This window comes from Scardinius erythrophthalmus (genome assembly GCF_964197995.2).
Source record: "Scardinius erythrophthalmus genome assembly, chromosome: 10".
NCBI classification, from domain to species: domain Eukaryota; kingdom Metazoa; phylum Chordata; class Actinopteri; order Cypriniformes; family Leuciscidae; genus Scardinius; species Scardinius erythrophthalmus.
This window is the reverse complement of record NC_138230.1, coordinates 16943419-17087597: the sequence shown is the minus strand read 5'-3', so window position 1 is coordinate 17087597 and position 144179 is coordinate 16943419. Positions and strand designations below refer to the sequence as shown.

The window sequence follows — 144179 nt, the reverse complement described above, 5'->3', positions numbered from 1 at the left end:
CCACGACCAATGACGGACTGTCCCGCATTAGCATATTTCTGCCCTCAGCCATTCGACACCCCCCATGGAAGAGAGGGGTGGGGTGAGAAGTTGCTCAATACCATTTAAAGAGACATGCACCGAAACAGGTCACTGAACAAAGGAGGTAAAAAGGGTGTTGTTTTACACAACCATTTAGGAATTTTAACCGAAGTATACTACAAACGTTACATGTACACCCTAAAGAATCATACCAACTTGTGGAAAATGGGCATCCCGTGACCCCTTTAAACTGGACAATGATTTTCTTCTAGAGCTGCTGTACAGCCAAAACAATCTTTGTTGCATTAATTTCCTGTTATCACTGTAAAGCTGCTTTGAAACAATATGTATTGTAAAAAGCTCAATACAAGTAAAGTAAAGGTGACTTGACTTGACTTTCAAAAACATAACTGACCCCAAGATTTTGAACAATAGTGTAGATTGTTAATCTATAAATATATATATAAAACATATCTATAAAAAAAGATATATATTTTTTTATATATATTTTAGATAAATATATCTATATTTTTATATATTTTATATACTTCACATATCTTGTGAAGGAGTGTAAAAAAAAGTTACATTTAAATATTCAGAAGTGCAGATGAGTTTAGAGAGACGTTGACACCTTATATTTCAGTCTGTTTCTCTCACTTCATACAGGTTTGGAATGGTATGAAGTTGAGTAAATAATAACAGTATTTTCTTTTTTTGTGTAAGCTATTCTTTTAAAACTGTGGACACAAGCAGTAAAACTTAAACTATTTTGATTATTTTTTCCCCCCTGAAGTATGTGTGGGTGGTCTAAGTGTGTGCAGTACTTGTTTGCCATTACTATTTGAGAGCCAATACATCAGGAGTCAAGCATAACAATGCATATGCCTTTCAAATCAAAAACTTTAGTATCCTCTTCACACATTTATAGCATTTTCACAGTCTCAGCACTCAAACTCATGACAGATCTCACTCTTTCTCCATCTGTGTCTCTCTCAAGTCTCTTTTTCTCTCTTTCCCTGCGGAGGAGGCCTGCCACATCTCTCTTCTCTCTTGTTCTTCACTGTTGTTCATGGATGTGGGGGCAGTACAGTATCAGATAACTTTATCCTGGGCCAGTGCCAGAAGTTTGCGCACGCAAACGCGCACACATACACACCAGCTGTGTGGGTGACTCGGCTCCCAGGCAACGGCAGGAGGTCAGGTAGTCCTTTGCATTGCATGCTGGGAGTGTAGGAGTGAGGGGGTGTGTGACAAGTTATTTCAGCTTTTGTTTAAAAACATGTGCAACAATTTTTGCGAAATGTCCAAAACGAGTCGCGCAGGAGTAGCAAGAAAAGACAAGATGAAAGAGTGATTCTTGTCCAAGTGCATTCAGTTTGAAACGGTTCTCTTGTCAGATGGCCTGAGTCCTTCATGAAGTCTTTGCAATAATCCATCATGAAGGACTATCACGGTGATATATGACTTCCATTTCTTTCGCACAAGGTTCATATGGCGTCGTCAGCTTTGCTTTTAATTATCGAAACCTCACCTGATCCCGCTGTTCACATCTCCCTAAATATTGATTTGTCTGTGGAGCACAGCTAAATCAGTCAGCGCATTCATAGCATTGATTGTGGGTTGTAAAAAATGGGGGAAAAAAAGGGAAAAAATTAGAATTGTTTCCATTACCATGACAACAATTTTTTACAAAAATTTCTTTGGCTCTCAGGTCAGGTTTGGATGGGGGTTCGGAAGTCTTGTGGGGAACAGGTTGATTTTGCTCAGCCTTGCCCAAAACAATGTCATATTTTTAAATACAAGGACACTGTACGTTTATTTGAGAATAATTACATTTTTAAAACGCCTTTCACCTTGCATATGTGGCCTTAGCGAAAACATCAGATTATTTTTTTATTATTTTTTATATGCTTGTACACTGTAAAAAAAAAAAAAGTTGCTGTCTTAAATTTTTAAGTACAATCAACTTGGATGTTTAAATCCTTTCAACTTAAATTACATTAAACTGACTTAAAAAATTTGGTGAAAATTGCTTTACTTATTTTGATGAGTTAAAACAATGCAAAAACATATGTTGTCATAATTTGGATCATAAACATTCTTTTACAGTGTAGCTTTTATGACCTTATATTAACTATTACATTGGTCTTACCACATGACAATTAAAATTTCTGAACGATGTTCTCAATAGTGACCTCCAGCCTTTATGTCCCCAATCAAAAAACTTACTCAAAAATGGGTATGAATGGACTCAATCCACTGCACTGCTTGGATTCAGGACTTTTTTGTGTTGCACATCTAAATATGTCACATAACGGTAGTAAAATGGGGTGCAAATATCTTTTCGTGTTGACCAGTAACATCTAAAACAATGGTCCTCAACCAGGGGGCCTCAGCAAACTTCTAAGGGGGCCCCATTGTATTACATTTAAAACATTATTACTAATATATTAAAATAAACTCTAAATTAAAATGAAGAAAAAGCACACTTTGCCCCCCTTTCAATAACTATTGTTTGTAATAAAGAACAATATGGAATCATGAAGTTTAAATGAAATGTGGTTAATTTAATGTATTAACACTCATAGTTTGTTAATAAAAAGTTTGAAAACAAGCAGCATTTTCATAATTAAAGCAGAAATATTGGAAATATATATTCTATATTCAGGTTCTTTGAATATGGTGTTGGACAGTATGTATATATATATATATATATATATATATATATATATATATATATATATATATATACATATATTGTTGTTAGTTTTTCTTGACTGAAATAGCAGCTAGAAGCTTAAAGAAAACACTTCAGCTCACAGTAATGGCAACAGTAGCACAGCTCACTACAGCTGCTTTTAAGTCCATAATGTGGTGACTCGAGGCCGTTGCTTCCTCAACACTGCTAGCGTCTGTCTGAGGGTTACCATGGCAACCGGGGCCCAAGAATGCCTCTAACTGCTCCTGACTGCCACCTGATGGCTGGGCCAAACACCTTCGTTTACTAGATTAATCATTGTGTGTTTAACAAAGGGAGCACAGTGTTGCAGCAGCGGCTGTAGTTCAAGAAAAAGACAGTTCTACAAAGTGGCCTTTGTTAGAGGAGCCGCAGTTGGTTCAAGCATCCAAAAAAATAACAGATGGATTCAACTCTTTGAGCCTTGGGCAACGAACACATCCCATTAAGTTCTGTCCCTCTATCACAAACACAAACACACACACTCACACACAAACACACAAAAAGCCTGCAGCTGTCCTACTCTTCCAAACTCCATGTGTTGTTCTGGATTCATATACTCTTTCTCTCTTTAGACCTTCTGGATATGTCTCAGTCTTCACTGAGGGACTGGAAGTAGCATGAAAGGAGAAGCTGTCGTGCAGTTCTTGATGGCTGTACACTAATTGCTGACCCTAACAGGTCCAATTAGAAGCTACACGCGCCCCGCGCGGGCCCAGGGGACTACACATCCCGGCATGCCGAGCACTGACATTCTCGGAGTGACATGAACAAGACAGCAACCAGACGTTCCCTCTTTCTTCTTTTTCTCACCATGCTTTTCTCCATCGTAAGTCTCAGGCTAATTTGTTAGGGCTGAGAGGCACATCCAAGTGACTTTTTATGGGCCACAGATACAGATGCATTTGCAGTTGGAGTTTTTGGCACTTTAATATACACAGAGATTATGAAATCAATAGTTTTCAAAAGCTCATGAACTTTTGCTCTTGAAGCTCATGAGACATATTCCTTTATCATAGTTTTACCTTTAAGGCCTGGCACACACTAGACGATTTTCAAATCTTAACTGATGTTAAAACAGTGGGAGACCACAGACATAAGGACAGTTTCAATTGATTTTTAACATTATAATCCCTGGAACTATAGAGTTTGTCTTTGTACCTTTAAAAATAATAATATAAATAATATATAACATATTAAATATAATAAGAATATTATGTAATATAATTACCATACAGAGAACAAGCGGTTTGAGGTATATGTGGCTGGATTATATGATACTATATTATATTGTCCATCTATTGTGGACCAATATAATGATTGAGGAGGCTCTGACTCTGATTGGGAGCAGTAAAATAATCACTTGTTCTCTGTAGGGTTATTTATTATATTATACAGTATTTATTATGTTATGTATTATGTTACACTATAATATAATAATTATATTATTATTATTAAGGTTCAAAGACAAACTATAGTTCCAGAAATTATATCACTAACTACATATCACTACTTTAGGCATATTTCACTATTATACTTCTAAACTGTTCTATTTTCACAATCAGAAGTGACATAAAACAGTGTATGTGCTTTTGAGAACTATTCATACTCTGTAATTTCATAAACTACAATGTATTTTATATATATTACAGTGTGATTATATTGCATTATATATAGACACATAATTGCAAGAATTATAATATAACATTTTTAAGTACATTAAAATATTATTTACAATATATTATTATATTTATTACTACTTGTAAGCACAACTTTGTTTTCCGGCCGACTTGTGCACGTTGACTCCAGCCCATCACATTATAGCTTGTCAGTTTGAGAAAGTGCTTGCTTTTTTGTGTGAAATATGCATCAGGCGGTCAGTGAATAGACTGGGGGTGGGCTGCGGGCATGACGCTGATACTGGTTTGATGGAGTCGTGCTGATGGACCTTTCCTGGTCCCGTCTATCTACGGTGCTGATCTAGCGGTCTCCAGCAGCCCCATATGGATCCTATTATGTCTCGGGCTCTGTCAGAGAGGAATTACAGGGCATCAGGCATGAGAACATGATGACCGTATCAAAACGTTGTCATGTCCTCTCTGCAGAGCTCTGATGTGGTACGCACACATGCTCTGACGTTGCCCCAGATTGCGGCATGGTCGCTGTCCACACGATTCGCAAGCAAATCAATAGCATTATGTCTCGTAGCCCTCACAATCTTTACATCACAAACAAGTCCCCAGGGTCTGAAAATAAACAGCTGCAGTTGGGATTAAAGCAGCCTAAAATTGTTTAAAGGAAATGCTTTCAGCATATGAAGTGTTGCGTGTATTTCTTTGTCGAAGATAGATACAGAATCCATTTGTGTTCTGTACTAAAATCTAAAACGTTACTCTTTTATATCTGATCTTTTAAATTTGTTCATCCATTTCGCTTTTCATTCTTCACTTGAGCTCTAAGGCTCCTGAAAAATTTATTCAAAGAACACTGTTTGTTGATTGATTCTCAATATTGAATATTAATCTCAAATCGTATAGATATTTTATTAGATGTGAGTATTTAATAGTTTAATCTTGAAATAACGTAAGTGATTGAGCCGTTGAAGCTCATGCAGTATTACATTATGTATAGATGATAAATCACGCCGGCTATGTATTTTCCTCGGGAGTTAGAAGGAAAGACAGTGATGTTAGCGCACAAAAGAGGAAGAGTTGAGAGATCAGCCCCATTTTCTGCCATTTGCAAACACCTTGTTTAGTTTCCCGTGTTTACCGAACGCCTGCACGTTGATTCTCCTGACATTGACGCATCGCCCTGGAAAAAAAGAAAAGAAGCGGAATAGATAAATAACACAACAGCGACACTGCTCCGTAATCCCTTTTGTTTCGCTGGATTTGTTCTTCTCATACGCTAAAGCAAACAATCCCCCGTAAAAAAACTTGGCTTGGAACTTTCCCCCCCTCGACAAGCCCCCTCCCTTTACGCCCGTGTGTGAGAGAAAAAGATATTTAGTGACTTTGATATGTAAAGCTACAAAATCTTACCTGAGGCTACACAATCATCTCTCTTCCACAATCCAGTCAAATCAGGAGAGAGAGCGAGAACAAAAGAGATAGGATAGGACACCGAAGAGCAATGCAAATCTCGCTTTCTGATGAGAACAACAAAGAAGGGGGGAAAAAAGGAGTGAAAGGATGGATGAGGAGATTAAAGGGAAGACAAAACCCCACATTTGGCCGGCGCTGGATTCGAAACGCTGCTCTCTCTCGCAGCAACCCAGTCCGTCATTCCCGAGATGTAGATTTCCATTAGGAACACGTTATTAAATGCAAAGGGTTAAAGGCGAGAGCTGTGAGGTGAAAGTGGACAATAGACTAAATGCTACATGCGCTCAGGGCAACACATCAGACTAATTTAACAGAGCATGCCTCCGTGATGTAGAGGTCAGATCTGGAGAGTTGCAAGTCCTGAAGCCCACAATGCTTTTTTAATGAAATTGGCAATGGAAAGAATGCCCAGCCATTTAAAACGCCTGACCCCGGACTTTAACACAGCACTTGTAAATTAGCCACACAGACAGCCTTAGCTGAAAGGTCACGGACGTGTTTTTCTGCTCTTCTTTCTTTGACATAATCTAAAACGGAGGGTCTGAAATTAGCTTTAACCTCTCGAATGACACGTTTATTTACATAACCGCTATGGACGGAGGGAGCGGCTCCACGCTAGATCAAAATCAACACATTGTTTTTGCCACGTCGCGAGCAGTCGCCCAGTGACCATCTCCGAGGGGCCCGGGGATATTTGTTGTCAGGACGAGAGCTCAGTAAAGGGCTTCAAATAATCTAATCTGGTGCATCTAAGTGTGTTCTGTCCTAACGCGCCTCTGACCCCATTCTGTTCTCGCGGATCCTGGCGGTGGGGGCCGAGGGGGGCTCATGTGCTGCGCGCTAATCCGCCGAGTCAATAGCGGCAGCGAGCGCTCGCGAATAAACCGGTGCCGCGGTGGTGGCACTATCGCGACTTGGCTTGACTCTAATGCCAGTGTCTCCTCAGGGGAAGGACTTTATTTCAGCGTCGTTAAGGGAGGGTTTCGGAAAAACATTAGCGTCAAAGCGCGTGAGCTTTTATGGAACAGTACAGAGAAAGAGTGCGAGGAGAAAACCTGTCACAGCAGTTCTAGTCTCTGCGATCGCATGAGGGCGACCTGCAGTTTTAACTCTGTCAAGGCAAGAGTCTAGAGGTTTCCTGCTTCGCTCTGCCTTTTGATAGAGCATTTGAAATGCAAGAATAAACGTGTCAGCTTGGCACACAATCTGTGTCCACTGGGCCTTTGTGAGATGACCTTTGGCTGGTGAATGTCGGACTGAGTTTTTAAGTGTTATACGCATTAATTTGAGTGATTATTCATATTAGTGTATGTGCACAAGTCTTTGACTGTTTTTTTCTTTTCTTTCTGCTTCCTTGAGGATGCCAAAGACCTTTATGCAGGGCATCATGTACCTTTTTTTTTTTTTTTTTTTTGGAGGGAGCACCAGTGACAGTCTTGGTTCACTGAATTGTAATAGAAAATCTTGTGGTACCCTATTAAAAAAAAGAAAATACGTTAATTAATTCATTAATTTATTTATTTATTGAAAATTGAAAAGTTAATGTTTTAAAATTAAGTTTACCGGTGAACAAATCTGACTGATTGAGAGTAAAAAAAAGGATTTCCACCATGAAGTCGTGAGAACATTATTTAATAATGTTTAATAATTTAATATTATATATATATATATATATATATATATATATATATATATATATATATATATATATATATATATATATATATATATATATATATATATATCGTTTATTAGACATAAGTCACATTCAAGATCCACTTGGCTCACTAATTCAAGGGGCACACACACACACACACACACACACACACACACACACACACACATATATATATATATATATATATAGTACTTATATCGTTTATTAGACATAAGTCACATTCAAGATCCACTTGGCTCACTTATTCAAGGGGGCACATGGCACAGTTAGGTGGGTAGACTGTGTGTGTGCGCCACCATGTGCGTTTTTTCATACATGCAAAAGGCTTGCGTTCTCAAGTGATTGATTAGATGAGTGAGTAATGTGTGTGTGAGTGTGTTTAACAGTTAACGCAGCAGGGAGTGGACAGAAGGGCCAAGTGTGACAGGTGGACAGGCATGATAAGGAGAGAGCAGTGCAGCCCAGCGCTCAGCAGAAGCAGAGCCCAGGAGAATATCCAGCCAAAAGCAGCTAATAGCTGATACTCATCAGAGATAGAGCCGCTGAAGATTTCCTGTCTCTGTGGAATAGTCTGTTCATTCAGCTCCAGCCCAAATTCTCCTCCCTAAACATGTACTGTATTTCATATAGTCGTGACAACAATGTTTTAATCAAGTTTTACACAAAAGGACAATTAAAGTTGGGACTGAAGGAACATGCCATGGTTAGTATAATTTACAGCTTACTTACAGCTTATTATTATTTTTTTTTTTTGTGAAATTGATATTAAATTGTTATATTGACATACAGTATGAACGTTATGGTCTTTGTGACTGCTCATAAGAAATAAAATCACAAATGAAGTGTCTTTAATTCCACTTCACAAATCAGATGGAGACTAAATTGAGATTTTCTGCTTCTCTTAGTTCACACCAAAGAAAAAGACCCCATTAATCTTGCATATCAGTTTCAGAACTGTTGTAACTGCAAGAACATGACATGGTCAGTAAAGTTTTTGTTTTCTCCGTGATCTGTGTGCATTTGTTTTTCACATACTATATAAACTTGATCATATTTGTGACTGCCCAAGTGCCCATATCTTTAATATCTAAACTCTTTATACTGTACAAGAATGAGGAAATTGTGCCTTTCTGCTTTTCGGAATTCAGATTCAGAACAAATCTCTGTAATGTCATTTGGTAAAAGAAAAGTCTCGGTGAAGACTTTTCACTAAAAGGTGAGTAATTTCAATATGAACTCAAACATTTCTCACTGAATTCAGAGCAAAAGATCTGTGCTATGCCATTTATAAAAATGTGTATAGCTCTATACATTTACTGCATGTCAACAATTGACTCATTTGTTTCTATTTTTATTTCTTAAAGGACGGGGGCAACCCACTAAACACACACAATTGTAATTTTTGGCCCATGAATTCAAGCGATGGCCCTATCTGTGAGACAAATACATTTAGGCCTACCTACAAGATTTTCAGGTATGGAAAGACGATTTTGATTGATATGTATTTACTTAGGCATCAAACGGATTGAATGAAGGTTCAGATCGGAGCTTGTTTGTGTCGAGCCGAATGATGTTTATGGTACAGTATCGTTCGAGCTTAGTGATTTATCACAAACGTGGCAAACAGTGAGTCAGTCAGCAGTGTGGGTGGCAATGTGTCACCAACACACAGCGCCATCTGCTAGGAGTTTGTTCAACAAAGATCGATTGTGCTTCGAGACGCTCCCTCTCTCTGTCGGTTTCTCTCCTGTGTTCGTTCTCTCACCTCCTCTCCTCTCCTTTCCTTTCCTCTACTCTGCACAGTGGAGGACGTGCGATGCCAAAATAAGAACGAGATGTTGGAAGGCACTGAAGAGGAAAAATGATCGGTTTGTCCTCTCTTTGGGAACGGTCCAAATCTGTAGCTTCATCTGAAAAGTTTGTTTTCGCAGTTGGTCATTGCTTATAAAGCCATTAAATCTGTACAAATGCACATATAACGTCAACTCATGGCAGCCCCTAGGGGTCAGTCAAGGCATGTCGACATGTGACTTTCAAAAACCGCTGTTTAACATACAAAAATACATCATGTTGCCCTGCAAAAGGGTCAGGTACAAATGGTTAGATCTCAGGAGACTAAGCTTCACTCTAAACGCTTCCTGCAGAAATCAAGATCTACGATACGCGTCAGCCATTATGTGAGACGTACGAGGTAAAATTGCTAATGTAAAATTGGTAATGTGATTAGAACGGTCCCTGGCAGGCGAGGCCAGGGCAGCGGTAAACAAGCCACCGCTCCTTATGTGTAAGTGAAGATGGTGGAGGCGACACAGACTCGACATGAATAACTTCAACCCGGCCTGTTTGCCCCAGAGCTAGAGGTCAGGACCCGTTTGGAAACAGCGTGTTATGGCGTTTGGACATACTTGTGCGGGTGCCGCACCAGTCTACTGTGTTTTATGCCCTTTAGCTCCTTACATGTCAGTTAAAGTCGCAGAGGACAGCAGCCGACATCTCCTTTTGCGCTAAGACAGGGGATCCGTTTGTTGACAGAGCCGTCCATACATACGCCAGATTGGGATCTGTGGCCTTGGTAAAGCCAAGGGTCCTACCCCCATCAGACTCGCTGCGGTGACCCTCGTTTTGGTGTTTACGCCCAGGCAGGTGTGCCCATGATTGCAGGGTGCGTGAACTGGCATCCATCAGGGCATCCGTTCCCTTAGCGTGAATGTAAAAGAGCCTACAGTCTGTGGGTGAGGCCCTTGTCTGTTCACCTGCCAAAGGAGGGCAGAGAGGGGGCTTTAAGCACAGAAGGCCTCCTTTGACCTGGTGTTCCTGATGGCCCCGGGGGTCAAGGTCCCTCGTTTAGCTCTCTAAAAGTACTATAGGTATGTTTTCATATTTGTTTTATATTATTTACACAGCCTATTGTCATTTTCAGCATTTGATTGCACTGATACTAGTCGGGAACGAGTCTTGTGCACCGGCAGCTCTCATTAATTGTCGGCTCTCTTTTCTGTCTTTGCTCGAAGTTAAGAGGTTTCAGTGAAGCAACGGTAAGAGTTAAAGAAGTATGTTGCTGCAAGTATAAGCAATGTTTCTTGAGCATCAAATCTCCACATGAAAGAACAGAATGATTACTGAAGGATCATGTGACACTGAAGACTGGAGTAATGATGCTGAAAATTCAGCTTTGCCATCACAGGAATAAATGACATTTTAAAATGTATTCAAATAGAAAATGGTTATTTTAAATTGTAATAATATTTCACAATATTAAACATTTTATCATGTTTTTGATCTGATAAATGCAGCTTCTGTCATCCAAAAATATTACCAATCCTAAATTATTTGACGGTAGTGTGCATACAGTATATGAATATATGCAAACAAGGGGCAACAACACCTAATTTTTTGCACTTCAAACACTGTCTGTTACCCCACCCTTGCTGCTGACAATGATGGGAATTTGATTTGTAAATTTACTAAAGAAAGTGTAATAGCCTGCATATTGTAGTCATTAGAACTGTTTTTCTGGTTATTTCCTCAGGGACGAAATGGAAAGATAGAGAGGGAACGACAATAATAAATGCAAATTATGAATCCGTTTACAGAACACCGGTAAGAGCAGCTTTCTTTCTATTTTTTCTAACACCCAAAACCTCACCACTTCCTGCCTGTCCTTGGGGAAACGGCCACACTTCTCCAGTCCGCCTATGAACAAACATCTGCCGTGAAACACGGAAGCGTTCCCCTGATGATTTGTTTCCAACAGATCCCCTCATCCCATGTGCTGTTTAATCACGTGTTAAAACTGGCGACAATAGAGCAAGTCCCGGCAATCTGAAAATTAGACAAAAAGTCAGAGAACAAATTTACAGTTTTTTTTTTTTATGAAGTTTGTTTTTTCTTCTTCTCCATCTTGATGCGTCTCGCTCTTTCCTGATGCGCTCTCAGCAGTGCCGCGGTTCCTCCTCTGTTAATTCAGTTCCTAAACACCTGCTTTTGCACCTTTGATAATTATGGCTGGAACGTTTGTTAATCCGCTCTAATAGTGCTCAAGCTGAGTCCGTTTGCAGCTAATAATTACGGCAGTCGGCATGGGGTTTGGCTCGTCTCTGGTGTAGCCCGTGTGATACAATACCGATCACAGCTCTAGCTAGCTAACATCTCGACTGGGATAACTCAACATCATGTCCCTGCCTCTTCCTACAGCTGTCTCTTAAAACTCGGCACTCTCTAAATGCAATATTCATCCCTCTTTTGGGACATTTATTTTGGAGATATTAGTGCAAACTTGACCTTAAAAAGAGATGAATTAATAGGATGGAAATATATCAGGAAAAATAAACGAATTCTTGAAGCCCTCAAGGAAGAGCAAACAAATCATTGGCACAGATCTCACCTTTGGGAGTTGTCATACTTTGCTTTTTTTTCTTCTTCTTCTTCGTCTTCCACTCTCTCTCTCTTCTTCCTCCCTGCGAAAAGTTAGCTAGCGCTTGCATATCATCATTAGTGTGGCTGCTGCTCCTTCAGAGATCAAATGCTGTTTTCTCAGCACTAGCAGAAAGTCTGTTGGTTTTAAACTCCAGAGGGTTTGCCCCGAGGCATTAAAAACATAGGCATGTCAATCTGTGCATGTCGAAAGCACTCTCACAGGCTGCTAGATAAAAAACGGCGATCATTTAAATGGTAAATAGTCTAAATGTTTGGCGTTTGAAGAGTGGAGGAATGCCAAAATAGATGCTGCTATGGTTCATAGGGAAGCAACGAGGGGCAAAGAGGCTTCTGCCTACCGTTTCATATGCTATGGCTAATCGTGCGTGTATTGGAGCGTCTGATCGTTAGCGTTGAATTGAAAGGGGAGTTCTAAGGCCGGGCTTCCAGTCTCAGATCTTTCTGTATTGACACATTATAGAGGTACAGACAAGAAAATGCACGCAGCAAAACACAGTAAAGAGAAGATTCAACATTGTTTCTTTTCCGGCTGCAAATGCTTTAATATCGAAAAAAATTATAATCCTGAGGTCCAATCAGTGAGTGTAGAACATGCTGTAGAGCAACAACGAAAAAGGATGTGTGAAATCAGGGTGATCTTCATGTTTGTTGTACACTGAAATGAAGAATTTACAAGAACTGACAGAATCTTATATTATATAAATATAAACCCTTAATGTATGACCAACTTGACCAATCACATTCTGGCACTCTCATTTATTGGTAAATGATGAATAAACGTCAGATAAAGTCAGATTTGTTTTTTTTAAATTCCAATTAAAATAACAATTTTAACGTTTAGCATTGTTTAAAGTGGAATCAACCAGAGTGATGTTTTTGTTGCATGATAAAAGTCAAAATAGGAATGTTTTCTTATGAGAGTGTTAGTAAAATGGTTTAAAATTTAAATCATGCTGAATATGTTGATGTGTGGCACTGTCTACCCAAACATATAAAACTGCACATTTGCTAGAACCAGACGTTTCATACCAGTGAGGTTTGATATTTTAGCAAAAAAAAAAGAAAAATGTTTTACATAAGCATCATATATATGTGATGTTTATTTAACTGATAAATGCATATCATTTATTCATAGGAAAAATATTAATAAATAATATATATTTATTTATTTTGTTTATTTATGATACTTTTTACAACTTCTATAAACAAGCAAAATGGAAAAAAAATATTGATTTATAATGTATTTTTACAACTCAACATTTCTGTAAACAAGTGCAAAATTAATTAAGTTGTGCAGTGTACACACACACACACACACACACACACACACACACACACACACACACACACACACGTTGTGTCTTCATGTTGTATGGGGACATTCCATAAACAAGATGATTATTATACTGTACAAACTGTATATTCTATCCCCTAAACCTACCCATCACAGAAAACTTTCTGCATTTTGACATTTTCAAAAAGCATAATTCTGTATGATTTACATAATTATGTAAAGATTGCAATATCCTTGTCGGGACATTTTTTGTTCCTCATGAGTTACCTTTACCATTACCAGATACCTGAACCACACACACACACACACACACACACACACACACACACACACACACACACACACACACACACACACACACACACACACACACACACACACACACACACACACACACACACACACACACACACACACACACACACACACACACACACACACACACACACACACACACACACATTCACTTAGCTATCAAAATGGGGATATTGCATAGACTTCTAATGTTTTTATAAGCAGCTTGTTATATTTATTTATATTTATTAATAACCCACACCCTAACAGAATGCTTTCTGCATAAACAAAAAAAAAAACTATTTGCTTTATTTTTAATATTTTGGGAGTTTTTATCAGGTTAAGCAAATTTCTGGGTACATATTTGTCCCCAAATATGGTTAAAGGTACGCTATGTAACTTTTGGCCCTCTAATGGTAAAAAATGCAATAATTTAGAGGAAGTACATTGTTTTGGTAATGATTCGACTCTGTGCTCATATTGATGCTCTATGACCCTTCACAATAGATAATGCATTACAATGATAATGCATTACAGTGTTAGAGAGATACAAATGGCATTTTATCTGTTCAATAAAATACCTTACTCATCGTTGAGTAATACAAAAGCCATCTACGCATCACTTTTACAACATTTTTATCTCCCTCGGTTCTCACCATCTCCGAAAAGCCAAGCCAATGTTTATTCTCGTTTTATTACGAGCTCTGTCACATCCTCTTTTTTGCCAGCAGACTCTCCTCTGTTTGCCGTTTTGTTTCTTGTTTTTTTTTTTATAAAAAATGAGTGGTTCTCCGGAGTTTGGAGATTTAGAGGCTCCATGTCAAACTTTCTCGCTCGTTGTGACAACTAATAACCTATGCCACTCCCATATCAGACACGCATCAAAGTAGCCGGTTATTATGGGATTATTATTGTGCCTTTAAAATTGAACGAACTTTTCAAGAAATGTTGAAAAGTTTCAAGCTGAAACTTAAAGGCACAATATGTAAGAATTTTGCATTAAAATATCCCAAAATCTCAAGGCCAGTGTTATATATTTTGTTAAGTTGATTACTTACAATATCCCAAATGTTTCTAACTATTTTTAAATCGTGAGAAAATTGCGATTTTAACCAAGGAAACGGGGCGTTAGAGCAGGGGAGATCTGGGAGTCGCCAGTCAATTGCGTCATATCCGCGTTACCCTCGGTTTCCGCTCGTACTGCGTGGAGTCCTGGACAAAATGCGGAAGTTGTTGTTGTAGCGTCTATCAAGCAACAAACGTACCGACTGCAGCTGGTTCTGTCGACAAAGCATGCCTAATTTTATATTTTCCAAATGTAGCATTCGGTAATAGTTATGTTTATGTAAGGAAAGTATTATTGCTTTAGATTTGTGTTTAAGGTTAGTTTATTGACATTGTTTATCTGGTGTTTATGGCAATGTAAATAAATATAGCATGTGTTATACATAAAGATTAATCAGTATGTGTGGGTACAACTACAATATACATGTGGGTACAATGTACAAATGATGTGGGTATGCTCGAATGTACTTTTACAATTGTTTAGAACACGTAAAACTGCGCCGCGTTATTACAACAATGAATTCGACATACAGTAACATGATAATAAATATAGTATTAAACCTTACTTTTGCGGTTAATTCATTTTAATGAAATAAAAGTGTGATGAGGTTCAAGAGTCAGAAAGGAAGAAGACAGGGATCGGCGTGACTGGGACTTTATTAAAATAAAACAAAACAAACAAAAGTCGCGCACAACGCACATTCACCGTGGCAACCGCGACGGCACAAAACAGTTCAAAAATGAGAGCTCGGATCCACCGGTTTTCTCTCTCTGCGTCCAATTTTCTCTCCAGTCTCTCTCTCGTTCCAGCGCGGCTTATAAGCGGTCTCTCCACGCCAATAAAACTGCAATAAGACACAGGTGTTCGTCACTTGCACTTGACCTTGCGTCCCGCTCGTCTCGTTTCTCTCTCTCCCGTTACAGAACCGCGCTGAACCACGCCCCCCTCGCCACAAAAAGCATGTCATTAAACGCAACATTTGTAAAAATAGAACTTTACCTCATCCATGAACATGATTTTTCGATTCCCGTCTGACTGATTTACATCCACGGTGGAATTTAAACCAAAATTCCCATCATTCCACGCTCCATATCGTCATCAAGCTACGCCGTTGTTGTTGTTTGGAATGTAGCGCCCTCTAGCGGCAAAAAAAATCGTGCATATTGTACCTTTAATAAAAGGTCTTTGAGACCGGGAAAAAAATAATCGCAGGCAAATTTTTTTACTTTGTTTTTAATACACTGCATGTTTTACTAATTGTTTTCTCTTTTTTCTTTCACTGATCTGTACTTACAAATGCGCTTCCAGAGTTTTCATTTACGCCTCTGAAGTTTTCGTTTACGCTCCCTGAGTTTTCGTTCACCATTCAGGCACATAACTCTTGTGGGGGCGGGGCTAACAGTGGTGTGTTCTCATTGGCTACTAAGTTTTTGATTGATAGATTCTTGACCTGGAAGTGAAGATGTCAGTGTTGTTTATATGTGAGCGTCTGTAAGCGGCTTCCTATTTAATTTTAGTGATATAAAGTTGGGAGATTTTTTTTTTTTTTTAATTGTATCTGTATTTATCTTGTACTGCTACTATGTCACCATAAGCTTTTAGGAGCAGTATTTGTCTGTGTGAGAGAGAATGAATGTCTAGAGGTATAGTAGGCTACATTCAAATACCGTATAATAATGAATAATGTCCAATTCTTTCTGAGAATATTTGTTTGTTCCTGATAATGTTAAATGTTATTTTTTTATGTTTTGGTTAGATTGTGATGTAACAATTTAAAGAGAACACTAGTGTCATATACATGTGTGGGACATTTTGAGATGGTCCTCAATGCAGAACATGAAATCCACGGGGAGGAGTCGGATCCAGATCCAACTCCTCCCACCTTACATACCTAAACCTACCAATCTCCACCCCCTGATCCCTAAACCCACCCCTAAACCTACCCATCTCCACCCCTAAACCTACCAATCTCCACCCCTTATACAAGATCCGACTCCTCCCCCCGGATCTTGTGTACTGCATTGAGGTGCTACTGGACATTTTCAGCCATCAAGAAAGTCTCTCTCACTCTAACCTGATAATCAAAGTTAGCAACCCTGGCCATCACGCTACCCATTGTTAGCACATGCACTTACACCATCACAATTAATGATCACTTAATTCTGAAGAATTCAAACAATATGAAAATTGCAACCAGATTGTGTCTTGCTGTCAGATGGTACAGACCTTCAAGGATATTTCATTATATTCTTTATTGTCACTATACATAAATATGAAATTGAAAGTCTTGGATGTTGTGACAGTAAGACCTCAGTATTCTCATAATACACATATAGTACTAAAAATGCACAAGTACATAATATACAAGATTTGTGTAAAATTCATATATATTTTAAAGTATGCAATGATCATTTGAACAGTTCTTGTTACAGTAAATGTAACAAAGCAGTGACTGGGTACATTGTAATGAAGTAATAATAATAATAATAATATTAATTCATTACATTTATATAGTAGATACAAGTCTTAACAGATACTCCAACCAAAAAATGAAAATTCTCTCATCCTTTACTCACCTTCATATGACTTTCTTTCTTTACATTAACACAAACAAAGATTTTTCTGAAAATATTCCATCTCTGTGAATCCATATACAGGTAGATTGTAGCCCATGTGCATATGACAGTTGGTCAGAAGCGATGGTTAAAACAGTTTAAATTATTAGTATTTTTATTATCTATTGTTTTACTTCAGAATACATTGATTCATCCACTGGGGTTGTACTAATAACCCATTACAGTCACTGTGTGGGGTTTTAAAAGTGTCAACTTTTAAATACCCATTCATTTGCATTATATAAACTCACCGGATGGATTCTCTTCATTCGTGTTTTGCTAAAGAAAGAAAGTCATATGCATCTGGGATGGCATGAGGGTGAGTAAAAGATGAGAGAATTCTTATTTTTGGGTGGACTATCCCCTTAACATTCATATGCTGTCTGTGTGTTAATCCAAGATCAGTGTAGACTTATAAGAATTAAGTGCAACCTCTTGTGTACTTGTGAACTGTTTGTTTTAATCTAGAGCTCCACAGAAATTAAAATAGTTGCATTATGTCTGGTGTCTGAAGATCAAGATCCCAGTCATTCAAAAGTGATGTGTCATGTGTCTGAAGAAAGTAAGATCCCTGTCTAATGGGGACAGTGGATCTCTGGTAATACACCACTCCATCCTCTGGGTCAGCATCATAATATTGTTTATGGAAAAGTTGCTCAACTCCCTGCAAAATGAGAAAGGAGAAGTATTATACTAGTCTAACAATCCAAAGTGCACATAATGTTCACTCATCGTGTCAAACTGAAGACTTAAACTATTCATTTAAAAAAATGTTTTTATCTATTAGCCTGTTTGAAAAGGATTTTCAGGCTACTAAATAAAACTAGATAAAAGTTATTAAAAATGTCACACATGATAAGAATTCTATTATTAATTACTGAACCTCCTTATGTTCTTAGGTTTTGTGCCTATGAAAAAGCAAACATTATGTAATCGAAGAAAGACACTGTAATTGTATGCAGATAAGGTTGTGTAATGATTGGGCTAAATAAAGTCAACACTGCTGTATAATGTTGTGGGCTTTCAATGAGCTCTAAAATACCTCTCCACCTTTTTAACAAAAACAAATTACTGACTTACCGCGAGTCTCCAGCTTCTCCATTATCCTAATAACGACGATTGGTGATAATGATATTATTCGTCTGTGCTATTTCTAGGAACTCATCTCAACCATGTAGTGTAGAAGTAGATAAATACAGATACAATTAAAAAACAAGACTCCTAACTTTATTTCACTAAAATTAAATAGGAAGCCACTTACAGATGCTCAGATATAAACACAACACTGACGTCTTCACTTCCAGGTCAAGAATCTGTCAATCAAAAACTCAGTAGCCAATGAGAACACATCGCTGTTAGCCCCGCCCACACGAGAGTTATGTGCCTGAATGGCGAACGAAAACTTCAGAGGCGTAAATGAAAACTCTGGAAGCGCATTTGTAAGTACAGATCAGCGAAAGAAAAAGAGAAAAATTAGTAAAACATGCAGTGTATTAAAAAATGTTGAATTTTTAAAGTGTTTTAAAATGTTTGCCAGTGATTTATTTTTTTCTGGTCTCAAAGACATTTTATTAAGTTTCAGTTTATATTTTTATTCATTTCTTGAAAACTTACGTTCAATTTTAAAGGCACAATAATAATCCCATAGAGGTGACGAGACATGCACGAATGAACGATATATGGTCGATGTATATATATATATATATATATATATATATATATATATATATATATATATGAGAAATTATGACTTCATTATTTTACATGTGGATCAATGCAGTAAAAAAGAATTGTGTGCTTTTATGGCTGTTTAAAAATACATGGGAAAAAGAGGCAAAGATGACAAAAAGACATGACGGATATATTAGCACAGGATAAGAGTCTGAGACGTAGAACCATGGCTGTGGTACGACTCCGGCCTGCTGTCCTCCGTGTGTCCTCTCCCAGCGCCCTTAGATTCACGCATCACTCATCGTGTCACAGTGAACTCCAGATGCTCTCACCCAGGAGAACCATCCCACCCCTCTCATCCCTCTTCATTCCCTCCAACAATTTAGTAATGAAATATTGATTTTTAGTTAGATTCATATTGATGCTATTAGCTTTGCATTGATAAATCACAGCTCTGTGCCCGTCGGTGGCAGAGCAAGTGTTTGCGGTGCAGTGCCGGGGAGATTACAATCAAGCCATTGATGTGTTAATTTGATGGATATCTTTGATTTCTGTGTCGTTTTTCCCCTCCCTTTTTTTCTACACTGTCCTCTATTTCCACGAACCGAGTTTCATAACAATGCTTTAGCACAAATCACACACAGCTGGATTTATGAGACTCACTGTCCATTGGAGCGCCTGCAGCCTTCTACACACTCTCTTGCTCCGTGTCTTAGTGTGTGTTTGTGGGAAGGTGATATCATACTCTTCGCCTCAAATCACCCACGCAGCATTTGAGTGTCAGCCTGCACACATCCCAATTAAAGCCCTGAGAGAAAAAGAGGTGAAGCTAAAACTCAAAGCCCTTTTAGTCTCCACCCACAGAATGTTTCTATAAACACAGCTGAGCAATAGATGATCATCAGCATGTCATGTAACATGATTAAATACACAATATTTTAATTAAAGCCAGTTTCTACAGATGTATTTCTTCTAAAACAAATACGTGAGGTGACTGTTGCTTAACATGTGCACAGTTCTTTGGTCAAAAAGCACCTGGTAAATGATAATCTGAATAATTAATAATATAATAAATTACATCTTTATAAATAAAACATTATTATAAAACTGATAGTCTTCTACACTGTTAAGAACAACTTTATTTAGCAAATGCAAGCTGACTAACATTTCAGTCACAGACACAAAAACAAAATGTGAATTACTTCTAAATCTTCAACAACTACAAAAAAAAAGCATGCTAGACTAACAATATTCCCCCAAATGTTGTCCCAAATAGTCAAACACATTTTTTCTGAACAAACACATTTCTTATATTGAACAATTTATTCCTTGTGTAGCTTTGCTTCAAAGTAATGTAGGCCTATAAGTGTCATACAACTACATGTATAAGTGTAAGATAGAGAAAAGAGTTTTTTTTTTCTGCCAATTTATCAATTGTTATTGAAAGAATTCAGTTGTGAATCATTCCTCTTTTTCATTTTTTTCAGCAAGTCTTTTATTTGCATAAAGTTGCTACCAAAACTACCTTGTTAGTCTAAAGCACAAAATTACTTGGTGGAATAAGTAGTTATTATTATTTATTATTTTTTACCATGGTTAAGTGTAATATTTTAATGACCTTTTATTGCTTATTGCTTTAATAACACATTATAAGAAGAAATACCAATACATCTATTCAGTATAAGGTCTTGTAGATCTACCTTTAAAACAACGCAACCAGTTCTCACCAAATAACACAGAAAACTTTTCTAGTAGCCAATACATAAAATAAAATAAAACACTTTTCCTTCCTCATTGCCACAATAACATTCAATTTGAACTGAGTTTAATTGGAAATTATGATGTCTACACACAACGCAAGTTCCCTCTCATAAGTGTATGTAATATGTATAGAGGGTAAATAAATGTAGGTTGTAAAATGTAATGCTTGCCTGTTTGTCTTCCCCTTTGACCCATACAGGCAAGAGGAAGTTCACAGTCTCCAAGGCACCAGATTATTCCATTGATCCAAACCCAAAATGGCTCCATGTCTGGCATTTCAGAGGCCGTTTCCAAGTCAATGTCATTCTATTGGCCCCAAACTAAAAGAGACAAATACATCCGGAATAAGGTATCTGCCTCATTATGAGGCACCACAGATCAGAACTAAAATAGTTTAGACTGATTCACTGACCAACAAAATAGCGCCAGAGCTTCAGTTCGATAAAACCCAGCCTGTAGCCTTGCAGAGTGTCGTGCCCTTTCTGAGTAAAGTTGTACCATAGTACGACAAAAAAAAAAAAAAATAAATATTTAAATATAAAGATTTATTCTTAGCCTACTTCTAGTAAAAAGTTAAATCGATTGACGTTTTTGGATTTTAGCATTAATTGGAGTTTTTAGTGCCTGCAATGTATTCATACTAGGGGTGTAACAATATGTCGTGTCACAATATATCGCAATACAATAATGCAACTCTATGTATGGTGGATAGTGACAATATGTATTGTGCATAATTCACCCACAATAAAAATAAAAATTACTGTGCGAGGAAAAAAAAACTAGTTTTCAGAGTTTTAGTGTCAGTACTACATTAAGCTACTATATATAATGTATAATAATGCAATGGGGAAATTTTTCTGTCCTAAAATGCCAAATGTCTTATGTTACCAGTAAAAAGTTGCCTACATTATTATAAATATATCTAGTCAGTTACCGAGTGCAAGCATATTCGTCTAAAATAATTCTGTATTTTCAGCTTTTTATTCTGGTGTCACCAGATTGCGTTGGGTTATTAGCACCAAGTCCAAGCCTATTTATTTACACCCACAATGTAATATCAAATTTAGCATTTAAATCAACAGTTGTTATCCTTTTATCATATGTCTTGGAGTAACGCAATAATATTGTATTGTGAGTTCAGTATCGCGAATCGTGACATGAGGGTATCGTCACACCCCTAATTCATACTGTACATTTGAAATGCTACCATAGAAAAGTGCTTTAGCACGGCCATAACTGAAGCCTTCTCTCGCAGGTAAAGATGGAGTGGTTGCCTTGCTGTTGTGCTGGTATCAGACATGGGCTCTTCATCAGATGACTAATGGAGTTGTGCAGCTAACCAGGAGGCCCAAGGCTGTTTGTTAGCTCCTAACAAGGTGAACCAGCTCCTCCGGAACAGCACACTAGCGCTGAAGGATTTATTATAGATCTGCGTGTCCGCAGGCCATGAACGTTAGCGCCAGTCTCATTGTAGTGGGTCCACCACACTAGCAGAGGGCTTAGATCATTATTGCCTCATTGTTTTGATACAATTTTGAAGAGCGGATGATGGATGGATAGATAATTGGTTGAGTAAAGGAGTTTCGGTAGAATAACACATGAGAGTAAAGGATGGACTGCAGAAATACATGGGAAAGATAGAGAAAAGTGAGTTTTGAACCTATTTTGAGAAGGAATTTAGAAAAGAGTTTGCAGTCTCTTTATTATTGTTTAGTAGTTGACGCTGAGTAGTTGGCAGAATTTGTGATGTAACATCATTATATATTATATTTTTTACATTTGTAAATGTATTCGAAATTATATATATATATATATATATATATATATATATATATATATATATATATATATATATATTATTATTATTATTATTTTTTTTTTTTTTTTTTTAAATGTTGATTTAAAACAAAAAGCTTTTGCTTATACTTTTGGAGTTGTAGATTTAAAAAAATAAATGCACAAGCTTATATTCATAAGACACGACAATCCGGTAAAAAAGCGCAAATTCTCCTGTACCGTTCTGTCCTTTTGTCCCTCAGTCAATACAATCAGCCGGTGTCATCCAGCGGTCAGTCTCCATGCAGGAGGGGCAGGTTTGTGAGAGGTAGCGGGGGCTTTAAGCGACGCTAATCACCGCGCTCGCTGTCAATCGCCTGCCAATATCAGCCGCCCCGTCCCCATCTGTCAGAAGCGGGCCTGATGGCTCCCTCGTTAGCGCCGATCACCTGCCCTCAGCCGGAGCGCCTGTGCTAACATCCATCACTCACCCGCGCCCATTTTTCCGCCGCCACTGTCTAATGGCCTTCGTTCAATTGTCTCCTTTAGCTCGGGCGCTACAAAGTTAGTAGAGCGCAGGGGTGATGGGTTGGGGGGGGGAATGTAGAGGGAGGGGTGCGACAGAAGCAGCTCAAACATTTCAGGCACGCTGCGGTGGTGTAATGAGCCATGGCAGCTGGATATACCTGTGCATGCTTTGATAAAGGTGAGCTGACACACCAGGGCCAGATAGGCACTTTGGTGTCGCAGACATATGTCTATCTATCACTGCAGAGTGCTGGAGGGGAGAGAGAGAAACAGGGAAGAGCAGCGTGAGCGGGAAAAAGCCAATAGGGAGGAAATGGTGTGAGAACAGCTGCTAGTATTTTGTAGTCATCAGTACGTACAAGCAGCGGTCTCCAAATTGGACATTCATGGCTAGAAGGCTCCTGATCTCAGTTTCCCCTCTAACAATCCTCTGAAAGCAGAGCGAGATGATAAACTGCGAAGAGCGTCTCCAAGCTATTCCTCTTGTGTGGCCCTCTGCGTCTCTCTCGATTCCCCCATATTCTTCGCTGTTTCTTTCCTTTTGTCCGAGAAAGGAAAGGAGGGAAGCAAACATTTAGTGGTGCAGTGTACCATGCTGGACTGATGCAATACATTCTCTTTGTGGGACCGTAGTGGTAAAGCCACTGGACTGTGGCTCTGCTCACCAGCCGTGAGATGATTAATTCAAACTTAACACCAGAGAAGACACTAATATTCATCACCTCTGCTGCATTCCTCTCCAACGCCAGCCAACAGCTCTCCTAATTCATCAGCACAGGCTACTACACCCCAGCGAAGCTGCACAACAACAGTGTATGCTGATAGAAAACAATGCAGGAGAACTCAAATCGGCGTACATTTAGATTTTTACCCGGGGGTTGACGTTATTGTGAAAATTTGGCCTGCGTTTAATTGTCGTTAAAAAAATGTCTGTATTGTAATAGACACACCTGAATTAATTTAGTCAAACTGGAAACATATACTTAGCAAAATAAAGTAAATTGTGATTTATTATACTCAAATTCTTCATACAGTGGACTACAGTAAAATAAAAAGTCAAATTTATAAAAATTTGGGACCAAAAATTTTCCAGACACTTTGACCTGATCATGTTTTGCTTAAGTGTTTTTTTCTTTAATTGCTAATGTGACCTTTTTACCCAACAGACTGAACAAAATTAAGCATTGCTTGATAATTGGTTGACCTTGGTATTATCTATGTGTACTTAAATTTAACAGCTGACAGATATTGAACCAAATTCATTTGTGAGACAGTCTAACAGAAGGATGGCCAAAACCAGTGAAATATCAACTGATTTGAAAATGTTATTACCATTTTCTATAGTACTATAGTACAACTATAGAGAATAAACTGTAATAATGTGAGAAATGTTAAAGGTGTCTGAATAAATTTTGGTTTGACTGTATATGCACAGTGTACCATAATATTCTAAATAAATGAAAACTTTTCATATAGTATTAAAGTTATGTAACTTTTTTGTTGTTTGCTACGGAGCGCCCAAAGGGACATGGTGGTGGGAAAAAAAATATAAGTGAAGGAAAAAAATATGAGATGTAGGGAAAATAATTTATCAATGCTTTTGCGTTCTCTCACAAATGTTTTGTGTTCCCCTGAGAAACTTTGCATTCCCTCGCAAAAACTTTTGATTTCCGCCAAGGAACTTTGCATTCGCTCACAAAGAGCTCAAAGGGTTTTCCGAGCGAACGCAAAGTTTGTCAGGGGAAGGCAAAGGTTTTGTGAGCGAACACAAAATTACTCAACATTTGCGAGAGAACGCAAAAGCATTTTTTACTCCCATCACATCTTTTTTTTATGTCCCTTTAGGGGCTCCGTAGTTTGCCGACCTAAATATTGCAGTAATATTTTTACATTTTTACGTTTAGCCATTTAACAGTAAGTAATCAAATAACTTTGTTAGAAAACATTTTTCTTAAATAGATAAATTTATATAATAATAATAATAAATTATGTTTCTTTTTTTTCATCCTAAGTTTACATCATAAGTAAGACGACTCGAAGGTTTAAATGGAACTGGCCTAAAATGTTGTGTGAAAGTTATAAATTAGAACAGAAATGTATTTCTGTTCTAATTTATAACTTTCACACAACATTTTAGGCCAGTTCCATTTAAACCTTCGAGTCGTCTTTGTGCTTTAAGGGAGAGTTGTCGATAATAGTTTTTCTTCAAATCTTCAGATCTCTTGCTCTATATGATGCATGTTGGTTTTACCATTTTGACATCCAAAGATATTTGTAAATATGTGAATGTAAAAAAAAAGTTATTTGCATTGAAATTTGCATCAAAATTCCCATATTTTGGATGGCAGTATATAATTTGAATACAAACGACACAGTTATCTAAAATAAGTAAATAATCGCGATTTATATTTTTATACCTAATGCGAATTCATATTGTAGTCCGGACCCTTTTCTTTTTTTCCATATATGACGGTATGCTAAAAATGAGTGGTCCTGTGCTTTTTGTTCTTTTGAAAATAAATCCCATTAGTCTATGCGACATCATACACTATTGTGTATCTCTTTTGTTTCATGCCATTCAGATGCCTGGCTCGAATGAGATATAGATCATCTGAATCGCGATAGTTGAATGGAAGGATTGTTAGCATGTAAATTCATCTCTTAAATTAGCACCTTTCATTGTGTAATCAAGTTCTGCTGTATGCTGGAAAATAAGACTTTAAGGTTCTGAATCCTGCGTTGCTATAGAAATCTTCTCTCTTTTTTTTTTTTGCAGTACAATCCCTCTCCTCATCAGACGGAGAAAATACCTCACTTTGTTCTGTTGTGCTTTGCATTGTTGTTAGCCTTCCATTCAAACAAAGGAGACATTTTATGGTGCTAACAGTCTATTCAGTGTTGCCTCCTCTCATAACTCCTCTCAGAAACAGCCTTTTATGCTAGAGAAACACCCTCATATGTTAAACAGACAAAAAAACAAATCCCTTCTTCCAAGAGGGAAAAAAGAAACGTGCATTTTGCCGAGAGCTATTTTTCTCGTTTTCTCACAGGGGAGCGAGAGTTTACACGTGCCTCAACATGGCGGCCTTGACCGCGTATGAAGTAGAACAAAAGTGCTGACTTCATCTCCACTTTCCTTTTCTCTCAGTAGCCAGACAATCTCATCAGCACTGCTTCTCTTCAGCATCTGTTTCGGTTATGATGGCCACCTGTCCTGTTGTCCCTCGAGACTAGCAGATAGGACAGACAATTCACACATGTAGAATGCCAAAATATGGTGTTGGCGTTCACACCAAAATCTTTTGCTTTTTTGTTCTGAAGACATGTATATTCACCTATGGTCTGCAGGCAGGGTGTTTTATTGTTCGCAATATGCCTCGTTCGCTTCGAGTTTAAGTGTTTAAGCATTATATGGTGTATAGAATGACTGAACGCAGCCTGAAGGGAGTGGGTTGCATCTTTAGAATAATTTCAGGGTTTGATATATTTCTTTTTTCAGATTTGAAATACTGTACTTCAGTTGCAGACCGTAAATATAATGGGATCCAAAAGCCTGAGACCATGGAAATCCAGCAGGTGGGACCAGCTTAAATTCAAAACAATTCTCATACATTCCCTACGTACATTTTAAATATGTCTTCTTGTTTTAGACCTTTTGACATTTTCCAGCACTGATAATTTAAAATAATCTTCAGATAATGATACAGCAGTACAATGCTTTTTAAATAAATAATAATAATAAAAAGGTTTTAATGCTTTTTCACAAGTGGTCTCAGACTCTTGGACCCCACAGTACATCCATGCATTTGTGTTTGAATGTGTCTCTTCAGAAGCGGTTAAACATACCTGTAAAATGTCTAAATCTAAGTGTTCATTTGATACAGAGAGGAAATCAATTCCTGTCTGTCAGATTTCTCTCTTCCAAAAGGTTTGTTTAGTAATTTGTTTTATCGTTGGCAATCTTGACAGCTCAAGAAGGTGAAAATGGCAAACTATGTGGGACCAGCTGAAATATTTCCAAACGATTCTCATGCATTCCCTAAGTACATTTGAAATATTTCTTCTCGTTTTAGACCTATTGACATTTTCCAGCACTGGTAATTAAAAAATCATCAGATAATGACCCAGCAGTACAATGCTCTTCTTATTTATTCAGAATAAATGAATAAACACATTTATTATTAAATAGAGAAAGATTCTCTCCATGACCTTTTTACAGTTTGAATGCAAAGTATCTTTAAAAAAAAAAGTGCGGATGGTATTGAGCATTGCACAGCGACTGACTTTCACCTCTGGAATGCTTGATCCTGATTGGTCGATCGCAGCATTCTACAGTCATGTGTTTTGTATAATGATAGTTTACCTGTATATTCTTTCTTCTCACATAATAAAAAACGGTAACACTTTATAATAAGGTTTCACTTGTTAAAGCTGCAGTCCGTAACTTTTTGCGCTCTAGTGGTTAATAAACAGAACTGCATGTGTCTTGCGGAAGAACATTGTAGCCAGAGCTACTTTTCTCTGTTTATGTCTATGACGAGTCACGCAGGTTCTGGGCTTCTCAGCAGTGGTACGACCTGTACCAGTCTAAAATAGTCTGAATATAAACTTATTATAGGTGTACCGTAGTGATTCAGGATCAGGCAAAAACACTGTTTGGACAATGGATTCTTGATGTACTCACTTGTTATGTAAATGTTGTACATTTTGAACACAAAAAAAGATACGGACTACATTAGTTATAAAAATTAACTATGCTTCTACAGCATTTATTAATCTTATCTACTGTCAATCTCAACATTTACTAATACATTTGAATGCACTGTGAAGTAACATGAACATGAACATTTTTATTATGCCTATATGACATTAACAAGTACTGTAAAAAATATATTGCTCATTGTTAGTTCATGTTAGCTAATACATAACGAGACCTTATTGTAAAGAGTTTAATTACTTATTGATTCATTTGTGATATTAGTCGTTATAGCAAAATAAACCCCTCCATGTTGGTTTTATGATGCGATAGGCTAAAGAGTGGCACTTCGGAGCCTGAAGTTTCACTTGATAGCCTTGCATTTCACAACACCATTTAAATCCAGTAAATGAAACAATTATCTATTATTTCTTACTTTAACTAGTTTTGTTAGTCTTTCATAGCAAAGGCTCGTACACCTGCTTTTCTCCATTGTTACAGATGGGTCGTGCGCTATCATTCGGCACAATAGCTGCCTTTTAACTCACAGAAATAGCTTGGGAGTGACACATTAACACAGGTGTTCTTCTCACAGCTAAGTGCTCCACGAGGTGAAAGGCCTTTAAGTACCTGTTGATAGGTGACAGGGAGGGACATGTTAATAAATACTGTTAGGCTGTGGAGAGGGGCCTGGTGTAATCGTGTGCAGTAAGTCAGATTGCTGTCTGGCTCTCCAGCAACAGTAAAGAGTTAATGACACGCTGTGCCAACCGCACGCCTCCTCTGCCTCGCCTCTCTATTGTAAAGGCCCTGCGCTACACAAAGCTGAGAAGAGGGATGAGCGGAGAGAGGCGGCGTGCCTGCCGATGAACAGGAAATGAAACAAAGAGAGAGAGGATGGCCTGATAGCAGTGATTATTACCCAAAATATCATATAAAGATGGCAGCGAGCATGAGGGGGAGGACTAGCGTGCCGCCCACTTAGCCTCGCATAATGAAAACGTGCAAGGTGCGAACGCGGGCCAGAATCGTGCTTGTGAACGTGTATGTGTGTGCGTGAAAGAGAGCGAGAGGGTGGGTGGGTGCGAGGAATAAATGCTAGGAATGTAAGTGTATTTTTCGTGAATCCGGCAGAATATCAAGGTTACTAGAATTCATTTGTCCTTTCGCCATTCTTCTGGTTTACCCTGGAGAGACGGACCGCGGTTCCACCTTTTAAAAAGGTAGTTAATCTGGAACTGAAACGTATACCGGCTCGACGTGCCCTTGTAATATGTTGCTCGAAATGAAGGAGCCGATCAATCTGCTTTTGATTCATGGACATATTTCTCAGATTAACTCTCCGTTGCCATTAGAGTCACCGCATCAGTAGTGAAACGAGGTTAAGACGTGCAGGGATAGGTAGCGTTTCCTGTTTATGGTGATATTACCATGCATTAACAGCTCTCGCTCTTCCAAACAAATGAAATCCACAGTAAACTGACTTTAAATCGATAGTTTTCATCTGTAGCCTGCAGAAGTTGGACCGAGCTGAAACAATGCTGCAGTCAATGAGCAGGCTGAAAAAAAAACGTAGGATTGCGAGTCGGACGTGCGCAAGCTGTGACCTTACTAAAACTGAAGTAAATGCAAGGTCTGTTATGGGGTCTGTTACATGTTACAAATAATTTTGTTTCTGATTGGACGACCTGTGACTGTGCCGCGCATTCTATATTAATTGGCACCCGTGAACAGCCAACTTGACGAAAGAATCATTATTATTCAAATAATTATTCATAAATTTTACTATTGGTGTTTTTTTCTGTGTATTATCAAACTTTTGGTCACTCAATATTGATAAATTTTTTCTACAGTACAGGACTTTTCCATGACCTTTCAAGTCATTTTTTGACTGAAATCTCATTATTGAATAAGGATTTTTAAAAATCATTCTTAATTCAGATTGAACCATTCAGATTGATTAGTTTGGTTGATTCATTGAAAAACCAATAGGATGATTTGTTTTTGATTTAGAAGTATATATTTTTGTTTTCATATTTAGAAAAAAGTATAAAGAATAAAGTTCTTTGGCGTAGGCCCCATCCGTAGCTCGCAATCCGAGTGTACGGAATCTGCATTTCCTGCCTGAAGATGAAGACAGGGGCGCAGCCGACCCCCTGGGAGGTATGGGAAGGGACCATCCTGGTGGTGGTGGGGAGGATGGAGGGGAATGTAGGCGTCAGCATCTGCGAACTCAGACATGTGTGAGTTCACTTCCGTTGCAAAGATCATTAGTTATTTACTTGGGGGCCGTTTACACGACACTGGTTTTACAGAAAACCCTTAATGATTATTGGAAAATCGTTTATTTTTAATTCAGGCTGATTTTAATAATGAATCTTATGTGAACCGTTTAGTCAATTCATTGAAGAAGAAAAAAAACTGCTCAGAAGAATGATTCACTCACAGGCTGGAATTCACAATTGCTTTAAGCAATGAAATAGAAGTGAAATATTTTTAATTTCCATGAAAGAAATTTCCATGACTTTTCCCTACAAGCACCATTTCATAAAATGTACCTGATATGTCCCAGGTTTTCCATGACAGCGAGTTTGGGAATGACTGACAAAAAAGTTCCCTGGCTTCAATTTTAACTGTGACATTTTTAAAATTGAAACCTGAAAACTTCCATTTTAGCGTGAGCGTGAACGTGAACTCCCTCTTTTACCTGCTGTCTGTTCCCGCAGTCTGACCTCCTTGTATAAGGTGTTCAATTATCTTTTAAAACGATGGGCAGATTCTATTTCCTGTCCATCAATCAGCCACTTAAAATGTACTATGCTTGAGATTATGACGAGCAAATTACACATACAAGAGCTCTCAGCTTCAAAATGGTTATGAGAGTCGTTAAGAGTGTAATTAACCTTGTGTTAAGTGGCATTTACTAATGATTAATGTGCAGTATTATAAAGGCAGATTGTTTCCTAAAATGAATACCTCGAACATAGCCAGTTTAAGCCTAATTGATCCAGACATCAATAACCTGATGCGGGATCAATTACAGCGCCTATTATCAGAGACGACGGCAGAGCGGGCCAGCTTTTAGTTGACACAAATGGCTTACTTACTTAGTGTTGTAAATTTATTGTGCCATATTTGCTGACAATACATCGTAGGAAGTCTAGGTTTTGTTGTGACTTGAACTTTGCATCTGGAGAGTTTGCAATGTACCAAATACAGGAATTTCAGTGTCTTCAAGAGCCGTCATGTCAAATCTTTATGAAAAGAGGCATTTGAGGACTTTGTCTCTCCCCTTGTTCTTTGTCCGCTCCGCTGACCCGCTGTTAAGCTCTGTATTTGTTTAGCTTCTGCTATGTGTTAGGCCTCTGCCCCTCTGTCCCTTTCTTTCTCTCATCCTCTCTGTCTCCCCCTTTTGCTCGCTCTAGTTTTACATGAGTCCGTGCCTGTGTGTTTGTGTGCGTGCGTGAGGCCCTGGCCTCTCAGTCTGCCTTTCACAGAGCGAGATGCCTGTCATTCTAATCAGCCGGCTGCCCATCTCTTCCACCACCAGCTGGCTGAGTCAACAAGAGAGAGGGCGAGTGTCTGAGTTGACTGGGCTGCCAAAGAACATATGCCCCTGTAACGGTATCTACTCCCCGAGCCCTGAGCGCTGGAACTCACGGTCCTCTCTAGCTGGCAGGGCCGTCTATGATCCGTGTCTGTTAAACCCATGTCTGACTGACACTGCCAGTGAGCTGGGTCCTGACACGCTGACGCTCAGCCGATCTGACACGGCGAAGCTCGCGCTGGATGATTCCTCCGTCCGGAGAAGCGCGGGTATAGGAGGAAGGAATGGCGCAGCGATATTTCAGACACACGTTTCAACAGGGATGAGATAGAGATGGATGGGTAAAATTACACTCTACAAACACGAAATGAAAAAATAACCACCTTTAGATGTGACGATAAACTGTTATAGCTATCCAACCATTTTTATTCATTACTAAATGTCTGAATAATCAGCTAATTTTATGCAGTGCAATTAATGGAAACTGTTATGGGATAATAAAAAAAAAAACAACAACTGAAAACTGCACAGCGATTGCTGACCTCTCTGAAAATGAATTTCTGGAGGCAGTGTTCTCTGAAACTACCTCCAGCCCTCAGAAATAAGCCGCTCCAGGCGCTCTGCTTGCCGTTGCGCGCCATCTGCTGGTTGCCTTAGTAACTGTCGATAAGACGCTGCTGGCTCATTTGATGGAATTTCACTCATTACAAAAATAATATTAAGTGAAACATTTCAGTACAGGTTTACTTGATTATCATAGATTAATTGTATAACGTTTCTATGTGTAGAAAAACTCTAGTGTTTTCGCCAGTTCCAGTACGAGCACTTAATGAGTAGCCTAGTAGACAGACTGTGATGGCGCGTTTTAACGGCCATCAACATCGTAAATCCTGCAAAGTTTTTTATGTTCTCATTTTTTTTTTTTATGTGCATTTATAACACCATACACCATAAACACCATGTATTTTACTACCTTTGCATCAAATTACAAGAAACTAGTTAACGCTGCTGTGAGGGTGTTTCTAGCCTAGGCTACAGTGGCAGTGAGAGTGATGGGAAAATGGACAACTTTCTCTCTTCTGACTGCCGTTATCAGTCTCTCTTTTTGAAGTTGTGAAAACAATAATGTGGAGTTTTTCTTTTGCTATTTGAGCAAATGGGAACACACAAAATGTAGTCTCTTAATTCACCGCTAAGTTTACCCAACTACACCTTCGCCTTTTAGGAACCCGGAAATGCGAAAAGGCTCTATAGAAAAGTTTTGCGGTAAGTCTAAGCTTATGTTTCTTTGACAGTTTTTCTATTTGTATGCTGCATTTCATATCCCATTACTTAGAACCTACCAGGATTGGGGCAACATATTTTAAGAAGTTAGACCGTCATGTTTGTTTCATAAACTTCAGCTTTGCAATTTAATGTACGTCATTTAGGGAGCATTTAATCCGCTGAAGACAACTGTGTAAAACTCAAGTGCAATGATGGTTGTTATATAGCCGTAGGTTCAGTTCACCTTCATAAAGTCACTCTTGGCTCATTAAAGGTTCTCCCATTAACAATAATCCTTCAGCATTTGGCTTAAGGTATTTGGGCAAAGGAGAAGCACGCAAATGCTCCGCTTTGTCGACTTTACGGCAACACTGGAATACATTAAACTCCTGCGCCCTTCTCCATAACTGTTTCCCGCTGTGAGTAATTAGCATTTCTGGGGTAAAAGATTCCAGCATGATTGTCAAGTGTATTACAAAAGACTCAAATTACTCAGTTTTTTTTTCTTCTTCTTCTTTTTTGCGACCATTTATCTAAGGACTGACACAGTCTGCTTCTGTTCCTTGTAAAAGAGAAGGGGGGTGGGAATAAGTCTAGGACACATTGCCATGTTATGAGAATGCATACGAGGAAAAGCATATGAGAACCCTAAAATGAATTACATTTTGCACCTTTGGATATATATAGCTTACTTTTGAGGTAATATATAGGCTAATGTAAAACGAAATTATACCGTATAATTATTTTATATAAATACATTTCAAAACTAAAAATAAATAGTAATGTTGAAGTAAATGCAAACCTTAATGGTGATCTGTGAAAATCAAGTGAAAATTAAAACATTGCTCTGTTTTTTTGAGTAGCCTGACCACCCTGACATAGCAACACTGGCCCAATGGTGTGAGTTTGGGGGTGGGACTATCTGTTTGTTGACCAATGACTGACGGGGGAGGGAGTGTTCTGGAAACATGTTTGAAAACAGTGTTTGCTGTTCCATTTGGTACCCCTTAGTTGTGGACAACTTGCTTTTAAGACAGTGAGTCACCATGAAGATACTTGGTTTTATTACCAGAGGCCATTCATCATTTGTCTACTAAACATCTAGATAAATACATCAGCACTTCTACTTATGCTATTGTTAACATCACTGTTTGTTTAGAAAGCTTTCCTCCTTCTTCTAGCCCATTATCAGCTCAATGCATGGGAAGAAGCCTAATCAGAAATTCCACTCCACTTGGTCTGTGAGAGTCGAGTCTTCCTATCACAGTTGCCAATACTGCGGGTTGTGCCTATAAAGAAGTCCCTAAAGAAAATTACACAAGAGTTTAAACCTTCAGGCTAATAGCATTGGCACAGACACTTTGCCAATATACATTTATCACCTTCAGCTCTGGCTGGGCCAAAGGTAGTGGGCCAGAGTCATGTCCTTCTTAGAAGTGTCTGGTTGGAAGATTGGACTGTCCGTCATCATTGGCTCTGCCCATTTCCCATGAGTGTACAGAAGGTTGAAGAGTTGTTTGTGTTGAAGGCGAAGTGATTGAACCATTGTCCTTACACTGTTCTGACTTTGAGAACATCAGTTCTAGGACATTGTTAGAGATCTTTGCGCCACCAGCTTAGAGACCACCGTTGACAGAAGAGGACAAGAGAGTTATAAATGGTACATGAGAATGTTTATAACCGCGCTAGTCCATTCATCTTAACTTGTACTGGTCTAGACTCTAGATGAACAAATGACACTTGAATCTGTTGGGCACACTAGAAGTGCTGTAGAATTAGCTCTTTTGACTAATCCCATGCTAGTCGCTTTAGTCGAACACTGGACGGTTTGTTAAGAGGGCCTGACTGATATCCCGGGCCCTGTATTACAGGATTTACTTTAAACGGCTTCTTTAAAATGTTCTGTGACTGTTTCTCTTTGCTGTTTTGTCCTTTTGTCAAAGAATAGACTATACTGGTGCTCTTGCTATACTTCTGAAGGATTTCTGCCAAAAGCATAGCATTAGTTTAAGCTGTAGGATCCAGCTACATACATCAACTGTTAAGTATCAGTAAAAAAAAAAAAGAAAATTAATGGGAAAGGGGGATGTATGAAATGTCCTTAATGTTAATGCTAATCACTTTTTGCCTATTAAGCACAAATTAGTGAGGGCGATGTTAAATGTCACTGGATGTCCTGGGAACCATTTGCACTTTTGAGAGTGCAGACCTACTGAATAGCTTCTGATTAGCATACTTTAGATATGGTTTAATTCTCTCCTCTGCTGATAAGTCACGAATCACACAGAGCCATAAAGCTTTGACAATGATGCTAAAAGACAAAGGCTGCTGGCTGTCGGAAAATATGCCGGACAGGTTAATATGTACGATTACATATTAATCGTTGTGGGTTGTTCTTCTTTAAGGTATATGTGCCTGACTAGTTTAAGTGTGCTAGGGAAAACAACGTGATTTATATCACGTTCAGCTTTAGAGAGCAGTTTAGAATGGGTTACTACTGCTGATAATTTGGGGGTGGAAGTACTGTGGCATTATGATATATTCCATGATTATCATTGTGGTGCATTAATATAAAAATTCTGGCTGATACAATAATTATTTTCATGTTATGGCTGATAACTGATAAATGGCTAATATTAAAATTCTATATTATTTTATCAAAATAAATAACTAAATATTAAAAACTTTTAAATAAATGTAGGCCATACAACGTTATATAAAAATGGATGTTAATTTTGAGATTTGCTTAAAGATTACATTAAAAAATGCTATTAATTAGTGTTTTTAAAGATCAACTTTAATTGAGCATTAGATGATGGCAAATGTAAGCTAAAGATAATAATATATAAAATATCACACTGAAAAAAAATCTCATATATTATTTAACAATAATCGATTTGGTCCTCACATATTTGTGCATCATTAATAACCATTTTGGTATTTATGTAACTTCAAGACAAGTTAAAGAATATGATAGTACTACCATGGTATATGTCCAAAAAAAACAGGTAACAAAATATTTTCTTTTTTCATTTTTACATCTAAAGGGTATAACTAAAAATGTGAAAAGTTAATCAGACTTTTCAATGTCTTTTAGTTAAAATGTCATTCTTTTTGTCATCTTAGCCAGCACATTTAATGTTTAGAGAATATCAGTCGATCCATAACCGAGAACCTCCACATTGAGAGACTTAATTTTCTTGGCCGCCAGCCTCTTGCATTTGACAATGGCGATGCGAGTCGAACAGAAGAGAGTGTCTGCGTCTCTGATGACTAGCGTTCGCTCTTTCAGCTGTTTGGCTGTAAATAATCGTTGATATGCATAAACAGCTCTCTCCATTCATTACTGTCAGCATAGTGAGGGGCCTGCAGGCAGAGGTCGTCCGCCAGGGGTCCACTCTCCGCTCTCAACCCCGCGGTACCCGTCACTCCAACCTGCTCCGCCGGTGCCCTAAACCCTCCATTAGCAAGGCTCCGGGTCGCGACCTCGCTGTGGCATTTGCAATTCCAGATCGTTTGATTAGCAGCGTATTTACATATTTTCCGCCACAGACACTGTTGGGGTGTCGGAAACACTTGAAGTGTTGTAATTTTCTCTGGCCTTTTTGTCGCGTGGCGATCGGGGCCCACGCACACACACACAAATATGCACATGCACTTCTTTTCTACTCACCTCCGATGACAGTGACAGCATCCTTCGCTTTCCTGCACCAACTCTACGTTTCTGCTCTGACCCCCAGAGAAGTGCCCAGTGAAGTGGATCACAATCCCCATCTGAATCCCCCAAAGATGGGTGGCCTCTTGCCTTTTAAATTTAGTCTGATTAAAGGTACTGAGTTTTTAATGCATGATTCATATTTTACCAATGACTGCTCTTCATTCTGGGACTGAGAAGGGACTGCGCCAGTCAAAGCAATTCATTTAATCCAGCTGCAGCTGGATTTCTTGATAGGAAAAAAAGATCACAAATGAGATCTGTTTAAAGGATTTAAAGCAGTTTGGGAAGAACATTTTGCTTGTTGCCTTTTTTTCCCTCCTATTTTATGAAAAAGTGAAAATGAAATTATGAACGAGAGTAGTAGATACTGTATTAGGTAACTGCTTGTTCCAGTTTACAGTTTACAAACTTTGTCATGTCTTGCTTTTACCCATTTCAGTCCCTTACAGTGCATTCACACGACACGTCTGCGTTAAAGCTTCTCATTTACTTTGAATGGGTGACGTCATGCGTTGCCGAGCTGAATTGTGGTTTCCGTCGCGTCGCAACGGCAGAAGTTGAAAAATGTTCAACTTTTCAAGAGCAAACGCAGGTGTCAGCCAATCAGATTGCCTATGCAAAAACCCTAGCGCTTACGCTAGCCAATTACGTTCATGCAACACTGGAAAAGTAATGTGATTGGCTGTTGTCACTATGACGGTCGCGTCAGCACCAAGCTTCAGACACGCCTTTCGTCAAGCGTTGGCACCTATGCCCCGTGTGAATGCAACGCAATGCTGGGACCAAGATGGGTCTTGCGCATGTTGCCCAGTTGGGACCCACCTAGTGGCAAGTGCAATCCTGCATGAAATCCATGTGGGCAATTGGCATGGGGCCTTTATGGAACCCACGGACAATCCTATATAATAGCCGCTTTCCGACCAAGTAGTTACAGGAACTTAGTTATAGGACTGGCCAAGTGGCCATAGGAACTGGTAGGAGGGGTAAGGGAGTTACGCAAGCACGGCGACTTTTATTTTGACGGAGCGAAGGGACCTTTATTTTGACAGCACTGAGAACGACAGAGCAAACAATGCTCGCATTCTCTGTGTTCATTAGTTAGCGATCTGTCTAACAGTACTGTTTAACATGTTATTAGATAGAATTGTTATAGAAAGTTAGCCTGACTACGTCAGACTTCGTACTTCCGCTCAATTTCATTTCGCTTCTGTACTCAGTCTGAGACAGCGTCATAGCTTTCCGTTTTCCTCCGGCCTGAAAACAGCCGGGCCAATCAACGAACAGAGGGCGGTCTGAGAGCCGTGACGTAGACGCTGATTGTACCGTGGATGCATAGATTTACTTCACATAATCTGCAAAAGTCGTTCACAGCCATGTTCACTACGGTATTTCGCTCGATGGTTTTTGTTTTCGCATCATACATGTGTTTACAGTGGAAGTTAGATGCGGCTGAGCATGCGCATAACATACGCCATAACCAAACGTTATGTGATTGGCTTACGGGTAACCAATGATTTTAAACTTCAGACAAGCGCCCCCCGCGAGAGAGAAAACACTTCTCTATTATGCCATTCCAGACTCTGTCTACGAAGCAAAGCGAAGTAGCAGAGTTTGGTATTACCAGGCTAATAGAAAGTACACAGTATATGAAAAAAAAAGTTATTAGCCTATGCCGTGTGGTTGATGTACTGCTAGCTGAGCAGAAATACATAATCATATTTGACTTGGTCCCCTCAAAGTTGCGTTGGATTTTCTCTTCAGCATAAAGGTTTAGAGGCCCATCTATCACTGCTTTCCATGTTTGTATCTAGTTTCTGGAGTAAATATATAGGCTATAATTGTGTTTACATGTAGCTGTTTTAAAAATGGCAGGTGCTGGTGTTTTGCGTGCGTTCGGTCATCAGCGTACACTAACATCACGGGTAGTTCCTATAGTGCTGGTTTAGACCCTACTCTGAAGTAAGAGCTAAATTAGTTCCTCCAAATGGAGTTCCTAGAACTAAAGTCGTTCCTAGTCGGCGTGTTCGCACCGCAGGAACATACGGGTACTTTAGCCAATAGCTCTAGGAACTGTGAAAAGGTTCCTCAGGTCGGAAAGCAGCTAATGCCCAGTTTTTCAGCCCATTTCATACCAAATGTACATACATATATGTATTGTCTGGGTAGGTTCAACTGTGAGCTTGAACAGCGACCCACAGAGGTTTGTTTCTGGTCAGAGGTCTATTGTGTGGTTAGTAGATCAGACAGACTCCTCCAGTTGTTTAGCAATGTAATCCCAAGTCATTTGTCACAGCACAGAACAGCAGCAGTAGCTATGCATGCACAAAAGGAGATCAATGCAATTAGCAGCCATTTCAATGCAAAGGACTTCAATACTAATGTAAGTGAACGCACATGACAGAGAGAGGTCAGAGAGAAAAAGAGGGAGAGAAAGAGATATGTCTGATTGAGTAAAATGCAATTTAGACCATATTATAATTTGGCGCTTTAGACATTTAACACTTACCCAAATAGTAAAGATGAATCTTTACAGTAGATCACAGTATTTGCACGCTGCAATGCAGTATCTTGAATGACGGTGTGCATAAATGGACTTTTTATCTGCTGTCTAGAGCAGTGTTTCCCCTGCCACAGAAATATATTCAGAACCACTCAATTGCAAGTGGGATTTTTTTACACAACTCCTCTATTAACAAAAATTAATATCGAATTATAGCTACCCGCAACAGGGATTCTTTCCAGGGACTTCAATATTTTGAATCTGGTTGCTAAAAAAGTGCATTGCACTGAGTAGGTACTACATTTTACAAGAACTAACCTTGTGACCATTAAAAAAAGTATGTTCTACATTGTATGAATACGTGTAGTATGAATTGAATTCGGAATTACTACATCTGCCATGATGTCACCATCATGTGACTTATGACGTCAGTTGCGTTGCTTCACTGCCATTCAGACCTCCTCTCCCGTGGCCTCATGGGATAGTAAAGTGTCCATTAGATGTGCACTTCGGAAAATCAGCAGATCTAGTTGGTCATCCGTGTGCTTTAGACCTATTATTTTATGCATACTATGAATGTGGACATTCTAGTATTTTTACAAACTGTCTTTCATCTACTATAGAAGAAGTAGGGAAGAAGTCATATTCAGACACAGGGCGAGTTGTTCATGGCAGAAGAGCAAAGTCTTTACCTAAAATTGAAAAGAAGAAGATCTGTAGATATAGAGTTTAAGCAACATAAAATATCACACTATAGAAAAAGACTAATAAGTTTCAATAATGTCCTTAAATCATTTTAATTTCGATCATCATTCATTTTTGCGCATATCATCTTCCCAATTGTAAACTACAATGACGTGGCAAATTAAATGCATTACATGCTTCCTCTTCTTTAATTGGTCAGCAAAATTGTCCCTCTCCTTCAGTTGTTTAGTTATAAAACAGCGATTTTTGAATGTTATTTCACAACTTGAACTGGAATGCCATTGGCTTTTACTACTGTCAGTTTTTAATGCCAGAAGAGCAGCCATACTCTTCAAAAAGTTAAGACTTTAGTAAATGAAATATGAGTCATAAAGTCAGAATCGTCTAACGAATGAAATGTCAAAGTCCCAAAGATAGTGGTCTAGCAGCCTAGATCAGTGGTTTCCAAACCTGTCCTGGAAGACCCCCAGGTCTCCCTTATCGGACACATCCAATTCAGGTCTTGAAGTCAAAGCCACTTTAAGGCAAGCCTCCAAGGTGAGCAAAAAATAGCGTAATGCTGTGGTACACAGGGAAGGGCACCAGAGGCCAGTTTATTTTTATTTTTTTTAATCTACTCTTCAACATGTTTGCTCTTAAACATTTGGATTGATCTCTTTTGAGTTACATAAAAAAAATGCTGTTTTATAAGAGAAGTCACAAACAATTGTGCAACAGGTATGATTCAGTTTATGGCACTTCTCATTAATTTCTATGGTATCCACAAACAGTAATTGACTGTCGCACAACTCTGAATGAAATTCAATGACGTCAAGGCTGTAATGTGATTGGTTATCAAGGCACACATGATCCAAGTTGGCCGTTACGCTTTCTCCAATGGTAGTGCCAATAATAAGACAATCACAGGCTACTTTCCTACTATATATATATATATATATATATATATATATATATATATATATATATATATATATATATATATATATATATATATATATATATATACAGTGAGGAAAATAAGTATTTGAACACCCTGCTATTTTGCAAGTTCTCCCACTTGGAAATCATGGAGGGGTCTGAAATTGTCATCGTAGGTGCATGTCCACTGTGAGAGAAAAAAATCCAGAAATCACAATATATGATTTTTTAACTATTTATTTGTATGATACAGCTGCAAATAAGTATTTGAACACCTGTCTATCAGCTAGAATTCTGACCCTCAAAGACCTGTTAGTCTGCCTTTAAAATGTCCACCTCCACTCCATTTATTATCCTAAATTAGATGCACCTGTTTGAGGTCGTTAGCTGCATAAAGACACCTGTCCACCCCATACAATCAGTAAGAATCCAACTACTAACATGGCCAAGACCAAAGAGCTGTCCAAAGACACTAGAGACAAAATTGTACACCTCCACAAGGCTGGAAAGGGCTACGGGGAAATTGCCAAGCAGCTTGGTGAAAAAAGGTCCACTGTTGGAGCAATCATTAGAAAATGGAAGAAGCTAAACATGACTGTCAATCTCCCTCGGACTGGGGCTCCATGCAAGATCTCACCTCGTGGGGTCTCAATGATCCTAAGAAAGGTGAGAAATCAGCCAAGAACTACACGGGAGGAGCTGGTCAATGACCTGAAAAGAGCTGGGACCACCGTTTCCAAGGTTACTGTTGGTAATACACTAAGACGTCATGGTTTGAAATCATGCATGGCACGGAAGGTTCCCCTGCTTAAACCAGCACATGTCAAGGCCCGTCTTAAGTTTGCCAATGACCATTTGGATGATCCAGAGGAGTCATGGGAGAAAGTCATGTGGTCAGATGAGACCAAAATAGAACTTTTTGGTCATAATTCCACTAAACGTGTTTGGAAGAAGAAGAATGATGAGTACCATCCCAAGAACACCATCCCTACTGTGAAGCATGGGGGTGGTAGCATCATGCTTTGGGGTGTTTTTCTGCACATGGGACAGGGCGACTGCACTGTATTAAGGAGAGGATGACCGGGGCCATGTATTGCGAGATTTTGGGGAACAACCTCCTTCCCTCAGTTAGAGCATTGAAGATGGGTCGAGGCTGGGTCTTCCAACATGACAATGACCCGAAGCACACACCCAGGATAACCAAGGAGTGGCTCTGTAAGAAGCATATCAAGGTTCTGGCGTGGCCTAGCCAGTCTCCAGACCTAAACCCAATAGAGAATCTTTGGAGGGAGCTCAAACTCCGTGTTTCTCAGCGACAGCCCAGAAACCTGACTGATCTAGAGAAGATCTGTGTGGAGGAGTGGGCCAAAATCCCTCCTGCAGTGTGTGCAAACCTGGTGAAAAACTACAGGAAACGTTTGACCTCTGTAATTGCAAACAAAAGGCTTCTGTACCAAATATTAACATTGATTTTCTCAGGTGTTCAAATACTTATTTGCAGCTGTATCATACAAATAAATAGTTAAAAAAATCATACATTGTGATTTCTGGATTTTTTTTTTTTTTGATTATGTCTCTCACAGTGGACATGCACCTACATGACAATTTCAGACCCCTCCATGATTTCTAAGTGGGAGAACTTGCAAAATAGCAGGGTGGTCAAATACTTATTTTTCTCACTGTATATATATATATATATATATATATATATATATATATATATATATAATACAGTATGTGTCAAAAAAAGTATGCCCAAATTCACAGTTCTCATAAAAGATTAGGCAAAAAGTACCCGGTTGACCTACACTACTTCTGGCGATTTCTGAAGTGTGTACAGGTATATGATGAACAGTTTACTATCCCATGAGGCCACGGGAGAGGATTTATGAATGAAGGTGAAGCGAAGTAAATGACACTGGTAGGTCACGAGATAATGACAACATGGCGAATATAGTACGTCCAGATTACATACTACACACATTCCTACTATATCGGACGTATTTTTTTAAGCGGTCGTGAAGTAATTGCTTATTCAAAATACCTACTCAAGAGAGTATGCGATTTCAGACGCAGCCACTGTTGCAGTCTCTACTAATAAGCTGATGAGTTGAATCAGGTGTGTTTGATGAGGGAGAAATACAAAATATGCAGTGCTGGGGATACTCCAGGACAGGTTTGGGAACCATTGGTCTATAATATTAACACCATTTAATATTTAACACCATTTAGACCAAAGGTAAGGGTAAAGTTTAATTTAAGTGGTTCAAAACTTCAACAGTTGACAATGTATGAGATGGAGATGATGTGATGATGACAGTTGACAGGTTTTGTGTACTTGAACAAAATATATGTGGAGGGGGAAAAAAGAAAACTTTTAAACACACAAAATACATTCCATACATTCAACTACTTCTATTCAAACCACAAAATTAATAGTGTTACATAAAGAAAAGAAAAAAACAATCCAATTGCAAATGAATTCATAACATGCTATTTAGTTTTCTTAGGTCTTCTGCTCTAGTACTTAGGGGTAATTTAGTAAAAAGCTAACAGGAAAAGCTATTTTTTTTCTATTTTTTTTTTGTGTGTCCTAGGACCAATTTTAAAAGATTCCATGATTTACTGTTAGTAAATTACAATTCAGCAGTCACATTTCATCCTATGTAACTTTCAAGACATCAATTGCAGGAACATAAAGTCCATATAGAACAACCAAGGGTTAAGTGCCTTGCTCAAGGGCAATGGTGATAGAAATGTTCTCAGTTACTCTCAGTTCCTGGGTCACCACCACTGCTTAGAACCTGCACCATATTACAGTTTGACTGCTGAGCATCAATACAAATGCATACTGGAGGATCTTCTAAAACAAAATTTATAATGTAGGATCAGTTTTCTTGGCTTAGTTTCCAACACAAGGACTTAGGCAATATAAATGCTCTAGATAAATGCTCATTTTTGACTGTTGTACATATCTAAATGCAATTAAAAGTACACAGCTGTGTGGGACTGTATTCGTAAATACCTAATTACCATATACAACATCCATAGAAATATATGGACAAGAATTTCTTTGCTTTTAAGTTTTCAAACTCTAGAAATATGGCAATCTAAAGCTTTATAAGTAGCATTATAAAACACACTAAAATCCCCCAATCTAGTCTTGCTCTAATACTAATCTCTCTATGATGCAATAATTTAAATGATTATACAGACAACTTGCAACTCATCATGTTAAGATTAAAATAGATCCTTCATCAAGAACGTCAGCATTTTAACATGGCTTTAAGACCTGATGCGCCATTGAATTAAGTTTTCTTTCTCTTTTCTTGAAATACAATTATTCATAATCCACTGAGGCAAACATATTTGATGGAAAAAAGGAGAAACACATGAAAAATTAAGCGCAGACAAATAATATTCCTGACTTTGTTGGACCAATCAGATGACACTAATGCAAAATATGGCATGTGTCTTTACCTTAAACTCTTCAGAAAGATGGTTTATAAATATGACACTCAACGCAAGTGGAAACCCATGTAACAATACAACTGCGCTTACATAAATACTTTAAATCCCAGGTATAGCACAATACAAAAGTGTTTAGGACATATTTTGATTATAGTGCCAAGTGTTTGTCCAACCAGTGACAAAACACACACATCTATATTATATATGCCTATAATCAGCAAAACTCAAATCTTAAGTACTGAATTTCATTGCATGTCTCCTTCGCGTGCAATTATGCACTGGTGTGAATGAATGCAGGCTTTGGAATTTCATCTAACTCAAGTCCTGAGAAATAGAATGTGGAAAACACAATCACACACGCACGCACAAACTACACTCGTTGCGGACTAAGGCTATTTAGTTTAACAACTAGTCATTCGGGGAACTCGGAGGCAGCATTTCAAGTTTAGGGGATCAGCTGAAGTCCTTGGGTTTGAGAACGCAGCTCACTGTCATACTCCATCAGCTTTGACCTCGTGTTGCCAAGGCTTTAGCCCTCAAGTGTTTTGCAAGTTCTGGATAAAGGAGGTGTAAACATGTTGCAAACATGTCATCGGCCTGTTCTGCGTAGTTTCGTTTTAATCTAGAGCTTTGTGTCAGGTGAAAATAAAAAAGGAAACACTTCCCATCAAACTAAACTAAAAACACGAACAAATCCAATGCCGTACGTTACACAAAGTCTTCCTTGAATGCCGTATTTGTGCATCAAACAGTTTTTGATGGACTTTTTATAGATTTCAATCTTCATTTGAGCTGGTCGTGAGGAGGTGGGGATGTTCAGTGAGATCCGGAGGGGTCCGTGGGTTCATTGGTAGGGGCTTGGCGGAGTCTCCTGTCTGGATACTGTGCGTTGTCGAAGGCTAGACGGTGCACGGTCTGGACATGAGTCTTCAGGTTACCTTTCTGCGAGGCGCTGTAAGGACAGTATCGGCACTGGAAAGGTCGCTCACCTGAAACGGACACACAAAAAACAAGATGAGGTCAGAGCCTGGACCCGAAGGTGAGAGCGAATCCGAGTTTTGGAACCAGAGAGGAGAGAAAGGTGACGTGGCGGTGATGTCGAAGGGCTGGCTTTGAGAGCGCTGCCTTCCCTTTTCAAGAGGAAAGAACAGAGGCAGGTTGGGAAGGTGGGGGGAGGGGCCGTGGCATGATTGATGGGCTGATGACATGCCATATGGAGACGGTTGACTGTTCCCCCTGAGGGGACGTCAGCCTTTTGTTTTCTGTTTCTGTCAGCTGTTCGTACAAACACACAAACTCACAGACACAGGAATCTCTGCCTGCCTGCCTTCCCCTGAGCAATAAGACGTCACACCGATGGTAGATGTCGAAAGTCTGGGCATATCAAGTTTTGCGAGGAGAGGCGAACTTGACAACCACACACAGACCTAGTTTCTCCTTCTGCCCATGTCTGTTTGGGGCTCAACACTGGAATAATTGTCAGAGTCCCAGTTTCAGCGTTTAATTAGACTGATGTACAACGTTGTCCTCGCGCAATCGCATAAAAATATCCCCCCACACCTGAGCAAAACAAATGAGTCTGCCATTCAATTTCTCCGTATTATTATTTTTGAAAAATGAATGAATTATCCACTAGGAAATAATTGTCATTCCGAGGGGCTGAAAAAGGGGTATTATCATAAATCATGCCTCATAAAAAAATGAAGACAGACACAATTAATCAGGACTATCTGAGGCTAGGTTGCGCTGGCTGCCTGATAAGGTCTGCGGCACAGTAAGAGCTCATCCAGGGGCACCGTGGTTCCCTAGAGGAGTAGAAAGTGAAACCCCGATACAAAACAGAACTCGCCAAATTACATTAAAGGTTATTGTCAGAGCATCACCAAGAGGGCGGCACAAATTTAATTTGACCTTTACTCTCGGCCTGCTTTTGCCATTTGTAATATGCAACACATGCAAAGGGGGTAATTCATTAAGGGTGGGCCTCCTCGTTGCAGAAAAGCACATCTCCGACTGTTAAGGTGGATGCTGGATGTAATCCATTTGATCCCGTAACGTCTGTTTATTTCCAGAATTTTCTGCATGGTAACAACGACGGCAGGTTGAAACTGCACATCACAGAATGTAGAAAGGTGAAGAAATGATTGACAGGACAGAAAAAACCCACAAGAAACACACAAATAATGCAAACAACCGAACGAAAAGTGGAACATACTTGTTTGGGGGCTTCTGTAGAGGATGGACTCCAGTTCCCATGAGTCCATTGGACTCAAACATCACTGTGGGAGCAAGGTGGCCGGGTTAAAAAGAGGAAATCAAATGTAAACGTTGCAAAAAAATTGGAACTTGTTCCCTTTTATTGTCACCCAGCAGGGTATAAACATCGTTCTTGTAAAAATTGAGCTTCTAAGTCAATACAAAATCAAAATTGATTTATGTTCTAATCACATGTTCCTGATTGGATGAAGAGTCTTGCTAAAATAGTCTTCCTTCTGAAATATATAAACCAGTTTTTACGGGCCAATCAATTGGGCTGAAAAAATAAAAAGTATTTTTATCTCACTGAATACCCTGTCAAATTTTAAGCAAGTATTGAGCATCTTCAAAGCAGGAATCCATTTTAAAAGCACTAAGGTGCAAACCAAGAATCCACCCTCTCATCAAGCATTAGCCATAAAGGCCTTGAATTAGTATCACCAGTTAGCGTGGCCGCGGCAGACAGTGAACTGAAACTACCAATTTAAAGTGACACACAGAGTTAGTGTGCATGCTAATGGAGGCCGGGGGCCCCTGCCCCGCTTCATTTGGAAGCTCACACTGAAGAGAGCAATCACTGATGACGTAGATTGTAAGTCTATGTGCATAGAGAGAGAGAGAGCGCTTCGTAAAATGTAGCATTTGGCCTCTGTCACTGGGGATCAGTCTGGATAGTATGCACAACCTTCACACAGTCTTCAAAACAATTTTTTTTAAAAAATCAGTCCTCTCGTGATTCGAGCAGCTAAGTGCACCCCTGTTTAAAAGAGCGCAGGGAACCCTATTCATTTGGACTATTAAGAATGGAACGTGATCTCTTTATACTATTAAAAAGCTGCTACAGTGCATGCTAATGATGTGCAATAGCGCTTTTCCCCTAGTAAACTGGAGGTAAATGTACAAAATACTAAATAGCAAAGGTGATTTCAGTTTGTAGAACGGAAATTGAAACAAAATTACAATGACAATGAATCCTAACAAGCCCCTAGTTGTTTATGTAAACATTCAATGGCGCACAACCTCATTATAAATTTATTATGGCGTATGAAAGTTTGTTGTTGAACAAGGATGATGGATATAATCTTATCTGTGATGAAATGAAAAAGACCCCAGATTGAGTAGGTGTGTGTGTGTGTGTGTGTGTGTGTGGTTTGATGAGAAGACAAGGGCAAACTGTCACATTTTCTCAGTGAGCATTTGACACATATCATACTGGACTGGTGACTGTTCAGCTTATTAGCATGCACAATTACAGCTCCATAAGTGACATCTGATTAATAATGTATACAATTTTCACAGGTCAGAGTCACACGCAAATATGTTTGCGGCGGAAAGAAAGAAAGACTCTCGTTCAAGGACAGAGAGAAATCGCTCGCACACACACTTTGCACATAAACGCATACATGCACATTTAAATATATATGACATTTTCATGGTAATATAATATGGAATCATTTAGCAGCTTCTATCTTATCCAACTTAACTTTGGTGTATTTATACATTTTCACATTTTATATATAATATTTCATACATAAGACAAAAAGTGATTAAAATAATAAAAACACTGATATTAATGTACATTTTTTTACTTATTGGATAAAGTATCTTATAATATTAAAAATATTTATAGTTTACAATGATAAAGAATATTTAATGTAACATTAAAAGCAGTGGTTAATAGCACTACACTACAATTTATCGCATAAAGTATTTTATAATTTTTAATATATTTATTATTACATTTATAATGATAAAACTGTGACACAGCATTATTAATAGGAAAAGGTATTTTGCGACTGGAGACGCTAATAAAAAAAATGTAGTTAAGTTAGCAGTTTCAGTTAGTTGCTTCCCAACGTTTGTTTTTTAGTGTGTGTATCTCACCTGTGTGTGATCTCATGTGTGTGCGGTAATGGCTGGGCTGGTTGAAGCTCTTCCTGCACACCGGACACACATACTCCCCCTGCTGAGACCCTGACCTCGCCAACCCTATAGTTCACAAACACAAACAGAGAAATGGAAATTAATAGGAAAAACATGTAGCCGAACTTACACAGAACAGATAGAGAGGTTAGGAGATGGAGAGATATAGAGAGAGAGAGAGCATCATTAGTATGTTTCATGTGTCATTATGGGAGGCTACCTTCAGGGCTTGGATGGGGAGCTGTCATGCCGCATCACGAGAGCATCTCTGACAGCCTGACATGAACACAGGCCCATGTGACCGCATAAATTACAGTGAATTAAAAGCCTTGCCCTGTGATGAGCCCCCATCTGCGCTACCATGTCACATGTCAGGTGTGCTGCTTTCCCCTTCCTCCCTCTCTCCTTGTCTCCTTCCCTCTCGCTCTCACTGCTCTTTTCCTGCCCGTCGCTCTAGCTATGTCAGCCCTCGTCCGTGCGAGGGGAATCGCTCGGACACGTGCGCGTCGGTGAAGGACTCGCTGAAGTAACAGGAACGGATGTGGAACCTGAAGCAACCGGCATTCGTTTCCCCTCAGGGCGCTTTAAGAGCGTGAGCTGAAATGCTGTCCCTTTGGCTCCTGTCCGTCACCTGGCACTGGTGGTCCTACCTGCTCCGACCCCTCGGGCCAAGCTTTGTCGTAGCGCTGAGCCGTGACTTAGAGTGTTGGTGGCAGTGGTAAGCAAGGCTACGTTTAGTAAACATGAGTCTGTGAGTTATTACCATACAGGAGCGACGCAACAGGAAAAGCAGCGGACGGCACAAACAAAAGGATAGTCTAATATTGGAAAGGTCACTTTATTGTATGTGACTCAAAGGGCTAAAGAGAGCGCTGATGATATCAGGCCAGACAGTTGACAGAAATTTTCTCTGTCTTTCCGCAGAACTACACTCACTGAAGCCGGCCAACTCGGCCAACTGGACCACCGCCTGGCAAAATGTCCTTAAATGAAGTGGAATGAAAAAAAAAAAGCATTTGAAAATATTTTTCAAAGCAGCTGGTGGCTTAATTTGACTCCTCTTGCTCTTTCGTACATTCACTCGTTGAGTTGGCTACTTTGCATATTTGTGGCGTTGAGGCGCTGTAACCCCTCAGAAAGCGCCCGGCGTGCTGTTATGAGCGTGATGTTTAAGGCTCGGAATGCCTCTCAGCGATAGCTGTCTGAAATGTTTTTACACACTTTCGTAGGTTACACGATGATGAAGAGATTACTCAATAGTTCCATTAACCTTTGCGAATGCGCATGCTGGCACAACGGCATGTGGGGTGATGCGTGCCATTTTAGCCTTCACCGTTCTCATTTGTCATTTCAGCTCAGGAGTAAATGTAGTTAATGTGCCTTTGCTGAATAATTCAGGTACTGTGACCTGACAACCATTTTTCAGCATGTCAATCTTTACCTGTTTTTCAATGTTACAATGATCCTGTGAAGTTAGTGTTATTGGAATTATTCTGACACTTAAAACATTTGTCTGAATAACTTAAAAAACAAAACACTTCAAACTAAAAATCAATTGTTTGTAATGCTACAGGTGAATTTAGGCATCACATCATTATGATGCACGATATGAAAAATGGATTTTAATTTGCAAAAGAATCCAATAAAAGTGTTATTAAAGATTAACATTAGGTGAGCATCAGATGATGGCAAAGGTAATTAAAATGCAAATTTGGGAAATGAGCATGCATAAATAAATATCCAATATTGACAGATACCAATAAATAATAATAATAAAAAACTTTAAAACCCATTCCAATATATTATATCTCTAGATCTAGGCCTTCTAAATAGCAAACATCTGATATGAAAAGCTTTGTCAATGGATAATATTACAAATAGTAAACAACTGCTTTATATTTAACAAATGTGTCTTATCAAGCTTCTGTACATCTTATTTTATATTATTCAAATGTATATATTATGGTGTATATTGACATTATAGGCCACCCTGCTCTCTAGGTATTAATATTGGTCACTAAAAAACTACTAATAATTGTCTTTTTTTTTTTTTTAAGGTGAATAGTTTTTAGCTTCAACAATTTCTGTAAATGATTGTGCATCCACAACTGTAGTTACATTTGAAGGTTTTCGGTTCTTGACTGAGATATGTAAATGTAGGATTTGGCTTAATGAATGCACATCTTGCCATGTTTGATGATTTAAGAGTCATAATCACACACGACACGATACAGGAGAATATGGAAGTCCAGTGTGCACTATCCCATTGCAAAGCTAATTGATAAGATTCCTTGATACACGTTTAGCAATCAAGTTTCAGAAGAATAGAAATAGGCTAAAGTACAGTAAAGTCCAGTACACACAAATCCCTATACACATGCTCAATGTATCACCATTGCACCACTGATGTGTCATTACATTAGATCATAAAATCAGACCAAATTGCATGTTTAAAAAACATTAGTAGTAGTAGTAGTTTTTTTTTTTGTAAACTCTTTTGAGGGTCCAAATACTGTTTGGGGCCACTGTACAATAAATATTAGCTTATTGGAATAAAAAAAAACAGTTAAAACTGCATCCTATGATAGTGGTATACTTCCAGACACCCATTAACAGCCTCTTACCTGCTTGCTCAGCAATGGCGTTGCTGAAGCCCCAGTGGTGGTAGAGGGCAGCTAAATCATGAGGACTGCAGTTCTTCAAGAAACTCATGATGTCCGTCACAGCTTCTGGACCATCAGCCTTTGACTGTCTCTTGGACTGGGAGTGAGAGGATGGGCCGCTCGAGCCAAGTCTGCTCCAGGGGTCATACCCAGCCACGGACGGTGTATCCTGAGCTTGAGAATCCGACCTGCCGGGGGTCTGAGGAGTATGGGCTTTGGAGCTCCTCTGATCCGAGAGGTTATGTTTGCTAGAGAGCATAAAATGAAGTCCTTCTTGAGGTAGCAGACTTCTCTCCATCACTCTGCTTCCTGTCTTTGGGGTTCCAGTCTTCTGAGGACTTGCCGTGAGCCGCGATGAGCTATTTTGATGGACGTCTGCTTTGTGTTTACTGCCTGCCAACTCACTCGTCCTGGACTTGCTGGTCTTATGTTTGGACGAGTGAGATGGTGCCCCTGGTGCTGTGGCCGCGTGCCAGCTCTTGCTTTGCGAAGAGCTGGACTCTATGCTACTTGTCTGAGGTTTTGATTTCTTTGTCCCTCCAGGGCTGCAATCAGGTGGACTCGTTCGGGAAGCTCTCATCTGTGGCAGAGACGGGCAGTCCTTACCCTCCAGAAACGGAGGTGGCCCGGTGCGTCTCTTGAAATCGAGAAGCGATTTTGGCCCCTTGAGGCCGTTCCTTGGGGCCCACTTAGGCACCAACGTAGTGCTGTCAACTTTGTGTGCAATTCGTTGGTGGATCCAGAGAACTTCTGGATACAGTGTTGCATAAGAGCAATAAGGACACTGGTGTCTGACCAAACTGTTCAAAAATGTAGAAGAAACCCCTTCTTTTTCGTTATCCACTTCAATGGAGAGATTAAGCAGATTAGCATCCACTTTATCAGTGGAGCTACTTTCTTTCAACCCCTTGCTCTTTTCATCCTCCGTCTTTGAAGCGGCGTCGCTTAGTGCTGCCCTCTCCAGGTGAGTTGAGGTGGTGTAGGGCCAGTAGGGCTGCTGCAGCAGGGCATTTCTCAGTCTTGGGAAGCCTGTGTGGCTCGTTTGGTGAGTTTGGCTTTGGCTGAGTGAGCTGGTTAAGGCATCACTCCTCTGGCCCCAGTCCCTGATCGCCAAATGATGTGTTTGGACGTGGGCAGCGATGGCCGAGGGCTCCGAGGTGCAAAAGTCACAGTGCTCACAGGTGTATGGCTTTTTATCTGTCAAGAAAACAACATACAGGGATTTGTAACTATATAACAATAGTAAAAAATGTCTCTGAAAGTATAAAAGCTAGCAATCACAATAACACTGATTTTAGATACTGACAGTGAAAACTATTTTAGAGAATCACCACAAGATGGCGCCACATAACCATGTAAATTCACAGTACAATGTACTAATCCTGTACAGTAGTTTTAGATAGTGTTTATATATATTACACACACACACACACACACAATGTTTAAATTTAAAAAAAAAAGAAATGAACTTTTCTTCATCAAGGAAGGATGCATTAAATTGATCAGAAGAGACAGTGAAGACATTTATAATGCTAGAAAATACTTTCAAAAATCAAATAAATTTTCAAAAAATAAGTTTCCACAAAAGTATTAAGCAGCACAACTTTTCAACATTGATAATAATAAGACATTTTTCTAAAATGTCTAATAAAACATAATATTTAATGTGTGACATTGAAAAACTCTAATGAGTATGGTAATGGCATTGCATAACATAAATAATAATCTACATAGTTACACAAGATCAAAAAACCTTAATGGTGGTAGCACAATCGCACACAGTTTGTTTAACATTAGTACAATGGAGCAACAGACTACTGGGCCTGGGAACTTTGCCTGGGACTACCTCTTCTCATCTGTCAGCAAGATGTTTGTTTACATTTAACATGTCTGCAATCTCTCAGTAGCTAGCTCTCTCTCTCTCTCTCTCTCTCTCTCTCTCTCTCTCTCTCTCTCTCTCTCTCTCTCTCTCTCTCTCTCTCTCTCTCTCTCTCTCTCTCTCTCTCTCTCTCTCTCTCTCTCTCTCTCTCAAGCCATCTGGATTCCATTTGGTGGCTTACACTAGCTGCTGTGCAGCCTTCAATCCACTCTCTCTGAGGTTACTTTTGAGCCAATTCGGAGAGGGGGTCCGCTGAGATAAACCTTACACACACGTAATGGCCATAACTGCTTCCCTAAATTCTTTCTGCCTTACAAAAGCTACAAGAGGAACTATCATATTCTAAGAATAATGAGGTATGATAATGAATCTTTTAGAGGAGATCAATTGTGTGGAAGAGCATTCTACAGTCTTCACACCTTCATTAAAATATCAGCAGTGATTGGACATCTGTTTTAACTCTTACACAATGAAACCTATGTTCTGGAACATTCCGTCTGTGTTAATTCCTAAGAGGGCATCTTTTGTTTAAGGCAATTTATTTTTGTCAACCTTGTGGCAACACGGGGCCAATCTCTCAGATCTATAATCTGTTCCTTTATAGACGATTAATACAACACCCAATGATTTCACTAAATTTGACAAGACTTATCAATCATCAGGACAGATTCAGTGCTCTATGGGGCTTATTGTCTTTGTTGAAATACCTGCCATATGCAGTATTTTTCAGTGATTTTAGTGTTGTGTTTTAACTGAAGGTCTGCATTAAGATGGGGAAAGTGGAAAAAAGACAAATCTTTAGAGCTTGTCTTCCTGAGACAGGAAGTCCAGAAATAGCATCATGCAAAGAGGGCTGGACACCACCAGCTACAAGCAAAAGATTGAGCAATTCAGAGCCTGGTTTTGCACCTTGATAACTAAACTATGCTATGGTTCAAAGATCTCACTTAGTTCGAAGACAGATTTAAAGGGTATGAACAAGTGATACACAAGTGAGTCTAAAATGTATTATTTATTTATTTTTAATTTCCCCAATCCTTTGATTATAGTCAATAACTAACTGTCTTGAGGTCCTTTACAACAAATGTAGTTTTATTTATTTATTACAGCTTTGATGCAGAAGAGTAAAACAAACTATGGGTACTACATATGGAAATCACAATAGTTTTATACTTGATGGGAATTTTTGTGCATAAGCTAAAAATATGTTAATTCTTAAATTGAAAGCTAAGAACATGCTCTCTATTTGAAATCAATTATGTATTGTAGATTTAAACTATGCACGAACAGTACAATACAACTGAACACGTTAAAATGTGCAGCAGTATTTGTCCACAAGGTGTCTCTGTCCTCCTTCAGAAGCAGTATATCATACAGGATCTGTTAAACCAGCCATTATCCTATTCCTTTAGATCTGCCTTTGGTACCTGTTCTAAAATTCCTTTCAGTTGTTTGTTGGTTGATTCGCTGGCTTAAGTGTGTTTGATTACAACATTGTAGGAAGGTGGATCCACAAGAGTAGGATCAATAACTATAAAAGCTCTTGACTGTAATTTCTAAGGTGACTACAGCAGATAAACCTGCTTCATAAATATTACTGTAATCCTTTACTTAATCGTCCCAGTGTAATTTCTAATCAGGTACCAGTTACCTGTTGTGAAGTTTACACACAGTTTGGAGCACTGTAAAATTCATTCCAACTGTAAATTAATTGAACACACCTGAAACAACTAATCAAGGTCTTTAGGTTAACTTAAAAAGGTGTTGAACAGGGATAGAAAAGGATATTTCTACAATAAAGTGGATTTATAGTAGCAATACTGAGGACCCATGGTGTACAATACACATACTGTAAATAGGTAACCCATGAACAGATTCAAATGATGGAATTTCATTCCTTATGGTGAATGTAAAATAAAAGCAAACACTATAAGCATCTGCACAGCATTGCATTGGGCATTATTACAAACAGGTAGGCAGAACGGAGGTTATGATATCAAGTGATGCTTGAAGTTATAACAAATGTTCAAACTAAAAACACATTTCTAAGATTACACTTAAATTTTGAACTGGCATTAAATCTCAAAATAAGGAAGATGCCCTTACCTGTGTCCCCAAATAACCCTGCCCGTCTTTGATCCCTGAAGTGTCCTGCTGATTCCCCTGCTTTAGATGGGCTGGAAGCTGCTTTACGGAACAGTCCATTTCCACCAATGGTTTCACCCAAGCCACCATGTCTGATGAGCATGTGGATCACCATCTGTTGCTGTGTGCGGAAGCCCTTCCCGCACTCCAAGCACTCTGAGGTTTTCTGGGAATTCTTACGGCTAGGACGAGAAGTAGGCCGGTACTCTGAGTCACTCAGATTCTCAGGGCTTCGCTCACCTGTCAGGACCTGGCTGTTTGTTTCTCCATTGCTGTGCTGATCTGTGTTGGAGCCTTGGGTTCCTGCCCCTTTCCGTTTCTTGGTTGAGATACTCACAGTGGCATCGAGTGATTTCTTTCGCTTGTCCTGTCTGGTCAAGACATACTCGCCCTTGTCCCTGTCATATGCTACATCTGCTTCGGCTAACCTCTCTTCCCAACCCAGGCTCTTCTCAGATACCTCCACCAGTTTGCCTCTGGTGACCAGTTGCCAAGCCTGGTAGCTACTTACTGGATCGAGCTCTGGGATTCTTTTCCCTAGAGTTCCTTCAATGGGGTTCTCTTCCTTTCCTGCTGGTTTTAAGTTTAGGCATTCCAAGAAGCTTGTCTTGGTGGCAGATGTGAAGTCCTTTTCACTGCAGAAGGTATTGTTAGGAGGCTGCTCAATATTTCTGTGGACCTGCTCGTGCAGTTGCAGGCTCTGGCGGTCATGGAAGAAGTTACCACACTTGGCACAGAGTTCATACACACACACTTCATTCACCAAGTTGGACTCATCCTGCGCCACCTCGTTGACAGTAGCTGGAAGGTAAGACTCACTCTTTGGTTTTACCTTGGTGTTGTGCGTCTTCATGTGGCTACGTAGGAACCAGGGCTCACGAAAACGCCGTCCACAGATCCGGCACCCATGATCCAGACTGTTTTGATGCTTCTTCATGTGAGCTTTCAGAAACCAGGCTTGGGTGAACACCTGGTCACATTGTTCACATGGGAACTCGCCTTTACCAAGTACACCGTCAGCTTCCTCGCTGGTAGAGACTTCTTTGGTGATAGATTCCTCCTCAATAGGATGTACCTTCTCAATGTGATCCTGCAGTTGGTCCTCCTGCAAGGTCTCATAAGGGCACAGTTCACATTGGAAGACCTTGTGAAGCTCCTGCATATGCTGTTCAAGCTCTGCCTGACTTGACAGTCTTTTCCTGCACTGAGAGCACTGCATTGACTGTTTGCCATTCTCACCGGAGGTTCTTTCCTTCTTCCCACCTTTCTTCCTCGTTTTGGTTGCCTCTTCACCACTCACAACCTTGTTGCAGGCTGAGGTACTCTCAGTCGGACTGGAGCAACCACCTTGATCTTCTGGCACCCCTCCTTCTTTTTCCCCTTCCTCATCTACATCTTCCTCCTCGCCGCCAGTGCTCTGGCTGAGGCCTTCCAGTTTGTGACTGCGAATGTGGGCCTTTAAGCTACCCTTCTGGGCTGAGCGGTGATCACAGTGAGGACACTTGTATGGTTTCTCCCCAGTGTGCTTTCTCATGTGCTGGGACAAGGAACTGAGGAAAGGAAAACTTCTTCCACAGAGTTCGCAAGTGTGACCCCGGCTCCTCTTGCCATCCGGGTTGTCCTGTCCACCCTTGGAGAAGGTCTCTTCCTCTGCGACTTCCGGCCGTTCCACCTCCATCTCAAGGCTTGAATATTCCACTATGCTGCTATCTGTTGTCCTATGTATTAGATCCTATTGAGTCTGTCTCGCCTGTAGTCATTCAGTCTGGGTAAAAGTTCTCTTTGTCAGACGTGTCATTGTTGGTAATTCTGTGTTGACAGTGTTGCTTTTGTCTGGAATATGTCTGGAGTTTTTTCTCCAATGAATCATCTTAACAGCTGAGGGTTTGCTTCATTCTGGTCACCTGAGAGAAAATGGAAACACAACAGAAGCAGATTTGAGAACATGACTTGCAAATGAGTAAATAAAGGTTATTCATTAATCCATTAGTCCATGGCAATGAACAAGCAGTTACTATGACATACAGTACACAATGCATATTTTTTTTGTAAAATTACTGTCTTAATGATTCTTAATATGAATCAAGTGCTCTTAAAACTGTAGAGATTCGAAACTTAGACCCAGTGTTTGAGACCCCCAGCTAACAGAGCCCTTTTATATAGTCATCTGACAGTCTTTTGTTCAGTTAAATTAGTTTAAGGCAGGATCCATACTGCATAGCTAAAAAAAACAGAGGACATAGTACATTGGGTTTTATGCTCTGCACCATTTAAAAGTGAGTGGGAGAGGGACAAAAGAGAGAGAAAGACTGCTGATGTCCTCATTTAGGCGTCAGAGGGAACGGCACATCTTTAAGTATTGCATAAACACACTAACTTATACAACAGGCTCTCTGATTATTCCAATAGGAAAATGAACACAGATACAGTAAATACACTGCAACATATTCCAACAAGCATACACACCCCAGTCCAGAATCAGGATTTCCTGCCATTCTGTTTTGTTTTCTATCAAATCTAAACATAGCAAACCTTTTTTTTTTTTTTTTTGCATTCTTCAAAAATGGTTATGCTGACTGACAAAATGTTTATTGTAATACCCAACCTGGCATTTCCATTAATCTAGTTTGTGCAGTTTTTGGTTAAAAATAAATGAATATATACTACACTACAGTGGAGGCGGGGTCTGGTTGTAACATGGGGGACTGTAACTAATATCTCAGTAATATAAAGTCCAATTACACAAATGTGTGGAAATGCTCTTACAATATACAGTATTTTGAATTTAAATGTTACCAATGTATATGATTTATTAATATTAATAATATCTACAGACAAAACAATGGTTTGTTATTTTTTTGTTTTAGAATTGTTTATTTTCAAAATGATTAATTGTTACTGTTTTCAATTAGTTCCTATAATTCATATAATAGGCTGTTCAATGGCAGGTTCTCATTGTGACCCCATATACTGTAAATGTGACAACATGCCCCAGTATCAAGGTCAATGTATATTCAATTAACTCTTTTTTCTCTTTTTTCCTGGGCAATAACTGTGGAAATGTTCAATAGTTCTTTCTTTTTTTAGTCAAGACTTTAAGGTTTGTGTGACAACTTGCCCCTGTCTCCCCATAATTGTGTCCGACTGAAGGGCAACAGTCTCAGTTAGTCTCCTCTCATAGTCAGTATGAACAGTGGTTGTCTGCTCACAGACCTAAATTCATTGTGTGTGTGTGTGTGTGTGTGTGTGTGTGTGTGTGTGTGTGTGTGTGTGTGTGTGTGTGTGTGTGTGTGTGTGTGTGTGTGTGTGTGTGCTCAGGCGTAAAGAGACTATTCAGTGTTGGGCAAGAGAGGGGCCAGTTGGGATGAACCCTGAGGGCTGGTCCTCTCTCTCAACAATCAATAATCCATTATATACCAACTACATTTCACCGCTGGCCCAGCATCCCCCTCACACAAACACACACATTCTAACGCACTAAAAACACACATCTCTACACAGTTCATCTTTTACGGTAAGTTAACTTGCTGGGCTATAAAATGCCAGGTAAGAAATTTAAAGAAGAGACGTTTAGGAAATTGGAAGTTTTCCTAGAGGTCCCATCATCCATTTAGCCTATCTTGACTTATATCCAATATTTGCCTACTTATCTAGTTTATTTTCTTTGATTATTTGATTTTGTATGTTAGGTAGCGAGTAAACAGTGTAGCCATTATGACAATGGAATGGATGAGGTGCTTAACCGCATAATAATGGAACTGAACATGCTGAGCTGGTAATGAATAGTGTTTTGCTGTTTGGCAAACCAATGAGCTGAGCATTAAATCACCGTAGCTATGATACCAAGAGGTTTGGGAGATGTGTAAGGACACACACTACACAAACACACACATACATATACACACGTCAGCAGTGGGGTTATTATTGAAACATGGCTGTTCTCAGAGGGCTTACCTCAGCTCTGCTGACCTACTTATCCCCAGACAGTTCATCTCATCTTGTAGCTCCATCAATGCAGGATCAGTGCATTTTTCAAATTGAGCGCTGTGTGTGTGTGTGTCCATGTGCATGTGTGCACTCAAATCCTAAACCAAATTGTGCATTTTGTCCAAATTCACAGAGACAGTTACCAAACCACTAACATGCATCAATAATGACAAGAGAAGATAAAAGAGCTCAATTGTCTTTTGTTGTTATTGTGATGTGACGGACAGCAGATTAAACATTTGTTTTTCTTTAAGACTACAGTAACCAATGAGATTTTTTTAATGCATAATCTGTCCTAAAACAAGCATACTTGTTATCCAGCATTTTTGCAAAACTCCTTGGGCTTCCTATCTTACTAACAATTTGGTAGTTCTCAAACCCCCTAAACTACAATCTCATTGTGCCACTCGCACCAGAACTGTCACAATAGCTCATGTCTATACCTCCTCTGAGCGGCGGGGAGTCCAACATGGCCATTGTTGGATGAAGGGGTCCATCTTACGCTAGAGGCCTGTCTGAAGCATGTCTGGTTGGGGAAGACAAAGGGAAGTCCCTCCCGGTCCCATTTCGAAGTAGATCCTGCCTGGTACCATCAACTGCTGATTACAGCTGCAATAAAAAAGGGGGCCCTGGTGCATGTTTGCATTTGCGAGAAGGATAGCAGGTGCTGAGGCTAACGTTGTCATGTTAAATTGCGGAAAATATTCTGGTGTCTACAACAAAAGTAATTCCCCCAGGTTTGAAACCAAGGAACGAGAGGAGCCAAGAAGAAACGGGCTTGGTTGGACATGCTACATGAAATGTCAAGTCCAGCAAAGTTAAAGTCTGTGTAATGAGGAATGCGAGTACAGATGTGGTCATATGATAAAAACTGAACCTAGAAAGAGCACAAACGTTTCTATTCAGCTGAAATGTAAAGCTTAGTGATACAGCTTGCACAGGGTGAAGGGCTCCTTTGTTCTGCAGTGTTTCTGAAATGAAGACACAATGAACACTGCTTAACTGTTGCCTGGCCACGTTACATACAGTAGGCATAAAACAAGATTTACAACTCAAGTTCTTCAAAAATACATTTCCCCTATAGTTGCTGACAGTGGTTATGATTGAGTGTTTATGATTCTATTGATTTCCACTGTTAGGATACAGCCACCATTCATTTCAGATTTTTGAGGAACCTTTTTTGACTTGTCTATGGCTGTTACCCCAGCCTCAACTCATCATCTGTGTACATCTGTAATACACTGTATAATGTAGGCATCTTCAACATAGTTGAATCCATTTACTCATCTTAAAGGAAGGCATTATTTAGTCACTCTCACGTATCGCTGTTTCAGTGCTGTTAACCCATATTTTCCGCCTAGAGTTCAAACAAGTACGTTTAAAGAATCTCAACACAATGACAATTTATTATGATCAGGGGATAGACAAGCTCCAGATAGGACAGATAACACCCTAAAACGGTCACGCACTATTTTGCAAATCTTCCATACAAAAGTTTTGTGTGAGAATAGACCTGAATTAAAGTCACTTTCCACAGATTTGTCTTTTTTGTCACTATTACTGTTGTGTAATGATTCCTAAAACATTTATGTTTCTAATCCACTGAAATATTAGCAGGGGTGAAAAGTAAAAGTAAAAAAGTACAGTTTTCTAGCTGAAGACATATTTTCAAATGTAGTTCCTGTGATGGCAAAGCTGAATTTTCAGCATCATTACTCCAGTCTTCAGTGTCACATGATCCTCCAGAAATCATTCTATCATGCTGATTCAGTGCTCAAGATTTTTATTATCATCAATGTTGAAAATAGTTGTTTTCAAGTTTTTTTTTATTTTATTATTATTATTAATAGAAGGTAGAAAAAAAAGGTAGATTTTTTTTTTAAATAATTTTATATACATCCTTGCTGAATAAAGGCATTCATTTCTACTGACCCAAAAGTTTTGAGCGGTAGGGTTAAAAAAAAAATCAGCTTTTTACTTAAAGGCAGGGTAGGTACTAGGTAGGATTTTTCAAAAAAAAAAAAAACATTCCAAATTTGTTTAAACTGTCTTTATATACCAATACATAATTAAAATGTAAGTACTCTGAAAAAGAGAGTATAAAAATCGAGTGTCTGTAGACCTCTCACGACTGTTGTAAACACAGCTAATTATTTCCATTTACTCCACCCCCTCCCTTCTGGGCTCCTTCCAAAGCCACGCCCCCAGAACACATGAACGCGCGACGCCAAACGCTCAGGCTCAGCTGGAAGACGCATTTATTTACCTGAGACGAGTGGAGAGGAAGGAGCGCAGTGCATGCAGTGACATCATGTCAGAATCACATGTAATAAAATACCTAACTTTATCACTATGAATATAAACAAATAAGATGGCTTTTAGTACTCACTATCAAGCTAGCATATCGATACTGGTAAAGTTTAAAATATACTTTGTTTGATTCGGTAACGGGCTATATTTATAGGTAACGAGCTATATTTATAAGTCAAAGCTAAAAACTGGTTGCATTGATACACGTTTTTCCATCAGTTACACTGTGATGAAGGTGAATTTCGTATAAGATTCATAACATATACGGTGTTTTGCGAGTTTCCATGATGAAAACATTGTTGACTCTAATGAGGACTACACTCCGGAGACAAGTACCGCTTCGTCGGTTCGAGGACAGGTCCGGGGTCGAGGCAGAGGAGGTCGTTCAAGAGTGCGGGCAACCAGGGTCCGAGGAAGTAGTTTTTGCCTTGTATGCCTTCGCTGACTGCATATGCAGGTGCTTTGAATTTTGAATGCTCTTTCTCTGCCATAATTTTACTCTTCGTAGGTTCCGCGCCTCTCAAATCAAACGGGTGCGCGCGCATATGGGCAGATCTAGCAACAGGGGTGGTGGTAGCCATGGTTGCGAGAGTGAGTGACAGTCGCCCAAACCAATCAATTGTTTCGTCCCGAATGGAAATAATGAGCTGTGTTTACTGCAGATTAAAAGGTCTACAGTCACTCGATTTTTATACTCTCTTTTTCAGAGCACTTACATTTTAATTATGTATTGGTATATAAAGACAGTTTAAACAAATTTGAAAAAAAGTTTTTTATAAAAATCCTACCTACCCTACCTTTAAATAAACAAATGATTTACATTACCATATTAAGCATATACTTTATGCTACCCGGAGCAATTGCACAGTACGGTGGAGCAAATATGCTTAGCAAAAGATATTATTTATCCTTATTAGTACTTCTGTGACATACTACTGCTGAAGTAATTAAATCATAATTAACTGATCAATGATTAATTACCAGCCATATGCTTGAGGAAAGTCTTTACAGAAATGATGTCACATCTTTGTGAGGCATGTTTACACGCCACCGACACATAAGCAACAACACATGTGCCCGTAAAAACATGCATAGGCATAAAACAGCGCACAAAAAGGCCAGCTTTCAGTGGAAAGAAACAGCAGCACATATATAGGCCCGTATCTGAGAGACACAGCCCTGAGCGAGAGCTCCATTCTTCCCCTCCTCTCTTTTCTCTGGCTGATGAATGGCTATGGCGAATCAACTGTCTGCTCGCTTATTCAACCTGACGGCTAGTCCAGCTCAGCACAAACGCCCCATGCTCTGGACACTACTCCTCTGCTCTGAGCCAGTGTTTGTGGAAGAGAAAAACAGAAAAAGTGCATGTGTGTAAATCCTAATGTGAAAGACAGAGCTAAACCAGTCCATCACACATATGGTTATTCGAACACACCCTGGGTTTGAACCATACAACGTGAGCCAAACAGTGTGTGTGCAAGTATGTGTGTGCCCTGTGCACATATGTTAATTGTTGTATCCCTGCCAAGCAAACATGTTGCATGTCAGTGTGTGTGTTTGATAAATCCTAAAATACCAAACACCACTAGAGGCCGAGCAAGAGGAGCTGTAGGTTTTGAAACAGCATCACAAACCAATCCTACAGTACAATGTGTGTGTTATTGACGTATGATGCTCATCTGCTAATTAGATTACACCGCTGCAGTGACTTCTTCACAAAGCAGTAGTTTTTCAAACTCAGCCAGAATTCAGCTAATGAATGGAATGATAATGGCCTCAGATCACCGTCATCAGTATTATCAGACCATAGTTTCCCCAGTTGAGATTGCAGATGTGCGAGTCTCCATGACCTCCCAGCGCCGTCACTACAGAATGCCACTCCCTAAAGCCAGAACACGGTTACACAAGCAGTAAGCGAGGGATTATTTTCCTGCCAGTGTGCATGATGTCTGACTAAAGGATCTGGAAATCCTGAGTGATGATATCAAAGAAAAGGGTTTAGGCTGGTTGAAACAAATTAGACAAATTTTTCTGAGACTGTAGGTAGAAGCCTTAAAAGTTGTGACTGTATAATGCAGTCCTTTTGTTCAAAAGAAATTAGTAAAAAGAAAATATAATGCACTTAATGATTGTAACAATCCTTACAATGTTTGGTATGAGAATATATACAGTACTGTATATTATAATATAATATATATTCTCACACCAAACATTGTAAGGATAGGCTATATATATATATATATATATATATATATATATAAAGTGCCTTTTGAGTACATTAGGAAAATATTTTTTTTATTCCATTGGCAAATTTTTTCTCACTTGTTTTACACTAAGGCCTGTTTACACTTGGTATTAAGATGCGTTTTGGTCGATCGAATCACCAGAAGACGAGGGAGACACATACCCATTTACACCTGGTCTTTTAAAGGGATAGTTCACTTTGAAATAAAAATTTGGTATGTTTTAGCTTACCTCAAGGGCATCCAAGATGTAGGTGTCTTTTTTTCCACAGTAGTTTCAATTTTGATATTTTTAGGCCAAACCGTTCATGTATGTCAGTCATATAATGCAGGTATACGGTCACTGTCTCAAAGAGCAAGCACAGAGTCCAAATTAAAACAATTCCACATCGTCCAAATTAAACAATTCCCCATCATAAGTACACATTAATGGCCTAAGACACGAAACGAGCGGTTTGTGTGAGAAAACGAACAGTATTTATATCGTTGTTACCTCTTGAACACAGCCGCGTCTAAATGATCTGAGGGCGCGGGCGGGTATAGATATATACACTAGACGTCGCCTTGGCTACTGCAGTTCATTGGAACGAAACCGTAGCCAAGCGACATCTAGTGTATATATCTATACCCGCCCGCGCCAAAACGTTTTAGAAACTTGTATTTAGTGTTGTGCACAAAATCGCATCTTAACACCAGGTGTAAATGGGACCCAAATTTAAACCTCAGATTTAGCTTCAACAAATCTTACCACAACAGAAAAGGGCAAAACACACAAGATAGAGTACCTTCAATGCCCTGTAGATGGCGATATCACTTCTTTTGTAGCAGATTTAAACTGCTGCAGAAAAAGTTAGGTGCCATGCAAAATGTAACATGTAATTGCATTACTCATCACAAATGTACTGGAGTAAAGACAGAGTACATATACTTTTTCAAAAATGTAGTGAAGTAGAGTAAAAGTTGCTTATACCTATGATTCTCGTAAAACTACAAAGTAGCCAAACAGATCCTTAAGAATACGTATTTAGATTTACTCAAATATTTCACACCACTGAGTCAAATCAAATAATGAATTAAATTAATTTTTGAAAGGTAAGTTTATTCAAATTACTTAACATTTAAAAAAAAAATTCTTATTATTTAATTCTTAATTCATTAGGATTCCATCAGCATTCCTTTACTTTAAAAAAAAAATACTTTAAAGGAATGATTTTATCATCAATTTCCCATTTCATTCCAAACATCTGTGACTTTCTTTTATACGTGGAACACGTAACACTTACCTTATTTTATTCATTTTTTTAGCTAATTTTATTGGCAAACTAGACAAAGATAGTGATAAAGAATATGATTACTTTTTGTAGAGATTATAAAGTGTTACTTAAGACAGGCAGCTAGCCCTCATATCATCACGATGACATTATAGTGTACATAATTCATGCAGATCTGTGGCGAATTGTCATATACAGTAAATTTGTTTGGGATAGGGAAAGGGAAAAAGCTTCTATGTGTCCACAGGTGGATTTGTATGTTTTGGGTGCAAGCAAAAGCGTGTGTGTGTGTGTGTGTGTGTGTGTGTGTGTGTGTGTGTGTGTGTGTGACAGCAGTGATCGAGAGATGAGAGAGGGACACCAGCAGTAATGCTTATGTAATATCAGCCCGAGCCTCTGCAGCACTCCTGATGGCAGTATGACATAACACCTATGCGGCCACACAGTTCGTCCAAGAAACACACACATACACACTCAAACAGACAAATAAGTTTTGTCTGGTCTTGACCAGATTAACATCTTGCTGCTCACTGATTTGAATGCAATCTATTATAATTTGATAGTTGCAAACTGCAATTAAATCCACAGAAAAGCCATAAAATCAAACATCTTTTATCGCCATGTCATCATTTCCTCACCTTCATGTCATTTAAAATGATATTCAAAAAGTGTCTTTTGAAATTTAGAAGAAGCGATGTCTGTTTTGAGAACAAATCATTCTTTTGTATCAGATCTTTTTAATGAAACAGTTGATTCAGTTCACAAAACTGGTTTTAATGATTTGTTCAATCATGGAATTTAGTGGAATATAGTGCATAAGTCAAATTTGATGGTTGTTTTGTATCCTTTTTTTACTCCTAAGTGTATTAGAAGGCTAGGATATTCTCTGAGAATTTTATTTCAGTTTTACTTATTAAGTTTACATTAGGTTAAACTAAATTAAAATGAGAAATGTTATTTTAGTTAACTATAATAACCCTGCTTTACACTGTTATCACAGTTGTCTTGTTTTTAATTTTCTTTGTGTGACTGTAGAAGTGATATTGTGACAGTAAGTGGCTTGCAGATACACTAGTGTGGTTGGCGTGGTCTAGAGCTGAACTATAATCTGAAGGCATTAACTTGCTCTCTAAAAAAAGCCCTCTGAACAGGGATTAGATTATCATGGTAAGGCCAGCTCAGGCTCTCTTTCTCTCTCTTTCTTTTGTCTCCCCTTCTTTTTTGCAAACACTTTCTCAACAAATGAAGGTTAAATAGAACACATGTGGCACATGAACAGAAAAGGCTGCAAATGTGGGGCGTTCATTGAAAACGTTCATTGTTTATATCCTGAGGGTGAGTGACTGCTGATTGAAGGGGTTGCAGAAGCCCCCTGTGGCAACTCAGTGTTAAAGGGATAGTTCACCCTAAAATGAAAATTAAGTCATAATTTACTCACCTTTGTGTTGTTCTGCTACCCAACGTGCACGTTTACTGTTATCGCTGCAGTTCACTCCGTCTTGCCCAGAAAAAGTACACAAGTTGAGAGAAATCACGACACGAAATACAATCCTTCTCTGAGTAGAATATAATAATATCAGCTGTGTTCGTCGTAACAAGAAGCTATCACGTTCACATCTGTCAACTGTCATTCTGACTGTCATTAGACAAACTGAGCTTATTGGTCTCAGTGTAGAAAGTAGACGGATCATTTTTGGAGGATTTCTAGGCGTTGTATTTCGTGTTGAGCTTTTTTAAATCTTGATTTCTCAAGAACTTGTGTGCTTTTTCTGCCTCATCCCATAGCTGTGCACTGAAGACCAATGGCCAAGGTAAGGATTTTCATTAAATAACACATTCAATTTCATATTGCATACCCCCAGGACACTTGGAATATACAACACGTGTCACATGGGATCATTCTGTGATACTTTTCCGTCTTTTTAAAAGAGCTTGATGCTGGTCGCTATTCAGTGCCATTATATGGATGAGCGCTAGCAGGTCAATTTTTTTTTTAATACACCTTTTGTGGTCCATAAAAGAAAGAAGGGCATAAGGCACTAGAACAACACCAAGGTGAGTACATTTTCAGTTTAGGGTGAACTAGCCCTTTAAGTTCCTGGGTTTGGGTTGCCACATCTGCATGAACCATATTAAGAAAAAAAGAAAGAAAAAGGTTTACCCTGAAAATTCTGTCATTATTTACTTATGTAACTGTTGAAAACATCCAAATACATCCAATTTTTTTTTAAATTACATCATTTGATCAATTCAAACAGCTAAAAACAAGCTAAAACTACGACATTCGATCAATTCTTGCGTTATATGCAATTTCACATAGCGCAGCTCATCCCTGCACCGCCTCTATGCTTGATGGCAGCCCAAGTGGGACACTCTTCCTCAGAACCGCCTGGCCTCCGCAAGTGTATCTGCGTCCTTGGCGAGAGACGTGATCACCATTGCTCGGTTAGAGAGTGCAGGGCAGCCAGATGTCTTTCTCATGGCCTTCAAAGTATTGTCTCTCCAACTGTTTATTTATTAATGTCGAATTCACACTGTGATAACCCTCACCCAGCAAATAGTGTTTATTATACCAGAACCGTGAAAAGTGGCAAGTTTTTAACTCTTTCCCTGTCAGCGTTTTTTTTTTTTTTTAAGTTGACAGACACCGCCAGTTTTTTTGAAAATTTTCACACATTTTATGGCACCCAGATTATTTTGTTGTATGAATATCTGAACAACATGCAACATATATATATATATAAAAAAAAGTTTCATTCTAGCTTCATGCATTATTTTTTATCAACATTTTGAACAAAAAGCTGCTGTTTTTTTTTTCAAACACTACAACATGCATAAGCAATGCTTTTACCGCTTGTTTCTGCTTCTTTTGTTCGTGTATCTTGATCCAGAGATTCTGTACTCTTTCAGAAGATGTGAAATAGTGCCCCCTACCGTAAAGTCGGAAAAATTCCGTCAATGGCGGGGAAGCGTTGTGTCATAAATGATGGAAAATTCCATCAATGAAAGAGTTAAAGATATAATATATATATATAAGGAAAATGTGAGAGGAGCTTGTCTGTGCATGGAATAAAAGCCACCATGATGCTGCTATAGTTTTGTGGGTCGTTGCCAGGACATTGCTATGAGGTGTAAAGGGTCCTGAGGTGTTGCTATGGTGGTTACTAGGGTGTTCTGTGTGGTTGCTTGCTTACCCATCCAAGTTAAAAGAGCCCTCCCCCAAGTCTTTGACATTCTGCTCCCTAGATATGACTCTGGATCCTCTTTCTATTAGGTGAAATTCGTGCTTAGAAAAGCAATAGCACATGATTTGAGGTATTATTCATGTTTGTAGCATGTATTTAATACTTTGGGTGAAGGGTTTGTTAAAATGCCTATGTATGAGCAATAGAAACAGTGATAGTGATGCTTATTTAGCAAGGGCAATACCTGGGGCAGATCTTAAAAAAAAAAAAAAAAAATTTAGGGATAGGATTTCTCCTGTAAAGTGCATTAAATCCTATTATCTTTACCCTCTGATGCCCACTACAGAGAAAAGATCTTTAAAAGCAATTTTTAACCATTCAGGGTGTGATCTTACATTCAAATTACCATGAGTGATAATCTTTGACCCCATAATTATATATGACAGTCATGTGCTGCATCCCAATTCGCCTACTTATAGTATGCCCTAAAGGTATGTAGTTTTTGTGAAGAGAAAGTAAATACTTTTGAGTGTGTAGCAGAATAGTTGGCAAGCTTTGGGACATACTATTTCATCATAATTGCATATAAAGGATCGCTCTGTCGCTTATTTACATGCATCCTGTCACCTACAGCAACTGCTCTGTCAATCATCTTGTCAGTTAAAATCCTTCACATTCAATTTAATTTAATATCCTACCAAATCAGAGAGAAATCTCCAGTTTGCACTGTCAAACCTCTGCAACTGATCCAGAATGCTGCAGCTAGAGTGGTCTTTAACAAGCCGAAGAGAGCACACGTCACTCCTCTCCTCACAAAATTGCACTGGTTGCCAGTTGCCGCTCGAATCAAATTCAAGTCACTGAATTTTGCCTACAGAACAACCACTGGCTCTGCTCCCTCTTACCTAAACTCATTACTTCAGACTTACGTGCCATCCAGAAACTTGCGCAACATAAATTCAATATGGGATTAACTGCTGGAATTATTATCTACTTCAATGGACAGATATACAACTCTCTATCAAAATTCTTAACTTGTTTGGGAAAAAAGTCATTAAAAAAGAAATAAAACTACTTTTTAAAATAAAAATATATGTCGTTTGGAAATAAAAATAATAGTGCAATTATTCGCATCCAAAATAAAAGTTTGTGTTTACATAATATATGTGTGTGTGTACTGTGTATAGATATTTTGTATATATATATAAATACACACACATGCATGTATAAATTTAAGTGTGTTTTATATATAATATCAATTACGTATAAATATATATACATGCAAATATTTACATATGTGTGTATTTATATATACAAAATAATTATACACAGTAAACACATATATTTTGTAAACACAAACTTTTATTTTGGATGCGATTAATTGTTGCCCAGCACTAAAAAAATAACCATTAACAAAGTTATAAGGTTTTTTTTCTTTTTTTTGTTGTTGTTTTTTGGATTTAATGCAGTAAAGAATATGAATATATGCTTTAAGGTCATTGTCACAGTCTCTGAACAAGCTCAAGTTTCTTAAAACGGCTGGTTTCTCTCACTCTGCTTAGTTCAGAGAAGGACAGGTAATCTAACACCATGAAAGCCATCTCAATCGCTCTCTTTCCCTGCCTCTTCTCTGTTCTTCTTTTGCATAGTAAGAGAAGATCTGTCTCTTTTTAATGAAACTGCCCCGTCACACCCATCTCCCATCTGGTATGTGTGCATATATGTGTGTGTGCTAGATGCTGTGGAGGGGGAAGCTGGTGTGGTTAGTGTGTGAGCATACATATAACCAGGGGAATAAGTACATGTGTGTGAGTGTGTGTTGTCATTTCAGCAGGAAGCCTTTATTCTGATGAGAGGTCTCACTTCCTGTTTATAGAGCAACCACTGGAGCGCAACAATAGCTGGAATTCTGATGGATCGGCAGAGAGGACGCCCAACTCACACCCTCCAGAAAAAAACTCCAGTTTGTCACTATTGCTGACAACAATACAATCTGTTCTCATCCCAAAAACTACTTTTTTAAATTGATTTTTGAGTGAATCATCTGGAGATTTCTTACAATTTTTGTGAGATTCTCCCATTTACTAGTTTGGTTGTTTACAGCTCAACTTAAACAATAGCCTCTCATGTTATTGTATAAAGGGCTGTTTTGGCTCAAGCCTGATCAAAATGGTGGTGTCGAGCATTCCCCTCGCTGAGAGATATGTCATGTCGGGCTCTCTGGGATTTGAGGTCAGTCCAGCTGGACGTCTGGTGCAAAAATGAGGTGGATTACACTCTTTAATCCCAGTCACCCCAAGGAAGTGAACTAAAGCTGCCAGCGTCCTTCTCCAGACCACAGACTTCATTCAGCTGATCTCTCTGAACCTCTTTAAACAAGCTTGGTGATGTGTGAGACAACAGTGCTACTATCACTTGTCACGATACAAAAAAACAGATGTAAAAGAGTTTTGCCCTCAGGGGACCAGCAGCACCGACTGTCAAGATGAATTATATATTTACATTGTATCATGTGACGACTGTTAAGACTTAAGGCTTGTCAGGAAAATACATGTATTACACTTCTGTCTATTCCTTACAATTGACAAAATGAGGATGTAAAAGGTTTGGTGACAGTTTTACAGTAAGGTTGTATATGCAAACATCAGCTAATGGTTAAGGTTTCAGGAAATCAAAATGTTTTTTTTTTTTTTTTTAGGCTACTACTGTTCTTTGTTAGTTAATGCATTAACTAAAAGCATAAACTTTAATGTCAAAAATCTATTAGAATGTGCAAAATAAATGCTGTAAATTGTTATTGTATAAAAAGCTCATAAACAGCTTTTGTGTCTCCCTACAAACAAAAGGGCTACCTGGACAACTCGGTGTTTTGATCACGCTTTTTTGCAGCACAACATATTGATTTCAGATATAACACTGAAAAAGCTAGAGAGTAAAAAAAAAAATGCGTTTACTGAAGACCTTCTTACTGGTAGTATAAGTATGCACTTGCACAAGAAATATCCACAAGAAACAGACTTCAAAAACTTGAGAAATTTGAACAGAAGGGTTGCACTGTTTTGGATATGAGAGGTTTGGCACTGAATGCTAGCTTTATTTTTCTCAATAAGCGAATTCCCTCGAGTTCGAGCTATTAATAATCTCTGAGCTTTTTCTCAGAGGAACAGCTGTTGGGGAAGCTGAAATTTGCAAATATTCCCAACCTAGGCTCATTGGAATTTTTTTTTTTTTTTTCCTATACATACAATTCATTGCATTTTCCAGGTGAAAACGACAGTAAAACACTGATAACTTTTATTTCTGTTCACACAAATTTTAGGCTTTTTACTAAGGCAGATTAAAGATTAATGAAGACCTATTTTCCTCCTGTTCTTTATACAACACAAAACACTTTTACCGTAGCTCCATGTATGGCTTCTGACATAGTAAACTTGCTCAGTACCTCACCTGGTAGAGCAATGCGGAGCGTTTGGGTAAAATCGAAACACAAGACCTGATGAAAAAACTCAAAGACTTGTAAAGCAAGCTAAAATGATATGCGTTTTTATCTCACATTTCCTTTAGTTAACATTATCGGTTAGGGTTAGGGTAGGATTTAGTGTTGGTGGCAAGTTATTTTTAAATGCAAATTAACCTTTTAATTCCACTCACCAGGCATTTCTTTTTTAAATTGCAATGACAACATCCAAAGCAATTCAACATTTTCAGATTAATATTCATGTTTCGGATAAAATAACGTGATTTTAGTGCCACACACCGGATAATTCAGTTTAAAAGTGTTGAATGTGCAAGAAGCAACATAGTATCATTTTGCAGAAATGCATGTTTTTCGACTGAGCCTGGGTTGAATATTTCCACTTTAAAATAGCATAAAAATCATTTGGCCACCCACATGACCAAGACATACTCTCCCTTCCCATTTACACAATCCTAATCCTTTCAAAATAATATATACACACATCCATTTTTAAAGCAACGATCGATCAAAGCATGAATTAAATTCATTAAATACAAAGTACACAAATGAAGATATAACGTGCGGCGCTTTTCGACATGTTGTTTTACAGACAAACTAGACTCTGAATAATTTACAGCAGCAAGGCCTTGACATCCACAGGATCCAATTAGTTGAAATCCACATGCAATCAGTCCACAGGAAAAAGGCACAACAGGGACATCTCCAGAGAGACGAGACACTATTAGCAAGTTTCTAAAATATAGAGTGTACTGCATAAAGAGGAGAGCAAACGCACCGCTGCTTTAACAGAACATATCCTTGAAATCAGATCAGTGAACAAAGAATGTGATACTCCTATACAAATAACTCCGTCACTCAAACAAACCTCTGTTAAGACTGAGTAACAGTTTGGCTTTAAATAGCAACATCTGTAGTGTTACATATTTCGTTTGATATAGTGTATGATAGTGCATAGCACTACAGTATAGTATGATCTGCCAGGTCATTTGCTTGTGGTTTTTTCAAATGTAATTTCTAAGTTATCCACTTAAGTCCCTCGAAAATAAATAAAAGCATCTGATTGTGAAAGGCAAAACCCGGACCAGCTGAGTTTGTCTTACCTAAAGTTTTAAAACAACTTTCCACAAATCATGTAAAGAACTATTCAGCTTGTTAATGGTTTCCTTCGAAACAAAGATGGTAACTATGGCTTTCTTTCTTCTGCTGAAAAGTCAAATCACCTTCATTTATATAGCGCTTTTAACAATACAGACGGTTTCAAAGCAGCTTTACAGTGATAATAGGAAATTAATGGAACAGAGATTGTTTTGGCTTTACAGCAGCTCTAGAATAAAGTCATTTTCCAGCTAAAGTAAGTTTTTGATTGATTCACTTCTGTTGCAAAGATCATTAGATATCAACTTAGGGGCCGCTTCCACAATACTGTTTTCAACTGAAAACAGAACTTTTAATGGCGGTTCATTTGCATGACAATGGTGTTTGGTGGCTCCAGAACGAAAACTTTGAAATAGGTTCCAAGGTGCAAGTTTTGATTTTTTTTTAAAACGTTATCATCTCCGTGTAAACTTCAAAAACGTGAATCTGTGAAAACGGTGACGGCGTGCACATGCATATTAAATGTTTAGTCTAAGGTATGCGCGTTTGAAATATATATGTGCGCATGCTTTCTTTCCAAAGTGACATCGCCAAATTACATGTCTGTCCTGCATAATACAGAATTTTTAGTCAATTGGAATAATTTTGATAACGAAATAAGAAAACAAAATAACAAGGGGCCCTATCTTAACGATCTGAAACGCAAGTGTCAAAGCGCAAGTAACTTTGTGGGCGGGTCTTGGCGCTGTTGCTATTTTCCCGGCGGGATAAATGACTCTTGCGCCCGGCGCAAATCTAAAATGGGTTGGTCTGAAGTAGCTTCATTATTCATAGGTGTGGTTTGGTCGTAACGTGAAATAAACCAATCAGAGCGTCATCTCACATTCTCTTTAAGAGCAGACACGCTTTTTCTAAAGCGGATTCCTATTATAACGGCGGTTTTGCCAGGCGCGCGCCAGGAGCGGTTCACAGCCGAGGAGAGCAACGCTCTCGTCAGGGACGTTGGGGATGGAGAAACCCACCCAAATTAACTTCGGTTAAAAAGGCGTATGATAATTTGGGTAAATGTGTAAGCTAGATATATGCTTTTATAATAAATTGTCTATCTATCTATCTATCTATCTATCTATCTATCTATCTATCTATCTATCTATCTATCTATCTATCTATCTATCTATCTATCTATCTATCTATCTATCTATCGTAATAATGTATGATTTGCAAAAATGAAAACTGCTGCTTCTGTAGATGAGAGAATCAAAGTGTTTGCGCGTTGTGCACACGCTACATTGATTATGGCCAAGCATGCGCCCTTAAAATAGCATATGAATAACATGCGCAACGCGCCACTGACTTTAAACTATTTTTTCCTGGTTAGTGCCGCAATTGTTTTCTAAACCTGCAAAATAGCATGAAGTAACGTTTGCGCTGGAACACGCCTCCTTTTTTGCGCTGAACCGCCCAGGGAGTGCAAGTTCATTCCCTAGTTTAGCGACGTGCTTCTGTGGAGGGAAAAGCGTGCTTTGCGCGGGTGCAAAATAGGAATGATGCATGCGTCGGTGTACAAAGTCAATTGCGCTGGGTGCAAGATAGGGCCCATAATCTGAAGAATGTTTTTGTGCAGGCAATGAAAGTCAATGGGGTCTGATGGTGTTCAAAAATCCAACAAGTTTAGATCAACACAAGAGTGAATAAATTATGACAGTTTTCATACTTGGGTGAACTATCGCTTTAAGAGTTAATTATATCAAAAAAAAAAAAAAAAAAAAAGGTATCACTAATCTAAACATTGAGGTTGTTGTGGCGGTTTCAGCTGTCACTAACAGTGACACGTGAGAGGAAACAAAAAGGCAAGTCTACATAGCAGAATCTGTCCTAGACAGTTTACAAAGCGATTCCATTGCAGAAACTACCTATGTGAAACTAACTAAAATTCCTGGTGACTATCAGTCAGATTGGGTGGTTTGCACTTTGCATCACAAGAGCTGTTTCGGTTCTGTCTAAGGGTGGAGTCGCCTCAACTGTTTGTGTGGTTTCCAGCCAATAGCAACAATGACTTGTTTCTATAATCTCAAATAGAACATTTGTTAGACAGTGTGTGATTAATATGCACTACTGAATCACCAAGCATCAAAAAGACTTCTTAGCATAGTATAGTCATGTTTGGTCTAGTTTGGCATTGTTATGTCTTGATGTGCTGTGGTTTGGAGAGTATTGTGTTCTAAATGTATAACATGATCTGGTTTAACCAGGTTCGGTTTGGTGTCTAATTTGGCCTTTCATGGTATCATATGATCGGTCTTTGCTGCGAAACCATCTTTCAGCATTGCTATGGTCTGGAAAGGTCTGGTCTTTGTTTGATATGATATGGTTGTTTATGCTGCAATGAGATAAAGGGGACAGTTTACCCAAAAATGAAAGTTTGGAGTTGGTATGATTTTTCAATGTTTCTTAAGGCTGCATTTCTTTAAGCAAAAATACAGTAAAAGCAGCAATATTGTGAAATGTTATTACAAGTTATGCAATGTTATTTTAAAATGTAATTTATTCCTGTGATGGCAAAGCTGAATTTTCAGCATCATTTTTTGACAGATTTTTTTTTTTTTTTTTACTTTTTTGATAAATAATAATATGTTTAAAAGAACATTTAATGAATAAATCTTACTGACTCCAAATTTACTCCAAATTGACTTTCTCTCTCCTGAACACATGATGAATTTTTAAAACATGACATGAAGAATATACAGGCTGGTCTTTTCCATACTGTATAATCAAAGTGAATAAGGACCGAAGCTGTCAAAGTCTTCAAACAATGAAAAAAGCACCATAAAACTATACAGACGACATACACACAATAACTTTCAGTAAATAACACATTAAATTGTTCATTTCTAACACAAAGCTATTGTATGGCTTATGAAGGCTTGGAATATACAGAGTTTATAAGCATCTTATATGTTTTTGTTGGAGCTTTACAGCTGCAGTGCCATTTACATTCATTATATGGTGGAAAAAAAAAATCACACAGGTTTGGAACAACATGAGATGTGTGACTAAATAGATTTTTGTGTAAACTATCTCCTTAAAAAGGCAAAAGACCATGGCAGTGGTTCAGAAGAACTCTACTAAGTATACATGCTGAACAAGAAGGCAGTGAGGTCATGGTCAAAAACAGGGATGTGTGCAGTATACAGTACCAACCTGTTCCTGTTGGAACGTTGGACAGGAAGATACACACTGCCATCACTTGTTGTGCTCTCTTGTGCCAAAGCTGTGCCTTGCTTAGCTCTCTCTGTCTCTCTCTCTGCCCGCTGATGCCAGCTCATGCATGTGCCAAGCCCTCCACTAGACACTGGGCATTATGCACGCCCAACACAGCTGATACACACACAAATCCTGGATACAATCATTCCAAAACAGTTTTTATGATCAAAACACATTTGTATTTACCGCAAGTAACGTACAGTCATGACATCACCAGCCGGTTTTTCCACTATACTGGGTGATGCTGATTAGTCAGCATTACTGAATTAAAAAATAAGGGATCTGCCATCACTTCAGGTTCAGTCAAGACAGATAGTATCCCTTTGTGTATGTATACAACAAAACATGGGCATATTAAGACATGTATTCCTGCCTTAACACTCCGGAAAAACAAGTACAGTTAGTTTACTGTATCTTACTATACTGATTGAGGCCGTAATCACTGCCACGGATCAAAACACAATTACAAAACAGTATTACTTTAATATGAAGTGGAATGACATTTTTTAATAAGTAAATCAAATATTTTATTATTAATAATTCTTAAATAAAATGTATATTCATTCATTTAATGAATAAAAATACAGACAATATGTGTTATTTAAAAATATATATATTTATTTATTTATTACACCAAAATGACATTCCATATTGTTTAAACTACATGCAAAATCCTTAAAAATGTATTGCAGTATATGTCAAAATATTGAACCGAGTGGAAAAAAGATTGATGCTCGACACTTTTTAGAATGACCTTTTCTAGTCTTTGGATTTTTCCATTTTTAGAAATTCATTTCACACAGGTTGTAGATTATCACATAAAAAATGGACATGATCCGCCAAGACAACTAGAACATGTCTAAGTAATTCTTTTGTGAATTGTTTTGCTTGAAAAATTGCTTTAAACTAAATGGCACTTGGTTTGATATTTGGTTATGTAATGCAATGACATTCATGTAAATTTTTTGGAGCATCTGTATGTATCTAACGCTGTACTTACTATAAAACACTGACCATTTAGTGCCTAATCAAAAACAAACAAAAAGCACAAATAGGTATATAATCAAATAAATATCAACCAATTTCGGAAGACATCTGTTCACTCTTAACCTGGACGTCTTAACTCAGCAAATTAAATTCTTCATGCGGAGTCTCTCCTCCTCCCCCTCAGCTGCACTTAATCCCAGTGATTAAATCATTTTTCTTCAGCCCTAATTTTGCCTGTTACAGGGCTCTGATGGAGGATGGGCGTGCTCTCTATTGATTGGTGGGTTGAGCAGATTACCCTAATAGCGGGATTACCGCCCACATGTTGACCACGCGTGTTGGAGCTGCTCGGCTGTAGTGCCAGCTCCCCATCAGATGGCCCGGGGGAGCAGCGAAGACATAACACACCACTCAATGAGAGCGTGTGTCTGTTCATCTGTCTGCAGGGTGCGCATTAACAAGTATTTGGCAACTCATTAAGTTCTCTTATTTGCAAACTCATTAGTCATCTCAGCTGTGTTGTCAGTTAAGATGTAGTCAAGTTCACCAATGCTATGATAATTATCACGCATAGCCGCTTTAGAACAACTTGACGACCTGCTTGGAACATGATGGGTCCTGTGACAACCTGTGTAAATGTTAGAACGTTAGCAGGCACAGCCTCGGACGCCCACAGACTATTGGCTGACATATGATGCATAAGGCACACTAAATGAGAAACACTTCAGGAGTTTTGAAGTTGAAGTCATGTGTTTGGTTGAATTCTACAGGTACATGTGTGTCGCGTTCTTTAACGGTCCGTCTGGAAACAAAGCTCTCGTGTCATCAAACCTCCGGACAATGGACGCTTATCACTGATTGTGATCAACAGCATTTAGTTGATCCTGATAAGTTATCAGGATCAACTAAATGCTGGATTTATATGAAGTTTGAGGCGCCAATTTTGCAGTTAACTTGCACAACGTTCTTGAATAATTAATTTATTAGATGAACGACGGTAGGGACATCGACTTTACATTTTCACTCCCCTAAACATGGCGCAGAACAAAACAAACTGTGATTGGTTGCTTTACATTTTGGTCAGACATTTCATGTCCTCTTGGGCGGTCCTTGGCCAATGAAAGCTTCAGCCATCAGTCTGAAGGCCTGGCTACATGAGACTACTACAAATGTAACCTGAAAATGTGCTGTTCGCTAACAATATACTGCTGGTCACGTATTTCTCACTTCTTTTCACCCCTAAGCGAAGATCGAAAAACATCTTCGCCATGAGTATATCAGGACCTTTAGTCTATTTTTTAAAGGTTACTACTTCTTTTTTGGTAGATGGTTCTGAGAACATTCAAAAGTTCCCAAAATATTTCCAAAATGATAAAACAAAGAAAAAAAATCCCTTAATGATTTCTCTAAAGTTCACCAAGAACCAAGAAAAAAAAAGACATTTTAAAAAAACTTGACATTTTGAAAATTCTGAGAACGTTCAGAAATAATGTTATCATAACTTAAAGGAATAGTTCACTTCAAAATGAAAATTCTGTCATCATTTACTCACCCTTAAGTGGTTCCAAACCTGTATGGATTTCTATCTTCTGCTAAACACAAAAGAAGATATTTTGAAGAATGTCGGTAACCAAACAGTCGATGGACCCCATTGACTTCCATAGTAGGAAAAAAAAAATCTATGGAAGTCAATGGGGTCCATCAACTGTTTGGTTACCGACATTCTTCAAGATATCTTCTTTTGTGTTTAGCAGAAGATAGAAATTCATACAGGTTTGAAACAACTTGAGGGTGAGTATATGATGACAGAATTATCTACTATTCCTTTAATAGGAATGCTAGCAAAATGTCCTTAAAGGGACAATTCATGCAAAAATGAAAATGTATTCACTGTCATGTTGTTCCAAACCTGTACGACTAAAAGAGTAATTTATAACAGAATGCCCAAGCTGCTGTTTTCCATTCAATGAAAGTGAATGGTGAGCGTCTTATAGGGATGAGCGATACAGCTAAAAAAATCACTATATAATGTTTCATATCATTCAGTATCGATACTTATTGATGAATGTTAATAACTTTTTTGAAACAAAGACCAGTAGAAAAGGTTTGAATTTAACCATTGTATTTTTAATTGACCCATTTTTCAAGGAAAATAAATATATATTTTTTTAACAGTCAAAAACTAAATAAAAATTTAACAAATATATTCTTATATCTTATATAAAGATTAATGTAAAAGTGTAAACAGAACAATCAAAGTAAACTTTGAGGTAGATACAAACCTCTAAAACTCAAACAAGATAAAAATGTTATGAATAAAATCAATTTCAGCTTATAGAGTGACCAAACATCAATATGCAATAACCTATATTAACAGATAATAACTATACACAAAACACATATTTTTTTTTTTTTACAAAAATATCAAGTAATACTATTCACATTTAAAACACTAAATATACAAAAATAACTCAAATAGTAATATTCACATACATGGCTTCATTACAAATTGTGAGCAAGGATGACAAGTTGGTTATATTATTGTATCATTTGGAGGATTTCTCATAAGGCATTGTTGCCGCGTTCCTATTCATCGTGGACTGCTTGTGGGTTTGTTTGTTGAGGTGAGGTAGATGTAGGCCATGAAGGACAATATGATGCATATTCCAATGGGTGGAAGCCGTTAAGGTGATGAAATAACAGAAAGGTGATGAAATACCAACAACCGTTGTTCTGATGTTGGTCGGACGTAAAGAAACCAAAAAAACTGCCACACTGGCGAGCTGACATCTCTTTTTTTTTCACAATCTCTTCTTTGCCGGCAAGCACGGCACTCATTTTTGCATGTGTTCGTGTATTCTGATGTCACATGGCGATGGCGTAACCGAACCCCTCAGCAACGTAACTTGTTATTGGCTGTTTGCTTGTCACTCGTAGCATGCTCCTTTATCAAGGCATATGACTGTTTATGATCCAGAGGTGGCACAAGCTTGAGGGTTGTTCGTGCAACCAAACTTAATGTCTATTTACATTTTTATACATTTAAGTGAAACTATCAAGCGTTATATCAAACATTTTTTCTACTGTTATCGATAAAGGTGAACCGTCGATAAATACCGATACCGTTTTATCACCCAGCCCTCCCGTCTTATGCATAGTTTTTAGTGAAAAACAATTTAAATTTCAGTCTTTTCCTCATGCAAAGCAACCGTATGCTTTTAGATGACTTAAAGGGTTAGTTCACCCAGAAATGAAAAGTATCCCATATTTACTCACCCTCAAGCTTTGTCTCTCAGACAAACACAATCGGAGTTAAAAAATATCCTGGCTCTTCCAAGCTTTATAATGGGAGTTAATAGCATCTTAGAATTTGAAGCCCAAAAAAGTGCATCCATCCATCATAAAAGTAATCCATAAGTAATACATATGAAGCAATGCATTTCTGTAAGAAAATATCTATATTTATAACTTAATAAACAATAATCACTGGCCTCCGGTAGGCGGAAGAGTGACCAATGGTCCGACGCATGACATATTCCGACAGAAGCACAGAGGTTAGAGCAAAACAAACCACCGGTCATGAATTAGAAGTCTAAAATGAGAATTTTTAAAGAGAAATGTCGGAGGATATCGATATAAGAGAAGAGGAGCATGAGTTTGTTGGCCAGCCCTATTTTTTTGAACCGCGAGAGGCGTCTACTCTCACCTAAGCTTACGCTACTCCTACGTCCTACGTCATACGCCAGGTCAGAGGTCACTCTTCCGCCGCAACTCGACTCACGCACAGCTGTTACCGGAAGCCAGTGATTATAGTTTATAAAATTATAAATATGGATTCTTTTCCTTAAAAAAAACGCATCACTTCACTTCAAAAGGCCTTTATTAACCCCCTGGAGCCGTATGGATTACTTTTAATGATAGATGGATGCACTTATTTGGGCAAAATCTAATTTCAATATGACCTTGATTGTGTTTGGCTAAAAAAAGAAAGTCATATACACCTAGGATGGCTTGAGGGTGAGTAAATTAGGGGATAATTTTCATGTTTGGGTGAACTAACCCTTTAATATAGAGTGCACACATCATATAGACTACTTTTATAATGCTTTTCTAGTATTTTTTCGTCCTCTTGAGAGCTTGACAGCCTCACTCCCTATTCACGTCCATTGTATGGAAAAGAGCAGCTCAGACATTCTGCATAACATCAACTCTGTGTTCTACAGGGGGAAAAAGTCATACGGGTTTTAAATGACTTGATGATGAGTAAATGATGATTGTTTAAATGATCCCATTAAGGTAACAATTGAGCATTTTCATTTAACTCGCTCGCCGTAATTCAAACCAAAGGTGGATTAAGACCACAATGGAGAGGATTCAGAAAATTTATGGTTATTTCATTTCAGAATTATTGCTCCTGAGGATAAATGGCAAATGACTTTGCCTCTCAAACTGAACTGTGTGTGTGTGTGTTTATGAACACCATTTTCCTGATTATGATTCTATTAGACTGGATGTACAACATTCAGCTGTTTATCAAACAGACAGTTATTCAAATTAATCCACAACAGGTAAAACTGCACTTCAGTTGATGACATATACATGACCCAATCCTCCAACCCTCTCTCTCATCTATCTGTTTCTGTACGTGGGTGTGTGCATGTGAGTGTATGTTTAATTTAATGAGCAACAAGAGGTAATGATGCAGCAATGAAACATTTAACAGCTTTGTGACATACTATAATACACATTAAGCGCACTGTAGCAATAATGCCAACTCGTTAAATCTATTTCCCTGAATGTTTTAATAATCAACAGAACGCATCATAAAACATTACTGCACACACTTCACCAAAAGGATCTTACATTTGTGACACTCGTTATTACAATATGTCTTCTGAATCCAAATGACACTAATGGCTAAGCAGCCTCATATTGCTTCAGTATAACAAAGGCATTAAAATATTAAAGTTGCAAATGTAAGCTTTTCTTCTCATGTGTCCAGATGGGGGAAGTAGAAGCTTATTCAGGCCATGGAAAAAGAATTCCAGTAATCTACTGCTGATCCTTCACAATGCCACCCTTGTGCCTTTTGTTTTAGCCTCCCTACTGCCTGTACTCAAAGCCACTGATAATGTTAATGGTCCCTTCCTCCAGCTAGCGGATCTTGCGCTATTAGGGGTTTGCGAGAGGACTGGAAATGCTTGTTAAGTCACAGTAGAATGTCGAGGGTCAATTTTGCAAGGTCGCCACAAGTTCAAGCCATAAACCTCAAACAGAAAATAGACTGGTGACAAAGGGAAATGTCAAATTAGGAATGTTATTTAATCCTCTGAATTTACGCGGAAGATGCATAAAATGTCCATATTGCGCATTCTAGGTAGACTTAGTAGTACTATTAAATCTCCAATATTCAAATATTTAGATATCTGAGTCTTTTATAGTCACTGATTGGAATCCATTTCAAATCAAAAGGACAATTCAGCCATCACTGTTTTTAACATTAAAAGGCTGCTCTTTTCATTCTCATTCAGAGAAAAGCATCTTGAAATACAAAAATACCACATCTTTCGACATTTAAATGGTTGAACCCAAGCCCCCTGGCCCTTTTCAGAAGAAAAACAAATCCACAAAAAAAAAAAAGCACTGAACATCTTATCACTTTTCCTTACATCTCAAAACAGTCACAGTTGGGATTTCATAGGTTGCTTAGGTCTCTTTACAACTCGAACAAGCAGTACAACACCCACTCACTCATTCCCGAATGAACAGGCTGTTTGATTTGCACTGTCAAAAGGTGTGTAGTGCGTGAACAGAAGCCGTGTAAACAACTTGCTTCATTGAGGCTGAGCACAGTAACCAGCTGCAAATAAAAGGGAAGTGACTTTAGCAAAGGCTTATGCAAATATCTCCATTGCAACTGCAAGGTAAGGCTTTTGTCTGTCAGCACAGAACACAAGAATAACCGTTTAGTGTCATCTGCACCTTTTTAACCCACCTCAAATAAATTAGCTAACACAATCAAATATGCAGTTGTTACTTTGAAGAGTTAATTATTTTCACATATCTTCCCTAACTTTTTTTTCAGAAAAAGCATGCGGTTTGTTGCTTTAGGTTTAAATTACACATGCGCACAGTAAAATTTGGGGATTAAATGAATTAATTAAGATGTTACCAAATGAAACACCATTTTAGGTCACTTGACAAAATGTTATCCCACAAATATTGCACTTCTAACCATACCAAGCCATACTGTCACACTTGCAATATATGTAAACCAGAACACGCAGAAGTATCCCGTTCAAAGTCATGTTGGCCAGAAACAGACCCCTCATCACAAAGCAAAGGGGTATTAACTAGTATGCTGACGCCATCCCCGCAGCAGCCCCCCAACAGCCCTTATGCCAGCAAATTCACCTCATAATACAACAAGAGAGCCCTGCACATGCCCGTTGGGTCATTTACCACAAAAACCTCCCTCAAGTTATTTGACTGTTACATGAACTTTCAGCTTCACACAAGCAGATGTTCCTTGGCACCATGACAGCATGATAATGATAATGCACACACATATCACCCTCCTCCGCTCCATTCTGCTCATTATCATTATCAAACAACACCAAAAACCAGTTTAACATTTTGTGTCGAAACTAATAAGCATGATACATAAGACACCTTCCTTATGTGTAAATGAGCATGCAAACTTAAACCCCAAGTTACAATAATTTTTTATTTTTTTTTAAACACTTAAGATTAGAACTTAAGGTTTTCTCAAGTTTAGAGGTTTGTTGAAACTGGCCATAGGTGTTTATTAATCAAAGTTTGCTGGATAATCACATAATCAATATGCATACTAGGTCTAATTAGTTTGATTAAGTTTTATAACTGTAAAATGTCTTACCATTTGTTTTTATTTATTAAGTGTCCTCATGAAAAATCAGGCATGCACATTCTTTAGGAAGCACGAACATCCTCTGCTGCTTTTCAAACGCTTCATTCATATAGCCTATTCCTTATCCCCGTATAGTGAAGATCCCAATTCAACAGGACCGTTATCCAAAAATTCCCTGTAAATCGCAGTCCGTCGTCCTCCAAAGGCTTTGAGCCTTGATAATGGTAAGCTAAATGCGAACTGACAAGCATCCGACAAGCTTTCAGGGAGAGGGGAGGGGGGAAAAAAACTGAACAAAACAAAAAAGTAAAGCACCAAAGCCCCGCCCTAGACTGTAATAGCTCTGAAAGTAACACTGGGTTTAGATTTGAGACCATACGAAGCAATTGATCGCTATTGTGTAGCTATTATAAAAAATAATAATCTAATAATAGATCATGTTGAACGTATGCTTAAGCATGTCGAAAAAAATCAATAGGAAGATGGAAGATAGCTGTAACCTAATTTAATGCCTGGCATTGCATGGTATGCTTTTTCCATCTAAAATAATTGGTTTTCAGTTATGTAGACTATCATGTGTTGCTCTGCATCAACAAGTTTATGTAAATGCACGGCTGTTTTCCTGAGCTTGGCTTGATCATAGTTAAAATATTAACGATTTGTGCAGAATTAATGCATTTATACATATAGTGCATAGTGACTGTTGTTAAATTAACACGAGTATAGAGTAAACAAAAGCAAGCTGGTCGTTATATCTGCGTTATAGATAAAAGTTATGAACTCAATTAAGTAGCCTAAATAAATGGCGTCAAGTCGCCCAAAGTTAAAATACACACGAAATTTCGGCTTGCCAACTCCAAAGCTTTTAACATTTCTGAATGATGGCAGATATTGGGAACCGGTGGGTTCTTAGGAACAGGTTCCATTTAGCAAATACCGATCTGAATGGTTTTCACAACGTTAAGTTCTTGAATGTGCAATCTTGGAACACTGCTGCACTGATAGGGTTAACAGTTGTTTAAACAAACATCGCTACTGAATGTAGGCCTATACAGAAGCCAGCATAATCCGATTTCAGAATGATTCTCTTACGAACCGGTTCTTTATAATGAATCAAAAAATACAACGCAACTACTGTAGCTCGAATGACTCTATTACGAGCCGGTTCGTTATAGCGAAACAAAAACATGCAGCGAAACCGGGGTAGAACGATTCGCGAATGAATGACTCTTACGAGTCTGTTTAGTGAATCAAAAACATACAGAGCGATCAGTACAAAGTGGCTCTTATGAGTCGGTTATTTTTAGTGAATCAAAAGCACTTTAATCTGAGTCATTGTACTAAAACCACAAAGCCTGCTTTCTCTTGATTATAATATTTTAAGTAATAAATAAAATAAACAAATATTTTATAAGGTTAATTAGGCTACTGGATTGTAGCCTATATGTATGCCACCTCTAAAAAAGTCTGTGGAAACTCATTAAACACACTCTTTACCAAAAAATGATTTAATTTATTTCTGATTTGTTATAGACGACATGCTAGAAATCAGAATGTATTCGATCTCACCAGCAACAGACTGCTGAGTGCAGCAAATCTACAAAATTTTCTTACTTCAAAAATGTCTTCCTCAAAAGTATTAAAAGACTCGTTGATGGAATTATGGAATGATAGCCTACGTATGAAACAGAATTATTAAATTCCTTCCTTTTTATTTCCATACAAATGATTGAAGCTCTTCAGAAGAGTAACTTCCTAAAAATAGCGCATGGACAAACAGAATGGGTTATGGCAGAGGTTATAGCCTATGTGAGTGCGACACGACAGGCTATTTACAATAAAGAAGGGAATAATTCAATGTGTGACTATCATTAAAGTGAGTTGCCGATAGAATGATCTCTAATCTTAATCTCAGTTACACCACCAGCGCTGAAACAATGCCTATTCACATCACGACAGCAAGTCCAAGCGAAATCTCTTCGTCCAATCTCCCTTCAAAGTAGCGAACTATTATTAACACATTACATGATCCTACTGTTTATGATCGATTCTTTCTCAGAATTCGATTCGAAACTTACCTCGGTACATATAAATGACGTAATGAAGTTGTGGGGCAACGGCACAAACGCAAGGTGACACTCCGAGATGATGATGACAAACTGAGTGGCATCCGCAGTTTCCAAATGACTAGAGCGTTGAAATTGCGAATCAAAGCGATCTTGGTTTGTAGATCGAGGAAACAATGTGATGACATCGACCGACGTTGATCCAGATCGAGACGGATCGACAGCGAAGTGCCCCGTGCGTTTCGTGCGACACCTGGAGCGGCAATGGTTCCGTACCTCCCTCTTTCATTGACTATTGTTTGTTCAGCATAAAGTTAGGTGATCCAGAAGTCTGGCGTTGAGAGGACTTGTAATGGTAATATTACTCTGTAACGGCAATCTCTGTCTGGCAAACAAAGTGATAGAGTATGATGACTGACAGTTTATGATTATAATGAAATTATTTGGGAAAAGATAGCACACATAAGGCTGTAATGGCTGTTACATTTTTTGTTTCTCTGATCTATTTGCTTTTTCACGATACATTTCAATATACAAACAAACAATAAATAAAAATAGTTGATGTGTGAATAATTAAAAAGTAATTATCTATGTGGTGTGTAACTAAAAAAGAAAGAAAAAACAAAAAGTCTAAAAACAAATTAGCCTATTATTATTGTTTATGTAGCCTATTAATATTATTTTTGAAGTAATCCTCTTGTTTTGAAGTATTAACCCCACCCCCCAATATGTGCGTTTTTTGTTTTTTGTTTTTTTTTTTGCAGAAAAATGATGACATAGGTTTATCATCACAGACATCCTTATTTGTCATTGAGTGACAGAATTTCTTAAAATTTAAAAGGGTGCACATGATATATTTTATTTAGAAGTTGCTTAATGGTGTGTATTATTTTTATCATCTTGTAGTCCTTTACTTGAATAAACTGATTTATTTTTCATAGAGCTGCTCCTTTAAATGCTTGTTTTATTCACCACACTTGCCCTTTAAAAAAACAAAAAAAAAACATTGCGATTTAAAGTCAGCAGTCAAACTTTTATCATTTCTTTGTTACATAACTTTCAGGCCTGCCAGAAGTGGATCATGCAGTAGTTGTTTGGCTGGAGCTGTTGCAGGACACCTATGTGAAGAGTGGTCATTAGTGGCTCTCACCAGAGGCTGTGACAGCTGTCGCTTGTGGTTGCCGCTGGGCCCCAGTGCCTCCCCCTCGCCCGCTCACAATGCTTCAGTATGAACAGTAGGACTGAAAAGACATGCAACCTGACTCCCTCATCTCCACTTACCCATCTCATATTTAATCCCAGACTCACCCCTGTCATTAACCACCAGCCACACTACCTCAGGCTCACAGCTTTGATCATTAATCAACGCATTCGCGCAATTATCGAACGCCACATCTGCCCACCTAACAATGCGCGTTCTGCTAACTATTGTTTTTTCTCACACATTTCCTATCATATTTTGTATTTTAATACGTCATTTATTCTGTCTAATCCTCTTGTGTGTATGCTTGACAATTAGTGGGGTACAATTAGGCCTGGTTCGTGGTAATCAGGACTGCCACCCTTTTAAGGGCTTGTTTTTGAGATGGAAGTCCATGAGCGAGAGTCGATGGATTTTTTGGTTGTGGGGGAAGGGCAATTCTGAACTCTTTCACCCCACAATTCCTCTCAGGCACACACAAAACCTCACACACAGGAGTCTGGACACAAGGGGGAAAGATGAGTATAAATTATCACATGTGAAATACAAATGAAACAGTCAATTTTATAACAGGAGCACGGAAAGGGGGGTTCCATTTGAGCCTGAGAATGTGTGTCAATTGAAATGTTTGTCTCCAGACCGACAAAATATGTTCTAAGAGACGTTTTGCTAATGTTAACATTAAGTATTGAAAGCATTATTTCTGAATGTTCTGTGAACTTTCAAACCGTCCAGCTTTTTCAAACAATGTCAAACAATGTTTGAGAGAGCCTTTGCCAGAACGTTAGCCAAAGTTCTGAGAGCATTCCCTGTTAGCTGGGTTGTTGTTTCCAAGTTTTACATTAAACGTATCCTTTAGGCTGCAACCTATTCAGTTTTATCCCGAGTGTATTTGCATTGCAGACACACTTTGCCCTCACAAAGAACGCTTGTTTCTTCTCCTTCTGTTCTTGAGGTGTTTGCATTCTGCAGAATGTGTTTGCATTCTCCTCTGCTCTACAGATTCTTCTAAGTTATTAAACATGTGATCTGAAAGCAGCAACCTGTTGTTTTCAACAGCAGAACAACTTTGACTCTGAGAGGTAGTTTAAAGAGAGAGAAGTGGGGGAGGATGCATGTGAATATTCTTCCAGCAGGTCAGAGTTCGCGGGCTCCATCAAGATGTGTAGAATGCTTTTCCTGTTCCCCTCCAACTGTGCGGTTTATAGAGACAACAGAATTACACGTTCAATCAGCTGGTTTAGAACTCGGTGCACTTGAGGTGCAGCCATTTTATCTGAAAACTACTCGGAAGATGTTTCTTAACTGATGCCATCTCTTGGCACTGTAGTAAAACAGGAAGAATCTACTTTAAATCTGGGACATATAGTAGCCTATCAGTGACATCAGTTACTCTCTGAAGTGGAATATGATGCATCATTTTGTATAGAATGTTGCAGGAAAAGGAAGTCTATATAGGTCAACCCAGCACATGCATTTTGGTCTCTCATTGGTTAAAACATTTCAAACCTGCATTTTATATACTTAACCCCTCTGCTTTAATCCCTTGTTTTGTGATTTGCGGTGTCAGGCCTGTTGCTTTGACAACAGCAGAATGTGGTGAATATTTCATGACGGGGGGAGGGTGAGCGGTGGCCCGCCAAACTTTGACCTGGGGACTAATCTATTCAGACAAAAAGAGGCAGACAGGAGTTGAATCCTGAGACAATTAAGGTGCACTGTGTTCAACTCTTTGTGAGTTCTCTCATTTAAGTGTTATGTTTACACACCGCTCCTGTTGATTTTTCAGCTTTAAAACATTGTTCAGTTGGGTTTTCTGTACTTCTGCATTCTTATAAGTCAGTCTCTTTTGTTTTGGGATTCACTGTCTTACAACAATGAAAAAGAAATAAAACATTTGAAGTCATGAAGTGCTCGAAATGTGTGTTTTAGAACATCAAAAATCTCATCAAATCATGTACTGATAAAAACATTCAATCTAAACATTTCTGAGATTTTAAGCCCTCTTTGCTATGATGTTTGATTTTCCTTAATTTTTTTGCGCTTTTGGAAAAATCTACAACAATCATCAGATGTTAAAAAGAGCAGTTACATATTGTTATGTTGGTTTTGAGTTGACACAGATCAACTTTACATATTAAACTGAGAAAATATTGCTAATGTCTATTTTACCGTAGTGGAATTTCAGTAATGCATTTCGTCATTGGGAATTTTTAGAATGGTCACAAGTTATTTATGTGATGATTAATATAATGCAATTATTTATTTATTTGGAAGTATATAGAATTGTGTTTATGTATAAATAACACAGATACAGTTTATCTTTCATGTGTTCAATCTACAGAACGGTCAGGAAAAAGAGTAAATAATTAACTCTTAAAACTGACTAAGGTTGTGGCCCAGATAGCAACATACAATAATGTCGGCCCAGATCCACGCGTACCAGATGTGGGCCGGATCTGGGCCGACACTATGTTGCTGTCTGGGGGTACAATTAAAGGTATGGTTGGCAATTTGTTTTCTAAACACTTTTTGGTCTAAAATAAATACATGTCCATACATCCGCGCACCCAGCTCGCACAGACATCACAAGTCATCAGCGCGTTCCGTTAAGGCTATGCAGAGACAGACAGCCACCGATTGGCAAAAAAACAGCAGTCATCCTTTACAGTTTCTCCTGAACCAAAACAACGAGCTTATGTTGCGTTCACACCATATCCTAACCGTAATTACGAGATGGCAACCCGTGACATTCTACCCAGAGCTGTTCACGTCCTCAGACTCGGATTTATGTTTCTATGCCAACGCTGAAATAAATCTGCAGCAGTCAGGTGGTACAAGTAAGAGCTCTGTAAGTTGTTTACGTTCATTATTATTGCAATGTTATGTAGTTTGAGACATGAGGAAATTTAACGGCATCTCTCGTGACGCTTTGCAGACTCTGCTGTGTGCGTAATGTGTTTTGAAGGAGGTGTGGCTTGGGAGACACTCTGAAGGGAAGGTGGGATCTCATGCTTTCAAAGCTAGCTTACTATTGCTAGCCACTCTGAAATTGCCTACCCTACCTTTAACTAAGATTGATAAGGTTGCCAAAGCTATGTTGTCTTTATTTTATTTTTTTTATTCGTTTTTTTTTTTTATATATATATATATATATACATATTTTTTTTTAAACTGTTTGGAAATATTCCGTTGTTAGACCATAATGGGTAGGCCTACCACAGAAGGTTATAAGAATACTTTTTATCTAAAGAGATTTTCTGTGCACATATACTGTGTAGCAGGGAAGGTCCCACTGGACCACCTTAAGATTAAGGGCCTTGCTCAAGGGCATTGAGCAAAAAGAGGATCTCAGTAACTCTCCAGGGCCCTTCCTAGTTTGCAATTGAACCTGCAAGCCTTTGTTTTCATAGCCTGGATACTTGACTTGACTCCACCATGGTGGTAAAAAATTCTTGGCTTATTCAAAGACTGACACTCCCGAACAGAACTTGGAGACGCTGCAGAAACTCTTCTGTCATCCATTACTGCGCAAATCACATTTATTTGGTTCTCATCATCCATGAGATGCTTTCATCTGGCAGTGTCTCTTTGTACCTGTAATTAGTTTTGGGACAGGAGATCGACTCTATTAAAACAGCATAAAACGAGAATAAAGAGGTTTGTGTTTCCTTGTCGTGGATGCTCAGGAGCTCTGCCTAATAATGGCTGATAGATTCGTTCTGTCAGGCTGTAGAAAAAACGCTAGTCTGGCATGTTTATGACATTACCTCAGAGTAGGACCAGGGCTGGAGTCAGCCGCTCATGCGAAAGGGGTTTATTATGTGTCCTGAAGTCACATTGATGGCTTTGTGGTTCGGACTACACAACAGCTATTATCCAGCTAACAAAAATATGTTCTTAGAACATTTTGCTAATATTTCTATGAAGTTATGAAAAAATTATTTCTGAATTTTCCATTTAAAAAAAAAAAAAAAAAACAGGGATCATTTTATCCCTTTGTAAACATTAAGGGAATGTTACTTTTGAATGTTTCCTGAACATTCTGAAACAAGTAGTTCTCCGTATGTATTATTCTCTAATGTTCTCTGAAAGTTCAAAACATATATTTTTTTTAAAAAGTTGACATTTTTAATGCGAACAATAAGGCAACATTCCATTTTATAATTTTGTAAACATTATAGGGACTTTTGAACACTGTAAAACATTATATGATAAATAAGTTATGACTTATTGGTTTTACATTGCTTTAACTCATCAAAATAAGTTAAGCAATTTTCAACTTTTTTATTAGTTATACAAAAATTATACTCTGTTTATTTAATTTAAGTTGAAATGACTTATTCATTCAAGTTGATTGTACTTAAACATTTAAACGGACAGTATGGCATTTTTCGCCACTAGGGGTCGCTAACCTATTTACTATAACAAAGGCGTAGATTGATGACGCAACATTTGCTAAGAATTATGGATCTTGTCGTCAACGTCAAGCCGACTGATCTAATAATGTTTATGGATGAGTGAATACATCGATGTTTTTATCATGACTGTGATATAAAGCAGTTCGGGATTGCTAAGAGACAGCTATCAGCTCCACACGCGACGCGAGTCCAGCGGATATAAAAGGAATATGGACATTTCATTCTACCGAACTACACGCAGAATTACTACTCACAGGTCAGTTTATTAGACAAATTAAACTTGTGAGGTAACGCAGTGCTGTTTCACTTGGTCTAACATTACACTATCACACTAAACTGCATTTGAATGTGTTGAAATGTATGTGTTAGTTTGTCTGTATGAGACTAGCAGTAAGCTAGATCAACATTAGAATAACATACAGATCATATTCTGACATTTTATCATTGTTGAACTATATAACATTGATTAGTTTTATGTAAATGTGCTCACCTGTTTAATAAAGTACATGTAGGAGCGGTCGAAGTCTCGGACGTGGAGCTCTCGTTTATATACTGTCTATGGGAGCTCTAGGCATCTCGAAAACACCGCGCTGATATTGATTCTCGTTTTAGTTCTCCTTTTTTATCCAAAGTCTGCTTGCCATTGTCCATAATGTTTGAACGAAACAACAACAACAGCGTGCAAATAGACATTGCAAACTACACATTTTGTCCACGTCAGTCGCTTTGGTTACTATCAGACGGCTCTGGTTGCTATGGCAGCACGAGCGGAAACCAGGGACAATGCGGATATGACGCCATTGACTGCGACAAAACAGAAATAAAGAAACGTGCCGTGTCTTCAAATTAAATTACAAATTTCTCCTGGTTTGAAAGTTGTTGGAAACAGTCGGGATAATGTAAGTACACAACTAAAAAAAATATATAACAGAGATATAGTGATTTTTGCTATTTTTAAAGCCAAAAAGTTACATATTGTGCCTTTAAGGCAGTGTAGTAGGCCTAACATAAAACAGAAGTCCAACTAAATCTAAAAAAAAAAAAAAAACATGCCATGAGTAATGTAGAGTCTACTGTTTACAGTTTACAGAGCCAACAGTCTACAGTTTTTTGCTAACATTTTGAGAACATTCCCTGTTAGCTGAGAAAACTTTTCAGATAAAACGGTGAACGATGTGTAAATAATGTTTCTGTGCTAACGTTTTGAGAACATTGTGAAAGACCAGATAACTCTGGACGAACATTCTAACGTGACTGGAAGAACGTTTGTTCAGAACTTTGAGAGAACCTTTCCAGTTAAAGTTCTGAGAACGCTCCCTGTTAGCTACCTGATTTGATTTGAGTTTTGTTATATGATAATGTTAGACTGGGCAGAGAGTTTCAAATATAACATCACCTGCAGGTGACTGACAATGGAGAGCAGCTGTTTAACAGACAGTTTTGCATATCTGCAACCTGGCGGTTAGAAAGAATATGACCCTCCTAGTCACATTACAAAAACACAAAATAACAGTACTTGTGTGTGACGTCATGTAGGCCTACCTGTGTGTGCGCAGCCATTCTCACCTTTGAGAAATGACAGTATTGGGTTCTTAGTTTTCATTCAGAAACCTAATTTATAATGCATTCATAATACACTAGGTTGGCCTAATAACCAGCAAATCTGATCTCTCTCAGACATAGATGTATGAGGAGGAGGGAGAATCCAGGATGAATGAGAAAGGAAGGGAGGGCTAAGAGAGAGAGAGAGAGAGAGAGAGATAGCAGGGGCGCGGGCAGATGGTCGGGCTGGTGTGGAGTCTTGCTTCGGTGGAAATCCCTGAGTGCTTAACCCCTCCTCCACTAGGGAGAGATGTGTCATGACAACAGTTCTCCCCCCTCCCTGCGGCAGATCCTCACTGCTATCACCAATCCAGGCCCCCAGAGGAGAAGAAACAGCTCTGTCGGTCTGCCTCCGCAATACTCTTCACATCTGCATTTGTGCAGGTCCAGGGGATAGATAGACAGACAGACAGACAGATTGAATCATAATGGATGTTTAGGATATTGACCTGAATATTGAAATAAACCTGTCCTTGACTCTTCTCTTAGAGCCACTGATGCCCTCTATTGGCTCGCCACAGTCACAACACCCACCTTATGAGCCATAAAAACAGTCACTGCAACAAGTCAAAGATATTACAGTGGTTCTCAGCCTTTTTTGATTCCATGATCCCATTGTCCCCAGGCCCACAATGTAGGCGGAGCTATTTCTGGTACTTATGCTGTAATGACAAAGCTGCTTTGTGTAATGTAATTTATACAATAATAATTAAATTCTAAAAGTTTCAAGAATGGAATTTTCCAGTAGTTTGTGTGTGTGTTTATATATATATATATATATATATATATATATATATATATATATATATATATATATATATATATATATATATATATAATTTTTTTTTTTTTTTTTTTAATTACTCATAAATAATCAATTCTACCTGATAAAATATTTTAGAGCTTGGCATTACTGGCAAAATGTATCATCATAGAAATTATAGAATTTATAGGGGAAAAAAAGATAAAAGAGAACAAAGCTTCATTTCAGAAAATAAAATGCTGTAAATAAATAATGAATGAATGAGATATATATATATACATCCAAGCTTAATATCAAGTTTAATATCAAATATCAATATCAAATATCAAGCTTAATATCAAGTAAAAATACAGAATTGTATTGCTAATTAAGGAACAGCCATGCAAACTTCACTTCACTATTACACCAAAGGAGGGCAGTGTTTCACGTTTTATAGTAATACTATCTAACACCTGTTGCCATGTGCAACATTACACAGAGGATAATGGATTTACGCAAGCGTTCATCTGTACATGGATGGCCCTGTAGATATTCTAAGAACAGATCAAACATTTCTCTTCAAAGAAACCTGTGACACATCATCCTCTTGTGATGTGTCGGGATCATATTCATAGAATTCGACGTGACAGATCCTCAGGTGTTATAATGAGAAGTCCATTTGTGGACCCTCCAGGTCTCAAGAGCGTGTTTTAAGACATGAGATATCATGTGATTGTGTGTGTGAAAAGAAAGTCACTTTATCGACCGAGGTGCAGTATTTATCAAAATGTACTGTTCTTGGGTTTTGTTAAATGTTTGGATGATAAGTTTCATGTTGACTGAGTTTTCATTAGACATGCAAAAAAGTCTGGGCTGTGTGTGATACTGATGCTGTGAGCTTTAGTCGTCTTTTCAAATAATTTATTGTTTCGCACTCTGACATTTGACACAAATGAAGTATTTTGAAATCGTTTAGACATTTTCAGTGACCTTTCAAGAGACTTATTTTAAGGGCATTTAAAGGAAAAGCAAGCCGAACACACCATGCAAAGGTCATGGCAATTCTTTTTGCTAGTATTGACTTAAAGAGAATCTCCAAGTCAATGATTTTCTGTCTCTCTTCTTGTTCTTTCACCTTAATGTTTTATGTTTTAAAGGAAATGGGCAGTTGACATGACATGCAATTTGACTGTCTTCAAGGAAACAGCCCAATCATTATTTTTGTTATATTTGTATCCTTTGGTTAGACAGAAAAGAACACATTTTGTCCATGAAAAACAAATTTTTTAATTGTTCTGTATTAGTCTCCTCATCTGTACACAGTGTTGGGTGTTAAGCGATTACATGTAATCTGGATTACGTTATCAGATTTAAAATATTAAGTAACTGTAATTAGACACTTTTTTAAATACTTTAAAAAAGTATTTAAAAAATACTTTTTTAAATATTCATAATCAAGACTAGTTACTTTTGTGTTAATTACATGATAACATGTTATGCTCACAATAGCATTCATTCATATTTACATGCAATGTAGGGATTCCCCATCTTTTTTTGTCTCTTTGACCTTATACTTTGACCAATACTTTATTTGAAGTTCCCCCTGAGATTTTAAGGGGGAATTTTTAACTTAATTTTATAATAAAATTAAGTTCTGCCATGAACACCCAGTTATTTTTTTTTTTTTTTTTTTTTTGGCTTTTAGTTTGTTTAATCTTTAATCACATGTGTTTTTTTTTTGTTTTAGTTTCCCACCAGTCACCAGTTGTCATGGACACTCATCTAATCATCACACCTGTTCGTTATCATCTCATTATCACTGTGTATTTAAGTTGCTCTGTTTCACCCTTCAGTAGTCGGTTGATGTTCGTGTGTGTTTAGACACGCTCTCGCTTTGTCTTCATTGCTTTCATTAAAGAACCCTTTCATTCATTGAAACCCTTTTGAACTCCTCTTCATCTTGTGACAGAACAACCTACTAGTGATGGGAATTTCTGATCATTTTACTGACTTTCTCGTTTGATCTCGTTCATCAAAATGAACGAATCTTCATTTTGTTAATTTAACTGGCTTTAAATGCTATACTTTTAACAGCCAAATTCTTCGAACACATCCACCTACGCAATCTTGATCATATTCTAAATGAAGAAATCATTATAATTCAGCCAAAGATAATTTACGGGGAACATAAATAATAACTTTAACTTCCGAGTCTTTCGTTCATTTGTCACGTGACAGGCACAGTGAACTTTCTGTTCATGAATGACCCATCACTACAACCTACCTACGAATGGAATATGCGGCTCAGTTTGCTGCAGTGGCTCAGAGTAGCCACAATCTTCAGAATCTTACTGAAAAGTTCTGCCGTCTAGCTGTCAACTCCATAAAATCGCGGTTCTGGATCAGGGCGAACTACCACCACCCTGTAAACCTCCCAGACACCTTAGGACTTTACTGGAGGGAAGCCATCATCAGGTGTCTGGAGAGCATCTGGCTCCACCACCACCCTCGACCGTGGAGACTTTGCGTGAGCCTCCCGCAGATGGAGAGCGCCACCTGCTGCAATGCCTGAGCCTGAAGACGAAGGGAAAACGCTGACCATCGCCCCATAAGCCGGTACCTCAGAGTGCTTCTGACCTGGGGTGTGAGCCAGCTACAGCAGTAACAGAGGGAATACTAGTGGATTTGGCACAGGGGACTGGATGATGGATTTGAACACGGTGGTACTACCTCCCACCCGTTATCATCTGTCTGCTCGTCATCATCGCTGTTTCAAGACAGCAGTAAGACTGTATCATCGACCTGTTGGGAATTGGAATTACCGTCATTGATCACGTCAAGTTTACCTCTGTCACCTTCACCGCAAAGCTCAGCCAGTCTTCCAGCCCCTGGATGCCTGCAGCCCCTCGTCTTCCACGGGAATGCCTTGCTGTAACGCGAAGCCGCAGGTCGTGTGAGAGGATCCTGTGGGCTCCATCTTGGCTCCTTCGACCATCCGGTCCACCAGAGACTTTGAACTCTCCTTCAACTTCATCTTGTGACAAATTCACAGTTCTCTGATGTCAGTTAATGGTCACATGACATGTAGGTAAACAACAGGGCTGCGTTCAGCCCCGACAAAACGTTGCACAACGTTTTTTAAACAGAAACGGTGATGCGTTGAACACACTGTTCTGATGACGCAAGAGTTGCAACTATGGCAGCTGAGAAGGCCATTCTTTGTGTTCTTTGTGAAGAATTTTCGGAGCCTGATGAAGTCGGTATAAATATGTGTTTAATACTACAAAATATGCCCGATGTTACAGTTACTGCACTTGCTGCCCAGAACAAAAGAGAACATCCCAATCGAGTGAAGGGATTGCTGAAACTGAAATGGAAGCACACATCTTACCTAATTCAGACTAAAACACATCTATTTAGCCTCACATACTGACTTTATTTGTAGTTCATACTGTTTTAATACCCTGTATTTTCTTTCTCATTTTTAGGAAAAGCACTTAATTACCATTGTTTATTTCTATACCAAATGTCATACACTTGCAATGAAGCTAAAAATATAAACAACTACATCATTATGTTGATATCCTATATTTTTACAATAAAACTTACACAAACATGTCTTCTAATATCCTCAGTTGTTGCATATACCGAGCTGCATCGAACACATTGTGTGAGTTCACTTTAATACCGCGTGCTTTACATGTTGCTGTTGATTGGGCTGCAGTTCTGACACACCCACCAAACAAGAGAAAACGTATCTTTTGCACACCGGTGCACTTTCCAGGAAACATGACGTTCAACCCGGAAACCGTAGCAAAACGTTTCGCACCGTTTTGAACTTAAACATGCCCCAGTTCTCTGATGTCAGTTAATGGTCACATGACATGTAAGTAAACAAATAAAATACTTCATTTTTTTTTTTTTTTGAGTAAATTGTTTTATTTTAATTGTTTATATTTTAAAGGATTATTTAATTAATAGCTTTTTATTAAACTCGCGAACCCCAGTTTGGGAAACCCTGGCGTAATGTAATATTTAATTCACTTCATGTTGTTGATTACAAAGAATGTAATATAGATTTTCGTTCTCTTTGTATTTTATATCAATATGTTACAAAATGATCCGATTCAAATCAACGTGGTAAACAAGTTAGGTGAAAAGTAATCTAAAAGTAGTCCGATTATATTACCTTAAATGTGTAATGGATTACGTTACTAACTACAATTTTTGTCATGTAATTTGGAATCTGTAACTGACTACAATTTGAATGTAATCTACCCAGCACTGTCGGTACAGAATTCTGGATTAACACGTATGGACAAACAATTGCAACATAATGGCATTACGGTGAGAATTAATAAAAAAATTATCTTAAAGGTCTATGCAATTTTGTCTCTAATATTCAAATCCGGATTAGTGACAAAAATCTATCTGTGCAATCAAAATTCAAAAACAAAAATAAAAACACACTTAGTGAGATTTTTGAGGATGAACAGATGCACAATCAAACACAGACTTGATATAATTCTGATTCTTTATTTAACGTTACTTTATAAATAAAGGGAGGGTTAAAATAACATCAGTACACCTGGCCACTTCAGAATATCCTGTGCATTATGGAAAGTGTAGCACCATTTTGGAGACAAATCCAGCGCTGACAGCGAGAATATTTGACCGAATGTTTATTCAGCACTATTTCAGAAACAGTACATACAGGAAGAGTCTATGAGACACGAAACAATGAACATTATTAAGACTCATGAGAAACATCACATAAATAAAAATCAGCTGAATAAACTCCATTTCACTCTTTATCATTTCCCACATTTTCCCTCTTACACTTTCATGTTTCCTTCCTTTTTTCCCACCAGTTTCACACCCTTTATGCTCCCAGTGACTGTTTGTCCTAGATTTCTGCTTGTCTGTTATTTGAATATTAATCCTACCTTTGGTAATTACATGAGACCTTTCTAAAATAACATCAAAATTGCACACATAATGACGCAGACAACTTTTACAGGCTGTTTTAACACACATACTGCAGTGCAACATCCGAGGGCATACAATCCAAGCTTCATATATGCTTAGAATCTATTCCCTATAGTCCACAAAATTGTGTTTTTAGTCTTCTTTTAATGCGTGTTCCTAATTAAGAGCTAAATAACTTCTCAAATAAATCGAATTTAATATTAGGTAAATGTTCGTGTATTAAAATTAAATAACATTTATTAAAATTCTCATAACACAATAAGGAATCCTATATACAAATTCCTGGTACAAAGTAAATAACCCATATATAATGCAACACAAGGACCACAATACACATAAACATCCACAAATACACAGCACATCACTGAGGTTGAACATTGATCTCAACAAAACCATGGATAGGCCTTTTCACTGTAGCACAAAGACTAATGTCACGCATCAAATGCTGGATAGCACACAAACAACCCATTGTGTGAGATACATCTGAGACGAATTCAGAATTATAAGATCATGGGTTTTGAATGATGGCCATTATTTTCCCACTTTTACAGGCTCAAACAGAGAAATATTCTGTCTAGTTCAGTCAATTAAGGCTAATATCAAACCTTTTGGTTAATCTCCATTGCTGAGGGATGTTGATCCCTTTTTGCTCTTGGAACATTTTCGAATTGGTCACTTCAACTAAATTTTGGAGGGAGACTTTCAGTATAGCAACTAGACGTATCACATCACCTGACCATTGACGGTTATTGCAGCAGTTTTGCACACATACTTGCTTACACACATGCTTATGAAACCCTGCAGGAATGTAAAAACAGATACTTGGATTGTATCTCTATCTAGGAAGCAAAGATGGCCAATGTTAGTCTGTTAAACTCGCCGCGACTTGTGAATTTATAGGGCAGAGATCCTCCCGCTCAGGTTTTTGCTTTTCGTCCGTTTCACTCTCTTCCATCTTAGTGTTTTTCTGGTCGGCGAAGGGCTCAGAAGATGGTGCTCCAGCGTTTGGGTGGAGAGCGAGATCGGCTTTCTCCCTGAGATCGGAGAGAAAACCAGGAGAGTCATCTACATATCAGACGTGTGACACAAAACCGCCTCGACACTGATGGATTATGCAAGGTCAAAATCACCGTTAGTTCTAAAACATATTACAAAAGAATAAATGCTGAAGCGTGCAATGAAATAGCACTTAGCATCAGAAGGATGGGTGAAGGACTGAATGTTCAATGTCACAACTGTAGTCTTTAATAACAAAATGACATAATGTTGAGTCATCCATGTTGTAGGAGCATTACCCAGCCGTAACAATATGCTACATATCTAAAAGAGTGATCTGAGCACTCAGCGTTCTCTAGCTCTACAGCAAAATGGAGGTGGAGAGCCAGCCTGATTTGATTGTGTCCACTGTTCAGGAGAGATTGTCATGTGAAAAGTTCAAAAGGGAGAAAAGGAAATTAGCCAAGAGAGCAGATGAGGTAGATATTTGAGCTGAACGTGAGCATCATGCTTGGATGTTTAAAGTGATCAAAATAGCGTTCAAAAATAGCATATGGACCAAATACTTGCCAATGTACATTTACATTACTGTATCTAAAACTGGGTCATTTTTATGTATTTATTTTTTAAGAAATGAATACTTGTATTCATCAAGGATGCATTAAATTGATCAAAAGGTACATTTATAATGTTACAAAAGATTTTGGTTTCTAATAAATGCTGAACTTTCTTTGTTAAAAAAAATGTCCCATGCTGTTTCCACCAAAATATTGAGCAGCACAACTGTTTTCAACATTAGTAATAAGAAATGTTTCTTGAGTACCAAATCAGCATTTTAGAATGATTTCTGATAGATCATGTGACACTGAAGAAATACGTTATTTTAAATTGTAAAAATATTTCAAAATACTACTGTATTTACTTTTCTTTATGAGAATGTCATTCCAAGCCTGTATGACCAGTTCGGTAGTTACTAGATCAGTAACCTATTTTCATTGTTTCCATAATGAAAGTGAATGGTTGACCATGACTGTCTAGTCTCATACAGAGCTATCAAACAGATTCAGATGAACTGAAATATAGTGCACACTCTTTTTTTTTTTCTTTCTTCCCCCCTTCCTTGTCTTTTTTGTCTTGGTCTCTTTCCACTTTCATTGTATGGACAAAAAGCACCTCAGACATGCTGATTTAAAGCTTTTCTTTCCATGGACGAAAGGGAGTCATACAGATTGTAAATTACCACATTTTCCTTTTAATGTGAACGATTCTTTAAGAAGCAGGTGATATTTCTTAATCCACTGAAAATCAAATCTTTTTGAGAATCAATGAGCATGAAGAGATGTGAATACTTGTATGCACTGTACCTGGCAAAAGTCCACAATGCTTATGTTATTATGAGGCTCTCAAGGACTAACTGAATAAGCAAGGTAAGGGCGCATGGTAAGACTCAACTTTCCATGAGTCCAGAATAGACGGGCCTTCATTATAACCTGAATAAATATTGATTTTGAAAAGCTTAAGTGAATAAAAGTCCCTCAATGACTGCTGAAAGACTGAACAGCCTTTTCAAAGCAATAATCTATGCTCCATCCTGTTATTGAGCATTTTTAATAGCCTTAATTACATCTCAGTGTTGAAATTGCTTTCTTTGCATTTGCATGTAATTGCGCTTAAATAAGAAGAACCTCATTTAAATAACCAAAAAAGAGATCTAAACTTTTTCTCAGAGGATCTAACACTGATTTCTTTTTTCTGCAGTTTTAGTCTCACCAGGTTGAAGATTCTGGAGAGTGTATTCTGTTCTCTTCTGCGTCTGTGAGGCGATCTAATGCTCTCCGAGCCACGCGCTGACGGGGAAGCCTAAAACACATAGTTTATGAACACAAAAAGGATACCTGCCCAGTGCTGTTTAATGATAAACTATATGAAAATATTTTTCTTTGTCATGTTATGTCAAACTGTGTTTTAAAACAATGTATGATATAATGCTCAGTGAGGAACATACATGTTCAGCATGATATGATAATAAAGGTGAAGTGTGTGCATGTTTTTTTTTTTTCCAATGGAAAACTCTATTTCCTCCTATACCAGCTTAATAGCAGAAATAACTATAGGCAAGACAAGTTGATTTATCTGTTTCTATCAAAATGTTTAAAAAAACTTAATCGAAAACATTTATTTTTTTTCAATTTCATTTGATGGCACAAAAATTACACACTTCATCTTTAAAGGGATGGTTCGGAGTAAAATCAACCTAGGGTCCTTTGCACCATGACATTGAGCATATGAGTACAGAACCTATTTGTACTACTGTAGACGTTTGGTACCATTCTGGGCATTATATTTAGTGGGGTAATTTACGAGATACAAATTTGGATCCATTAGCGCCTGCACTAAGCCATTCAGCTGATATCTCGAAATAAGCTCTAACTTTAATAAGGTTCAACCAAGGGAAAAAAGACTTCTGGGGGAGAGTTTGGCTCGATGTCATGGTGCAAAGGACCCTAGGTTGATTTTACTCCGAACCATCCCTTTAAGGAAGTCTCAGAAATGTCCATGAACAACTGTTCATAATAGGTTCCTGTGTTCATAATTGCAATATAGCTTTTTTTGCTTTGCTTTGTTTTTTGATTGATGCTGCAATTCTGCACCAATGTCTACAAATAAAGAGTGCAATAGCAGGCTACAGCACAGAGGATGTTTGCCACATGTCAAGTATTACGGGGTGATTTAGAGTGCAGCAAATGGACAATCATAACATGGGTTATTTACATATTTTGATCTACTATGGGAAATGTTTTTTTGTGTGTCAGTTATTAATGTCCAAACGCATCCAATGCTGCATGCCTGCTTTTTAAATGCCTTTATGCACTGGAGCCTGTGGAGTTAAACAACACGTGACTAAAACACAGGGGGCACTGGTGAGTCAGTGAATCAGGACCTGGGAGGGGAGTAGATGGGTTGGAGAGGAATATGAGTTTATGGGGGGAGTGAACAGTTTGACCCCTAGAGAGAAAACGGCTTTACCGGCTGCGACTCAGAAAAAGTCTTGCCGTCTCAAAGTCATCAAGAAGCAGAGAGTCACTCTGGGTCAGGAGAAAAGCCATCATAAAAGAAAGAGTGCAACAATCAAGACAAAAAAAAATACAGTAGAAAGAAAGAAAGAAAGAAAGAAAGAAAGAAAGAAAGAAAGAAAGAAAGAAAGAAAGAAAGAAAGAAAGAAAGAAAGAAAGAAAGAAAGAAAGAAAGAAAGAAAGAAAGAAAGAAAGAAACTGAAATATAATCGTATAATAATTTCAGTGCCTGAGATCACTCTTTTATAGTACAGCTGAAAGCTGTGGAAATTCATAATCACATGATAGATTAGGATAAAATTATAACAGATTTCTTAAGTAATGGCTATTACATGCATTTTGGCATGAGAGTGTGCCTTAATAAGGGAAATAATTATATTAAAATAATTTAACCACAGTGCAGTAATGCTTATTAAACGCCACCAAGAAACAGGCTTAAATTTGGCCCTCAAAAACACTAAAAATGTGATCAATCAGGAGCTTTGTGGAAAATGAACCCACTCAACCTTATAAAACATCTTATACCACAGGTTAACGAGAAGATCGCATGAAGCGCAGCGAAAAGTTCAGCAGCTGTAATTAGAGCGATGCATTGGTTAATTCACAAAGAAGAGAACAAATGATAAAGAAACACGACAGATCTATTAGAAATGAGACACGAGACAGGAAGGCTTCCAGCAATCAGCCAATCAGATCTGTTTATGCGGGTGTCTGTGAATGCAAATGTGAATCACATCTCAAAGATGAGTGACGTACCAGGCCCAATACTTCTCTCCACTGCAAATGAAAAAAAAAGAAAGAATGTAGAATGATTCATTTTTTTTCTTAGAGGTAATTATAATTTCATTGCTGGATATGAGAGGGCATAGAAAATAATCGTGGGTCAAACCTATTCTATCAGCCAGGATGGCCTAATTAGAGTGTTATGAATATCACAGTGTTGCTCTGTTACTATTTATACCCTGAGCACTCTAAACGATTGCAAATCAATATACCAAGAGCATTAAAAAAAGGGATTAGATACATGCCAAGAGAAAAATGTGAGACTTACCCTTGACTTGGGACGAGGAGAGGACACCTTTCAAGAAACAAATTGAAAGTTTTAGTTAGAGAACATTTTATGAATTCAAAAGGCACAGCCACAGCTTTTAATGAAGAGGCCTGAGACTTATAACGAGACACTGCGTTGTCCAGTGTAATACACACAAGATAAGCAATCCATGAACAAAGATTTTTCATTTTAAAGAAGTTTACAGGGGCCCTTCATTATGCTTCCTTGCAGTTCAGATGAATAATGAAAGCAGAGCCTGTATCTTTTTAATGAACAAGCCCACACAACTGAGGAACAACTGTGCAATTAGTGTTTCTTAGAAAAACATTTTTAATGAGTAATGGGGAAATATTAACTGTTATAGTTTCTACAGAACCGGTTTTGTGTTTTTCAGAGGAAAATTCAAGAAAATTTCTGATATAAGGCTACATGCTGGTTGGAGTTCAACTCGTGTCACCTGAAAGAGGAATTTCATATTTACACATCACATCTTACATCATAAAAAAAAAAGAAAAAAAAAATGTGAAGAAGGTGATGGTAAAGTATGGAAGCTTGTTTCCGCCACAAAATAAAAAAAAAATAAAAGATAATTGCGACTTTTTATCTCACAATTGCGAGTTTACATCTCGCAATTCTGACTTTATTTCTCAGAATTGCGAGATATAAAGTCAGAATTGCGTGAAATAAAGTCAGAATTCTGAGATATAAAGTCAGAATTGCGTGATATAAAGTCAGAATTCTGAGATATAAAGTCAGAATTGCGAGATATAAAGTCGCAATTGCGTCTTATAAAGTCAGAATTCTGACTTTTTTTCTCGCAATTGCGACTTTATATCACGCAATTCTGACTTTATATCTCAGAATTCTGACTTTATATCACGCAATTCTGACTTTATAACACATAATTGCGAGTTTATATCTCGCAATTCTGACATCTTTTCTCAGAATTGTGAGATATAAAGTCCAATTCTAAGGGGGGAAAAAAAGACGGACTTTTTTTTTTTTACCTCAGAATAGTTTATATCTCACAATTCTGACTTTATAAGACGCAATTGCGACTTTATATCATGCAATTCTGACTTTATATCTCCCAATTGCGTGATATAAAGTCAGAATTCTGAGATATAAAGTCAGAATTCTGAGATATAAAGTCAGAATTGCGTGATATGAAGTCGCAATTGCGAGATGTAAACTCGCAATTGTGAGATAAAAAGTCGCAATTATCTTTTAAAATGTTTTATTCAGTGGCGGAAACAAGCTTCCATAGTAAAGAGAACAATCACTTCAAGTAAAACATCTTTGCTCTGTCTGGTAAATGTTTAATTTGAAACAGTGACTTTCAAAGAGTGACTCATTCACTAGTGACTAGGGTGTAAAAAACAAAACAAAACCAAAAAACATTAAATTTACGGTATAAAAACTGACAGCCGTGGTATCAACATTTTAGGTTTTACTTATTTAACTTCAATTTACAGTAAAAACTGATATAATGTTAAACCAACCTATACTAGTTTGTACCTTTGTAATACACTGACAAGCACCAAAACCAGGTGGTGAAGAGAAAGCAACATGATGAATCAAAGCTCATCACAAGCAGCTTTGCCACAAGCTGAGAATGTAATTACTAATATATAAAAGGTGCACAGTTTCATTCACACAAATGCTAAACGCATGGTAACACACATGACACTAAAGTGATGCATAAACATTATTTTATCAACAGAAGATGTAACACAAAATGTACAACAGATTAAAAAAACTAAGAAACCAATTAACAGGTTTTTACCGTCACATTTTTACAGTAAAACCATGATAAATCCAATCAAATTTATGGTTTTTATGGTGTCATAAAAACCATGAGAATTGGCCCCGCTTTATATGAAGTGTCTTTAACTACTGTGCACTAACATTTAAATTAATTATTTAATACAATGCACTTATTGTGTATGTTCATATTTTAATATCAATGTCAATGTCACTTTTATTTGTATAGCACTATTAAAACAGCACATGTTGACCAATGTGCTTTACATCATCTCAGTAAAAAAGACAAAATAGACATATATTTTAACATTACTTATACAGGCATGTAATTACAGCTGTAATTCATTTCTGTAATTACATCTGTAATTACACTGTTGACCCTTCCCTTACACCTCAACCCATTCTTAAATCTAACCAAACCATGCCTAACCACCCATATCCCACCTCAATACCAGAAAAAGTGTTTTGCAATACAATATTAACACAATAAGTACAATGTACTTATTTTTGATGTTAGTACATAGTAGTTAAGAACTCTTAATAGAAAGTGTGACCAGAGAATCTAACACTAGTGATGTAAGTGTGTGTAATGTCGTCTGTCTGACAGAAAAACAAGTCTGGACTATTGTAGCAAAGAAAACATGGGCTGCATGTTGAACATGACGACAAACTTGGCCTGTGAACTTAGACGGTGAATGGCCAGACACAATGTGGCATGTCTAGAACGAAAGCTGTCTGGAAGTTGCCTTTTGTTTGGGTTGCCTTATTGATTTTTTTGGTTTGCTCTTAAGTAGTCTTTATCAACTATATTATATATGCTCTTTCTTCTAATATATTTGACCTGATTTGTTGAATGAGGTTATGTTATCGTGCTGCTCGGTTCTTTCAAAAACGGTAACAGCATCTTTGGATCAGTGGGAGCTAAAGATGAGAACATAGGGAGGTGTGAAAATATCATTCTCATGTCTCGAGATGAATTGATTTCTTTTCTGGGAATTGATTCTATTGTTAGTTTCACATGACTCTTTGAAGTTTGGGACTTGTAAAAATCCATGCCAGTACACAATGGCCACGTTTCCACCAAAATGACCCGTAACAATTTGTCCCAGGAACTCTTTTTCCCCCAGACCTGTTGCTGTCTGTGTTTCCATCGTGGTCTAAAGTACCGTGAAGATTAGGCAAATTAGTCCGGTGACGTAGGTCTGTGTGTGACTTTCCAGTTTCCGCTGGATTTCATCCTCCGCAAATGAGCTTAATAAAGCCTGAACCTCGTCGGCGGTTCATTGGTCGTATTTTTTAAATTCCATTGTTGATTTGAATAGTAAACAACTCTTAATGCATTCACCGCAACAGACTTTTAAAAATGGTGGTTGAAATAAAATGCTACGTGGAGTCAACCAATCAAAATGCTGCGTGAACTCAACCAATCAGCATGTTCAGCAGCCAAATCCCACCCCCGAAAGTTCCTGAACTTTGAAAAAGTACTACCTGGCAAACAGGGACTTTCTGAGGGGGAATTTTTACCCAGGACTTCATTTAGACCCTGATCCCTGTGGTCAAAACACTTTAGAGTACTACCCCAAAGTCCCTACAGTTCCTGGGGAACGTTCCTGTGGTGGAAACACCGCTATAGATACTGTACTTACAAAGCTCCTGAAGAAATGCACCACAGGGTTGACATCTCCACGACGACGGGTGGAAGAGTGGTGGGGTCTCTGTGGAGAGGAGGATAGATGACCACGAAATGAGCCCTTCAAATAAATGAAAGAGAAATGTCCAGAGTCAAGGTATAACATGCATTATGACGACAACTTCTTGGACTGGAAATTCAACCAATAATTTTTTTTTTAAATTACGGTAACTCTTTATTTTGTTGGTCTCCTTTAGACATTCTGTTGACTATAAGGATTGTTGCACCTACACGTCAACTACCAGTCATTAGAGTATTAGACTGTCTGCTTAATATCTGCCAACACTTTATTTTAATGGTCCCCAACAGACATTGTACTGACTATAAGTCATTTGGCAAGTACACTTATGCTACTGACCTGAACCCTAACACTGTAAAAATGAACTGTTAAAAAAGAAAGTACCTGGTTGCCTAAAAATTGTAAGTCCATTGAAAATAAAACATTTAGTTTAAAACAAACTCAAACTATTATGTTCTCTGAACCACATTAATAATATAAGTTGATTTGACAAAAGAAAAAAGTTATGATAAAACTTTTTTTTTTTACAGTGTAAACCTAACAGTCTACTAATACTCAACTACTCTAATGAGAGTTAGTTGACATAGGTGCAACATTATAGAACAATATAATTTATAAATGAGACAATAGAATGTCTAAAGGAGATCATCAAAATAAAGTGAAACCAATTTAATTACATTCCCAATCCAAATTTTACATTTCTGTGACAAAAGATAGCCACGAGAAAACATAGAAGAGGCAAAACTGGAAATAAAATTATCATACTAATCTAAATTTATCTATGCATATAAAATAGACATTCTTTGAACATTAAAATGAGCATGCATCAAGGAGGTATGAGTTTCAATAGATACAGCTCTGCCTAGAGGAAGTAACTGAATCGCACTTTACTGCCAGAACAGAAAACCCCTATCATATCTCTTGCACTGCAAACAACTGTGTCCAAAGATTCTTAATGTTGTGAGGATCCATTGTCCCCCCCCCCACCCACCCCAATTTGAGCCCATTTGCTTTGATCAGTTGCTGCTAAAGAAGTCAAAAAAATAATTCTCATTATCGTTATCAGTTGCTGAAGCAGAATGAACAGTGTTTGATAATTCATCATTTTGAAAAAGATAGATTCAGCTATTTGTTCGGGATTTAAGACCAAATTCTTTGTTTAAATGCTCTGTAAAATAAGACTAAAATAATTTTCTTATTTGCTAATGTGACTTGAACATATGAAAGTATGATTTATGAAATGTTCTGAGAAAAAAAATCCATATATGAAATTTTAGTGATATATAACTGATTTATCTTTAGAAATTGTACATTATTTATTGATATAGACAGTATTGGGTGGCAAATAAACAGAACACCAAATAGTAAGATTTAAATTATGAGCGTTAACATAATACTTTGGCAAACTGCATGCATAATGCTGCAGAATTCAACCAATGCAGAGATTAGGTGAATTCCATAATTCGGTAATGCAAGCTAAAATGAGATGAGAAGAGGCAGCCTATTTGCAGTACAGATGAATTTGAACTCCACACTCCATAAACAACCTCACTAGACTCAAGAGTATTGCATCCCAATGAATTCAACACAAATGCAATCACCACTGAGTCCTAAGCTATATTCGAATTCAGCTTCTCAATCTGGAACCAGTATTTACCCCAAACAATTTAGCAAGAAGTTGTCGTTGACCATGACAATGTTTTAAATAAAAATGACTCACTTTTCCCTTTTTCTTTTTGTCTCCTCCAAAGAACCTGCCAATCTGATCCAGGAGACCAGGGGCCTTCTTCTTCCTGCCCAGCCCGAATGCGCTTTGTCCAGAGGTGCTTGCAGTGGCCATTCTAGGTGTTGATCTGTTTGGTGGTCTACAGTCTGGACGGCCCACGAATGTCCTTCTCAACTCAATCCAAATTCCGCTCTGGGGACACTCTGCAAACCTTCTCGATAGTCTTCGGCGCTTCTAAGGAAGAAGGGCTGGCCTTTGAAGGTGTCGTCCCCTCCGTTGCAAGGCATCACGGGAGATGAGGTGGGTCTGTAATAGCGTCAGTGATTCTGGGCTGGTGCCAGGCATTCTTTCGAGCCCTATGTGCCCGCGGAGGGTGTCACTACCCTGCTCTCTGATAAAAGGAGCTGCTATTGTTCTAGTCCACATCTGCCTCGACTTGGGTCAAGCACAACAAGGCCTGTCTATGAGAAAGAACCAGAGCGCAGTGAAGAACGGCTTCGGCACAATCAAACCATTGTTGTGATGACTCATGTTCATTATACAAATAGTTTACATTGAGAAATGACATATGGTATATTGCAACGTATAGGGTTTGGAATTGTTAGCTGCAGACACATGTTGCCACGTTCCATTCATGATAAAGCACGTCTCCAGACATTTAAGAAACACAGACACACCCTGATGATGTCATGCTACCGTTGAAGCAACACGCCTTCTTTTATTTCGAAAATGCTGTGAACTAGTTCTTGGACTGATTTCTTGAAGTAAGTGTTGTAAACTGTGCATCCTGACCTCGCCGGTGCAATCTGCACTCACCCACTCATTCTGTTCCCTCCACGTCTTGAAATATTCACAAATGAATTTTCAATGACTTTGCAATTCATTAACCGACTGCTGTGTGTGATACTCAGCATGGTTCCCTCCGTGCTTTTCAGATAAACATTATGATCACACAGAAAAATCTGTCTCTGTTGAGGGTGAAGTGCTGCTAAAAATGCTGTTGGCTGTAGCGTGCTGTTTTTTTCCAACTTTCTTTCAAACAATTGGCAGTTGTTTGTGCAGCGAGTTTGGCCAGAGAACAAAGGCCACAGTGTTTTGTAGTAAAAATATGCTGCTTTTATTATTCATTCATTCATTTTTTTTAAATGTATTCTCTTTTGTTGTTGTTGTACTATCTGTTGTAAAAACTGAAATTTCTGATTATATAATGTGAGGTTGCAACTTCCTTTGTCCTCAAAATGTTTTCCACACGGTCATTAGTCGAGGAAATTCATTTAAATATGCATAAGCTAAAATAATTAGGCATGTGTGAAATAGCTCAGGAAAATAACACAGCGTATAGGCAGAAATGTTGCACTGACTTTGTACACACATTTAGTCAATTTCATATTCCATCAAATCTAGGCCTGCAGTAATTTTAAAATGATGCCGTATGACTCAAAAGGGAGTAATGCAAAATCTATATACAGTAAATGCACTGTGTGCCAATGGCATCAATTTATTTTAACACATAGACATTCCAGAGCATTACAACAACACACGTTGGCTCAAAATTGAAGATGAAATAATGCAGGACACGTGGCCAAAGAAACTTGTACACATAATGTGTTGGTGATGAATGATACAATTTTCATATTTTTAGTATTATTCAAATTGAACATACAATAATAAGCATACGTGAGTGGAATTAAACACAAACCAATTTCCACATATGTTTTCAGTTGTTTATCACTGTATATTTAGTGCATACATTTGTGTGATTTTACTGTGAGCTGTTTAGAACACATTGAGTATTTGCAGAAGTGCACTCAAAACATGCACTTCACAAAGTCTATGTACATATTCAACTAGGTTAGCCTGACCTCTCAGTCTCAATTTATAGCAAACCCTGCGTCTCTATAAATGGTGCTAGAAGCTTGTGTTTGTTCTCTCTGACCAGTCCACAGAAGCTCATCTGTTGGCCGAAGGGCTGGCTATCTACAAACCTCCCACTGCTCTATAAGATATCAGTGCAGGAATGCAGGGAGTGGGCAGGTTGCACTTCAAGTGCCCTTGTGTTGAAGACGAGAGGCTTTGTTGCCCAGAAAGGGGTGAAAGAGACAGGAGCAAACAATACAATTCTTGATGTGCTCTTGTGGGATACAAACATGGGAAAGAGCCCAAAACAACGAGAAGTATGCAGATCACGATCAAGACGCCCACAGAGCAGCTTTGGCCCGACCACCACTTCCATTTGCTATAGAGAAGTCATTGTGAAAATGACTGTAGACCAACACTGTGTGTAGTTTAAACAGTTATTTAGCTGAAGAAGTCATAATTATCTTTAATTGAAATACAAGATGGCGTGATTGATCTTCACAGATTTGTGTACACATTTGTGTAAGTTGTGTCTACAAATCCATGAGGCCAACCAATCTAAATGCCAAACAAAAAAAAAATCCTTGGATGGTATGTTGGTTGCATGTAGAGCATATTTAGTACAGACTACACAGATTTTTACTTTTACCCCCATACAAAGGATATTTTCAGCATAACAATTTCAACAGCCTGTGCATTACTGGAAGACCTTTTGTCCAAAGACACTCACATGCTCAATGTCACTAATGAATATAGATAAAATAAACTTTAAATTATTTAAAAACACTTTAATTCATTTATATTTAAATTAATCTTTGATTAAAATGTCTAAAAAATCAATATCCTTTGAAAAATTGGAACTCTCATTAAATTTGAAACCTCTCTGTACTAATCTTTGTTGCAGAGTTAACATTTCTGTGAGTTTTTGCCCATGCATGGCGGTGCCAAGTGTGAGGGCATGATATTGTTGTGACATAAAACAAATGGCAGCATTATGCTTATGTCCAGCATTGAGAGAGGGTGCCAAGGGTTGATGGAATCATTGGCGGCCTATCACTGAGGCATTAGCATTGCTTTGTTTACTCGCCAGAAGGAACAATTAGGACAGGCCCCCGGCACACTGAGATCAGATATACCAAGGACAAAGTGCATGGAGTAGTTCTGGTTTGTTGTTGCTGCTGTATTGCTGAATATATTTTGAGACTATTCAACATCAACAAAAATGCTTTTGTTTCATTTAAAAAAGAAGCTTTTTAAGGAACTTGTCTGTGATTTCAAGTAATAATCAAATATGTGTCCAAAATCTCGCATTTAAGCTGTTGAGCATTCACAATAGTTAATCTTCATGACACCCCAGTACAGAGATGCAGAATGGAAGAGGTTGCGGTTACCAGCGGACATGTGAGACATGTGAGACACACCTTCCGGTGGCCACATTGATGAAGGATTGTGTATCCATTGCTAGAAATCAACAACACATGAGTGGCAGGCAGTGTGACATATGGCATGACATAAGAGTTTGTCTATGGGATGTGTACAGGACATAGAGGGTTGTGTTACAGAATTACAGCTTTACTGGGTGAGCCCTGTCCCTGAGTGCTGCCACAGACTTACACAATTGAGTCTTTGTAGCGTGATTCAAGCTGGTTTGTTCTTCACAGTTGTTATTCTGTGACTCAGAAACCCTTGATTTTTTATTTTATATGGATGTTAATCACTCCTTTAATTGTGCCCTTATTTTTTTATTGTTATTTTTTGTTAGATATTGGTAGTACTTTGTACTTAGTATACAAACTTTTACAGTGTATAATCGCATTCTGTTTTCTGTACACAAATAGTTTGGTTCTAAACAGAATTCACTTGTAAAAAAAAAATCAGATAGTGACAACCAAATGTTTAAAGGGGTCCTATAATGAAGGCGGATACGGGCTTCCACACAAAACTGAACTGAACTGAACAAGTAAAGGCCCCTTCACAGAAGAATGATAACTATTAAGATAACTTTAACAGTAACTGTATTAGCATCCACATCAATGCACGAAAAACATCTCTCAAAATTACGGCCAGTTAATAATACCTAGAATATTGATAGAATATTTTTTTTCCGATAGAATATCAAAATCGACTGCTGGCGGTAGATCCTTCTATTTAGCACCAAAACTTTGGAACAGTCTTCCTAACATTGTCCGGGAAGCAGACACACTCTGTCAGTTCAAAGCCAGATTAAAGACACATCTCTTTGACCTAGCATACACATAACACATTATAGACTTCTATAATTCAATGTTAGGCTGCATAGATTAGGTCAGCCGGAACCGGGAACACTTCCCATAAATCCTGATGTACTCGTTACATCATAAGAAGAATGGCATCTACGCTAATTTTAGTGTCTGTGTTTATCCCGAGGTTTTCCCGCAGCCTGCCGGATCCAGGCCGTATCCAGATCTGACGAAGGGCCTTCGCCTGGACCCGATGACAATGCAGTGCTGAAGTCAAGTCAAGTCAAGTCATATTCATTTATATAGCGCTTTTAACAATGTAGATTGTTTCAAAGCAGCTTTACAGAGATAAGCGTATAATTTAAGGTAACAGAGATTGTTTTGGCTTTATAGCAGAGTTAAGTTATTTTCCATCTATAGTTAATTTTGATTGATTTGCTTCCGTCGCAATGATCATTTGTTATTAAATTAGGGCTGCTAAGACGACACCATTCCCTCTACAGACTTTAAATGCGAACCTGTGAGAAACGCTGATGGCGGTCACATGCGCATTTAGAATGGGTTCTATAGTTATGTGCGTTTGAATATACGCAGGTTTGGAATTCCCTACAAGCCAAGCCTAAACAAAGTACTTGTCTTGCCTTATAAATTTTGATAAAGAATTTTATTTTATTTTGTTGCTTTGGGGTAGGAACGCGAAACGAATTTTCCCGACAACGCCTTATCTTTAGAGTGGTAAAGGGATCCTCCATAGGGAGAGACTAGTTGGCACTTCAGCACTGCATTGTCATCGGTCCAGGCGAAGGTCCTTCGTCAGATCTGGATACGGCCTGGATCCGGCAGGCTGCAGGAAAACCTCGGGATAAACACAGACACTAAAATTAGTGTAGATGCCATTCTTCTCATGATGTAACGAGTACATCAGGATTTATGGGAAGTGTTCCCGGTTCCGGCTGACCTAATCTATGCAGCCTAACATTAAATTATAGAAGTCTATAATGTATTATGTGAATGCTAGGTCAAAGAGTTGTGTCTTTAATCTGGCTTTGAACTGACAGAGTGTGTCTGCTTCCCAGACAATGGAAGGAAGACTGTTCCAGAGTTTTTGTGCTAAATAGGAGAAGGATCTACCGCCAGCAGTCGATTTTGATATTCTAGGTATTAGTAACTGGCCGGAATTTTGAGATCGCAATAGACGTGACGGACTATAATGCGTTAAGAGCTCGCTCAAGTACTGGGGAGCTAAACCATTCAGTGCTTTGCAAGTAATCAGCAATATTTTAAAATTTATGCGATGTTTAATAGGGAGCCAATGCAGTTTTGACAGAACTGGGCTAATATGGTCATACTTCCTGGTTCTGCTAAGAACTCGAGCTGCTGCGTTTTGAACCAGCTATAGTTTGTTTATTAAGTGTGCAGGGCAACCACCCAGTAGAGCATTACAATAATCTAGCCTTGAGGTCATGAACGCATGAACTAATTGTTCCGCATTTGTCAATGAGAGCATATGGCGTAATTTAGATATATTTTTAAGATGGAAAAATGCAGTTTTACAGATACTTGACACATGACTTTCAAATGAAAGATTGGTATCAAAGAGCACACCCAGGTTCCTAACCGACGACGAAGACTTAACAGAGCAGCCATCGAGTGTTAGACAGTATTCTAGGTTATTACGTGAGGAAGTTTTTTGTCCAATAATTAGAAACTCTGTTTTTTCAGAATTTAGTAGTAGGAAATTACGAGTCATCCAATTTTTTATATCCGCTATGCATTCCGTTAATTTTGTGAATTGATAAGTTTCGTTAGGTTTTGAAGAAATATACAGAGTATCATCGGCATAACAGTGAAAGCTAATTCCATGTTTCCTAATGATATCTCCTAATGGTAGCATGTACAGAGTGAACAGCAACGGTCCTAGTACTGAGCCTTGTGGTACGCCATACTGAACTTGTGATCGATGAGACATCTCATCATTTACTGCTACAAACTGATAACGGTCAGATAAGTATGATTTAAACCATGCTAGTGCATTTCCCGTAATGCCAACATAATGTTCTAATCTATTTAAAAGAACATTGTGGTCAATGGTGTCAAATGCAGCACTAAGATCGAGTAACACTAATAGCGAGATACAACCACGATCGGATGATAAGAGCAAATCATTTGTGACAACGAGAGCTGTCTCGGTACTATGGTACGGTCTAAATCCGGACTGGAAATCCTCGCAGATATCATTTCTTTCAAGAAAGGAACACAGTTGTGAGGATACTGCCTTTTCTAATATCTTTGACAGAAAAGGTAGATTCGAGATCGGCCTGTAATTGACTAATTCTGAAGGATCAAGTTGCGTTTTTTTAACAAGCGGTTTAATCATAGCCAGCTTAAAGTTTTTTGGTACGTTTCCTAGAGACAAAGATGAATTAATGATATTAAGAAGAGGATCTAGGACCTCTGGAAGCATCTCTTTCAGTAGCTTAGTTGGTATAGGGTCTAACATACATGTTGTCGATTTAGATGATTTAATGAGTTTAGTAAATTCTTCCTCTCCTATAGCAACGAATGAATCAAATTTTTCCTCAGGGAGACTACAATGCACTGCCTGATGCGATACTGTAGTAGACGGTTGCATAGTTATAATTTTGTCCCTGATATTATCAATCTTATAAGTGAAGAAGTTCATAAAGTCATTACTGCTGTGTTGCTTGGAAACTTCTGGGCTTGAAGCTTTATTTTTCGTTAGTTTAGCCACTGTTTCAAATAAATACCTAGGATTATGTTTATTTTCTTCTAATAGGGTTGAAAAATAAGCAGATCTAGCAGCTTTTAAAGTCTCTCTGTAACTAATTGAGCTCTCCTTCCATGAAATGCGAAATACCTCTAGTTTTGTTTTCTTCCAGTTGCGCTCCATTTTTCTGGCTGCTCTCTTAAGGGCCCGAGTGTGCTCGTTGTACCATGGCATTGGACTATTTTCTTTAATCTTCTTTAAGCGCAACGGAGCAACTGTGTCTAAAGTGCTGGAAAAGAGACAGTTAAATGTGTCTGTTGTAATATCTAGTTCTTCTAAGCTATCTGGGATGCTGAGATGGTGAAACTGATCAGGAAGATTATTAATAAAGCAATCTTTAGTAGCAGAAGTGATAGGTCTCACATGTTTGAAACACAGAGTCGGCTTTGCAGCCTTGGCTAAATGCAAATTACACGAGACTAGGTAATGATCTGAGATGTCATCGCTCTGCTGCAGAATTTCAACGGCATCAACATCTATTCCGTGTGATAATATTAGATCTAGAGTATGATTATGACGATGAGTAGGTCCTGACACGTGTTGTCTAACTCCAATTGAATTTACAATGTCTTTAAATGCCAATCCCAATGCATCTTTTTCATTATCGATGTGTATATTAAAATCCCCAACAATTAGTACTTTATCTGCAGTCAATATTAATTCTGATAGAAAGTCCGCAAATTCTTTGATAAAGTCTGTATGGTGCCCTGGTGGCCTGTATACAGTAGCCAGCACAAATCTCAAACGTGATTTATCGTTTACATTATATATTTTTACATTAAGCACCAATGCTTAAAAAGAATTATATTTAAAACTTGATTTCTTAGTGGTTTTGAAACTATTACTATAAATTACAGCAACACCACCCCCTTTGCGTTTCAGACGAGGCTCATGTTTATAACAGTAATCTTGCGGGGTTGATTCATTTAAAGTAATGTAATTGTTTGGTTTTAGCCAGGTTTCTGTCAAACACAGCACATCTAGGTTATTTTGATTCAGGATGGATGGTGTGCTCAATTCCTTTTGAGTTTGATTTGGGTGCTCTTCGGTCCAAGGTAGAACATCTAAGGTGCAGTGTGGAGAAAAAATCTCTGGTAGCCGAGGCACTCCTTAATTAAAATGTCTTTATTGAAAAAATGACATGTCCTAACTGGACGACTTTAAAATGCCCACGCGTAGCGGCATGAGTCCTTCTTCAGGGCATGAAGAAGGCCCCATGCCGCTACGCGTGGGCATTTTAGAGGCTCTATGTGATGTGATTTATCTGACCTCAGTGACGTGAGGCCGCTAGCAGACGGTCGGTTTAGCCAGTCTGTCTGCTTCCTGACCTGAGCCCCAGATTGTCATGTTTGAGCTCTAAGACTATGTGCCATATTACTAGAGAGAAGAGCAGCACCATCCCAGGAGGGATGAATACCATCTCTTTTCAACAGGTCAGGTTTGCCCCAAAAACTTTTCCAATTGTCTATGAATTCTATATTATTAAGAAGTGCCAACTAGTCTCTCCCTATGGAGGATCCCTTTACCACTCTACAGATAAGGTGTTGTCGGGAAAATTCGTTTCGCGTTCCTACCCCGAAGTGACAAAATAAAATAAAATTCTTTATCAAAATTAATAAGGAAAGACAAGTACTTTGTTTAGACTTGGCTTGTAGGGAATTCCAAACCTGCGTACATATATTCAAACGCACATAACTATAGAACCAATTCTTAATGCGCATGTGACCGCCATCAGCGTTTATCACAGGTTCGCGTTTAAAGTCTGTGTAGAGAGGATGGTGTTATCTTAGCGGCCCCTAATTTAATAACAAATGATCGTTGCGACAAATCAATCAAAACTAACTTTAGCTGGAAAATAACTTTATTAAAGAACCGCTATAAAGCCAAAACAATCTCTGTTACCTTAAATTATACACTTATCTCTGTAAAGCTGCTTTGAAACAATCTACATTGTTAAAAGCGCTATATAAATGAAGATGACTTGACTTGACTTGACTTGACTTGACGATAATGCTGCGATAAAGAGGCGATAGTCTTTTCTTCCTTATTGTGATGTATATTTAGTAGGGGTGTAACGGTACATGCATTTGTCCTGAACTGTGCGGTACAGGCAAATTCGCAGGGCGAATACATTCAGTCGCAGGCGATCCACACTCCAATCCAGACGGAGGCATGCACGGCAATGCAACATTGTTTGCTACCAGTAAAATGCACAGAAGAAGAGACGCTGATCGGTCTGTTTACATCTCTCAACCAGTGTTTCAACTGCGGAAAGATATCAATAAAACAGCTTGAGAATAATATGTTGCGTAGCATTACATTTACCCACATTTAGTGTTGACAGCAGGTTAGTTCGCTAGGGAAATTAAATCCAGAGAGAAGCATTTCATATATGGACTATATTACCATATTCATTATATTTACTTAACCTGTTGGTAATTTCTTGATTATTTAAGGTATGTGTAAATAGATTTGTCATGAAAACAAGTTATGACAGCCACTGTGTAAATGATTATTTTTCAAAAATGAATTGGAGTAGAAAATTAACTTTATAATTAAATGTCAAGTCTTGTTTTGTTTTATGTTCTTGTTTCATGTCTGTCATGTGATCCCCTGTTCATGTGATCCTGCCATGTGTTCCCTTGTGTTATGTGTCAAGTTCTCATTGGTTCATTGTTTGATTGTGCACAGGTGTCCCTTGTCCAGTCATTAGTCTTGTGTACTTAAACCCTCATGTATGCCTTGTTTGTCAAGTATGGTTTGTGCAACCACTGTTTGTAAGTGGTCGGTTCATGTTCATGCCACATCATGCCTTTGTTTTATGTTTGATCTTGTTTTAAATAAACTGCACTTGGGTTTTTAAAACTTGCCATCAGTGGACTTTGTTACATTAGATTTAGAAATTAATGCAAAACCTGCCTTATGTGCAATTTACAGTACTTTTTATTTATTTGAGAATTTTTTAAATATAATATCATTGATTTAAACACATATACACATTAAAACAGTTTAATTAAAAAAGAAAAGAAAAAAGAAGCAATTTTGTGTTTAGTTTACTCCTCCTGCTGTACCGAACTCATACAGAACAGTGACTTCAATAACAAGGTACGTACTGAACCGTCATGTTTGCGTACTGTTACATCCCTAATATATAGTGAAAGAGCTTCTCAAACAAGAAATAAATGGGTGTGACTTGACTTTGTCAATTGGGAATTGATTGGATCGTTGCATCATTTTAGTTTGCTATTGCTGCGATCTAATGTGAGTAACAGGTTGTCCCGCCCTCAGGAGAAGTAAAGGAAAAAGAAGGAAAAGTAGTAAAGGGTCACTGGACCGCTGTTACGTTTCAGTTCATGTTTGGACTTTTAAGTTTGTGTTTTGATTGGTGACTCATTATGGTGTCTGATTAATTATCACATTTCTATTTACTATTAGATGCACGCTTTCTTTCAGTCTTGGTCCGATCTCTGTTGCGTTAATGTGTGTTTTCCCTGCCTGTCAGCGTGTTCCAGAGTATTATTATTAAAGTTTCAGTTTGCATCTGTAATCAGAGTCTTCAGTCTGTTCCTCAGATAACCACAGTGTGACAGAAGATCAGACCACCGTAATGGATGAACGGGTGGTGTTTTTGAGGGAATTCCTCTGGCTCGCCATCACCAGCTCCCTTGATAATAACACCCTGAGGACCCTGTTCCAGATTGGGGCAACTTTCAACCATCCTTGACCTCTCAGACACCACAGAGTGGAACAGAGGGAAACATTGATTCGGTGTCTGGAGAGCGTTGGGTCCCGGTCTGGAACCAAGCCCATCTCCGAGTCCAGTCTCGTCCCAGGATGGCCTCCATTCCCGAGCCCTTGGTCAAGATGGTAGACGCTTCTGAACCCTCAGCTAAGATGGCCGCTGCCACACCTGAGTCTCCTGTCCCCTTCCTCGTCCAGAGTCCAGAGGAATTGGACTTAATAGATTTTGACACTGAAATAACCTGTCTTCCGCCATCATATGTATTATCTTAACTTTCTGTCAGTCCCAAACTCCCATCCACCCAGCCTCCCTCTCCCACCTCCTCCCATCATCATCTATTCCTCATCCCCACCTCCGCTGCTTCCTATCAGCCCCTCAGCTCACCCTCATTCCACCACCAGTGATGTGGGCTCGCCGTGGGTCTGCCAGTCTCCAGCTCCATCGTGGATGGTGGATCCCCGGTCTCCGCCTCCTGCCTCCGCGACCAGGACACCTTGGCCCGTCGGTCCATTAGCATCACCTTGGCTGGAGCCACAGTGTGACAAACGCAGTTCGCAGACTCACAATCATAAAAACCACACGTGCACTGATATCTGAATCACTAACAAAATAGCTTAAGCATGGTGAACCCTATAAGCCACTCTAGACTAGGGTCACATCACCGAGAAAAAAAAGGCAAAGGAGTCAGGAAGTTAAGCCTCATTCACAAAGACTTGATCAAACAAGTTAACGGTTTAAATTGTTTTGTGAATCAGTTTGAATTATTTGTTTAGTTTCCTGCATGCACTGAATCGTCGTAACAGGAAATTTAAAAACATCAAGAGCGTTGGATGAAGTGACCATGTATCTACAGAGTTTTCTCTCTGGAAACGCGTTCAGTCTTTCCACTTGCAAATTCCGTCATGTAAATAGCAACCCGCCATGATGCAAGCCCAACTGGCTTTTAAAAGGAATGAGAAATTACACTCTGATTGGTTTATTGCACGTTACCCCCAAAACACACCCATTAGTCTTTAAGAGAAAACAGGGACAACCCTTCTAGACCATGGCTGCGTTCCAGTCCACTTTTAGACACACATTTGCGAACTTCCCCAAGCACTTCCCCTCGGGAGAATTCCCGCCGCCATTTTGAAGTGCATTCCACTTTGTGATGTGGACGAGGGAAGTTTATATGGACATGCACTCGCTCCCTCGATTTTGACATACTTCATATGTACACTTCAGGCAGCTCCATATACCACAATGCAACACGATTGTGACATCCACACATATTGCATTTAACAACTCTATGATATATAATTTTTTTTTTAAATTAAACAACTCAAAGACACCTATATACATGCTGCATTAAACAATTTCGTAAGGGAAAAAATAGATAATAAATCAACTCCATAGTAGATTTTAAGTGATCAAGGGCTTAGCATGTTCCAATTGACCCTTCGCAGGGAGCTTGATTGACAGGTGATCTGACCAATCATACTTCGCCATCCGCCATTTTGTCCGACAAAGCAGTCAGGAGAGTTAGTAGATTAACATGGGAGGATTTGAACTTGAAAAACGGAGTGTACTGACGCCTTTCCGTGGTTAAAACAACATTCCTTCTTATGTTTGTTCATGTTTATTTGAGGCTATAAATTAATTAGAAGGAAGAGATGATCGGTTCACGAGCAGCTTTAACTGACGCTCTACAGCGATCTGTCACGACACATTAAAGAGCCACAAAACGGTATTTATTGTTTAAATTTCTTTTAAAAAATAACCAAATTTGAAAGGTGAGACTTTGTTTAATGTTTAATATCAAACGTAACCGAAAAGTAACCTGGTCTGTCCTGTCTGTCAGCGTGTTGTCAGTCTCCTCTCTGCTCCGCGATGTATTTTTCACTGCGTGAGAACATGGTGTGGCGTGAGAACGGCGAAGCTTGTCGGACATAGCGACAGTAACTAAGGGGGGCGGGTCTTTGCGAACGGCCTATTGCAAAGGTTCCGCCAGTAGTGGGCACTCATGCAACGTAAGCAATGACGTACATCCAAGTGAACGAGACGGAAGTTAGCGAGTGAAGGGCATGACAATTTTGGACTGGAACGCAGCCCATGTGCTGGGCGTGCCGACCATTTTTTCCATTGTTAAAATAGCGAAAGTGGATTCGGACACGCCCTAAGTGCACTTGAGCCGTGCGCTTTAGACCATAATGCTTAGATCGTTAAAATAGGGCCCAGAGAGCTGGAGCTGGCAGAGCAGGGAGCCATGATGGAGTCGGCATTTCAGGGAACCAGGGCGGAGACCCAAGGTGGAGCAGGCAGGGCATAGAACCATGTATGTAATGCATGTAATGGCGGTGCTGGCAGAATTGGAGAGCACAGCAGAACTGAAAGACAGAGCACAAGGAGTTTATTGATAGCCTCAATAGCCATGACAGAGAGCTCAGAAAGTTCAGAAATGGCCTCCGTTGCCTTGACAGGAGGCACAGAGTTCATAACAGGGAGTTTATAATCAGTCTCCTTAGCCGTAACAGAGAGTTCAGAATCGCTGAGACAGTGGCGATTTGTTTAAGACTGCAAGGGAAGCTCGGCTTCCCCTATAATGTCAAAAAATGAATGGTCAAATATGTACTATTGTATTAACATTTTATTGACTAAAATGCGTTAGAAAACGTTCGTCTCAAAGACGAGTTCGTTTAGAATCAGTTACATACAGCAGGTCGGCTGACTCGATTTCCTTCTCATACATTCCCGTAGCGTCACAGTGCATTTCCCTGTTGAAGCCCAGCTTCCATTGACTTCTATGGGGCTGCTTCGAACAGTTTTTTTCAGCGCTTCGAAACTAGACGGTCATTGGATAAATGCTGCGATTATGTCCCGCCCATGGAAGCTCAGCGTCTCTGGGGGTGAACGGGGAGTGGGCTGGCCTGGACTCCGGGCTTCCGCATGATGATTGGAGGGTCTGTTGAAAGGCTGTGTCTCCTTTTGATTGGCAGCGATTTCATACAATAAAAAGTCGCTGATGTTGAAGCTGTTCGACCTCAGTCCCATCGCAGATTTTTCAAAGACAAACTGCTGCAACTTATTTCTTGGTATTTGCTTGTCGAAATTGCTAGCCAATTTTTATAATACATTTCACACAATTATACATTTATACCTTTATTATATTATTAGGCCTACTTATTATATTTTTTATATTATTATTAGTAGTAATAATTAAAAAATAATTAAAAAAAATATCTTATTATTAGTAGCATTATTATTATACTTTATTATATTATTATTTCTACCTTTATTATATTATTACATTCATTTTTCACAGAGCATTTTCTTGAAAAGGAACGTAGAATTTACGTATAAATAAATGAATAATTTTTATGATGTAGGCCCGAAAATGAGCTTCCCCTCTTTGAAAGACCAGCAGCCGCCACTGTGCTGAGATCACTGAACTTAGAATGCCAGCCGCGAGCACTGACCTCAGTTGTGGATTCATCACACTTGCTGTCGGTCTTCTCCTCCCCAAGATTGGTCCAGTAGTCCTGGAGATCCATGGCAAACCAAGTTCCACAGTCGTTGGAGACTGGTATGTATAACCACACCTCCAAAAAAATCCTCAGGGGGAACTTGAGCTCTGGCGTGGCGGCCATGACGGCTGGAGACAATTTGTTGAGAGCACCAGTTCAACAACATCAATAAATCTCCCTCTAGGTCTAGGATCATAAATTGAAAAAGGAATATTGTTTTTTTAACAGTTCATTGAGTCCGGCATAATAAAGGGAAATCAAAGCTCAGTCATGGTAGTGGGTCTGATGAGCAAATTCCAAAAACGTAATAGTATGGTCCTTGAGGGAACAATTATCCTGGGTGAGGAGGAGGCGTACCGCTGCTAGATCCATAGTTATGCCCTTTTCAAATGTAGTTATGCCCTTTTAAATGACATTAACTTGTATGTATTTTGTGGATGTTTTGATCCTAGTGCATTTAGGTGGCAATACATTTTGTGTATGTGTGTTCCTTGGGAATACAACCCATGGCCTTGTCACACAGAACAGACAAACATAGCAATGCTGCACCGTACTCAAGCTGATTGAAATAAAAAGGGATACACTATGTGCTAAGAATTCAGAGAATCTGGATTGCATTACCTTGACCAGCTTATTTTAATCGTAATGGGCCCATTAACTTCATAAGTGTCTCTTTTTTTCCTGAATTACCTTTGTAAAATACAAGTCTGCATCAATGTCCTGTCTGTACAATATACAGGGTTGAACTGAAGCACATTAAAGTAATTTCTATTAGAGTAGACTTACAGAAGAGAGACTTACATTATTAACTTGGAAATTGGCTGATTGAATAAGATTCAGAAAAGAACTGAATACGCATGCACCTGTGCCCATGTCATCTGGGGTAATGCACCAAAAAGGAGAATATAGTTACACGAGAGGGAAATATTGTTAGATGAGAGAGATATTTTGTCCGTTTTTTATTATTATTAGTAGTAGTATTGCAAATAATTTTTTCTACCTTTATTAAGTTTTTTGTTAAATAAAATGTTTCCTTATATTTTTAAAGAAATGTCATACAATGGTAACAACAACTGTTTGGTCACCAACATTCTTTAAAATATCTTATTTTCTTTTCCACAGAAGAAAGAAAGTCATACATGTTTGGAATGAGAGTAAATTATGACAATTTGTATTCATGGGTGAACTGTCCCTTAAATGAAAACTAGTTGGGTTTGCTGCATGAGATTTAAAAATCAAAGTAAAAAAATTGAAACAATATAATCACTATCAAAACATATGCACAACACAACTGTATAAAGAAAGCATATTTCATGTATTTAACCATTATAATAACCGTTTGCATTTTGATTTAAAATAAAAATCTTGGCTGAACGCAAACAGTGTGATTCAATTTAATAACCAAAAGCACAATTTTTAAATCTGGTTTTCATTATAGAAATACCCAAATTTATACTTTTGTAATTCAAGTCAGGTACCACATTTCTCAGTGGTAATCAATCACAAATGCCGTTCCAAAATATTTTAGAAATGTTGCAATATTAATTTAGTTATTCCATCTCTGCTTCACAGACAGTGAGCAGGAACATCAATTGGAATTCATCAGTTGTAGTGAGCCAGCCAGAGCTGAATACACACAATGTGTTTGTTTTCCTCATGAACAGTTTCTATTTTTAGGGTGCAAAGGTCTCTTCAGGCTCACACAATAATACATGTGGGACTGAGTCATCCATCAATGCTCTCCTTTAAAACCTAACACAACTCGCTAATTCTGAATTCGTTAACTGCAAAATTGAACCAATTATGAAATATACAAGCACTTATTAACTCCCAAGTGTTAAATACTTCAGTATAACAATAAATGTCATTTCTCAAAAGAATGTACAGATTCACAATAGATGTCTTCTTCTATAGTTTCAGTTCATTTCTCTCTCTCTGGGTAGATTCTGATCTATGTCAGGTGTGTAGTTGAGGGATGAGGTGAAGACTCAAATGCAGAGGGTATTTTTTAGGGAAACAGACTCGAAGGCAGGGCAAAACTGGAAATTCAATGCACACTGGAGCGTTAAACAAAGATTTGACACAAGGACATAGAAAGAATAAATAGGGAAGACAATGAGGATGATATTAAGGGAGGACAGGTGGGGAAAATGAACTGATAATCAGAGAACAAGGAGCGAAGGGTCAAGACGTTAAACAGAAGTCATGTGCTGGCTCCAAAGATAATACAAGAGCATCTGGCCAATGATAACTCACAAGCCAGGGGCCCATTCTTCATGTGGACTACTCAGTTATCTGGATTTTACGGTCGACAATTTGACATGACATAGGATTGTTAGATTCTTCTAAGCTCATCCTGGGGGGTATTCCAGAAAGGTTATGTAACTTACTTACAAAAGCACCCTATTGCACCAGGGAATTAATAATTAAATATATAATTATAAATATGTGGCCGCAGGAAAATGACACAGGACCAACAAATATAAGTGGGGTTTGTATTCTATTCCTTATAATTAGTTAGGAGTTTCTGTTTCTTTTCTTGTAGGTACGTAGGGCAGAAAACCCACAATTAAACAAAATACAGTGCCAGTGTATCTTTGGAACACAGTAAACTGTTCACCCCAAAATAAAGGAAATATAAAAGTACTATTTGTCGCCTCTTATTGTGTGCAATAATAAAGAACAATGCAAATAATGAAATACCAATAATAATAATACGGTAGTGGTACTTCTGGAAAGAAAACATAACATCTTAGAACTGCATGAACAGTTAGACTGAAATAACACTCACAAAATACTGAAATGACAGTGTGGATATTACTCACTTTTTCCTGTGTTTCTTACGTTACACATTAATAAATCACTTCTTCCACGCAAACAGGCCTCATCTGTACATGTGGTGCGTTAGCTCAGTCACACTCACACATTCACGCAATCCAGCATAAAGATCCAACTCCCTGAATGATGACAAATAACACTCGAACAGCAGTCACACACACATGCAGTATAACTCTGTGATTTCCTCATCGCACGTTCATGCTCATTTGTTCGTTCGCATATGGGATGACGTCACCTGATGCCTCTTAAAGGACCCTTCAGTACATTCTCTGCAGAAATGTCTCTTATTCACATTAAAAGCATTAAGGCCCCTAACCATCACCTGGTTACAAATAATTACAAAATTTATTATCAAGCATAGCAAGAACAGAAGACGCCGCTCGAATCGTTCCTTTGCAAGAAGGACGTTTTTGCTGTTTTGACGACCGTATATGGTAAGAGTATAATCTACCAGTTAGCTCCACTGGTAGCTAAGCGTATGGGGTTTATTGTTGTGATTGGTCGTAGGGTTATCCAATTGCGTGCAGTGAGATTTTCAAATGCATGCTTGGTGTCGCCCCTCGAGCTGGCCGATTTTCATTAGTCGACGCCAGACCATTAATCTTTAAGGCTGCATTTACACTGCAGTACTTGATGCCCAAATCCGATTTGCTGACTATATCCGATTTTTTTTGACGACCCGCTTACATCATCTTTTAAAAGTGGCCTGTATCCGATTTTTGCATTTACACTATACACTGCCGAAACTACCAAATGTAGACGTTCTGACCCGGAAAAGGAAGTAAAACAGCACGAAATGCAATGGATGCAGATGCAAATAAAATTATCCAGTGTTTTGCTTTCCACAATATTTAGAAAAGTCAGCAAAAAAGTCAGCAAAACATTGGTCTCGTATGGCGGAGAAAAAAGAGGAGAGCCCTTGTTGCAGCCTGGGCGAATTTAGCGATGATCGCTGCAACATCGGTTCAAAGGGAGGTTTGGATGCGGCAAAGGACTCAAGACTGGTGGGATCGCGTTGTTGGAACCTGGGGTCAAGAACTGTGGGTCAGCAACGTTCGTATGCGACGAGAAACTTTTGAAATGTTGCGTGTGCGGTTGTCACCAATGCTCATAAAAGACTGTGTGTAGCCTTCGTCCTCCATCGCACCTATAATAAGTCATGTGATCTCAGTTGGTGGTGTCCACCTGAGTTGACGTCACTTTTTTAATGACGTACGACTCGCATTTACTGGGGAATATCCGATTTGTCTGCTTACATGGCACACGCAAATGCACGTATCCGATTCATATCCGATTTATTACCACATATGAGTGAGGCCTGAATCCGATCTGAGGAAATCGGAATCCATGCGTTTTTTTCCTGCTTACACGTTCACCGGTCATATCCGATCTGTGCCACATGAGAGGAAAAAATCGGAATCGGGTCACTTGAACCATGCAGTGTAAATGGGGCCTTAGATTTAGGTCTGGATTTCCAGGCTACATAAGTTGCCAGATTTGGAAGTGACCTCAGTCTGCATTGCTGCTCGCATCGCTGCAGTATTGACACAGGACTCGACTCAATTCATTCTCCATTCATCTCTGAAAGTCTTCACAAAGCTAAGCTAAGTCATTTTTTAATGCTCATTGCTGAAATCTATCAGGGTATTGGCAACATGCTTGTTGCTAATGCTATACGTGCGGCTTGGGCTTATCTAACTTTGTCGTTTTCATTAAAATGCTCTTGCTAGGCTCATGCGATCATATTGGCTATGTGCGTTGCTATGTGTTGTCATTTTTGCCCTTACACTCCAAAGTGCCCTTTTTTTTGGTGGTGTTTTTTTTATTATTATTTTTTTTATTAATGCTATTGGTCACCCTTTACGCCTGTCTGTCTGTTTTACAAATATTTAGCCAATGAAAGTTCTTAAAATGAGCTTGTATTGAGGGTGTATGCTTCCCCAGCCAAACTACACTAGTTTTAGCAATAGTTCTGTGATTATACAACATGCTTGAATCAGTTTTTGCTGCCGCTAGGGGTGTAAGCTTCCCCCAAAAGATCCCATACAATTGTTAAATTGGCTACAGCAACACACTTGTTGCCATGTGTCCTTGCTTGCTCCAGCTTGGGGTGATGCTTCCTCCATAAGATTGGATCTATAGTGCTCAACATATGCCTCTAACATCAGGATGTAACCATTCTATCAGCCTCAGTCGTGATGGGGGTAGTGTGTAAAAAATATAATAACAAAATGTCATGTCAAGTCAAGTCAAGTCATCTTCATTTATATAGCGCTTTTAACAATGTAGATTGTGTCAAAGCAGCTTTACAGAGATAAACGTATAATTTAAGGTAACAGAGATTGTTTGGCTTTATAGCGGCTCTCTAATAAAGTTATTTTCCAGCTAAAGTTAGTTTTGATTGATTCGCTTCCGTCGCAACGATCATTTGTTATTAAATTTGGGGCCGCTAAGACGACACCATTCTCTCTACACAGACTTTAAATGCCAGACTGAAACCCAGACTTCCCTCTCCCTAGACACTTCCTCCAGCTCTTCCGGGGGGACACCGAGGCGTTCCCAGGCCAGCCGGGAGACAGTCTCTCCAGCGTTTCCTAGGTCTTTCCCGGGGTCTCCTCCCAGTGGGACGTGCCCGGAACACCTTCCCGGGAAGGCGTCCAGGAGGCATCCGGAACAGATGCCCGAGCCACCTCCGCTGACCCCTCTCGATGTGGAGGAGCAGCGGCTCTACTCTGAGCTCCTCCCGAGTGACCGAGCTTCTCACCCTATCTCTAAGGGATCGCCCAGCCACCCTGCGGAGAAAGCTCATTTCGGCCGCCTGTATCCGGGATCTTGTCCTTTCGGTCATGACCCAAAGCTCATGACCATAGGTGAGAGTAGGAACGTAGATTGACCGGTAAATCGAGAGCTTCGCCTTGCGGCTCAGCTCTTTCTTCACCTTGACAGACCGGTACATCGACCGCATTACTGCAGAGGCTGCACCGATCTGTCTGTCAATCTCCCGTTCCATCCTTCCCTCACTCGTGAACAAAACCCCAAGATACTTAAACTCCTCCACTTGAGGCAGGAACTCTCCACCAACCTGAAGTGGGCAAGCCACCCTTTTCCGACTGAGGACCATGGCCTCAGATTTGGAGGTGCTGATCGGCTGCAAACCATCCCAGTGCATGCTGAAGGTCCTGGTCTGAAGGGGCCAACATGACAACATCATCCGCAAAGAGCAGAGATGAAATCGTGTTGTCCCCAAACCTGACAACCTCCGGCCCCTGGCTGCGCCTAGAAATTCTGTCCATAAAATTATGAACAGAACCGGCGACAAAGGGCAGCCCTGCCGGAGTCCAACATGCACCGGGAAGAAATCTGACTTACTGCCGGCAATGCGAACCAAGCTCCTGCTTTGGTCGTACAGGGACCGGACAGCCCTTAGCAAAGGACCCCGGACCCCATACTCCCGGAGCACCCTCCACAGGCCGCCACGAGGGACACAGTCGAATGCCTTCTCCAAATCCACAAAGCACATGTGGACTGGTTGGGCAAACTCCCATGAACCCTCCAGCACCCTGGAGAGGGTATAGAGCTGGTCCAGTGTTCCACGGCCTGGACGAAAACCGCACTGTTCCTCCTGAATCCGAGGTTCTACTATCGGCCGTATTCTCCTCTCCAGTACCCTGGCATAGACTTTCCCAGGGAGGCTGAGAAGTGTGATCCCCCTGTTGTTGGAACACACCCTCCGGTCCCCCTTCTTAAAAAGAGGGACCACCACCCCTGTCTGCCATCCCAGAGGCACTGTCCCCGACCCCCACGCAATGCTGCAGAGGCGTGTCAGCCAAGACAGCCCCACAACATCCAGAGACTTGAGGTACTCAGGGCGGATCTCATCCACCCCCGGTGCCTTGCCACCAAGGAGTTTCTTAACTACCTCTGTGACTTCAGCTTGGGTGATGGACGAGTCCACCTCTAAACCTTAGCCTCTGCTTCCTCAATGGAAGACGTGACGGCGGGATTGAGGAGATCCTCGAAGTATTCGAGGTGGTGATCAGTTGACAGCTCCGCCCATCTCTTTACCCGAGTGTCCAAGACATACGGCCGCAGGTCAGATGAAACGACCACAAAGTCGATCATCGACCTACGGCCTAGGGTGTCCTGGTGCCACTTGCACTGATGGACACCCTTATGCTTGAACATGGTGTTCGTTATGGACAAACTGTAACTAGCACAGAAGTCCAGTAACTGAACACCGCTCGGGTTCAGATCAGGGGGGCCGTTCCTCCCAATCACGCCCCTCCAGGTGTCACTGTCGTTGCCCACGTGGGCGTTGAAGTCCCCAAGTAGAATGACGGAGTCCCCTACGGGTTCGGGATAGGTCTCTCACTGTCGTGTGTGCCTACGGGCCAAACGGCAATGCAGAATACCCGGCCTTCTTGGGGTCTCTGGGAGGGGTGCTAGAAAGTGCTCCGATAATAACAAAATGTGTATATATATATTTTTCTCTTTTCTACAGAAGTAAACTACAACCAAGTATAACAATGTTATGACATTATTGACAGGTGACAGTGTACGCAGTACACGTCAACAAATAACTTGTCTAGTGATTGGAATTTATTCAAATCTACATATTTGTGACTAAAAATATATCCAAGCATCTAGCAACCACCATACAGTACTGATAGCAATGTTGCTGAATGACAGCATATTACTGATGCCTGATAAGCCTAGCCAGCATGTGACAATGACACCAGGTATAAGCCTAAAACACAGCCATGTTCCAATTAACGAATGGGCTAAATAACCTTGAAAGTAAAACAACCATGTTACCAATAGCAACTAACAGCTTTTAAAGCAAGCAGTTTTTTTATAGCCACTAGATAGACCTTAGAACAAGCAGTGTTTCAATAATAGTTTATATATATATATATATATATATATATATATATATATATATATATATATATATATATATATACGCAGCTTAAATATACCACCATGTTGAATTTCAGCCTATGAAGATGCAAGCTGTTCAAAAAAACAATACATTAAAATGAGAGCACGGTATACAATGCACTATAGCTTTAAGAACGCTGTGTTTCCAAGAACTAGTTAACCGATAACGCTGAAGTGATTCAACTGAATTGTGACTGTTTACTATGTCTTTTTTAAAGCTGTGCCACAGCAGAATTATTGTTACATTAAACCATCCAGCTGTATCCACATGTATTGCTAATTCTGTGTGAACCGGAAGTTTCCACCAGGATTACTTCAGTATTGTGTACTTCAGTACTTATTTCCAATGAAAAAGATAATTGAAAAGGAAATCTCCATCTCTCATCTCTAGCTCACAGGTATCACTCAAAGAAACTGGACTGGACTGAGGATATACAACAAGCAAGCAGCTGATTCATTTTTGATATCTAATTTTCACTTCTTCATTTCAGGTGGTATGTCATTCCTTGCAATATGCATGTTTACTGCTAAACATTTCGGTTTTGACAACAAGCAACAGCTTGTTGCTATGGCTTATGTGGGTATTGGCAACACACTCGTTTAGGCCATCTAGGTAAGGGCAACATACTTGTTGCTTAAGGCTTTCTGGTATTGTTGGTAGCATGCTGTTGCTCAAGCTTTTCAGGTATTGGCAACATGCTTGTTGCCTTGGCTCACTCAGGTAACTACAAAAGCATCCAGATTGCGCTGTCAGTTGGGTTTGGGGGATATTGGCATATGGTTTTGTTTTGGGGGGTTATTGCTGCTCTCCCTGCTCTTTTTTTGGGGGGGGGATATTTTTATTGAATTTTTTTCATTTTTTTCCAACAGAACAAACAAAGCATAAAAAAAAAAGAAAAAAAAAAAAGAACAACAGTTCAGGCAGACCTTACAGTAAATGCACAATTCTCAAATCAATTATTGATCAAATAAATAGGTTACAAGGGAAGATACATCAACACTTACAGGAATAGGCTTCTTGTCGTGAGCCATTACAACAGTTTTCAAGAAAAATATAAGCAATTGTCCAAAGTAAGAGAAACATAGTCCAAATACGGTGTCCAGATTCGTTTGAAAACGTCTGTAGAAGAATGTAGTATACATGTTAAAAATTCCATTGGGATGAGCTCTTTCACAAGGCTATGCCATTTTTTAATTGAAGGATTCTTCTCACTTATCCAGAACGTCAAAATGTTCTTTCTTGCAGCAAAAGTTAAGATACTAAAAAGTCTTTTATGATATTTATTCAAAACAATACCAGCTGGCAGACCTAGAATAAATGAACAAGGATCAACATCAATTGTCATTCCCAGAATGTTGCCAATGTGGTCTGCGATTTTCTTCCAAAACAACTGAATTTTGTGACAATACCAAATACAGTGAATATAATTACCAACTGATATTTTACATTTTGAGCAATTGGGGGAAAGTTTTGGGTTCCTTTTTATTCCTGATATAAGGGGTAATATGTAGCTGACGTATTATTTTGAATTGAATAACACGTGCTCTGTTACACACTGATATTCTTTTAGCATGATCCCAGACTAAATCCCAATCCTCTCTGGAGATATTTACTACAAATCATTTTCCCACATCTGTCTAAGATTATCTGTGTCCCCTGGGAGAGTCAAACTCAGTGTAACATAAATATGAGATATCTTTTTTTGTCTCGTGTCTTCTAGTAGTATTTTCTCAATTTCTGTCCTAGAATTATCAGTATACAAAGTGGTCTTTTTACCAATGAAGTCCCTTAGCTGCAAGTACCTAAAGAAATGATGTTTTGGCAGATTAAATTTAGCAGACAACTGTTCAAAAGACAGAAGTGATGAACCCTCAAATATATCTTTCAGCCTCACAATACCTAAAGAAGGTTAAACCCAGAGACAGTCATCAGTACCAGGAGAAAAATCTGGATTATTTTGAATTGGTGTAAGAGCTGATGTCAAATTAAACCTACCCTCTAACTTGCGTGACTGCGCCCAAGCTTTAAGAGTGTTCCGTACGATTGGGCTATCATATAGAACTTTTAGCTTTTTAGGGTTGACAACAAACAAAAGATTCTGAAGAGGGCACAGAGATTGTGAGGCTTCAAGATCAAGCCAAATAGAACCTGGATCATTCTTCAACCAATCCGCCACAAAACGAAGCTGACACGCCAGCTGATACAATCTGATATTGGGAACATCTAGACCACCCTTATGACTAGGGAGCTGTAGTTTGCTCATTTTTAAACTTTGGTTTCCTTTTACTCCATATAAAACAAGAAAGCCATCCATTAAGCTCCTTAATAACTTTGCTTGAAAGTAAAATAGGCAGCATCATTAAGGGGTACATTAAACGAGGTAAAATGTTCATTTTGATTGTAGCAATTCTTCCCAAAAAAGATACGGGAAGAGCATTCCACCTCTGCAAATCACTATGAATTTTTTCAAAAGAGGATCAAAGTTACTTTTAAATAAAAGTTGGAATGTTGGGGTTATATGAAGCCCTAGATAGGTAAAACCTGACATGGAATATTTAACAGGGAAAGAGGAAAGCATTTGTGTTTCCGTGGTAAGACTGCCCAATGGTAAAGCAACAGATTTTGTTAAATTAATCTTATAACCAGAAAAAGTGTATAACATCTAAATCAGAATTGAGCAGTGCTATCGGCCTGTAAGATCCACAATCCTCTGGATCTTTCCCTTTTTTTTAAATTAATGAGATTTCAGCCTCTCTTAGTGAATCAGGTAGCAATCCTTTATCAAAAGAGTGGTTTAACATCTCAAGAAAGGGATACAGCAGAACATAATGGAATTCCTTATATAATTCAGAACTTATACCATCCGGGCCCGGTGCTTTACCGGCCTGGAGACTCTGAAGTGCTTGCATAGCCTCTTCTCTACTAACTGGGGCATCAAGAAGGTCCCTATAAGCTTGTGGAAGAGTTTTCAAGGGTAAATTATTAAAAAATGAATACATTCGCTCTGCACCATCCACACATTTTTCAGATTTATATAAATCCGAATAAAATTCCCTGAACACATCATTAATTGAAGAATTATCAAAATGTCGTTTGCCAGATGTGTCCAACACAGAGGTAATTAATTGTTGGTTTGCCCTAACCTTGGTCAGCTGAGCAAGATATTTACTTGGTTTGTTACCATGCTCATACAATTTTTGCTTCGAAAATAAAAAAATTGTATTAGATTTTTGTGTTAACAACAAATCCAAAGAGGTCCTAATGTTAGATATTTTTCCAAGTATTTTAGAATCTGATGTTGCATTAAATTCCTTTTTAGCATTATCAAGTTCAGTTTCAAGAAGTTTCTGTTTTTCCAATTGTCTGTGTCGCTTGCTAGACGAGTATGAAATAATCAGCCCTCTAATATATGCTTTGCAAGTTTCCCATACTAAAGATGGGCTCACTGAATCAGTAGAGTTAATTGAAAGAAACATTTTAAGTTCTGCACAGAAAAAAGAGAGAAAAGCCGAATCCTTGAGTAAGCTAGTGTTAAAACGCCACCTTCTTGTTCGTTGTGGGACTCCCTGAACTAATAAATCTAAATATACAGCGGCATGATCTGATACCAAAATGTTACCCAGCTCACAGCAAGCGACCGATTGCAAAAACAGCTTATTAGTTAGAAAATAGTCAATTCTTGTATGGCATTTGTGTGGGGCAGAATAGAAGGTAAAGTCCCTTTGTGTGGGGTTTAAAGTTCGTCAAACATCCAAATAGTCTAGTTCTTCACAAATAGCTACTAATGCCTTTGACTGCTTAGTATGAAAGGGATTTAATAGGCCATTTGTCCATCAAAGGGTTCATCAAGCAGTTAAAATCCCCTCCTATTATAAGTGTTTCAGAGGGATATACAGAGAATTTAGCAAGGGTTGAGATGAGAAATTCAGGGGAAAAATTTGGAGGAAAATACACATTTAGCAGCGAGACCTCTTCCCCATAAAGAACCCCATTAAGATAAACATATCTACCAAACAGACCACAAAGTGCTCTCAAACAAAGTCTAACCGTATCAAACTTCTACCCGCTAAATTGTAGCATTCTTTACACGAAAAGTTATATAAAAAATTCACAGACAACATATGTTCACATTCATGGCATAATTCAAACGGGACCAGAAAATAATTATTTTCTCCCATTCACTTGCATTGACGATTTTTCAACCTAGAGGTCCAGTGGGGTTAGCGGAAGGGGCGGGACTTACCAGCTCTATAGGAATGCCTATCACCATATACATATATAAGCTACTTCAGTATTATCAGCAGCTATCACGTTTCTCAGGAGCTAATTACCCTCCTCCATCCCCAGCTCCTCCTCTCGCCCAGTCAGGATTTGGCATTCTGATTCCCCTTGAATCAGAATAAATTATTGAATTATGTTGTACTTTAAAATCTTGAATTAAATATATTTGCAAACTTTCATGTTGGTTCTGTTCTGTTTACCCCAAGGGGGGTTATTGCTGCTCTCCCTGCTCTAATCCATGCTAGGCTGCATGGATGCGCAGGGAGTTCTCTCCCAGAACGTAATCATACCGCCAATCCAAACTGTATGCTAATTGCCAATCATATTTGACGGTAGTGGTCCTGACAGAAATAATATTGTCATAAAACAGGATTTTCATTCACAGATAGGAATTCAATCTTTTGGATCACCATGCAGGTAAGTGACGAACAATAGCAGTTAAATGGAAAGTCACACTTAATTTAAGAGTCTTTTTCTCTTTTGCGGGGAGGTATGAGGAGCACACAGATGATTAGAAGACTCCAGACTGAAGGATTGATGAAGGCAAGTAATAACAAGTTGGTAGTCGTGTAAGGATCACGCTCATGCTGAGACCGGACAACGTGTGAGTGTGTGCTGTGTTCTTATGAAGGGTGTTTGATGAGGTGTGACAGATGTGGCAGGTTAGTATTCTGGCGATTGTGAACGAGTGAGTGGAGCTGAAGGACCTGGTGCTTATGGCATGCTGCTTGACTCTGTGATAGTTTTGTAGTCTCTAATAATAGAACAACAATTGTTTGAGAGATTTTCAAAACATTGAGAGATTTTCATAGTTATATATAGTAGGCTGAGTCTGAAATCGTGAAAAATGGAAGTAATTGGGGATCGTAACATTTGTTTATAAAAAAAAATTCAATCAAGGAATATAAACTACATCAGGACAATCATCAGAAATTAGTGCCCACTCTGATGTGAAAAATAAGGTGGATACCGGCTCCAAAAATTTGGCCGTGAATATGTTCAGTCAAATCCAGGAGTCACAATGGAAATGGACGCTAAGCAAAGCCACTTAAAGGCAAACCTGCAACCTTAGCAGAAAAAAGTCTAACGCCTGCTAAGGAGACAAGAGGCCTTTTTTTTAAATTGATGTCAATGGAGGAGAGGCTTCATATGCTGAATAAGCTGCTTTTGTGAGGAAATAGCTTATAATTTAATTAAGCGACAGCCCATTGGCTAATCTTCAACATGCTTCCTCTTAAACATTCATTTTGGATTAGTCCAATTTTAGAGTTTACACTGAATAAAAAAATGCTGTTTTACAAGAGAAGTCACAGACAATTGCACGGCAGGTATAATTTAGTTTATGGCACTTCTCATTCATTTCTATGATATCCGCAAACAGTGATTGACTGTCGCACAACTTTGAATGAAGAAGTGCAATGACTTTGTGGGGACATGACCAGAGCAAAGGCAGGAGACACTGCTTGCAGTCAATTCAAATTTTTATTGACTTCAGAAAAATAATAACAAATCAAAAATATCAAACAAAGACACTAAAGGTGACCCTCCTCATGGAGGTCCCTCACCAGCACTGACTGCACAGACAAAATAAATTATTTTATGCTGAAAGGTTCAACCATTTCATAATAATAGGGAATTTAAATAATATGTACACATACATAATACATAAATAAACTTAAAGGGATAGTTCACTTTGAAATTAAATTTTTGTATGTTTTAGCTTACCTCAAGGGCATCCAAGATGTAGGTGTCTTTTTTTCCGCAGTAGTTTCAATTTAGATATTTTTAGGTCAAACCGTTTTTGTCTGTCAGTCATATAATGCAGGTCTATGGTCACCCCCTCAAAGAGCATTAGAGTCCAAATTAAAACAATTCCCCATCGTCCAAATTAAACAATTCCCCATCGTAAGTACACATTGATGGCCTAAGACACGAAACGAGCGGTTTGTGTGAGAAAACGAACAGTATTTATATCGTTTTTAACTCTTATACACAGCCACGTCCAAGTGATCTCAGGGCGCTCGCGCATCCTGGTGTGTGACGTGTACACAGATGTCGCCTTAAAGACATTCGTTCCAATGAACTGCCGTAGCCAAGGCGACATCTAGTGTATATATCTATGCACCAGTCTGTGTACACGTCACACACCAGGATGCGCGCACGCCCACAGATCACTTGGACGTGGCTGTGTATAAGAGGTAAAAACGATATAAATACTGTTCGTTTTCTCACACAAAGCGCTCGTTTCGTGTCTTAGGCCATCAATGTGTACTTACGATGGGGAATTGTTTAATTTGGACGATAGGGAATTGTTTTAATTTGGACTCTAATGCTCTTTGAGACCGTGACCACAGGCCTGCATGATATGACTGACAGACAAAAACGGTTTGACCTAAAAATTTCAAAATTGAAACTACTGCGGAAAAAGACACCTACATCTTGGATGCCCTTGAGGTAAGCTAAAACATACCAAAATTTAATTTCAAAGTGAACTATCCCTTTAAATGAAAATAAATTCAAAATACATTAACACCAATTTTACAAGGAAAGTAATACAAATAATAAACAGCAATACATTTCTACATACTATCAAAATAAACACAATGAAACAATGAAACAATAACCCCCTGCTCACACTGGGAAATGGACTATGCCTACAGTACCCAGAATTCCTTGGGATGGCATAAAATGAGGAACAGGAAGGCCGCACTTTCTCTTAAACCCCCACCCCTGGAACCATGCTGCAGACATGAACCCAGAAGGTAAGTTTTGAAAATGGTGACATAAACTAATATAGCTGATGTAAATTCTAAATAAAGAAATACAACTCTTGGTGTCTTTTATCATCAGTCTAATGTGCACCTTAGACTAGAAAAAGTTACCAAACTCATATTTAAACAAACAACGAGAAACAAACATTTATGCAAAAAAATATAAACCAAACAAACACAGGGGGTAGCTTATGACATCGTCACAGACGTCAAGGCTGTAATGTGATTGGTGATCAAAGCTGGCCATTACGCTTTCTCCAATTGTAGAGCCTCGGACCTTTGTATCTTCCAATAATAAGTAATAAAAAAATGTATTAAAGATTAAAAAGATAAGAAAAGATGTAGGTAGATGGCCATTAAACGAAAGAAGTATGGTGTGCTTCTTCCGGGGCTTTTGCATTGTGGTCTATGGATCTGCCTGAAGTGTACATGTTCAGGTTATTTGCTCACTTATCCGTAAACATATCCAGGTATGTCACACAACCTGCTTTCTAAAACAAACTCAGACTGGAGCACACATGAGGGAATGAACACTCAACCCGTGTGCTCAACAATAGTTGAAACATGGAGCTAAAATGTCCAGACCCCGACACTGAACCGAAGAGTTCAGGAGTGGTGGTCTCTTGGCACCATGCTTCACACATGCATGATGCAGACGAGAGAGTCTACAGCCTGAGCACACTCAAAACCGCACTCACACAAGGACAAGACAATACACACTGTAAGAGTCAGCCATGATATGAGAGCTTTTACTGTACTTGACTGAGGTTTTGAGAGAATAATGGTGCTCTCTTACCCCCTCCACAGTTCAAATGAAGCACCACAATCACAGAGTTTCCCGCTCTGATGTCTGCCTCTCCTGTGTAAAACCTCACACAGGTCATATAGCATTCTACACAAAAGAGTCTTGTCAGAGTACTTACCTCAGAGGACAGACGAGAGGGGAATTGCATTGACTGAGCTGAACTGTGCTAACATTTCATTTCCGATCTACCCACGATTTCGTTTATGAGAATATTGCTTTGGGTTGCAAGGAAGCATAAGGATGGTGGTGAATTAACAACATCACTCAGTGCAGCGAAATAAGTTGTCAGAGATGTTGCGTTTCATTTTGTGTGGCAGCAACATTATAGAATAGAAAAGATTACATTATTTCACTTTAAAGCAATATGAAACAATTTACAGTCTTTTTCAATTGCCAACATCCATTTGTCCAATCTTCAAAACTCTAAACACAATTGGCACAACGTCTGTCTTTTTGACCATAAATTCTAATCACCTGCACCTGTTCAACCTCATCAGCCTCACCATGTCAAGCCTGGACTCCCTCCAGTTCACTGTCTGGTCTCGTTACACAGACTCTTCCAGCTCGCACCAGAGATTCCCAGCAATCCTCATCCTCATCTTCATCCCTTCACTGTCTTTTGATATAGTTAGTATATATGTAGAAAAAGGTTTTTAGTTTTTTTAAATGTGGAGTTTGTATTTATTTAACAAAATGTGGTTTTGGCCAGAAAATGAACCAGCTAATTGTGTGATGTACTGTAGGTGTGTTGCTGTGTTAAAGCAACAACATGGAACTTTTCCTCTGCGGTCGCCCTACAGGTTGGAAGCGGAATTGTCCATTACCGCTGTCGTAAAATGATTTACGGTTACTGTATATGAAGCATGCAGGTTTTTTTCATATGGGCAATGATAATATTATTAATCTTCCCCCTTTCATAATTTATACATGTTTAGTAGACTAAACATTTTAACTCAAACATTTGCGATTTGCATGTCGATTGCAATGCTCAAATCTGAACGAGAATGATAGTGATAGCATCCTAACCATCTAAAACTACCATGTTAGTGTTTACTAGCTACCAGATTGATAATTCGCTCATCTACTAGCTGATTCATGAAGATAAATGGAGGACCAGATAGTTTCCGTAACGTAGCCAGGCAGACAACAGATTAGAAAAACTAAAGATAGTATGCAAGCAATTTACAGTTACTTACTAGTTCAACAGCATGACGGCCAAGTCAGCATCGGTCTGGTAACTCTCCTCCTCCATAAGCTAACGCCAGCGAGCAAACGCTCGACCAATATTGATCCTCGTCCTGCCTTTCAGTTTATCACTCTCCCTTTTCCTCTTCCGACTCTACTCCGACAAAACCTTGGACTTCTTACGTTTCGCTGCTGCTTCAGCCATGACGAAAACAGACGTACAAAAAACACACGCGCTGGTTGGCCACATTTGAGGAAGTGGTGGGCAAAGTGACGTATGCCGTAAAGCAGTCGAATTTTGTAGTTCTTTTTGAGCGCTGGTTACTACCCGCACCCCGAAGTTACATAGTGCCAGTAAAAGCGATACAGACCCCGTCAGGCTCTGGCAGACGTCTCATTCAACCTATTGTAAGTCGATGTACTGTCACAAGGGTCTTGGAAATATATTATGAAGGTTGAAAAGTTACATGTTGTTACTTTAAGAGTGTAAGACTGGAAAAACTGGAAGAACTGGTTGAGGAATGACCACTCCTCGAGTAGACAAAGGACCTTGCTGGAAATTAACATTTGAACTCCCCCTTGTGCACTATCGAGATGAAAGTCTCACCTCCGAGTCATCCTGATCTACATTTCTTCCCCTCTTCCTCCACTCCCCGTCTCTCAATCTGAGATCACGTGAAATTCAACTAAAAATCCATAGGGTTTAATGTGAACAACTATCATACAGTTTTATAAATGTTTGGTATCATTTGAAATGTCTCAGTGCGACTGGTACAAATGTCTCATTTCCAAATAAGTAAAACAAAGGTTTTTAAGAGTTTAGAGATAACTGGCACACAAAGGAAGGTGGTCTCTAGACAAATGGTCTCATACCCCCAAAAGGTGTCAACTCTGAATGTAAATTCCCATTGTTAGCAGATGTTTCCATGTGAAAGAGGTTCTGTCTATATAATGAAATGCAGAAAAGGGCTATTGGCCTTGTTGTAACTCAAGTTGGCCCATGATGCTGAGAGTGACCAAAACTCTTAGCATCATGTATTTTAATGTTAGGTTTGCATCTCTTCTCTTTAATCCAGAGCATTTGATGTTATTGTATTGATTATCCTTGAACTGATTATGAAATTGGCGTGATACATTTACCTGACATAATAAATTATTACATTTGATTATTCTAACTGACTTTGACATTATTTTCATTAAAGAGTTAAAAAGAATAGTCAAACATTCGCTCACTTTTAATGATGCACAGATTTCATTAAAACCTTTTCATTTATGGAGTCAGATGAAATAACGAGAAAATACATATGAGAAAATGTATTGCATTTAATCAAAAATACTTTGCCACGAGAAAAGACACGTAAAGACCTTTTAATTGGATTAGGAGGATTTGAACAGTGCCAAACAATGAAAGGCATATCATATAATATAGACATACATAACAATTTCAATTCAGTATTTTCATTAATGAAATATTCAGGTGAGTTTTGATCAATAATTGTATGCATTAGACTCAACTTTGCACATTTTCTAACAGGGGCAATGCAATTCATTATTTTATTTAGTATTTTTTATATAAAATTTTTATTTTATTCATTGCTAAAACACATTTCTTAAAACCCTCACTCACTTGCTCAAAACCTTAAACACAAAACCAAATTTTGAAACCACATTCACAGAACCTCTGACTCTTCTGGCAAAATCAAACAATGCTTTCAGATCATACACACGAGTCAATATTATAAACACTACAGATCATTCGTTATCAAAAAATGGAGAACACAGAATCCAAAGCATGCAGTTACTGAAAAAAAAGTATATTGTAACAAAGTAAACAAATTTTGCAATTATGTAAAAAAGTATAGTAATGACAACTTACGTAGTAAGGTGAATAAATTGTACACTTTATGCACTACAAGTATAGTATAGTACTGAATATTGAATAGTAGGCCTATCGAATGTCTGTATATTCAGCACTTGCATACTGTGAAAATACAGTGACCCAACTGCAAAAGCCAAAAAGGTTCCAGTAAAAAACTCTAAATGAAAAGCATGTTACAGTAAAGTACACTCAGAAGAGTTGTGCAACTGTAAAATCACAGTCAGTGAGAGAGATTTTATTCTGCTTCTGCGTCATGTCTTCATGTTGGTCCGGCCTGAGGACTTTCTCCACATCACAGACAATGTCATCTCTGCAGGCAAAGGGAAAAACCCTAAAGCAGATCCAGCCTTGACAACATTCTCCACACCTTGCTCTTTCTCGTCCTTCCTCCTTGTTCACCTCCTCTTATACTCATACTCTTCCTTGTCTCCCTCTTATATTGTTTCAATCCATTGTTGGTATCAACATTCAGTGCAACATTTTGAGTCAATTTTGGCACTCTGAACTGACTTGTATTATGTACAGTTGGTTTGGTCACATCATTAGAAATAAGTGTGAACAATTCTGAGTCGTTGTGTGTAAACGATGACAACTGTGTTGCAGTTGTGTTTAACTTTTGCCTGCTTGTGTATTGAAGCATAAGTGGATCACAGTGCAAAATGTGTTTTAGAGAGTGAGAATGTGTTTAGAGTTTAGCAAAAAGAATGCATGAGATTTGCAAACAGCGTTTTAACTACCTGACCTTGTTTAATGTTTTACAGAAAGAGTGATTTATTTTACAAATTGGTTTAGACTATTGAGAATTTGGTTCAGAGAATGGAGTTTAGTGTTTTAGCAATTCAGAAAAACTGTAACAATATGTGTTTTTGGCCAGAAAATGAACTACTTGGCTAATAGTGTGCTATAGGTGTTGCTGTGTTACGAGTTTAGAAAACGTACTTTAAGTTTGTTTGCAATTGTAAAAAACTGTAATCATTGCCAAACAATGAAAGGCATAGCATATAATGCAGAAATATAACATTTTGCAATTCAGTATTTTTGAATGAGTATTGATCAATCATTTTATGCAGCAGACTCAAGTTTGCGCATTATTTTATTAGGTGCTCTGTATGAGTGTACAACAAAATGATGCATTTTATGGGACAATCTATTACAGTAATCAAGAAGAGATTTGCCTATTACAGAATATAAGAAGTTTATGTTTCAGGCATGTTGCGTCAGACTAAGACAGCATTGAATTCTTATTTTAGTTCTAATTTCTTTTGTTTCTTCTATAATTTCTTTTGTCTTTCTCCCCCGAGGCCTCTGTGTTCGTCGTCTCTGTCCGTGGTGCTGAAACAAGCAACAGTGCTTTTTTGAGACTCCTTCTAAGCAACAATTGTCCTCACTTTTAATAAACATGATTAAAATGGATTCTTAGATGAGTAATGATCTTTGTGAGGGGCTTAACCACGTTATGTTTGATTCATCTGACCCAGAAAAACATGATCAGCTCCAGCACAGTTTCCCACAACGAGAGAGAAAAAAATGTTTTGGTCTTTGAGAAGAGGCAACTGATCACCATGGTAACATCAGTACCTCAGGATCTCACAGGGGCAGCACACAAAAGGCTGGAGAACTCCAAAACAATCTAAATGGTTAAAGAGCAGCCTAATAATCTTTCAGTGCGATTAGAACATTGATGAGAGGCTTAAGTAAGAAACATCAAATCATTCTTTTTTTCTCATGCAAAACAGCCAACATTGATGACACAATGTCATGTCTGTGAGATGAACAGGCCTCCAGAGAAGGACCGTGGCAGATTTGTTTTACAATTCAATTTGTGTTGATTGTATTTTTACAAAAGATCCTTTAATTTCTCTGGAGATTGCCGTCTTGTGAGTTTCCTAAGAAACTTGCATTGATTTGTATTGGTTGTATAATTTCATAATCATTCGCCTCATGTGCCATATGTCTGAAATATGCTCAGGTTGTCTCACATTATCCACTAAAAGTTTTTGATTCAGGTCATATGGGGCCATATCTCCATTCATGTTTATGATTTTTTTCATTAAAAAGACAATATGTGCTAGCTCTCAAGTTACGTTTTTTCTCAAATAATTTCATTAGAAATTCAGTTGTCATAGTTTCCTGAGCACCATCAATACACAACGAGAAGGCTGGAGATGCTATCTCTTCAGCGATCATACATGACTAACCATCTCTGGTTCCCTGAGGACAGTGCAGTTGTATTTCCTCTTTGGATATTGGTAGTTGCACAGTAAGGGTAAAAGAAAACCATTCAGCATGAGAGGGGAAGCAATTTATGCATGGGTAATCAGCTTCTTGAATAACAAATTATTTATAGTGGTAAACAGGCCATGAGGTCAGGTCACCAAAGAGCTTGAAAATAAAATACTTTTGATTTCATGTGAATCTGGGTGGGCATAACCTATAAGAGATCCAAAACGATACTATAAAACAATTTCATTTTTGAAAGATTTTATAATGTGGTAACACTTTGCAATAAGGTTTCAATTATTACCTACTTTAGTTAACATGAATAAAAAACAAACAATTCTACTACAGCATTTATTAATCTTAGGGGCTGTTTACACCTGGTCACTTCATGCGTTTTCTCAGATCGGATAGCTATCTGATTTGATTC

The 144179-nt window shown here is 38.5% G+C and overlaps 2 protein-coding genes across 4 annotated transcripts; both read right to left on the bottom strand.

The window, feature by feature from the left end:
• Positions 1-42565: 42565 nt before the first annotated feature.
• On the bottom strand, positions 42566-83659 carry znf516 (zinc finger protein 516). 2 transcript variants are annotated; one of them, XM_081376891.1, is made up of 6 exons: positions 83391-83659; positions 54634-56576; positions 50610-51845; positions 47947-48051; positions 46022-46085; positions 42566-44795 (listed from the first exon to the last, which is right to left on the bottom strand). In XM_081376891.1, exons 2-6 carry the CDS (start codon positions 56348-56350, stop codon positions 44792-44794), a joined length of 3126 nt encoding a protein of 1041 aa, XP_081233017.1. In that variant the 5' UTR covers positions 56351-56576; positions 83391-83659; the 3' UTR covers positions 42566-44791. The 2 variants fall into 2 exon arrangements, with proteins under 2 accessions (XP_081233017.1, XP_081233016.1); XM_081376890.1 differs by lacking the exon at positions 46022-46085 and having other exon boundaries at positions 42572-44795.
• A 14272-nt stretch (positions 83660-97931) lies between these two features.
• On the bottom strand, positions 97932-109002 carry mbpa (myelin basic protein a). 2 transcript variants are annotated; one of them, XM_081377592.1, is made up of 6 exons: positions 108717-109002; positions 106934-107038; positions 103524-103550; positions 103229-103249; positions 101169-101258; positions 97932-99436 (listed from the first exon to the last, which is right to left on the bottom strand). In XM_081377592.1, exons 1-6 carry the CDS (start codon positions 108834-108836, stop codon positions 99386-99388), a joined length of 414 nt encoding a protein of 137 aa, XP_081233718.1. In that variant the 5' UTR covers positions 108837-109002; the 3' UTR covers positions 97932-99385. The 2 variants fall into 2 exon arrangements, with proteins under 2 accessions (XP_081233718.1, XP_081233719.1); XM_081377593.1 differs by having other exon boundaries at positions 106934-107002; positions 108717-108941.
• Positions 109003-144179: the final 35177 nt, after the last annotated feature.

Excerpts from the sequence above, each read along its gene's own strand:
- znf516 (XM_081376890.1), bottom strand. The coding sequence starts at position 56,350 with ATGGAGGTGGAACGGCCGGAAGTCGCAGAGGAAGAGACCTTCTCCAAG. Across the intron at positions 51,846-54,633 it reads AGGGTTATTTGGGGACACAG|ATAAAAAGCCATACACCTGT; the intron begins GTAAGGGCATCT and ends TTTTCTTGACAG. Across the intron at positions 48,052-50,609 it reads CGCCATTGCTGAGCAAGCAG|GGTTGGCGAGGTCAGGGTCT; the intron begins GTAAGAGGCTGT and ends TGTGAACTATAG.
- mbpa (XM_081377592.1), bottom strand. The coding sequence starts at position 108,836 with ATGGCCACTGCAAGCACCTCTGGACAAAGCGCATTCGGGCTGGGCAGG. Across the intron at positions 107,039-108,716 it reads ACAAAAAGAAAAAGGGAAAA|GGCTCATTTCGTGGTCATCT; the intron begins GTGAGTCATTTT and ends ATTTATTTGAAG. Across the intron at positions 99,437-101,168 it reads TCTCCAGAATCTTCAACCTG|GGAGAAAGCCGATCTCGCTC; the intron begins GTGAGACTAAAA and ends CTCCGATCTCAG.